Raw genomic sequence first — 140322 nt, forward strand, 5'->3', positions numbered from 1 at the left:
CATCAACCCCCCCCCCATCAAACCCCACCCCATCAACCCCCCCCCATCAACCCCTACCCCATCAACCCCCCACCCATCAAACCCCACCCCATCAACCCCTACCCCATCAACCCCCACCCCATCAACCCCTACCCCGTCAACCCCCCCCCGTCAACCGCCACCCCATCAACCCCCACCCCATCAACCCCTACCCCATCAACCCCTACCCCATCAACCCCTACCCCATCAACCCCTACCCCATCAACCCCTACCCCGTCAACCCCCACCCCGTCAACCCCCACCCCGTCAACCCCTACCCCATCAACCCCTACCCCATCAACCCCTACCCCATCAACCCCTACCCCGTCAACCCCTACCCCGTCAACCCCCACCCCGTCAACCCCCACCCCGTCAACCCCCACCCCGTCAACCCCTACCCCATCAACCCCTACCCCATCAACCCCTACCCCATCAACCCCTACCCCATCAACCCCCACCCCATCAACCCTTACCCCGTCAACCCCCACCCCGTCAACCCCTACCCCATCAACCCCTACCCCATCAACCCCCACCCCATCAACCCCCACCCCATCAACCCCTACCCCATCAACCCCTACCCCATCAACCCCTACCCCATCAACCCCTACCCCATCAACCCCCACCCCATCAACCCCACCCCATCAACCCCTACCCCATCAACCCCTCCCCCATCAAACCCCACCCCATCAACCCCTACCCCATCAACCCCTACCCCATCAACCCCTACCCCATCAACCCCTACCCCATCAACCCCTACCCCATCAACCCCCACCCCATCAACCCCCCCCCCATCAAACCCCACCCCATCAACCCCTACCCCATCAACCCCTACCCCATCAACCCCTCCCCCATCAACCCCTATCCCATCAACCCCCACCCCATCAACCCCCACCCCATCAACCCCTACCCCATCAACCCCACCCCATCAAGCCCTACCCCATCAACCCCCACCCCATCAACCCCTACCCCATCAACCCCTCCCCCATCAAACCCCACCCCATCAACCCCTACCCCATCAACCCCTCCCCCATCAACCCCTACCCCATCAACCCCCACCCCATCAACCCCTACCCCATCAACCCCCACCCCATCAACCCCTCCCCCATCAAACCCCACCCCATCAACCCCTCCCCCATCAACCCCTACCCCATCAACCCCTCCCCCATCAAACCCCACCCCATCAACCCCTACCCCATCAACCCCTACCCCATCAACCCCTACCCCATCAACCCCCACCCCATCAACCCCTCCCCTATCAACCCCTACCCCATCAAACCCTACCCCATCAACCCCTACCCCATCAACCCCTACCCCATCAACCCCTACCCCATCAACCCCTCCCCTATCAACCCCTCCCCTATCAACCCCTACCCCATCAACCCCTCCCCTATCAACCCCTACCCCATCAACCCCTACCCCATCAACCCCCACCCCATCAACCCCTCCCCCATCAAACCCCACCCCATCAACCCCTCCCCCATCAACCCCTACCCCATCAACCCCTCCCCTATCAACCCCTCCCCCATCAAACCCTACCCCATCAACCCCTACCCCATCAACCCCTACCCCATCAACCCCTACCCCATCAACCCCTCCCCTATCAACCCCTCCCCTATCAACCCCTACCCCATCAACCCCTCCCCTATCAACCCCTACCCCATCAACCCCTACCCCATCAACCCCTCCCCTATCAACCCCTACCCCATCAACCCCTCCCCTATCAACCCCTCCCCTATCAACCCCTACCCCATCAACCCCTCTCCTATCAACCCCTACCCCATCAACCCCTCCCCCATCAACCCCTACCCCATCAACCCCCACCCCATCAACCCCTCCCCTATCAACCCCTACCCCATCAACCCCTCCCCTATCAACCCCTCCCCCATCAAACCCCACCCCATCAACCCCTCCCCCATCAACCCCTACCCCATCAACCCCTCCCCTATCAACCCCTACCCCATCAACCCCTACCCCATCAACCCCCACCCCATCAACCCCCACCCCATCAACCCCCACCCCATCAACCCCCACCCCATCAACCCCAACCCCATCAACCCCTACCCCATCAACCCCCACCCCATCAACCCCACCCCATCAACCCCCACCCCATCAACCCCTACCCCATCAACCCCCACCCCATCAACCCCACCCCATCAACCCCCACCCCATCAACCCCTACCCCATCAACCCCCACCCCATCAACCCCCACCCCATCAACCCCAACCCCATCAACCCCTACACCATCAACCCCCATCAACCAATACCCCCACCACCACCCTCCCAAGGGTGTACCACATGCACCATCTGCCGCCTCTGCAGCTGAGTGGAGTGCTGGCGCTGGTGGTGGTGGGGGGGTAGGGGTCACGTGTTAACACCCCTAAACAATACCGATGAACCGGTAACCGTTACGGGCATGCCCTGAACAAGGCCCATCGCTCGGAACGTCACCCATTATGCAGAGGCCCCAACTCACTTCAACCCCCCCCCCCCCCGAGGGGAGGGAGCTGTTGTGTTGACGAGGGGAGGGAGCTGTTGTGTTGATGAGGGAGCTGTAGTGTTGATGAGGGGAGGGAGCTGTTGTGTTGACGAGGGGAGGGAGCTGTTGTGTTGACGAGGGGAGGGAGCTGTTGTGTTGATGAGGGAGCTGTTGTGTTGACGAGGGGAGGGAGCTGTTGTGTTGACGAGGGGAGGGAGCTGTTGTGTTGACGGGGGGAGGGAGCTGTTGTGTTGACGAGGGGAGGGAGCTGTTGTGTTGACGAGGGGAGGGAGCTGTTGTGTTGACGGGGGGAGGGAGCTGTTGTGTTGACGGGGGGAGGGAGCTGTTGTGTTGACGGGGGGAGGGAGCTGTTGTGTTGACGAGGGGAGGGAGCTGTTGTGTTGACGAAGGGAGGAAGCTGTTGTGTTGACGGGGGGAGGGAGCTGTTGTGTTGATGAGGGAGCTGTTGTGTTGACGGGGGGAGGGAGCTGTTGTGTTGACGGGGGGAGGGAGCTGTTGTGTTGACGAGGGGAGGGAGCTGTTGTGTTGACGGGGGGAAGGAGCTGTTGTGTTGACGAGGGGAGGGAGCTGTTGTGTTGACGAGGGGAGGGAGCTGTTGTGTTTACGAGGGGAGGGAGCTGTTGTGTTGACGAGGGGAGGGAGCTGTTGTGTTGACGAGGGGAGGGAGCTGTTGTGTTGACGAGGGGAGGGAGCTGTTGTGTTGATGAGGGGAGGGAGCTGTTGTGTTGACGAGGGGAGGGAGCTGTTGTGTTGACGAGGGGAGGGAGCTGTTGTGTTGACGAGGGGAGGGAGCTGTTGTGTTGACGAGGGGAGGGAGCTGTTGTGTTGACGAGGGGAGGGAGCTGTTGTGTTGACGAGGGGAGGGAGCTGTTGTGTTGACGAGGGGAGGGAGCTGTTGTGTTGACGAGGGGAGGGAGCTGTTGTGTTGACGAGGGGAGGGAGCTGTTGTGTTGACGAGGGGAGGGAGCTGTTGTGTTGACGGGGGGAGGGAGCTGTTGTGTTGACGAGGGGAGGGAGCTGTTGTGTTGACGAGGGGAGGGAGCTGTTGTGTTGATGAGGGGAGGGAGCTGTTGTGTTGACGAGGGGAGGGAGCTGTTGTGTTGACGGGGGGAGGGAGCTGTTGTGTTGACGGGGGGAGGGAGCTGTTGTGTTGACGAGGGGAGGGAGCTGTTGTGTTGATGAGGGGAGGGAGCTGTTGTGTTGATGAGGGGAGGGAGCTGTTGTGTTGACGAGGGGAGGGAGCTGTTGTGTTGACGAGGGGAGGGAGCTGTTGTGTTGATGAGGGGAGGGAGCTGTTGTGTTGATGAGGGGAGGGAGCTGTTGTGTTGATGAGGGGAGGGAGCTGTTGTGTTGACGAGGGGAGGGAGCTGTTGTGTTGACGAGGGGAGGGAGCTGTTGTGTTGATGAGGGGAGGGAGCTGTTGTGTTGATGAGGGGAGGGAGCTGTTGTGTTGACGAGGGGAGGGAGCTGTTGTGTTGATGAGGGGAGGGAGCTGTTGTGTTGATGAGGGGAGGGAGCTGTTGTGTTGACGAGGGGAGGGAGCTGTTGTGTTGACGAGGGGAGGGAGCTGTTGTGTTGACGAGGGGAGGGAGCTGTTGTGTTGATGAGGGAGCTGTTGTGTTGATGAGGGGAGGGAGCTGTTGTGTTGACGAGGGGAGGGAGCTGTTGTGTTGACGAGGGGAGGGAGCTGTTGTGTTGACGAGGGGAGGGAGCTGTTGTGTTGACGAGGGGAGGGAGCTGTTGTGTTGATGAGGGAGCTGTTGTGTTGATGAGGGGAGAAAGCTGTTGTGTTGACGAGGGGAGGGAGCTGTTGTGTTCACGGGGGGAGGGAGCTGTTGTGTTGACGAGGGGAGGGAGCTGTTGTGTTCACGGGGGGAGGGAGCTGTTGTGTTGACGAGGGGAGGGAGCTGTTGTGTTGACGGGGGGAGGGAGCTGTTGTGTTGACGAGGGGAGGGAGCTGTTGTGTTGACGAGGGGAGGGAGCTGTTGTGTTCACGGGGGGAGAAAGCTGTTGTGTTGATGAGGGGAGGGAGCTGTTGTGTTCACGGGGGGAGGGAGCTGTTGTGTTGACGAGGGGAGGGAGCTGTTGTGTTCACGGGGGGAGAAAGCTGTTGTGTTGATGAGGGGAGGGAGCTGTTGTGTTCACGGGGGGAGGGAGCTGTTGTGTTGACGAGGGGAGGGAGCTGTTGTGTTGACGGGGGGAGGGAGCTGTTGTGTTGACGAGGGGAGGGAGCTGTTGTGTTGATGAGGGAGCTGTTGTGTTGACGAGGGGAGGGAGCTGTTGTGTTGACGAGGGGAGGGAGCTGTTGTGTTGACGAAGGGAGGAAGCTGTTGTGTTGACGGGGGGAGGGAGCTGTTGTGTTGACGAGGGGAGGGAGCTGTTGTGTTGACGGGGGGAGGGAGCTGTTGTGTTGATGAGGGGAGGGAGCTGTTGTGTTGACGAGGGGAGGGAGCTGTTGTGTTGACGGGGGGAGGGAGCTGTTGTGTTGACGAGGGGAGGGAGCTGTTGTGTTGACGAGGGGAGGGAGCTGTTGTGTTGACGAGGGGAGGGAGCTGTTGTGTTGACGAAGGGAGGAAGCTGTTGTGTTGACGAGGGGAGGGAGCTGTTGTGTTGACGAAGGGAGGAAGCTGTTGTGTTGACGAGGGGAGGGAGCTGTTGTGTTGACGAAGGGAGGAAGCTGTTGTGTTGACGAGGGGAGGGAGCTGTTGTGTTGACGAGGGGAGGGAGCTGTTGTGTTGACGAGGGGAGGGAGCTGTTGTGTTGACGAAGGGAGGAAGCTGTTGTGTTGACGAGGGGAGGGAGCTGTTGTGTTGATGAGGGGAGGGAGCTGTTGTGTTGACGAGGGGAGGGAGCTGTTGTGTTGATGAGGGGAGGGAGCTGTTGTGTTGACGAGGGGAGGGAGCTGTAGTGTTGATGAGGGGAGGGAGCTGTTGTGTTGACGAGGGGAGGGAGCTGTTGTGTTGACGAAGGGAGGAAGCTGTTGTGTTGACGAGGGGAGGGAGCTGTTGTGTTGACGGGGGGAGGGAGCTGTTGTGTTGACGGGGGGAGGGAGCTGTTGTGTTGACGAGGGGAGGGAGCTGTTGTGTTGACGAAGGGAGGGAGCTGTTGTGTTGACGGGGGGAGGGAACTGTTGTGTTGACGGGGGGAGGGAGCTGTTGTGTTGACGGGGGGAGGGAGCTGTTGTGTTGACGAAGGGAGGAAGCTGTTGTGTTGACGAGGGGAGGGAGCTGTTGTGTTGACGAGGGGAGGGAGCTGTTGTGTTGACGAGGGGAGGAAGCTGTTGTGTTGACGAGGGGAGGAAGCTGTTGTGTTGACGAGGGGAGGGAGCTGTTGTGTTGACGAGGGGAGGGAGCTGTTGTGTTGACGAGGGGAGGAAGCTGTTGTGTTGACGAGGGGAGGGAGCTGTTGTGTTGACGAGGGGGAACTGTTGTGTTGACGGGGGGAGGGAGCTGTTGTGTTGACGGGGGGAGGGAGCTGTTGTGTTGACGAGGGGAGGGAGCTGTTGTGTTGACGAAGGGAGGAAGCTGTTGTGTTGACGAGGGGAGGGAGCTGTTGTGTTGACGAGGGGAGGGAGCTGTTGTGTTGACGGGGGGAGGGAGCTGTTGTGTTGACGGGGGGAGGGAGCTGTTGTGTTGACGAGGGGAGGGAGCTGTTGTGTTGACGAAGGGAGGAAGCTGTTGTGTTGACGAGGGGAGGGAGCTGTTGTGTTGATGAGGGAGCTGTTGTGTTGACGAGGGGAGGGAGCTGTAGTGTTGATGAGGGGAGGGAGCTGTTGTGTTGACGAGGGGAGGGAGCTGTTGTGTTGATGAGGGAGCTGTAGTGTTGATGAGGGGAGGGAGCTGTTGTGTTGATGAGGGGAGGGAGCTGTTGTGTTGACGAGGGGAGGGAGCTGTTGTGTTGACGAGGGGAGGGAGCTGTTGTGTTGACGAGGGGAGGGAGCTGTTGTGTTGATGAGGGGAGGGAGCTGTTGTGTTGATGAGGGGAGGGAGCTGTTGTGTTGACGAGGGGAGGGAGCTGTTGTGTTGATGAGGGGAGTGAGCTGTTGTGTTGACGAGGGGAGGGAGCTGTTGTGTTGACGAGGGGAGGGAGCTGTTGTGTTGACGAGGGGAGGGAGCTGTTGTGTTGACGAGGGGAGGGAGCTGTTGTGTTGACGAGGGGAGGGAGCTGTTGTGTTGATGAGGGGAGGGAGCTGTTGTGTTGACGAGGGGAGGGAGCTGTTGTGTTGACGAGGGGAGGGAGCTGTTGTGTTGACGAGGGGAGGGAGCTGTTGTGTTGACAAGGGGAGGGAGCTGTTGTGTTGATGAGGGAGCTGTTGTGTTGACGAGGGGAGGGAGCTGTTGTGTTGACGAGGGGAGGGAGCTGTTGTGTTGACAAGGGGAGGGAGCTGTTGTGTTGATGAGGGAGCTGTTGTGTTGATGAGGGGAGGGAGCTGTTGTGTTGATGAGGGAGCTGTTGTGTTGATGAGGGAGCTGTTGTGTTGATGAGGGGAGGGAGCTGTAGTGTTGATGAGGGAGCTGTAGTGTTGATGAGGGGAGGGAGCTGTTGTGTTGATGAGGGGAGGGAGCTGTTGCGTTGACGAGGGGAGGGAGCTGTTGTGTTGACGAGGGGAGGGAGCTGTTGTGTTGATGAGGGAGCTGTAGTGTTGATGAGGGGAGGGAGCTGTTGTGTTGATGAGGGGAGGGAGCTGTTGCGTTGACGAGGGGAGGGAGCTGTTGTGTTGACGAGGGGAGGGAGCTGTTGTGTTGACGAGGGGAGGGAGCTGTTGTGTTGACGAGGGGAGGGAGCTGTTGTGTTGACGAGGGGAGGGAGCTGTTGTGTTGACGAGGGGAGGGAGCTGTTGTGTTGACGAGGGGAGGGAGCTGTTGTGTTGACGAGGGGAGGGAGCTGTTGTGTTGACGGGGGGAGGGAGCTGTTGTGTTGACGAGGGGAGGGAGCTGTTGTGTTGACGAGGGGAGGGAGCTGTTGTGTTGATGAGGGGAGGGAGCTGTTGTGTTGACGGGGGGAGGGAGCTGTTGTGTTGATGAGGGAGCTGTTGTGTTGATGAGGGGAGAAAGCTGTTGTGTTGACGAGGGGAGGGAGCTGTTGTGTTGATGAGGGGAGGGAGCTGTTGTGTTGACGGGGGGAGGGAGCTGTTGTGTTCACGGGGGGAGGGAGCTGTTGTGTTGACGAGGGGAGGGAGCTGTTGTGTTGACGGGGGGAGGGAGCTGTTGTGTTGACGAGGGGAGGGAGCTGTTGTGTTGATGAGGGAGCTGTTGTGTTGACGAGGGGAGGGAGCTGTTGTGTTGACGAAGGGAGGAAGCTGTTGTGTTGACGGGGGGAGGGAGCTGTTGTGTTGACGAGGGGAGGGAGCTGTTGTGTTGACGGGGGGAGGGAGCTGTTGTGTTGATGAGGGGAGGGAGCTGTTGTGTTGACGAGGGGAGGGAGCTGTTGTGTTGACGGGGGGAGGGAGCTGTTGTGTTGACGAGGGGAGGGAGCTGTTGTGTTGACGAAGGGAGGAAGCTGTTGTGTTGACGAGGGGAGGGAGCTGTTGTGTTGACGAGGGGAGGGAGCTGTAGTGTTGATGAGGGGAGGGAGCTGTTGTGTTGACGGGGGGAGGGAGCTGTTGTGTTGACGAAGGGAGGAAGCTGTTGTGTTGACGAGGGGAGGGAGCTGTTGTGTTGACGAGTGGAGGGAGCTGTTGTGTTGACGAGTGGAGGGAGCTGTTGTGTTGACGAGGGGAGGGAGCTGTTGTGTTGACGAGGGGAGGGAGCTGTTGTGTTGACGAAGGGAGGAAGCTGTTGTGTTGACGAGGGGAGGGAGCTGTTGTGTTGATGAGGGAGCTGTTGTGTTGACGAGGGGAGGGAGCTGTAGTGTTGATGAGGGGAGGGAGCTGTTGTGTTGACGAGGGGAGGGAGCTGTTGTGTTGACGAAGGGAGGAAGCTGTTGTGTTGACGAGGGGAGGGAGCTGTTGTGTTGACGGGGGGAGGGAGCTGTTGTGTTGACGGGGGGAGGGAGCTGTTGTGTTGACGAGGAGAGGGAGCTGTTGTGTTGACGAGGGGAGGGAGCTGTTGTGTTGACGAGGGGAGGGAGCTGTTGTGTTGACGAGGGGAGGGAGCTGTTGTGTTGACGAGGGGAGGGAGCTGTTGTGTTGACAAGGGGAGGGAGCTGTTGTGTTGACAAGGGGAGGGAGCTGTTGTGTTGATGAGGGAGCTGTTGTGTTGACGAGGGGAGGGAGCTGTTGTGTTGACGAGGGGAGGGAGCTGTTGTGTTGATGAGGGGAGGGAGCTGTTGTGTTGATGAGGGAGCTGTTGTGTTGATGAGGGGAGGGAGCTGTTGTGTTGACGGGGGGAGGGAGCTGTTGTGTTGACGAGGGGAGGGAGCTGTTGTGTTGATGAGGGGAGGGAGCTGTTGTGTTGATGAGGGGAGGGAGCTGTTGTGTTGATGAGGGAGCTGTAGTGTTGATGAGGGGAGGGAGCTGTTGTGTTGATGAGGGGAGGGAGCTGTTGCGTTGACGAGGGGAGGGAGCTGTTGTGTGGCCGGGGGGAGGGAGCTGTTGTGTTGACGAGGGGAGGGAGCTGTTGTGTTGACGAGGGGAGGGAGCTGTTGTGTTGACGAGGGGAGGGAGCTGTTGTGTTGACGAGGGGAGGGAGCTGTTGTGTTGACGAGGGGAGGGAGCTGTTGTGTTGACGAGGGGAGGGAGCTGTTGTGTTGACGGGGGGAGGGAGCTGTTGTGTTGACGAGGGGAGGGAGCTGTTGTGTTGACGAGGGGAGGGAGCTGTTGTGTTGATGAGGGGAGGGAGCTGTTGTGTTGACGGGGGGAGGGAGCTGTTGTGTTGATGAGGGAGCTGTTGTGTTGATGAGGGGAGAAAGCTGTTGTGTTGACGAGGGGAGGGAGCTGTTGTGTTGATGAGGGGAGGGAGCTGTTGTGTTGACGGGGGGAGGGAGCTGTTGTGTTGACGAGGGGAGGGAGCTGTTGTGTTGACGGGGGGAGGGAGCTGTTGTGTTGATGAGGGGAGGGAGCTGTTGTGTTGACGAGGGGAGGGAGCTGTTGTGTTGACGGGGGGAGGGAGCTGTTGTGTTGACGAGGGGAGGGAGCTGTTGTGTTGACGGGGGGAGGGAGCTGTTGTGTTGACGAGGGGAGGGAGCTGTTGTGTTGACGGGGGGAGGGAGCTGTTGTGTTGATGAGGGGAGGGAGCTGTTGTGTTGACGAGGGGAGGGAGCTGTTGTGTTGACGGGGGGAGGGAGCTGTTGTGTTGACGAGGGGAGGGAGCTGTTGTGTTGATGAGGGGAGGGAGCTGTTGTGTTGACGGGGGGAGGGAGCTGTTGTGTTGACGAGGGGAGGGAGCTGTTGTGTTGACGGGGGGAGGGAGCTGTTGTGTTGATGAGGGGAGGGAGCTGTTGTGTTGACGAGGGGAGGGAGCTGTTGTGTTCACGGGGGGAGGGAGCTGTTGTGTTGACGAGGGGAGGGAGCTGTTGTGTTGACGGGGGGAGGGAGCTGTTGTGTTGACGAGGGGAGGGAGCTGTTGTGTTGATGAGGGAGCTGTTGTGTTGACGAGGGGAGGGAGCTGTTGTGTTGACGAAGGGAGGAAGCTGTTGTGTTGACGGGGGGAGGGAGCTGTTGTGTTGACGAGGGGAGGGAGCTGTTGTGTTGACGGGGGGAGGGAGCTGTTGTGTTGATGAGGGGAGGGAGCTGTTGTGTTGACGAGGGGAGGGAGCTGTTGTGTTGACGGGGGGAGGGAGCTGTTGTGTTGACGAGGGGAGGGAGCTGTTGTGTTGACGAAGGGAGGAAGCTGTTGTGTTGACGAGGGGAGGGAGCTGTTGTGTTGATGAGGGAGCTGTTGTGTTGACGAGGGGAGGGAGCTGTTGTGTTGACGAGGGGAGGGAGCTGTTGTGTTGATGAGGGAGCTGTTGTGTTGACGAGGGGAGGGAGCTGTAGTGTTGATGAGGGGAGGAAGCTGTTGTGTTGACGAGGGGAGGGAGCTGTTGTGTTGACGGGGGGAGGGAGCTGTTGTGTTGACGAAGGGAGGAAGCTGTTGTGTTGACGAGGGGAGGGAGCTGTTGTGTTGACGAGTGGAGGGAGCTGTTGTGTTGACGAGGGGAGGGAGCTGTTGTGTTGACGAGGGGAGGGAGCTGTTGTGTTGACGGGGGGAGGGAGCTGTTGTGTTGACGAGGGGAGGGAGCTGTTGTGTTGACGAGGGGAGGGAGCTGTTGTGTTGATGAGGGAGCTGTTGTGTTGACGAGGGGAGGGAGCTGTTGTGTTGACGAGGGGAGGGAGCTGTTGTGTTGACGAGGGGAGGGAGCTGTTGTGTTGATGAGGGAGCTGTTGTGTTGACGAGGGGAGGGAGCTGTTGTGTTGACGAGGGGAGGGAGCTGTTGTGTTGATGAGGGGAGGGAGCTGTTGTGTTGACGAGGGGAGGGAGCTGTTGTGTTGACGAGGGGAGGGAGCTGTTGTGTTGACGGGGGGAGGGAGCTGTTGTGTTGACGAGGGGAGGGAGCTGTTGTGTTGACGAGGGGAGGGAGCTGTTGTGTTGACGAGGGGAGGGAGCTGTTGTGTTGACGAGGGGAGGGAGCTGTTGTGTTGACGAGGGGAGGGAGCTGTTGTGTTGACGTGGGGAGGGAGCTGTTGTGTTGACGAGGGGAGGGAGCTGTTGTGTTGACGAGGGGAGGGAGCTGTTGTGTTGATGAGGGGAGGGAGCTGTTGTGTTGACGAGGGGAGGGAGCTGTTGTGTTGACGAGAGGAGGGAGCTGTTGTGTTGACGAGAGGAGGGAGCTGTTGTGTTGATGAGGGGAGGGAGCTGTTGTGTTGACGGGGGGAGGGAGCTGTTGTGTTGACGAGGGGAGGGAGCTGTTGTGTTGACGAGGGGAGGGAGCTGTTGTGTTGACGAGGGGAGAGAGCTGTTGTGTTGACGAGGGGAGGGAGCTGTTGTGTTGACGAAGGGAGGAAGCTGTTGTGTTGACGAGGGGAGGGAGCTGTTGTGTTGATGAGGGAGCTGTTGTGTTGACGAGGGGAGGAAGCTGTTGTGTTGACGAGGGGAGGGAGCTGTTGTGTTGACGGGGGGAGGGAGCTGTTGTGTTGACGAGGGGAGGGAGCTGTTGTGTTGACGGGGGGAGGGAGCTGTTGTGTTGACGAGGGGAGGGAGCTGTTGTGTTGACGGGGGGAGGGAGCTGTTGTGTTGACGAGGGGAGGGAGCTGTTGTGTTGACGAGGGGAGGGAGCTGTTGTGTTGACGGGGGGAGGGAGCTGTTGTGTTGACGAGGGGAGGGAGCTGTTGTGTTGACGAGGGGAGGGAGCTGTTGTGTTGATGAGGGGAGGGAGCTGTAGTGTTGACGAGGGGAGGGAGCTGTTGTGTTGACGAGGGGAGGGAGCTGTTGTGTTGACGAAGGGAGGAAGCTGTTGTGTTGACGAGGGGAGGGAGCTGTTGTGTTGACGAGGGGATGGAGCTGTTGTGTTGACGAGGGGAGGGAGCTGTTGTGTTGACGGGGGAGCTGTTGTGTTGACGAGGGGAAGGAGCTGTTGTGTTGACGGGGGAGCTGTTGTGTTGACGAGGGGAAGGAGCTGTTGTGTTGACGGGGGGAGGGAGCTGTTGTGTTGACGAGGGGATGGAGCTGTTGTGTTGACGGGGGGAGGGAGCTGTTGTGTTGACGGGGGGAGGGAGCTGTTGTGTTGAGTCTCCCTCGAATCCTTGGTGCCAGGGACCCCCCCCCCCACACACACAGTGACACACAGTGACACACACACACAGTGACACACACACACAGTGACACACACACACACACAGTGACACACACAGTGACACACAATGACACACACACAGTGACACACACAGTGACACACACACAGTGACACACACACAGTGACACACACACACAGTGACACACACACACAGTGACACACACATAGTGACACACACACACAGTGACACACACACAGTGACACACACACACACATAGTGACACACACACACAGTGACACACACACACACAGTGACACACACACACAGTGACACACACAGTGACACACACACAGTGACACACACACACACACACATAGTGACACACATACACACAGTGACACACACACAGTGACACACACACACACACACAGTGACACACACACACACACACACACAGTGACACACACACACACAGTGACACACGCACAGTGACACACACACAGTGACACACACACAGTGACACACACACACAGTGACACACACATAGTGACACACACACACACAGTGACACACACACAGTGACACACACACACAGTGACACACACACACACAGTGACACACACATAGTGACACACACACACACAGTGACACACACACAGTGACACACACATAGTGAAGCACACAATGACACACACACAGACACACACACACACACAGACACACACACAGACACACACATACAGAGACACACACAGACACACAGACACACACACACACAGACGCACACAGACACACACACACAGACACAGAGACACACACAGTGACACACACACAGTGACACACACAATGACACACACAGTGACACACACAGTGACACACACAATGACACACACAGTGACACACACACAGTGAAGCACACAATGACACACACACACAGTGACACACACAATGACACACACACAGTGACACACACACACAGTGATACACATAGTGACACACACAATGACACACACACACAGTGACACACACACAATGACACACACACACAGTGACACACACATAGTGACACACACACACACAGTGACACACACACAGTGACACACACATAGTGAAGCACACAATGACACACACACAGACAGACACACACACACACACAGACACACACACAGACACACACATACAGAGACACACACAGACACACAGACACACACAGACGCACACAGACACACACACACACAGACACACAGAGACACACACAGTGACACACACACAGTGACACACACAATGACACACACAGTGACACACACAGTGACACACACACAGTGAAGCACACAATGACACACACACAGTGACACACACACACAGTGATACACACAGTGACACACACAATGACACACACACACAGTGATACACACAGTGACACACACAATGACACACACACAGTGACACACACACACAGTGACACACACAGTGACACACAATGACAACAACCGCCATTCGCCACTAAGTGGCGGTGACGTCACCACGACGCTTGTGCCAGGCCATGTGCACCTTGAGGCCACGTGAAGTGTCGAACGCCCGCTGGCAGGAGGTCACGGGGCAGACCCAGCAGGTGCCACGGGTCGACTGACCGAGATGACCGAGATGACTGGCTGATGCACCACCTGTGCCTCCTACTGTACCAACTTGCTGTGCTTTAGCCACCCGGCGCTCCGCTCGTTGTTGTGAGCGTCGCTCCTCCGCCCTCCGTTGTTGTTGGAGGGCGACTGCCTCCAACTGCCCAGTAGCGTCCTTCACGAGCCTCCACAGAGGCCGATCTTGACACCGCTGGTACCAGTCATCGGCAAGTCCACTCAGCTCCACGTCCTCCTGTACCACATCACTCCATCTCTTATCTAGCCCGTGCCGCGCCCGTTTAGCCCCCTCGATCCGGCCGAACAAAAGCTGTTTAGGCATGCGGTGGCTGGGCATGCGGGCTACATGACCCAGCCAACACAGCCTTGCCTGCCGGAGGAGCTCACCGATGGGACTTTGCCCAGATCTTTCAAGGATTTGTGAGCTCCTCACACAATCCAGCCTGGTTACACCCAGGATGGATCGTAGGCAGGCCAGCCTAAATGTTTCCAACTGGCGAAGATTCTCCATTAGGGAGGTCCACGTTTTGCAAGCGTAGAGAAGGGAGGGAATGACTGTGGCCGAGAAGACCTGAAGCTTCGTGTGGAGCGACAGACCAGGTAGCTTCCACACAGCGTTACGCAACCGATGAAAAGATATTGCCGCTCGACTGATTCGGAGACCTCTGCTGTTAAACTGGAGCCGGTCATAAGCACACTGCCCAGGTATGGGAAACTCTCCACTCTCTCCACTACTGCCCCATCACCGATTGGGAGTTGTGGGGGTGGAGTGTCCGATTGTACAAAATACCCAGGCAGGTGCTTAGTTTTGGTGGGGCTGATGGTAAGGCCCCACCTCTTAGTGGCACGCTCCAGGTTCAGCAGCAGCGCCTCCAACTCCTCTTCTGAGTGAGCAGCAATTACCAGATCATCGGCATACATAACATGGTTGACCAATAGGGAGCCATCCCTTGACTGCACCCAGCCATCGATCAGCCTCCCATTGTATCTGTACCAAATGGAAATTCCCCCGGTACAGCTATTGAAGGCTTCACGAACTACGCGGTCAAAATAGATGTTAAATAATGTGGGAGCCAGAGGACATCCCTGTCGCACCCCAAGGTGTACAGGGAATGGCTCCGACTCCCGGCCACGTAGTTTTACCCGGGCCCGCTCACCATCATGAAGGTCCTTAATGATCGTGAGCAGAGGGTCAGGGACTCCGAAAGCACGAAGAACCCAGAGCCCAGTCCTACTGATGGTATCATAGGTCTTGACCAGGTCAATAAAGCAGAGATGTAGTTCTTGTTGGAATTCCCTACACCTCTGTTGAAGCAGACGGACAAAAAATATGGCATCTGTGCAGGACCGCCCTTTCCTGAAACCGCATTGGGGCTCACTCGCTCGCACGCTCACCCACTCACTCACCCACTCACTCACTCACCCACTCACTCGCTCAGTCACTCGCTCACTCACCCACCTACTCACTCACACGCTAACTCACCTACTCACTCACTCGCACACTCAGTCACTCGCTCACTCACTCACTCGCTCGCTCACTCGCCTGCTCACTCACTCACTAACTCGATCACCCACTCACTCACTCGCCCGCTCGCTCGCCCGCTCGCCGGTTCACTCTCTCGCACGCTCAGTCACTCGCTCACTCACTCTCTCGCACGCTCACTCACCTACTCACTCACTCGCATGCTGTCACTCGCTCACTCACTCACTCACTCTCTCGCACGCTCACTCACTCGCACACTCACTCACACGCTCACTCACTCGCACGCTCACTCGCTCACTCACTCGCTCACTCACTCGCTCACTCACTCACTCACTCACTCACACGCTCACTCATTCGCACGCTCACTCACTAGCACGCTCAGTCACTCGCTCACTCACTCGCTCACTCACTCACTCACACGCTCACTCACTCACCCACTCACCCACATGCTCACTCACTCGCACGCTCACTCACTCGCACGCTCACTCACTCGCACGCTCACTCACTCGCACACTCAGTCACTCGCTCACTCACTCACTCTCTCGCACGCTCACTCACTCACTCACTCGCTCGCTCAGTTACTCACTCGCACGCTCACTCACTCACTCACCTGCACACTCACTCACTCACTCGCAGGGCTCCGGAGAAACTCCGCCTCTCCCACGCACGTCTCACCAACACGCGTCTCACGTAAGCAAGCGTGCTCCTGCTGCTGCTGCTGTTGTTGTTGTTGTTGATGTTTTTATTAAAGGAAAAAATCTGGACAGACGCGACATTCCGCCACCCTTACGATCGATCGGTCACGGAGACACGCAGAGACACACACACACATAGACACAGACAGACACACACAGAGACACACACAGAGACACACACAAACACAGACACAAACAAACAGAGTCTCCCCCAAGCGGCGCTATCACCACTACGTGCCCCCCCCCCCCCGTTACCCCCCTTAACCCCCTGGCCCCCACCCCTCCCCCCCAGCCCCCCCCCCCCGCCCCCCCCCCCCCGCTCAGTCTGCGTGTGTTGGAGCGAGCGCCCTGGCGACCTGGGCCAGGCCACAGAAGGCCCAGCGCTTCTCCACGACGGCGTCGCCCGCCACCCACTCGTGGTGGAACAGGCGCGGCACCGACGACAGCAGCGCATCCAGCTCGCCCGGGGACATCTGGCGCACACACGCACACACACACGCACACACACGCACACACACACGCACACACACACGCACGCACACACGCACGCACACACGCACGCACACACACACGCGCGCACACACGCACACACACACGCACGCACGCACACGCACGCACGCACACGCACGCACGCACGCACACGCACGCGCACACGCACGCGCACACGCACGCACGCACACACGCACGCACGCACACACGCACGCACGCACACACGCACGCACGCACACACGTACACACACGCACGCACACACACGCCGACACACACGCACGCGCACACACGCACGCACACACACGCACACACACACGCACGCGCACACACGCACGCGCGCGCACGCATGCACGCACGCACACACACGCACACACACACGCACGCACGCACAAAGATCCCCCGTATAGCCATAACAGACTGTAAGGGGCAAGTGCTGTTAGCTGGCCGTGTGTCTCCACGTGTCTCCGCGTGTCTCTGTGTGTCTCTGTGTGTCTCTGTGTGTCTCTGTGTGTCTCTGTGTGTCTCCACGTGTCTCCACGTGTCTCTGTGTGTCTGTGTAACTCCACGTGTCTCTGTGTGTCTCTGTGTGTCTCCACGTGTCTCTGTGTGTCTCCGTGTGTCTCCGTGTGTCTCCACGTGTCTCCACGTGTCTCTGTGTGTCTCTGTGTGTCTCTGTGTGTCTCCACGTGTCTCCACGTGTCTCCGTGTGTCTCCACGTGTCTCTGTGTGTCTCTGTGTGTCTCTGTGTGTCTCCACGTGTCTCCGTGTGTCTCCACGTGTCTCTGTGTGTCTCTGTGTGTCTCTGTGTGTCTCTGTGTGTCTCCGTGTGTCTCCACGTGTCTCTGTGTGTCTCTGTGTGTCTCCACGTGTCTCCACGTGTCTCTGTGTGTCTCCGTGTGTCTCCGTGTGTCTCCACGTGTCTCTGTGTGTCTCTGTGTGTCTCTGTGTGTCTCCACGTGTCTCTGTGTGTCTGTGTAACTCCACGTGTCTCCACGTGTCTCCACGTGTCTCCGCGTGTCTCCACGTGTCTCCACGTGTCTCCGCGTGTCTCCGCGTGTCTCCGCGTGTCTCCGTGTGTCTCCGCGTGTCTCCGTGTGTCTCGCGCACCTTGATGTCGAGTGCGCGCAGGTAGAGCCGCACGCCCTCCACGCTCACCCCGCACGGATGGATCTGGAGGAACGTCATCAGCAGCCCTTGGGGAGTAGAGAGTGTGGGGAGCGGTGGTGCAGCGGTTAGCGCCACGCTGCGCTACGAACCCGGCGACCCGGGTTCGATTCCCGCTCACGGCCGACACCGCCAGCGACGATAATCTGAACCGGTCCTGGGCATCCCCTAGGTCGACTCAGCCTGAAATGAGTAGCTGGCGCGGTGTGTAGTAAACATCGCCACTGGGGAGACAAAGGCGGCCGGGCGTGGTGCTGGCCACCCACCCCCTCGTGTGCCACAGTGCCGGCCTTCAGAGGTGCTCGCTAACAGCACTTGCCCCTACAGTCTGTTAAGGCTACACGGGGCATCTTTGTCTTTGTTGTGTGTACGTTGCGTGTGACGTGGCGTGTCACGTGGCGTGTCACGTGGTGTGTCGTCACGTGGCGTGTCACGTGGTGTGTCACGTGGTGTGTGTCACGTGGTGTGTCGTCACGTGGTGTGTCACGTGGTGTGTCACGTGGTGTGTGTCACGTGGTGTGTCACGTGGCGTGTCACGTGGCGTGTCACGTGGCGTGTCACGTGGCACGTTGTATGTTACGTTGTAAAAGCACCATTGTCATCGTCGTCATCATCGTTATGAACGTCACCATCATCGTCACCATCATCGTCACCATCATCGTCACCATCATCGTCACCATCATCGTCACCATCATTGTCACCATCACATCGTCACCATCATCGTCACCATCATCGTCACCATCATCGTCACCATCATCGTCACCATCATTGTCACCATCACATCGTCATCATCATCGTCACCATCATCGTCACCATCATCGTCACCATCATCATCATTCGTCACCATCATCGTCACCATCATCGTCACCATCATCGTCACCATCATCATCATTCGTCACCATCATCGTCGTCACCATCATCACCAACATCATCATCATCACCATCACCATCATCATCATCACCATCACCATCATCATCACCATCGTCACCATCGTCACCATCCGTACCGATCAGCAGCGCCTCCCTCTCCGTGCGCACACCATCGGCGGTGGCCGTGGCCGTGCCGCTGGTGGCCTTGGTCGTGCCGGCAGTGGCCGTGGTTATCCTGGCGGTGGTCGTGGTCGTGCCGCTGGTGGTGGTCGTGCCGCTGGTGACTGCGGCGGTTGTCTGCGCCTCCGCGCTCTCCACACCGACCACCGCCACCGCCTCGTCCTGCGTCTGTGCGACGCGCGCACCACGCACACCACGCACACCACGCACACCACGCACACCACGCACAGCACGCCCACCACGCACACCACGCACACCACGCACAGCACGCACACCACGCACACCACGCACACCACGCACACCACGCACACCACGCACAGCACGCACACCACGCACACCACGCACACCACGCACACCACGCCCACCACGCACACCACGCACACCACTCACAGCACGCACACCACGCCCACCACGCACACCACGCACACCACGCACACCACGCACACCACGCCCACCACGCACACCACGCCCACCACGCACACCACGCACACCACGCACACCACGCCCACCACGCCCACCACGCACACCACGCACACCACGCCCACCACGCACACCACGCACACCACTCACAGCACGCACACCACGCACACCACGCACACCACGCACACCACGCCCACCACGCACAGCACGCACACCACGCACACCACGCACACCACGCACACCACGCACACCACTCACAGCACGCACACCACGCCCACCACGCACACCACGCACACCACGCACACCACGCCCACCACGCACACCACACACACCACGCCTCAGCTGCTTCAACGCTGACATCAGCACGTGAGAAGGCCGGCCCTGTGGCACACGACAGGGGCGGTGGTGGTGTGGTGGTGTGGTGGTGTTGGTGTGGTGGTGGCGGTGTGGTGGTGGCGGTGTGGTGGTGGCGGTGTGGTGGCGGTGGTGTGGTGGTGGTGGCGGTGTGGTGGTGGTGGTGGTGGTGTGGCCGGCACACACCGCGCCAGGCGCCGGGACCGGTTCAGCCAATCGTCAGCGGCGGTTTTGCCGAGAGCGGGGGAATCGAACTCGGGTCGCCGGGTTTGCTAGCGCAGCGCCCACCGCTACGTTGCCACCGCTCACCACACACTCACACGTACACACACTCACACGTACACACGTACACACTCACACGTACACACACACGTACACACGTACACACACTCACACGTACACACGTACACACTCACACGTACACACACACGTACACACGTACACACACTCACACGTACACACTCACACGTACACACACTCACACACGTACACACTCACACGTACACACGTACACACTCACACGTACACACACTCACACGTACACACGTACACACTCACACGTACACACACTCACACGTACACACGTACACACTCACACGTACACACACTCACACGTACACACGTACACACTCACACGTACACACACTCACACACTCACACGTACACACACTCACACGTACACACGTACACACTCACACGTACACACACTCACACGTACACACGTACACACTCACACGTACACACACTCACACGTACACACACTCACACGTACACACACTCACACGTACACACGTACACACTCACACACACTCACACGTACACACGTACACACTCACACGTACACACACTCACACGTACACACACACGTACACAGACACACACTAACACACACTCACATTCACATGTACACACACTCACACGTACACACATTCACACACACTCACACGTACACACAATCACACTGACATGTACACTCACACGTACACACACACACACACTTACACGCATAAACACGCACACGTGTGTCTGTGGGTCTCTGTGAGTCTGTATGGGTCTCTGTGTGTCACTGTGTGTCTCTGTGGGTCTCTGTGGGTCTCTGTGGGTCTCTGTGGGTCTCTGTGGGTCTCTGTGGGTCTCTGTGGGTCTCTGTGTGTCACTGTGGGTCTCTGTGGGTCTCTGTGGGTCTCTGTGGGTCTCTGTGTGTCTCTGTGGGTCTCTGTGGGTCTCTGTGGGTCTCTGTGGGTCTCTGTGGGTCTCTGTGAGTCTCTGTGGGTCTCTGTGAGTCTCTGTGAGTCTGTATGGGTCTCTGTATGGGTCTCTGTGGGTCTCTGTGGGTCTCCGTGGGTCTCCGTGGGTCTCTGTGGGTCTCTGTGGGTCTCTGTGGGTCTCTGTGTGTCTCTGTGAGTCTCTGTGGGTCTCCGTGTGTCTCTGTGTGTCTCTGTGGGTCTCTGTGGGTCTCTGTGTGTCTCTGTGGGTCTCCGTGGCTCTCCGTGGGTCTCCGTGGGTCTCCGTGTGTCTCTGTGTGTCTCTGTGGGTCTCTGTGAGTCTCTGTGGGTCTCTGTGGGTCTCTGTGAGTCTCTGTGGGTCTCTGTGAGTCTCTGTGAGTCTGTATGGGTCTCTGTATGGGTCTCTGTGGGTCTCTGTGGGTCTCTGTGGGTCTCTGTGGGTCTCTGTGGGTCTCTGTGAGTCTCTGTGGGTCTCCGTGTCTCCGTGAGTCTCTGTGGGTCTCTGTGTGTCTCTGTGGGTCTCCGTGGGTCTCCGTGGGTCTCCGTGGGTCTCTGTGGGTCTCTGTGTGTCTCTGTGGGTCTCTGTGGGTCTCTGTGGGTCTCCGTGGGTCTCTGTGTGTCTCTGTGTGTCTGTGAGTCTCTGTGTGTTTCCGTGGGTCTCCGTGGGTCTCCGTGGGTCTCTGTGTGTCTCTGTGGGTCTCTGTGGGTCTCTGTGTGTCTCTGTGTGTCTCTGTGGGTCTCTGTGGGTCTCTGTGAGTCTCTGTGAGTCTCTGTGGGTCTCTGTGGGTCTCTGTGGGTCTCCGTGGCTCTCCGTGGGTCTCCGTGGGTCTCTGTGGGTCTCCGTGGCTCTCCGTGGGTCTCTGTGGGTCTCTGTGGGTCTCTGTGTGTCTCTGTGGGTCTCTGTGGGTCTCCGTGGGTCTCTGTGGGTCTCTGTGTGTCTCTGTGAGTCTCTGTGGGTCTCCGTGTCTCCGTGAGTCTCTGTGGGTCTCTGTGTGTCTCTGTGGGTCTCTGTGGGTCTCCGTGGGTCTCCGTGTGTCTCTGTGGGTCTCTGTGGGTCTCTGTGGGTCTCTGTGAGTCTCTGTGGGTCTCTGTGGGTCTCTGTGGGTCTCTGTGGGTCTCTGTGTGTCTCTGTGGGTCTCTGTGGGTCTCCGTGGGTCTCTGTGGGTCTCTGTGTGTCTCTGTGTGTCTCTGTGGGTCTCTGTGGGTCTCTGTGGCACTCCGTGGGTCTCTGTGTGTCTCTGTGGGTCTCTGCGGGTCTCTGTGTGTCTCTGTGGGTCTCCGTGGCTCTCCGTGGGTCTCTGTGGGTCTCTGTGGGTCTCTGTGGGTCTCTGTGTGTCTCTGTGGGTCTCTGTGGCTCTCTGTGGGTCTCTGTGGCTCTCTGTGTGTCTGTGTGTCTCTGTGTGTCTCTGTGGGTCTCTGTGGATCTCTGTGTGTCTGTGTGTCTCTGTGGGTCTCTATGGGTCTCTATGGGTCTCCGTGGGTCTCTGTGGGTCTCTGTGTCTCTGTGTGTCTCTGTGTGTCTGTGTATCTCTGTGTGTCTCTGTGGGTCTCTATGGGTCTCTGTGGATCTCTGTGTGTCTCTGTGGGTCTCTGTGGGTCTCTGTGTGTCTCTGTGGGTCTCTGTGTGTCTCTGTGTGTCTATGTGTGTCTCTGTGTGTCTCTGTGGGTCTCTGTGTGTCTCTGTGGGTCTCTGTGGCTCTCTGTGTGTCTGTGTATCTCTGTGTGTCTCTGTGGGTCTCTGTGGGTCTCTGTGTGTCTCTGTGGGTCTGTGTATCTCTGTGTGTCTCTGTGGGTCTCTGTGGGTCTCTGTGGATCTCTGTGTGTCTGTGTGTCTCTGTGTGTCTCTGTGGGTCTCTATGGGTCTCCGTGGGTCTCTGTGGGTCTCTGTGGGTCTGTGTGTCTCTGTGTGTCTCTGTGTGTCTGTGTATCTCTGTGTGTCTCTGTGGGTCTCTATGGGTCTCTGTGGATCTCTGTGTGTCTCTGTGGGTCTCTGTGGGTCTCTGTGGGTCTCTGTGTGTCTCTGTGGGTCTCTGTGTGTCTCTGTGTGTCTATGTGTGTCTCTGTGTGTCTCTGTGGGTCTCTGTGTGTCTCTGTGGGTCTCTGTGGCTCTCTGTGTGTCTGTGTATCTCTGTGTGTCTCTGTGGGTCTCTGTGGGTCTCTGTGTGTCTCTGTGGGTCTCTGTGAGTCTCTGTGTATCTCTGTGTGTCTCTGTGGGTCTCTGTGGGTCTCTGTGTGTCTCTATGGGTCTCTGTGGATCTCTGTGTGTCTCTGTGGGTCTCTGTGGGTCTCTGTGAGTCTCTGTGGGTCTCTGTGGATCTGTGTGTCTGTGTGTCTCTGTGTGTCTCTGTGGGTCTCTATGGGTCTCCGTGGGTCTTTGTGGGTCTCTGTGGGTCTGTGTGTCTCTGTGTGTCTCTGTGTGTCTGTGTATCTCTGTGTGTCTCTGTGGGTCTCTGTGGGTCTCTGTGTGTCTCTATGGGTCTCTGTGGATCTCTGTGTGTCTCTGTGGGTCTCTGTGGGTCTCTGTGAGTCTCTGTGGGTCTCTGTGGATCTGTGTGTCTGTGTGTCTCTGTGTGTCTCTGTGGGTCTCTATGGGTCTCTATGGGTCTCCGTGGGTCTCTGTGGGTCTCTGTGGGTCTGTGTGTCTCTGTGTGTCTCTGTGTGTCTGTGTATCTCTGTGTGTCTCTGTGGGTCTCTGTGGGTCTCTGTGAGTCTCTGTGGGTCTGGCTCACCGCGTCAGCACGCTCTGCCTGAGCCGCTGGTGGCGACTGCGGCGGCTGCTGTCCCTGCTGCTGCTGCTGCTCTTGAAGCTGCTGCTGCTGCTGCTGCTCTTGAAGCTGCTGCTGCTGCTGCTGCTGATGCTGCTGCTGCTGCTGCTGCAGCTGCTGCTGCAGCTGCTGCTGCTGCAGGCTGCGGTGCTGCTCCTGCAGGCTGTGCAGGGCGCTCTCGGCGCTGCGCTTCTCCTCGTGCAGGCGCTCCGCCTCCTGCTCACGACCCCTCGACTCCTCCTTGACCCGCAGCAGTTGCTGCGGGGAGCGCGGGGCGGGGAGCGTTGTGTGAGTGTGTGTGTGAGAGTGTGGTGTGTGTGTGAGTGTGTGTGTGAGCGTTGTGTGAGTGTGTGTGTGTGAGCGTTGTGTGTGTGAGAGTGTGTGTGAGCGAGTGTGTTGTGGTGTGGGTGTGTGAGTGTGAGTGAGCGAGTGTGTGAGCGAGTGAGTGTGTGTGAGTGTGTGAGAGTGTGGTGTGTGTGTGAGAGTGTGGTGTGTGTGTGAGCGTTGTGTGAGTGTGTGTGAGTGTGTGTGAGTGTGTGTGAGTGAGCGAGTGTGGTGTTTGTGTGTGTGTGTGTGTGTGAGAGTGTGTGTGAGCGAGTGTGTTGTGGTGTGGGTGTGTGAGTGTGAGTGAGCGAGTGTGTGAGCGAGTGAGTGTGTGTGAGTGTGTGAGAGTGTGGTGTGTGTGTGAGAGTGTGGTGTGTGTGTGAGCGTTGTGTGAGTGTGTGTGAGTGTGTGTGAGTGTGTGTGAGTGAGCGAGTGTGGTGTTGTGTGTGTGTGTGTGTGTGTGTGTGAGAGTGTGTGTGAGTGAGTGTGTGTGGTGTGGGTGTGTGTGTGTGTGAGCGAGAGCGAGTGAGTGTGTGTGAGTGTGTGAGAGTGTGGTGTGTGTGTGAGCGTTGTGTGAGTGTGTGTGTGTGAGAGTGTGGTGTGTGTGTGAGCGTTGTGTGAGTGTGGTGTGGGTGAGCGAGTGCGTTGTGGTGTGGGTGTGTGAGTGTGAGTGAGCGAGTGTGGTGTGGTGTGTGTGTGAGTGAGCGAGTGTGTGAGCGAGAGCGAATGAGTGTGTGTGAGTGTGTGTGAGTGTGTGTGAGTGAGCGAGTGTGGTGTGGTGTGTGTGTGTGTGAGAGTGTGTGTGAGTGAGTGTGTGTGTGAGAGTGTGGTGTGTGTGTGAGCGTTGTGTGTGTGAGAGTGTGTGTGAGTGAGTGTGTGTGGTGTGGGTGTGTGAGTGTGAGTGAGCGAGTGTGTGAGCGAGAGCGAGTGAGTGTGTGTGAGTGTGTGTGTGAGAGTGTGGTGTGTGTGTGAGCGTTGTGTGAGTGTGTGTGAGTGAGTGTGTGTGAGTGTGTGTGAGTGAGCGAGTGTGGTGTGGTGTGTGTGTGTGTGAGAGTGTGTGTGAGCGAGTGTGTGTGGTGTGGGTGTGTGTGTGAGTGAGCGAGTGTGTGAGCGAGAGCGAATGAGTGTGTGTGAGTGTGTGTGTGTGAGAGTGTGGTGTGTGTGTGAGCGTTGTGTGAGTGTGGTGTGGGTGAGCGAGTGTGTTGTGGTGTGGGTGTGTGAGTGAGCGAGTGTGTGAGCGAGTGTGGTGTGGTGTGGGTGTGTGAGTGAGCGAGTGTGTGAGCGGGAGCGAGTGAGTGTGTGTGAGTGTGTGTGAGTGTGTGTGAGTGAGTGTGTGTGGTGTGTGTGTGAGTGTGGTGTGGTGTGTGTGTGTGTGAGAGTGTGTGTGAGTGAGTGTGTGTGGTGTGGGTGTGTGTGTGAGTGAGCGAGTGTGTGAGCGAGAGCGAGTGAGTGTGTGTGAGTGTGTGTGAGTGAGCGAGTGTGGTGTTTGTGTGTGTGTGTGTGTGTGTGTGAGAGTGTGTGTGAGTGAGTGTGTGTGGTGTGGGTGTGTGAGTGTGAGTGAGCGAGTGTGTGAGCGAGAGCGAGTGAGTGTGTGTGAGTGTGTGTGAGTGAGCGAGTGTGGTGTGGTGTGTGTGTGTGTGTGTGAGAGTGTGTGTGAGTGAGTGTGTGTGGTGTGGGTGTGTGAGTGTGAGTGAGCGAGTGTGTGAGCGAGAGCGAGTGAGTGTGTGTGAGTGTGTGTGAGTGAGCGAGTGTGGTGTGGTGTGTGTGTGTGTGAGAGTGTGTGTGAGTGAGTGTGTGTGAGCGAGTGTGGTGTGTGTGTGTGTGAGAGTGTGTGTGAGTGAGTGTGTGTGGTGTGGGTGTGTGTGTGTGTGAGCGAGTGTGGTGTGGTGTGTGTGTGTGTGAGTGTGGTGTGGTGTGTGTGTGTGTGTGTGAGAGTGTGTGTGAGTGAGTGTGTGTGGTGTGGGTGTGTGTGTGTGTGTGAGCGAGTGTGGTGTGGTGTGTGTGTGAGAGTGTGTGTGAGTGAGGTGTGTGTGTGGTGTGGTGTGTGTGTGTGAATGAGCGAGCGTGGTGTGGTGTGTGTGTGTGTGAGAGTGTGTGTGAGTGAGTGTGTGTGGTGTGGTGTGTGTGTGTGAATGAGCGTGTGAGTGACACCGCACGCACACCGCACGGACTGCGCTTGGCGGTGCCTGCCGCCTGACAACTCAGCCCCCCACCTGCTGCATCCACTGCAGCGCCTGCTGCAGCAGCTGCACCTGCTGCGGGCTCCTGCCACCCGCCTCTCCGGCGGAACCAGCGGCACCACCGGCGCCGTCGGTCGCCGGGAGCGACGGTGGCGGCGGTGGCGGCGGTGGCACCAGCAGGCCCAGCCGGTGCTCCTGCCGCAGCAGCTCCAGCTCGTTGCGGTAGGCGTCGAGCTGGCAGCGCAGGCTGTCGTTCTCCTCCTTGAGGGCGGCCGCCTGCGACGCTAGCGCTGCGTGGCGCACGCACGCGCGCACGCGCACATGCATGCATAAACATACACGCATACACACGCGCACGCACGCACACATGCACGCACACGCACGCACACGCGCACGCACGCACACATGCATGCATAAACACACACGCACGCACGCACGCGCGCACACACACGCATACACGCACGCATACACGCACGCATAAACACACACGCACACACACACACACATAAACACACACGCACACACACACACGCATAAACACACACGCATAAACACACACGCATACACGCACACACACACGCATAAACATACACGCATACACGCACACACACGCACGCACACGCATAAACACACACGCATAAACACACACACAGAAACACACACGCACACACACACGCACACACACACGCGCACACACACGCGCACACACACACACACACATGTGCACAAACACACACACGCACGCACGCACGCACACACACGCACGCACACACACGTGCACACACACACACACGCACACACACGCACACACACCTCCGGCGTCGTCGCCATCAGGCGCCATCGCGACCTCCGTGTCCTCCTCCTCGTCCGACATGTCCATGTTCTCCTCGACGCGCGTGCCCATCAGCTCCTCGCTGTGAGCGCTGTGGATCTCCTGCGGGGTCACGGCACAGCCAGCGTCACAACCAGGGGGGTCACGGCACAGCCAGCGTCACAACCAGGGGGGGTCACGGCACAGCCAGCGTCACAACCAGGGGGGTCACGGCACAGCCAGCGTCACAACCAGGGGGGTCACGGCACAGCCAGCGTCACAACCAGGAGGGTCACGGCACAGCCAGCGTCACAACCAGGGGGGTCACGGCACAGCCAGCGTCACAACCAGGGGGGTCACGGCACAGCCAGCGTCACAACCAGGGGGGTCACGGCACAGCCAGCGTCACAACCAGGGGGGTCACGGCACAGCCAGCGTCACAACCAGGGGGGTCACGGCACAGCCAGCGTCACAACCAGGGGGGTCACGGCACAGCCAGCGTCACAACCAGGGGGGTCACGGCACAGCCAGCGTCACAACCAGGGGGGTCACGGCACAGCCAGCGTCACAACCAGGGGGGTCACGGCACAGCCAGCGTCACAACCAGGGGGGGTCACGGCACAGCCAGCGTCACAACCAGGGGGGTCACGGCACAGCCAGCGTCACAACCAGGGGGGGTCACGGCACAGCCAGCGTGACAACCAGGGGGGGTCACGGCACAGCCAGCGTCACAACCAGGGGGGGTCACGGCACAGCCAGCGTCACAACCAGGGGGGTCACGGCACAGCCAGCGTCACAACCAGGGGGGTCACGGCACAGCCAGCGTCACAACCAGGGGGGGTCACGGCACAGCCAGCGTCACAACCAGGGGGGGTCACGGCACAGCCAGCGTCACAACCAGGGGGGGTCACGGCACAGCCAGCGTCACAACCAGGGGGGTCACGGCACAGCCAGCGTCACAACCAGGGGGGTCACGGCACAGCCAGCGTCACAACCAGGGGGGGTCACGGCACAGCCAGCGTCACAACCAGGGGGGTCACGGCACAACCAGCGTCACAACCAGGGGGGGTCACGGCACAGCCAGCGTCACAACCAGGGGGGTCACGGCACAGCCAGCGTCACAACCAGGGGGGGTCACGGCACAGCCAGCGTCACAACCAGGGGGGGTCACGGCACAGCCAGCGTCACAACCAGGGGGGTCACGGCACAGCCAGCGTCACAACCAGGGGGGGTCACGGCACAGCCAGCGTCACAACCAGGGGGGTCACGGCACAGCCAGCGTCACAACCAGGGGGGTCACGGCACAGCCAGCGTCACAACCAGGGGGGGTCACGGCACAGCCAGCGTCACAACCAGGGGGGGTCACGGCACAGCCAGCGTCACAACCAGGGGGGTCACGGCACAGCCAGCGTCACAACCAGGGGGGTCACGGCACAACCAGCGTCACAACCAGGGGGGGTCACGGCACAGCCAGCGTCACAACCAGGGGGGGTCACGGCACAGCCAGCGTCACAACCAGGGGGGGTCACGGCACAGCCAGCGTCACAACCAGGGGGGGTCACGGCACAGCCAGCGTCACAACCAGGGGGGTCACGGCACAGCCAGCGTCACAACCAGGGGGGTCACGGCACAGCCAGCGTCACAACCAGGGAGGTCACGGCACAGCCAGCGTCACAACCAGGAGGGTCACGGCACAGCCAGCGTCACAACCAGGGGGGTCACGGCACAGCCAGCGTCACAACCAGGGGGGTCACGGCACAGCCAGCGTCACAACCAGGGGGGTCACGGCACAGCCAGCGTCACAACCAGGGGGGGTCACGGCACAGCCAGCGTCACAACCAGGGGGGTCACGGCACAGCCAGCGTCACAACCAGGGGGGGCACGGCACAGCCAGCGTCACAACCAGGGGGGTCACGGCACAGCCAGCGTCACAACCAGGGGGGGTCACGGCACAGCCAGCGTCACAACCAGGGGGGGTCACGGCACAGCCAGCGTCACAACCAGGGGGGGTCACGGCACAGCCAGCGTCACAACCAGGGGGGTCACGGCACAGCCAGCGTCACAACCAGGGGGGTCACGGCACAGCCAGCGTCACAACCAGGGGGGGTCACGGCACAGCCAGCGTCACAACCAGGGGGGTCACGGCACAGCCAGCGTCACAACCAGGGGGGGTCACGCACAGCCAGCGTCACAACCAGGAGGGGTCACGGCACAGCCAGCGTCACAACCAGGGGGGGTCACGGCACAGCCAGCGTCACAACCAGGGGGGGTCACGGCACAGCCAGCGTCACAACCAGGGGGGTCACGGCACAGCCAGTGTCACAACCAGGGGGGGTCACGGCACAGCCAGCGTCACAACCAGGGGGGGTCACGGCACAGCCAGCGTCACAACCAGGGGGGTCACGGCACAGCCAGCGTCACAACCAGGGGGGGCACGGCACAGCCAGCGTCACAACCAGGGGGGGTCACGGCACAGCCAGCGTCACAACCAGGGGGGGTCACGGCACAGCCAGCGTCACAACCAGAGGGGGTCACGGCACAGCCAGCGTCACAAACAGAGGGGGTCACGGCACAGCCAGCGTCACAACCAGGGGGGGTCACGGCACAGCCAGCGTCACAACCAGGGGGGGTCACGGCACAGCCAGCGTCACAACCAGGGGGGTCACGGCACAGCCAGTGTCACAACCAGGGGGGGTCACGGCACAGCCAGCGTCACAACCAGGGGGGGTCACGGCACAGCCAGCGTCACAACCAGGGGGGTCACGGCACAGCCAGCGTCACAACCAGGGGGGGCACGGCACAGCCAGCGTCACAACCAGGGGGGGTCACGGCACAGCCAGCGTCACAACCAGGGGGGTCACGGCACAGCCAGCGTCACAACCAGGGGCGGTCACGGCACAGCCAGCGTCACAACCAGAGGGGGTCACGGCACAGCCAGCGTCACAACCAGGGGGGTCACGGCACAGCCAGCATCACAACCAGGGGGGGTCAGGGCACAGCCAGCGTCACAACCAGGGCGGTCACGGCACAGCCAGCGTCACAACCAGGGGGGTCACGGCACAGCCAGCGTCACAACCAGGGGGGTCACGGCACAGCCAGCGTCACAACCAGGGGGGGTCACGGCACAGCCAGCGTCACAACCAGGAGGGATCACGGCACAGCCAGCGTCACAACCAGGGGGGGTCACGGCACAGCCAGCGTCACAACCAGGGGGGTCACGGCACAGCCAGCGTCACAACCAGGGGGGGTCACGGCACAGCCAGCGTCACAACCAGGGGGGTCACAGCACAGCCAGCGTCACAACCAGGGGGGGTCACGGCACAGCCAGCGTCACAACCAGGGGGGTCACGGCACAGCCAGCGTCACAACCAGGGGGGGTCACGGCACAGCCAGCGTCACAACCAGGGGGGTCACGGCACAGCCAGCGTCACAACCAGGGGGGTCACGGCACAGCCAGCGTCACAACCAGGGGGGGTCACGGCACAGCCAGCGTCACAACCAGGGGGGGTCACGGCACAGCCAGCGTCACAACCAGGGGGGGTCACGGCACAGCCAGCGTCACAACCAGCGGGGTCACGGCACAGCCAGCGTCACAACCAGGGGGGGTCACGGCACAGCCAGCGTCACAACCAGGGGGGTCACGGCACAGCCAGCGTCACAACCAGGGGGGTCACGGCACAGCCAGCGTCACAACCAGGGGGGGTCACGGCACAGCCAGCGTCACAACCAGGGGGGTCACGGCACAGCCAGCGTCACAACCAGGGGGGTCACGGCACAGCCAGCATCACAACCAGGGGGGGTCACGGCACAGCCAGCGTCACAACCAGGGGGGGTCACGGCACAGCCAGCGTCACAACCAGGGGGGTCACGGCACAGCCAGCGTCACAACCAGGGGGGTCACGGCACAGCCAGCGTCACAACCAGGGGGGGTCACGGCACAGCCAGCGTCACAACCAGGGGGGTCACGGCACAGCCAGCGTCACAACCAGGGGGGGTCACGGCACAGCCAGCGTCACAACCAGGGGGGTCACGGCACAGCCAGCGTCACAACCAGGGGGGGTCACGGCACAGCCAGCGTCACAACCAGGGGGGTCACGGCACAGCCAGCGTCACAACCAGGGGGGTCACGGCACAGCCAGCGTCACAACCATGCATGCGTCACGGCACAGCCAGCGTCACAACCAGGGGGGGTCACGGCACAGCCAGCGTCACAACCAGGGGGGTCACGGCACAGCCAGCGTCACAACCAGGAGGGGTCACGGCACAGCCAGCGTCAAAACCAGGGGGGTCATGGCACAGCCAGCGTCACAACCAGGGGGGTCACGGCACAGCCAGCGTCACAACCAGGAGGGGTCACGGCACAGCCAGCGTCACAACCAGGGTGGGGGGGTCACGGCATGTGTGCGTGTGCGTGCGTGTTTATGCGTGCGTGTGTGTGCGTGTGTGCGTGTTCATGCATGTGTGTTTATGCGTGTGTGTGCGTCTGCATGCGTGTGTGTTTATGCGTGTGTGTGCGTGTGTGTGCGCATGTGTTTATGCATGCGTGTGTTTATGCGTGCGTGCGTGTGCATGCGTGTGTTTTTATGCGTGTGTGCGTGTGCATGCGTGTGTGTTTATGCATGCGTGCGTGTGCATGCGTGTGTGTTTATGCGTGTGTGCGTGTGCATGCGTGTGTGTTTATGCGTGCGTGCGTGTGCATGCGTGTGTGTTTATGCGTGCGTGTGCATGCGTGTGTGTTTATGCGTGTGTGCGTGTGCATGCGTGTGTGGTTATGCGTGTGTGCGTGTGCATGCGTGTGTTTATGCGTGCGTGCGTGTGCATGCGTGTGTGTTTATGCGTGTGTGCGTGTGCATGCGTATGTGTTTATGCGTGTGTGCGTGTGCATGCGTGTGTGTTTATGCGTGTGTGCGTGTGCATGCGTGTGTGTTTATGCGTGCGTGCGCATGCGTGTGTGTTTATGCGTGTGTGCGTGTGCATGCGTGTGTGTTTATGCGTGCGTGTGCATGCGTGTGTGTTTATGCGTGTGTGCGTGTGCATGCGTGTGTGTTTATGCGTGTGTGCGTGTGCATGCGTGTGTGTTTATGCGTGCGTGCGTGTGCATGCGTGTGTGTTTATGCGTGTGTGCGTGTGCGTGTGTTTATGCGTGCGTGCGTGTGCATGCGTGTGTGTTTATGCGTGTGTGCGTGTGCATGCGTGTGTGTTTATGCGTGCGTGCGTGTGCATGCGTGTGTGTTTATGCGTGTGGGTTTATGCGTGTGTGCGTGTGCGTGTGTGTGCGTGCGTCTGTGTGTGCGTGCGTGTGTGTGTGTGTGCGTGGGGTCACGGCGTCAAAGTCTCCGACCTCTGCGCCACCCGGCTGCAACAACAACAACAACCACAACAACAACCACGACGACAACCACCACAACACACGCACTCACCTGCGCGTCGGGAGGGGTGAGGTGGCGAGTGGTGAGCGGCCGACACTCACCTTAACCGTGGCGCACTCACACGCTGGCTCACTGGGTCGGGGTGGAGGGGGGCTGTGGTGGGGGGGGGGGGCCTGGTGGGGGGGCCTGGGGGGGGAGCGCTATTGGCCGACGGGAGCCACAGGGGAACGGTGACCTCTGACCTTTGCTAAATGACTAACCTCAGCGTTGAGCTACAACTATTGTGAGTCTGTGTGATGAGTCTGTGGGTCTCTGTGTGATGAGTCTGTGGGTCTCTGTGTGATGAGTCTGTGGGTCTCTGTGTGATGAGTCTGTGGGTCTCTGTGTGATGAGTCTGTGGGTCTCTGTGTGATGAGTCTGTGGGTCTCTGTGTGATGAGTCTGTGGGTCTCTGTGTGGTGAGTCTGTGGGTCTCTGTGTGATGAGTCTGTGGGTCTCTGTGTGATGAGTCTGTAGGTCTCTGTGTGATGAGTCTGTGGGTCTCTGTGTGGTGAGTCTGTGGGTCTCTGTGTGATGAGTCTGTGGGTCTCTGTGTGATGAGTCTGTGGGTCTCTGTGTGATGAGTCTGTGGGTCTCTGTGTGGTGAGTCTGTGGGTCTGTGTGATGAGTCTGTGGGTCTCTGTGTGATGAGTCTGTGGGTCTCTGTGTGGTGAGTCTGTGGGTCTCTGTGTGATGAGTCTGTGGGTCTCTGTGTGGTGAGTCTATGGGTCTCTGTGTGATGAGTCTGTGGGTCTCTGTGTGATGAGTCTGTGGGTCTCTGTGTGATGAGTCTGTGGGTCTCTGTGTGATGAGTCTGTGGGTCTCTGTGTGACGAGTCTGTGGGTCTCTGTGTGATGAGTCTGTGGGTCTCTGTGTGATGAGTCTGTGGGTCTCTGTGTGATGAGTCTGTTGGTCTCTGTGTGATGAGTCTGTGGGTCTCTGTGTGATGAGTCTGTGGGTCTCTGTGTAATGAGTCTGTGGGTCTCTGTGTGATGAGTCTGTAGGTCTCTGTGTGATGAGTCTGTGGGTCTCTGTGTGGTGAGTCTGTGGGTCTCTGTGTGATGAGTCTGTAGGTCTCTGTGTGATGAGTCTGTGGGTCTCTGTGTGGTGAGTCTGTGGGTCTCTGTGTGATGAGTCTGTGGGTCTCTGTGTGATGAGTCTGTGGGTCTCTGTGTGATGAGTCTGTGGGTCTCTGTGTGGTGAGTCTGTGGGTCTGTGTGATGAGTCTGTGGGTCTCTGTGTGATGAGTCTGTGGGTCTCTGTGTGGTGAGTCTGTGGGTCTCTGTGTGATGAGTCTGTGGGTCTCTGTGTGGTGAGTCTATGGGTCTCTGTGTGATGAGTCTGTGGGTCTCTGTGTGATGAGTCTGTGGGTCTCTGTGTGATGAGTCTGTGGGTCTCTGTGTGATGAGTCTGTGGGTCTCTGTGTGATGAGTCTGTGGGTCTCTGTGTGACGAGTCTGTGGGTCTCTGTGTGACGAGTCTGTGGGTCTCTGTGTGATGAGTCTGTGGGTCTCTGTGTGATGAGTCTGTTGGTCTCTGTGTGATGAGTCTGTGGGTCTCTGTGTGATGAGTCTGTGGGTCTCTGTGTGATGAGTCTGTGGGTCTCTGTGTGATGAGTCTGTAGGTCTCTGTGTGATGAGTCTGTGGGTCTCTGTGTGATGAGTCTGTGGGTCTCTGTGTGATGAGTCTGTGGGTCTCTGTGTGATGAGTCTGTGGGTCTCTGTGTGATGAGTCTGTGGGTCTCTGTGTGATGAGTCTGTGGGTCTCTGTGTGATGAGTCTGTGGGTCTCTGTGTGATGAGTCTGTGGGTCTCTGTGTGATGAGTCTGTGGGTCTCTGTGTGATGAGTCTGTGGGTCTCTGTGTGGTGAGTCTGTGGGTCTCTGTGTGGTGAGTCTGTGGGTCTCTGTGTGGTGAGTCTGTGGGTCTCTGTGTGATGAGTCTGTGGGTCTCTGTGTGGTGAGTCTGTGGGTCTCTGTGTGATGAGTCTGTGGGTCTCTGTGTGATGAGTCTGTGGGTCTCTGTGTGATGAGTCTGTGGGTCTCTGTGTGGTGAGTCTGTGGGTCTCTGTGTGATGAGTCTGTGGGTCTCTGTGTGATGAGTCTGTGGGTCTCTGTGTAATGAGTCTGTGGGTCTCTGTGTGATGAGTCTGTAGGTCTCTGTGTGATGAGTCTGTGGGTCGCTGTGTGGTGAGTCTGTGGGTCTCTGTGTGATGAGTCTGTGGGTCTCTGTGTGATGAGTCTGTAGGTCTCTGTGTGATGAGTCTGTGGGTCTCTGTGTGGTGAGTCTGTGGGTCTCTGTGTGATGAGTCTGTGGGTCTCTGTGTGATGAGTCTGTGGGTCTCTGTGTGATGAGTCTGTGGGTCTCTGTGTGGTGAGTCTGTGGGTCTGTGTGATGAGTCTGTGGGTCTCTGTGTGATGAGTCTGTGGGTCTCTGTGTGGTGAGTCTGTGGGTCTCTGTGTGATGAGTCTGTGGGTCTCTGTGTGGTGAGTCTATGGGTCTCTGTGTGATGAGTCTGTGGGTCTCTGTGTGATGAGTCTGTGGGTCTCTGTGTGATGAGTCTGTGGGTCTCTGTGTGATGAGTCTGTGGGTCTCTGTGTGACGAGTCTGTGGGTCTCTGTGTGATGAGTCTGTGGGTCTCTGTGTGATGAGTCTGTGGGTCTCTGTGTGATGAGTCTGTTGGTCTCTGTGTGATGAGTCTGTGGGTCTCTGTGTGATGAGTCTGTGGGTCTCTGTGTGATGAGTCTGTGGGTCTCTGTGTGATGAGTCTGTAGGTCTCTGTGTGATGAGTCTGTGGGTCTCTTGTGTGGTGAGTCTGTGGGTCTCTGTGTGATGAGTCTGTAGGTCTCTGTGTGATGAGTCTGTGGGTCTCTGTGTGGTGAGTCTGTGGGTCTCTGTGTGATGAGTCTGTGGGTCTCTGTGTGATGAGTCTGTGGGTCTCTGTGTGATGAGTCTGTGGTCTCTGTGTGTGAGTCTGTGGGTCTGTGTGATGAGTCTGTGGGTCTCTGTGTGATGAGTCTGTGGGTCTCTGTGTGGTGAGTCTGTGGGTCTCTGTGTGATGAGTCTGTGGGTCTCTGTGTGATGAGTCTATGGGTCTCTGTGTGATGAGTCTGTGGGTCTCTGTGTGATGAGTCTGTGGGTCTCTGTGTGATGAGTCTGTGGGTCTCTGTGTGATGAGTCTGTGGGTCTCTGTGTGATGAGTCTGTGGGTCTCTGTGTGACGAGTCTGTGGGTCTCTGTGTGACGAGTCTGTGGGTCTCTGTGTGATGAGTCTGTGGGTCTCTGTGTGATGAGTCTGTGGGTCTCTGTGTGATGAGTCTGTGGGTCTCTGTGTGATGAGTCTGTGGGTCTCTGTGTGATGAGTCTGTGGGTCTCTGTGTGATGAGTCTGTAGGTCTCTGTGTGATGAGTCTGTGGGTCTCTGTGTGATGAGTCTGTGGGTCTCTGTGTGATGAGTCTGTGGGTCTCTGTGTGATGAGTCTGTGGGTCTCTGTGTGATGAGTCTGTGGGTCTCTGTGTGATGAGTCTGTGGGTCTCTGTGTGGTGAGTCTGTGGGTCTCTGTGTGATGAGTCTGTGGGTCTCTGTGTGATGAGTCTGTAGGTCTCTGTGTGATGAGTCTGTGGGTCTCTGTGTGGTGAGTCTGTGGGTCTCTGTGTGATGAGTCTGTGGGTCTCTGTGTGATGAGTCTGTGGGTCTCTGTGTGATGAGTCTGTGGGTCTCTGTGTGGTGAGTCTGTGGGTCTGTGTGATGAGTCTGTGGGTCTCTGTGTGATGAGTCTGTGGGTCTCTGTGTGGTGAGTCTGTGGGTCTCTGTGTGATGAGTCTGTGGGTCTCTGTGTGGTGAGTCTATGGGTCTCTGTGTGATGAGTCTGTGGGTCTCTGTGTGATGAGTCTGTGGGTCTCTGTGTGATGAGTCTGTGGGTCTCTGTGTGATGAGTCTGTGGGTCTCTGTGTGACGAGTCTGTGGGTCTCTGTGTGATGAGTCTGTGGGTCTCTGTGTGATGAGTCTGTGGGTCTCTGTGTGATGAGTCTGTTGGTCTCTGTGTGATGAGTCTGTGGGTCTCTGTGTGATGAGTCTGTGGGTCTCTGTGTAATGAGTCTGTGGGTCTCTGTGTGATGAGTCTGTAGGTCTCTGTGTGATGAGTCTGTGGGTCTCTGTGTGGTGAGTCTGTGGGTCTCTGTGTGATGAGTCTGTAGGTCTCTGTGTGATGAGTCTGTGGGTCTCTGTGTGGTGAGTCTGTGGGTCTCTGTGTGATGAGTCTGTGGGTCTCTGTGTGATGAGTCTGTGGGTCTCTGTGTGATGAGTCTGTGGGTCTCTGTGTGGTGAGTCTGTGGGTCTGTGTGATGAGTCTGTGGGTCTCTGTGTGATGAGTCTGTGGGTCTCTGTGTGGTGAGTCTGTGGGTCTCTGTGTGATGAGTCTGTGGGTCTCTGTGTGGTGAGTCTATGGGTCTCTGTGTGATGAGTCTGTGGGTCTCTGTGTGATGAGTCTGTGGGTCTCTGTGTGATGAGTCTGTGGGTCTCTGTGTGATGAGTCTGTGGGTCTCTGTGTGATGAGTCTGTGGGTCTCTGTGTGACGAGTCTGTGGGTCTCTGTGTGACGAGTCTGTGGGTCTCTGTGTGATGAGTCTGTGGGTCTCTGTGTGATGAGTCTGTTGGTCTCTGTGTGATGAGTCTGTGGGTCTCTGTGTGATGAGTCTGTGGGTCTCTGTGTGATGAGTCTGTGGGTCTCTGTGTGATGAGTCTGTAGGTCTCTGTGTGATGAGTCTGTGGGTCTCTGTGTGATGAGTCTGTGGGTCTCTGTGTGATGAGTCTGTGGGTCTCTGTGTGATGAGTCTGTGGGTCTCTGTGTGATGAGTCTGTGGGTCTCTGTGTGATGAGTCTGTGGGTCTCTGTGTGATGAGTCTGTGGGTCTCTGTGTGATGAGTCTGTGGGTCTCTGTGTGATGAGTCTGTGGGTCTCTGTGTGATGAGTCTGTGGGTCTCTGTGTGGTGAGTCTGTGGGTCTCTGTGTGGTGAGTCTGTGGGTCTCTGTGTGGTGAGTCTGTGGGTCTCTGTGTGATGAGTCTGTGGGTCTCTGTGTGGTGAGTCTGTGGGTCTCTGTGTGATGAGTCTGTGGGTCTCTGTGTGATGAGTCTGTGGGTCTCTGTGTGATGAGTCTGTGGGTCTCTGTGTGGTGAGTCTGTGGGTCTCTGTGTGATGAGTCTGTGGGTCTCTGTGTGATGAGTCTGTGGGTCTCTGTGTAATGAGTCTGTGGGTCTCTGTGTGATGAGTCTGTAGGTCTCTGTGTGATGAGTCTGTGGGTCGCTGTGTGGTGAGTCTGTGGGTCTCTGTGTGATGAGTCTGTGGGTCTCTGTGTGATGAGTCTGTAGGTCTCTGTGTGATGAGTCTGTGGGTCTCTGTGTGGTGAGTCTGTGGGTCTCTGTGTGATGAGTCTGTGGGTCTCTGTGTGATGAGTCTGTGGGTCTCTGTGTGATGAGTCTGTGGGTCTCTGTGTGGTGAGTCTGTGGGTCTGTGTGATGAGTCTGTGGGTCTCTGTGTGATGAGTCTGTGGGTCTCTGTGTGGTGAGTCTGTGGGTCTCTGTGTGATGAGTCTGTGGGTCTCTGTGTGGTGAGTCTATGGGTCTCTGTGTGATGAGTCTGTGGGTCTCTGTGTGATGAGTCTGTGGGTCTCTGTGTGATGAGTCTGTGGGTCTCTGTGTGATGAGTCTGTGGGTCTCTGTGTGACGAGTCTGTGGGTCTCTGTGTGATGAGTCTGTGGGTCTCTGTGTGATGAGTCTGTGGGTCTCTGTGTGATGAGTCTGTTGGTCTCTGTGTGATGAGTCTGTGGGTCTCTGTGTGATGAGTCTGTGGGTCTCTGTGTGATGAGTCTGTGGGTCTCTGTGTGATGAGTCTGTAGGTCTCTGTGTGATGAGTCTGTGGGTCTCTGTGTGGTGAGTCTGTGGGTCTCTGTGTGATGAGTCTGTAGGTCTCTGTGTGATGAGTCTGTGGGTCTCTGTGTGGTGAGTCTGTGGGTCTCTGTGTGATGAGTCTGTGGGTCTCTGTGTGATGAGTCTGTGGGTCTCTGTGTGATGAGTCTGTGGGTCTCTGTGTGGTGAGTCTGTGGGTCTGTGTGATGAGTCTGTGGGTCTCTGTGTGATGAGTCTGTGGGTCTCTGTGTGGTGAGTCTGTGGGTCTCTGTGTGATGAGTCTGTGGGTCTCTGTGTGATGAGTCTATGGGTCTCTGTGTGATGAGTCTGTGGGTCTCTGTGTGATGAGTCTGTGGGTCTCTGTGTGATGAGTCTGTGGGTCTCTGTGTGATGAGTCTGTGGGTCTCTGTGTGATGAGTCTGTGGGTCTCTGTGTGACGAGTCTGTGGGTCTCTGTGTGACGAGTCTGTGGGTCTCTGTGTGATGAGTCTGTGGGTCTCTGTGTGATGAGTCTGTTGGTCTCTGTGTGATGAGTCTGTGGGTCTCTGTGTGATGAGTCTGTGGGTCTCTGTGTGATGAGTCTGTGGGTCTCTGTGTGATGAGTCTGTAGGTCTCTGTGTGATGAGTCTGTGGGTCTCTGTGTGATGAGTCTGTGGGTCTCTGTGTGATGAGTCTGTGGGTCTCTGTGTGATGAGTCTGTGGGTCTCTGTGTGATGAGTCTGTGGGTCTCTGTGTGATGAGTCTGTGGGTCTCTGTGTGATGAGTCTGTGGGTCTCTGTGTGATGAGTCTGTGGGTCTCTGTGTGATGAGTCTGTGGGTCTCTGTGTGATGAGTCTGTGGGTCTCTGTGTGGTGAGTCTGTGGGTCTCTGTGTGGTGAGTCTGTGGGTCTCTGTGTGGTGAGTCTGTGGGTCTCTGTGTGATGAGTCTGTGGGTCTCTGTGTGGTGAGTCTGTGGGTCTCTGTGTGATGAGTCTGTGGGTCTCTGTGTGATGAGTCTGTGGGTCTCTGTGTGATGAGTCTGTGGGTCTCTGTGTGGTGAGTCTGTGGGTCTCTGTGTGATGAGTCTGTGGGTCTCTGTGTGATGAGTCTGTGGGTCTCTGTGTAATGAGTCTGTGGGTCTCTGTGTGATGAGTCTGTAGGTCTCTGTGTGATGAGTCTGTGGGTCGCTGTGTGGTGAGTCTGTGGGTCTCTGTGTGATGAGTCTGTGGGTCTCTGTGTGGTGAGTCTGTGGGTCTCTGTGTGGTGAGTCTGTGGGTCTCTGTGTGATGAGTCTGTGGGTCTCTGTGTGATGAGTCTGTGGGTCTCTGTGTGATGAGTCTGTGGGTCTCTGTGTGATGAGTCTCTGGGTCTCTGTGTGGTGAGTCTGTGGGTCTCTGTGTGATGAGTCTGTGGGTCTCTGTGTGATGAGTCTGTGGGTCTCTGTGTGATGAGTCTGTGGGTCTCTGTGTGATGAGTCTGTGGGTCTCTGTGTGATGAGTCTGTGGGTCTCTGTGTGGTGAGTCTGTGGGTCTCTGTGTGATGAGTCTGTGGGTCTCTGTGTGATGAGTCTGTGGGTCTCTGTGTGGTGAGTCTGTGGGTCTCTGTGTGATGAGTCTGTGGGTCTCTGTGTGATGAGTCTGTGGGTCTCTGTGTGGTGAGTCTGTGGGTCTCTGTGTGATGAGTCTGTGAGTCTCTGTTTGGTGAGTCTGTGGGTCTCTGTGTGGTGAGTCTGTGGGTCTCTGTGTGGTGAGTCTGTGGGTCTCTGTGTGGTGAGTCTGTGGGTCTCTGTGTGGTGAGTCTGTGGGTCTCTGTGTGGTGAGTCTGTGGGTCTCTGTGTGGTGAGTCTGTGGGTCTCTGTGTGGTGAGTCTGTGGGTCTCTATGTGGTGAGTCTGTGGGTCTCTGTGTGGTGAGTCTGTGGGTCTCTGTGTGGTGAGTCTGTGGGTCTCTGTGTGGTGAGTCTGTGGGTCTCTGTGTGGTGAGTCTGTGGGTCTCTGTGTGGTGAGTCTGTGGGTCTCTGCGTGATGAGTCTGTGGGTATCTGTGTGAGTGAGTCTGTGGGTCTCTGTGTGGTGAGTCTGTGGGTCTCTGTGTGGTGAGTCAGTGGGTCTCTGTGTGGTGAGTCTGTGGGTCTCTGTGTGGTGAGTCTGTGGGTCTCTGTGTGGTGAGTCTGTGGGTCTTTGTGTGATGAGTCTGTGGGTCTCTGTGTGATGAGTCTGTGGGTCTCTGTGTGATGAGTCTGTGGGTCTCTGTGTGAGTGAGTCTGTGGGTCTCTGTGTGGTGAGTCTGTGGGTCTCTGTGTGATGAGTCTGTGGGTCTCTGTGTCATGAGTCTGTGGGTCTCTTTGTGAGTGAGTCTGTGGGTCTCTGTGTGGTGAGTCTGTGGGTCTCTGTGTGATGAGTCTGTGGGTCTCTGTGTGATGAGTCTGTGGGTCTCTGTGTGGTGAGTCTGTGGGTCTCTGTGTGGTGAGTCTGTGGGTCTCTGTGTGGTGAGTCTGTGGGTCTCTGTGTGATGAGTCTCTGGGTCTCTGTGTGGTGAGTCTGTGGGTCTCTGTGTGATGAGTCTGTGGGTCTCTGTGTGATGAGTCTGTGGGTCTCTGTGTGGTGAGTCTGTGGGTCTCTGTGTGATGAGTCTGTGGGTCTCTGTGTGATGAGTCTGTGGGTCTCTGTGTGGTGAGTCTGTGGGTCTCTGTGTGATGAGTCTGTGGGTCCCTGTGTGATGAGTCTGTGGGTCTCTGTGTGGTGAGTCTGTGGGTCTCTGTGTGATGAGTCTGTGAGTCTCTGTTTGGTGAGTCTGTGGGTCTCTGTGTGGTGAGTCTGTGGGTCTCTGTGTGGTGAGTCTGTGGGTCTCTGTGTGGTGAGTCTGTGGGTCTCTGTGTGGTGAGTCTGTGGGTCTCTGTGTGGTGAGTCTGTGGGTCTCTGTGTGGTGAGTCTGTGGGTCTCTGTGTGGTGAGTCTGTGGGTCTCTGCGTGATGAGTCTGTGGGTCTCTGTGTGATGAGTCTGTGGGTCTCTGTGTGATGAGTCTGTGGGTATCTGTGTGAGTGAGTCTGTGGGTCTCTGTGTGGTGAGTCTGTGGGTCTCTGTGTGGTGAGTCTGTGGGTCTCTGTGTGGTGAGTCTGTGGGTCTCTGTGTGGTGAGTCTGTGGGTCTCTGTGTGGTGAGTCTGTGGGTCTTTGTGTGATGAGTCTGTGGGTCTCTGTGTGATGAGTCTGTGGGTCTCTGTGTGGTGAGTCTGTGGGTCTCTGTGTGGTGAGTCTGTGGGTCTCTGTGTGATGAGTCTGTGGGTCTCTGTGTGATGAGTCTGTGGGTCTCTGTGTGAGTGAGTCTGTGGGTCTCTGTGTGGTGAGTCTGTGGGTCTCAGTGTGATGAGTCTGTGGGTCTCTGTGTGATGAGTCTGTGGGTCTCTTTGTGAGTGAGTCTGTGGGTCTCTGTGTGGTGAGTCTGTGGGTCTCTGTGTGATGAGTCTGTGGGTCTCTGTGTGATGAGTCTGTGGGTCTCTGTGTGAGTGAGTCTGTGGGTCTCTGTGTGGTGAGTCTGTGGGTCTCTGTGTGGTGAGTCTGTGGGTCTCTGTGTGGTGAGTCTGTGGGTCTCTTTGTGAGTGAGTCTGTGGGTCTCTGTGTGGTGAGTCTGTGGGTCTCTGTGTGGTGAGTCTGTGGGTCTCTGTGTGGTGAGTCTGTGGGTCTCTGTGTGATGAGTCTGTGGGTCTCTGTGTGATGAGTCTGTGGGTCTCTGTGTGATGAGTTTGTGGGTCTCTGTGTGGTGAGTCTGTGGGTCTCTGTGTGGTGAGTCTGTGGGTCTCTGTGTGGTGAGTCTGTGGGTCTCTGTGTGGTGAGTCTGTGGGTCTCTGTGTGGTGAGTCTGTGGGTCTCTGTGTGATGAGTCTGTGGGTCTCTGTATGATGAGTCTGTGGGTCTCTGTGTGATGAGTCTGTGGGTCTCTGTGTGATGAATTTGTGGGTCTCTGTGTGGTGAGTCTGTGGGTCTCTGTGTGGTGAGTCTGTGGGTCTCTGTGTGGTGAGTCTGTGGGTCTCTGTGTGATGAGTCTGTGGGTCTCTGTGTGATGAGTTTGTGGGTCTCTGTGTGGTGAGTCTGTGGGTCTCTGTGTGGTGAGTCTGTGGGTCTCTGTGTGGTGAGTCTGTGGGTCTCTGTGTGGTGAGTATGTGGGTCTCTTTGTGATGAGTTTGTGGGTCTCTGTGTGGCGAGTATGTGGGTCTCTGTGTGGTGAGTCTGTGGGTCTCTGTGTGATGAGTCTGTGGGTCTCTGTGTGGTGAGTCTGTGGGTCTCTGTGTGATGAGTCTGTGGGTCTCTGTGTGATGAGTCTGTGGGTCTCTGTGTGATGAGTTTGTGGGTCTCTGTGTGGTGAGTCTGTGGGTCTCTGTGTGGTGAGTCTGTGGGTCTCTGTGTGGTGAGTCTGTGGGTCTCTGTGTGGTGAGTCTGTGGGTCTCTGTGTGGTGAGTCTGTGGGTCTCTGTGTGATGAGTCTGTGGGTCTCTGTGTGATGAGTCTGTGGGTCTCTGTGTGATGAGTCTGTGGGTCTCTGTGTGGTGAGTCTGTGGGTCTCTGTGTGGTGAGTCTGTGGGTCTCTGTGTGATGAGTCTGTGGGTCTCTGTGTGATGAGTCTGTGGGTCTCTGTGTGATGAGTCTGTGGGTCTCTGTGTGATGAATTTGTGGGTCTCTGTGTGGTGAGTCTGTGGGTCTCTGTGTGGTGAGTCTGTGGGTCTCTGTGTGATGAGTCTGTGGGTCTCTGTGTGATGAGTTTGTGGGTCTCTGTGTGGTGAGTCTGTGGGTCTCTGTGTGGTGAGTCTGTGGGTCTCTGTGTGGTGAGTCTGTGGGTCTCTGTGTGGTGAGTCTGTGGGTCTCTTTGTGATGAGTTTGTGGGTCTCTGTGTGGCGAGTATGTGGGTCTCTGTGTGGTGAGTCTGTGGGTCTCTGTGTGATGAGTCTGTGGGTCTCTGTGTGATGAGTCTGTGGGTCTCTGTGTGATGAGTCTGTGGGTCTCTGTGTGATGAGTCTGTGGGTCTCTGTGTGATGAGTCTGTGGGTCTCTGTGTGGTGAGTCTGTGGGTCTCTGTGTGGTGAGTCTGTGGGTCTCTGTGTGGTGAGTATGTGGGTCTCTGTGTGGCGAGTCTGTGGGTCTCTGTGTGGTGAGTCTGTGGGTCTCTATGTGGTGAGTCTGTGGGTCTCTGTGTGGTGAGTCTGTGGGTCTCTGTGTGGTGAGTCTGTGGGTCTCTGTGTGATGAGTCTGTGGGTCTCTGTGTGATGAGTCTGTGGGTCTCTGTGTGATGAGTCTGTGGGTCTCTGTGTGGTGAGTCTGTGGGTCTCTGTGTGGTGAGTCTGTGGGTCTCTGTGTGATGAGTCTGTGGGTCTCTGTGTGATGTGTCTGTGGGTCTCTGTGTGATGAGTCTGTGGGTCTCTGTGTGGTGAGTCTGTGGGTCTCTGTGTGGTGAGTCTGTGGGTCTCTGTGTGGTGAGTCTGTGGGTCTCTGTGTGGTGAGTCTGTGGGTCTCTGTGTGATGAGTCTGTGGGTCTCTGTGTGGTGAGTCTGTGGGCCTCTGTGTGATGAGTCTGTGGCTCTCTGCGTGATGAGTCTGTGGCTCTCTGCGTGATGAGTCTGTGGCTCTCTGCGTGATGAGTCTGTGGCTCTCTGCGTGATGAGTCTGTGGCTATCTGCGTGATGAGTCTGTGGCTCTCTGCGTGATGAGTCTGTGGGTCTCTGCGTGATGAGTCTGTGGCTCTCTGCGTGATGAGTCTGTGGCTCTCTGCGTGATGAGTCTGTGGCTCTCTGCGTGATGAGTCTGTGGGTCTCTGCGTGATGAGTCTGTGGCTCTCTGCGTGATGAGTCTGTGGCTCTCTGCGTGATGAGTCTGTGGGTCTCTGCGTGATGAGTCTGTGGCTCTCTGCGTGATGAGTCTGTGGCTCTCTGCGTGATGAGTCTGTGGGTCTCTGTGTGATGAGTCTGTGGCTCTCTGCGTGATGAGTCTGTGGGTCTCTGCGTGATGAGTCTGTGGGTCTCTGTGTGATGAGTCTGTGGCTCTCTGCGTGATGAGTCTGTGGGTCTCTGTGTGATGAGTCTGTGGCTCTCTGCGTGATGAGTCTGTGGGTCTCTGCGTGATGAGTCTGTGGGTCTCTGTGTGATGAGTCTGTGGCTCTCTGCGTGATGAGTCTGTGGGTCTCTGTGTGATGAGTCTGTGGCTCTCTGCGTGATGAGTATGTGGGTCTCTGTGTGATGAGTCTGTGGGTCTCTGCGTGATGAGTCTGTAGGTCTCTGTGTGATGAGTCTGTGGCTCTCTGCGTGATGAGTCTGTGGCTCTCTGCGTGATGAGTCTGTGGGTCTCTGCGTGATGAGTCTGTGGCTCTCTGCGTGATGAGTCTGTGGGTCTCTGCGTGATGAGTCTGTGGCTCTCTGCGTGATGAGTATGTGGGTCTCTGTGTGATGAGTCTGTGGGTCTCTGCGTGATGAGTCTGTGGCTCTCTGTGTGATGAGCCTGTGGGTCTCTGCGTGATGAGTCTGTGGGTCTCTGCGTGATGAGTCTATGGGTCTCTGCGTGATGAGTCTGTGGCTCTCTGCGTGATGAGTATGTGGGTCTCTGTGTGATGAGTCTGTGGGTCTCTGCGTGATGAGTCTGTAGGTCTCTGTGTGATGAGTCTGTGGCTCTCTGCGTGATGAGTCTGTGGGTCTCTGCGTGATGAGTCTGTGGCTCTCTGCGTGATGAGTCTGTGGCTCTCTGCGTGATGAATCTGTGGGTCTCTGTGTGATGAGTCTGTGGGTCTCTGCGTGATGAGTCTGTGGGTCTCTGCGTGATGAGTCTGTGGCTCTCTGCGTGATGAGTCTGTGGCTCTCTGCGTGATGAATCTGTGGATCTCTGTGTGATGAGTCTGTGGGTCTCTGCGTGATGAGTCTGTGGGTCTCTGCGTGATGAGTCTGTGGGTCTCTGCGTGATGAGTCTGTGGCTCTCTGCGTGATGAGTCTGTAGGTCTCTGCGTGATGAGTCTGTGGCTCTCTCTCCAACAACGAGATGGTCTCTAGCGCTAGCTGCCCTGAAACCCTTGGTCCAAGTCGGGGTGGTCATGGGTGGCTGGGCGCTGCTCACCTCGGCGTGCTTGCTCCACATCTCAATGTTCTTTCGTTGCGCTTTCGTAAAGTGGTCCCAGGTCCTCTGCTTCTTGGCGGTGGTGAAAACCGCCATGATCTGTTCGACTTTGGGGCAGGCGGGGCGGGGGGGGGGGGGGCGGGGCGGGGCGGGGGGGGAGCAGGGAGGGTTATCGGTGGGGGGGAGGAGAGCGCAGGGTGGGGGGTGGGGGGTGGGGGGGGGGGTAGGGGGGGTACACCCCACCCACACACCAGCCCGGTCCGTACCGCGACGATGCCAAAACTTACGACGGGGCTGTGGAGTCGCTTCCTGCAGTGCGGCGTTCACGGCAGATGTCGCAAACGGGTTTCGATTCCTTACCCCCCGTACCCGTACCCGGCCGCACCAGGGTCGCAACCGGGTACCCGTACCCCGTACCCTACCCGATACCCGGCTACCCGTACCCGGCCGGGTATCGGGTAGGGTACGGGTATCGTGTACCCGATTGCGACCTCTGGGATGAAGCCACGTTGCAGGCGCGGGTGGGTTGATTCTAGGCACTTGAATCGTGAGAAGAGACAAGACGTTGGGAAATGAGTGACAAACGGTGACTCACCAGTGACTCACGGCCTACCCGTACCCGGACCCGGCCGCACCAGGGTCGCAAACGGGTACCCGTACCCGGCCGGGTACGGGTAGCCGGGTACGGGTAGCCGGGTATCGGGTAGGGTACGGGTATCGGGTACCCGTTTGCGACCTCTGGTTCACGGCTCTGCGGCTGCCTTGTCCCGCGTCTCAGTAGGGAGTGACGTGGTGGTGGGGTGGGGCAAGGGGGGGGGGGGTCAATGTGTATGGCCACGCCCCTAAACAGCAGAGTCCCCGCCCTTTGTCTGGTTGGTTCCATCCCTCGCCCAGTCGCACACTCATCCACCCACCCACACACTCACCCACCCAGTCACTCACCCACCCACTCACTCACTCACCCACCTACTCACCCACCTATTCAAGCACCCACCCACCCGCTCACTCACCCACCCACTCACCCACTCACTCACCCACCCACCCACTCACCCACCCACCTACTCACCCACCGACTCACCCACCTATTCAAGCACCCACCCACCCACACACCCACTCACTCACCCACCCACCCACCCACTCACCCACTCACCCACCCACCCACCCACTCACTCACCCACCCACTCACTCACTCACTCACCCACCCACCCACTCACTCACCCACTCACTCACTCACTCACTCACTCACCCACCCACCCACTCACCCACCCACCTACTCAACCACCGACTCACCCACCTATTCAAGCACCCACCCACCCACACACCCACTCACTCACTCACTCACCCACCCACCCACCCACTCACTCACCCACTCACTTACTCACCCACCCACTCACCCACTCACTCACCCACCCACCCACTCACCCACCCACCCACCCACTCACCCACCCACTCACTCACTCACCCACCCACTCACCCACCCACCCACCCACTCACTCACTCACTCACCCACCCACTCACCCAGGCACCCACCCGCCCGCCGACCCGTCCACAAGCCCACTCACCCGCCCACCCCACCAACCCAGACATTCACTCACCTCACTCACCCAACTCACCCACCCCACCTACTCACATATTCACTCACCCACCTTTCTCACCAACCACCCACCCATCCATTCGCCCCCACCCCACCACCCACCCCACCCCACCCCCACCCCACCCCCACCCCATCCCCAACCTCACCACCCATCCACCTACCCACACCCCACTCCACCACCCACTCCACCCCACCCCACCACCCATCCACCCACTCAGCCCCCCCACACCCACCCACTCCACAGACCCACCCACCCACCCAACCCACGACCACCCACACACAAACACTGCACTACCAACCACACACACACACACACCCACAACCATCCTCACACAAAACCACCCACACACACACACCCACCCACCCCAGACCACCCACACCCGCACACAATCACACACACACACACACAACCGCCCACACACACACAGACAATCACCCACACACACACAACCACCCACACACACACACACAATCACCCACACACACCCACACACACACCCACCCACACACCCACCCACACACCCACCCACACACACACCCACCCACCCACACACACACACACAACCACCCACACACACACACAATCACCCACACACACCCACACACACCCACACACACACCCACCCACACACACACCCACACACACACACCCACCCACACACCCATGCCTTACCTCTCCACCCCGACCCCCTAACAGCGGGGAGAGGGAGAGACGGCGGCTCCCTCGGACGACACGGCGATGAGGTGCGGGACTAGCGATGAGTTACAGGGCGCGGGCGATGAGGTGCGTACGTACGCACGTAGTGTGCGTGGCGTCTGTGCGTCTGTGCGTCTGTGCGTGGGTCCGGCGGTGCAGCGGTTAGCCACGAACTCGGCGGCCCGAGTTCGATTCCCGCTCACGGCCAACACCACCGATGACGATTATCCAAACCGGTCCCGGGCCCTCCTACCCTAGGTCGACTCAGCCTCCAATGAGTACCTGGTGCGGTGTGTAGTAGTAGCGGCGGCGGTGGTGGTGGTGGTAGTAAAACATTCGCCAACCGGGAGAGACAAAGGCGGGCCGGGGCGTGGTGGCACCGGCATCACCACCCACCAACACGGCCATCGCGAACCCATCCCACACCACCCCACCCCACCCACACCCACCCACACGGCCATCGCGAACCCACCCACACCACCCCACCCCACCCACACCACCCCACCCACACCACCCACACCACCCACACCACACCACCCCAACCTACCCACACCACCCCACCCACCCCACCCACACCACCCTACCCACACCACCCCACACCACCCCACCCCACCCACACCACCCACACCACCCTACCCACACCACCCACACCACCCCACCCTACCCACACCACCCCACCCACACCACCCACACCACACCACCCCACCCTACCCACACCACCCCACCCACCCTACCCACACCACCCACACTACCCCACCCACACCACCCACACCACACCACCCAACCCTACCCACCCACACCACCCCACCCTACCCACCCACACCACCCCACCCTACCCACACCACCCCACCCACAATCACCCCACCCTACCCACACTACCCCACCCACCCCACCCACACCACCCAACCCTACCCACCCACACCACCCCACCCTACCCACCCACACCACCCCACCCTACCCACACCACCCCACCCTACCCACACCACCCCACCCACAACCACCCCACCCTACCCACACTACCCCACCCACACCACCCACACCACACCACCCAACCCTACCCACCCACACCACCCCACCCTACCCACCCACACCACCCACAACCACCCCACCCTACCCACACTACCCCACCCACACCACCCACACCACACCACCCAACCCTACCCACCCACACCACCCCACCCTACCCACCCACACCACCCCACCCTACCCACACCACCCCACCCACAACCACCCCACCCTACCCACACTACCCCACCCACACCACCCACACCACACCACCCAACCCTACCCACCCACACCACCCCACCCTACCCACCCACACCACCCCACCCAACACACACCACCCCACCCTACCCACACCACCCCACCCACAACCACCCCACCCTACCCACACCACCCACCCCACCCACACCACCCACCCCACCCAACCCACACCACACCACCCACCCACCCACACCACCCCACCCACCCACCCACACCCCACCCACCCCACCCACCCCACCCCACCCACCTCGTGCAGCCGCAAGTGCCGGTAGCCTCCACAGGCGCCGACTCCGCGAGCCGCTCTCTAACGGCACTTGCCCCTCACCGGCTACACGGCGGGGGGACCTTTGCCTTTGCTTGCGCGCGCGCGTGCGTGCACGGGCAAAGGGGGATCGGCGGGCCAGCCACACTCACACTGACGCAGGATGGTGGCGAGCGAGCACTTGAAGCGCTCCCGGGCCTGCTCCAGCTCCGCCTCCTGGCCCGCCTTCTCGTTGGTGAGCCTCCTGACGTGGCTGTTGGAGGACTGCACCATGGCGTAGAAGGCGTTGGAGGTGCGGCGGTTCACCTCGCCGCGCTCCATCCACGTGAGCAGCACGCTGATGGCGCTCGGGAACTTGCCGTCGTCTGCGGAGGGCGGGGGACGGTGACGACGGCGATGACGGCGATGTCAACGACGATGACGACAACGGCGACGATAATGATGTCAACGACGATGACGACGACAATGACGTCAACGACGACAATGACGTTAACGACGATGACAATAATGACGTCAACGACGATGACGTCAACGACGATGACGACGACAATGATGATGTCAAGGACGATGACGATGATGATGTCAAGGACGACAATGACGACGACAATGACGACGACAATGACGACGACGACGTCAACGAACGTCAGCAGCAGCAGCAGCAGCAGCAGCAGGAGCCCCACCCTTGAGCTTCTCGACGAGCTGCGACGCCTCGTGCTCCGTGTAGTGGAAGATGGGCGGCGGCGACGGCGAGCGCCTCCGCTCCGCGTCGCCACGGCGACGGTGGCGCTCCTCGCGAGCCAGCGCCCGCTGGCGGCACTCCCACTCGTACTGGTCGTCGCGAGCGCTCGCAAAGTCCACGTGCAGGCGGCCCAGGTCCTGCTTGTCCGTGCTGGAGCCGATGCGCATGCGGTAGCCTGCGGGGCGCGCGGTGGTGGTGGTGGTGGGGTGGTGGTGGTGGTGGGGTGGTGGGTGTGGTGGTGGTGGTGGGGAGGTGGTGGTGGTGGTGGTGGGGTGGTGGGTGTGGTGGTGGTGGTGGGGAGGTGGTGGTGGTGGTGGGGTGGGTTGGTGGGTGTGGTGGTGGTGGGTGTGGGGTGGTGGGGTGGTGGTGGTGGGGAGGTGGTGGGGTGGTGGGGAGGGTTGGTGGGAGGGTGGGTGAGAGGGAGGGTGGGTGGGAGGGTGGGTGGGAGGATGGGTGGGAAGGTGGGAGGGTGGGTGGGAGGGTGGGAAGGTGGGAGGGTGGGTGGGAGGGTGGGAGGGTGGGTGGGAAGGTGGGAGGGTGGGTGGGAGGGTGGGAGGGTTGGTGGGAGGGTTGGTGGGTGGGTGGGAGGGTAGGTTACAGGGAGGGTGGGTGGGAGGGAGGGTGAGGGGGTGGGAGGGTGAGTGGATGGGAGGGTGGGTGGGAGGGTGAGTGGATGGGAGGGTGAATGGGAGGGTGAGTGGATGGGAGGGTGGGTGGGAGGGTGAGGGGGTGGGAGGGTGAATGGGAGAGTGAGTGGATGGGAGGGTGGGTGGGAGGGTGGGTTACAGGGAGGGTGGGTGGGAGAGTGAGTGGATGGGAGGGTGGGTGGGAGGGTGAGTGGATGGGAGGGTGAATGGGAGAGTGAGTGGATGGGAGGGTGAATGGGAGGGTGGGTGGGAGGGTGAGTGGATGGGAGGGTGAATGGGAGAGTGAGTGGATGGGAGGGTGAATGGGAGGGTGGGTGGGAGGGTGGGTTACAGGGAGGGTGGGGAGCGGTAGTGTAGCGGGTAGCGCTACGCTGCGCTACGAACCTGGCGACCCGGGTTCGATTCCCGCTCACGGCCAACACCAGTGACGATTATCTGAACTGGTCCTGGGCCTCCCCTAGGTCGACTCAGCCTGAAATGAGTACCTGGTGCGGTGTGTAAACATCGCCACTGGGGAGACAAAGGCGGTCGGGCGTGGTGCTGGCCACCCACCCCCTCGTGTGCCGTTCCGGCCTTCATAGGTGCTCGCTAACAGCACTTGCCCCTACAGTCTGTTAAGGCTACACGGGGGATCTTTGTTTGGATCTTTGTGGATGTGTGTGAGAGTGAGCACCCCTACAGTCTGTTAAGGCTATACGGGGATCTTTGTGTGGATGTGTGTGAGAGTGAGTGGACCCCCCTAATGGAGCATCTTCGCCGGTTAGAAACATTTAGGCTGGCCTGCCTACAATCCATCCTGGGTTTAACCAGGCTCGATTGTGTGAGGAGCTCACAAATCCTTGAGAGATCTGGCAAAGTCCCATCGGTGAGCTCCTCCGGCAGGCAAGGCTGCGTTGGCTGGGTCGTGTAGCCCGCATGCCCAGCCACCGCATGCCTAAACAGCTTTTGTTCGGCCGGATCGAGGGGGCTAAACGGGCGCGGCACGGGCTAGAGAAGAGATGGAGTGATGTGGTACAGGAGGACGTGGAGCTGAGTGGACTTGCCGATGACTGGTACCAGCGGTGTCAAGATCGGCCTCAGTGGAGGAGGCTCGTGAAGGACGCTACTGGGCAGTTGGAGGCAGTCGCCCTCCAACAACAACGGAGGGCGGAGGAGCGACGCTCACAACAACGAGCGGAGCGCCGGGTGGCTGAAGCACAGCGAGTTGGTACAGTAGGGGGGCACAGGTGGTGCATCAGACAGTCATCTCGGTCATCTCGGTCAGTCGACCCGTGGCACCTGCTGGGTCTGCCCCGTGACCTCCTGCCAGCGGGCGTTCGACACTTCACGTGGCCTCAAGGTGCACTTGGCCTGGCACAAGCGTCGTGGTGACGTCACCGCCACTTAGTGGCGAATGGCGGTTGTTGTTGTTGTGTGTGTGTGCCCGTGTGTGAGAGTGTGTGTGTGACAGTGTATGAGAGTGTGTGGGTGTGAGTGTGTGAGTGTGTGTGAGTGTGCGTGAGTGTGTGACAGTGTGTGACAGTGTGTGTGACAGTGTATGAGTGTGTGTGTGTGAGAGTGTGAGTGACAGTGTGTGTGAGTGACAGTGTGTGTGTGTGACAGTGTGTGTGTGTGCCTGTGTGTGTCAGTCGACCCGTGGCACCTGCTGGGTCTGCCCCGTGACCTCCTGCCAGCGGGCGTTCGACACTTCACGTGGCCTCAAGGTGCACTTGGCCTGGCACAAGCGTCGTGGTGACGTCACCGCCACTTAGTGGCGAATGGCGGTTGTTGTTGTTGTGTGAGAGTGAGTGTATGAGAGTGTGTGTGACAGTGTGTGAGTGTGTGAGTGTGTGTGTGACAGAGTGTGTGTGCCCGTGTGTGTGTGAGTGAGTGTGTGTGTGTGTGACAGTGTGTGTGTGTGTGTGCCCGTGAGAGTGAGTGTATGAGAGTGTGAATGAGTGTGTGTGTGACAGTGAGTGTGTGTGACAATGAGTGTGTGTGCCCGTGTGTGTGTGTGACAGTGAGTGTGTGTGACAATGAGTGTGTGTGCCCGTGTGTGTGTGTGTGACAATGAGTGTGTGTGCCCGTGTGTGTGTGTGTGACAGTGAGTGTGTGTGACAATGAGTGTGTGTGCCCGTGTGTGTGTGTGACAGTGAGTGTGTGTGACAATGAGTGTGTGTGCCCGTGTGTGTGTGTGACAGTGAGTGTGCGTGACAATGAGTGTGTGTGCCCGTGTGTGTGTGTGTGACAGTGAGTGTGTGTGCCCGTGTGTGTGTGTGTGTGACAGTGAGTGTGTGTGACAATGAGTGTGTGTGCCCGTGTGTGTGTGACAGTGAGTGTGTGTGACAATGAGTGTGTGTGCCCGTGTGTGTGTGTGTGACAGTGAGTGTGTGTGACAATGAGTGTGTGTGCCCGTGTGTGTGTGTGTGACAATGAGTGTGTGTGCCCGTGTGTGTGTGTGTGACAGTGAGTGTGTGTGACAATGAGAGTGTGTGCCCGTGTGTGTGTGTGTGTGTGACAGTGAGTGTGTGTGACAATGAGTGTGTGTGCCCGTGTGTGTGTGTGTGACAGTGAGTGTGTGTGACAATGAGAGTGTGTGCCCGTGTGTGTGTGTGACAGTGAGTGTGCGTGACAATGAGAGTGTGTGCCCGTGTGTGTGTGTGTGTGACAGTGAGTGTGTGTGACAATGAGTGTGTGTGCCCGTGTGTGTGTGACAGTGAGTGTGTGTGACAATGAGTGTGTGTGACAGTGAGTGTGTGTGACAATGAGTGTGTGTGCCCGTGTGTGTGACAGTGAGTGTGTGTGACAATGAGTGTGTGTGCCCGTGTGTGTGTGTGTGTGTGACAGTGAGTGTGCGTGACAATGAGTGTGTGTGCCCGTGTGTGTGTGTGACAGTGAGTGTGTGTGACAATGAGTGTGTGTGCCCGTGTGTGTGTGTGACAATGAGTGTGTGTGACAGTGAGTGTGTGTGACAATGAGTGTGTGTGCCCGTGTGTGTGTGTGTGACAGTGAGTGTGTGTGCCCGTGTGTGTGTGTGTGTGACAGTGAGTGTGTGTGACAATGAGTGTGTGTGCCCGTGTGTGTGTGACAGTGAGTGTGTGTGACAATGAGTGTGTGTGCCCGTGTGTGTGTGTGTGACAGTGAGTGTGTGTGACAATGAGTGTGTGTGCCCGTGTGTGTGTGTGTGACAATGAGTGTGTGTGCCCGTGTGTGTGTGTGTGACAATGAGTGTGTGTGCCCGTGTGTGTGTGTGTGACAGTGAGTGTGTGTGACAATGAGAGTGTGTGCCCGTGTGTGTGTGACAGTGAGTGTGTGTGACAATGAGTGTGTGTGCCCGTGTGTGTGTGTGTGACAGTGAGTGTGTGTGACAATGAGAGTGTGTGCCCGTGTGTGTGTGTGTGTGACAGTGAGTGTGCGTGACAATGAGAGTGTGTGCCCGTGTGTGTGTGTGTGACAGTGAGTGTGTGTGACAATGAGTGTGTGTGACAGTGAGTGTGTGTGACAATGAGTGTGTGTGCCCGTGTGTGTGTGTGACAGTGAGTGTGTGTGACAGTGAGTGTGTGTGACAATGAGTGTGTGTGACAGTGAGTGTGTGTGACAATGAGAGTGTGTGCCCGTGTGTGTGTGTGTGTGACAGTGAGTGTGTGTGACAATGAGAGTGTGTGCCCGTGTGTGTGTGTGTGTGACAGTGAGTGTGTGTGACAATGAGAGTGTGTGCCCGTGTGTGTGTGTGTGTGCCCGTGTGTGTGTGTGTGTGTGTGACAGTGAGTGTGTGTGACAATGAGTGTGTGTGCCCGTGTGTGTGTGTGTGACAGTGAGAGTGTGCGCCCGTGTGTGTGTGTGTGTGACAGTGAGTGTGTGTGCCCGTGTGTGTGTGTGTGACAATGAGTGTGTGTGCCCGTGTGTGTGTGTGTGTGACAGTGAGTGTGTGTGACAATGAGTGTGTGTGCCCGTGTGTGTGTGTGTGACAGTGAGAGTGTGTGCCCGTGTGTGTGTGTGTGTGACAGTGAGTGTGTGTGACAATGAGTGTGTGTGCCCGTGTGTGTGTGTGTGACAGTGAGTGTGTGTGACAATGAGTGTGTGTGACAATGAGTGTGTGTGCCCGTGTGTGTGTGTGTGTGACAGTGAGTGTGTGTGACAATGAGTGTGTGTGCCCGTGTGTGTGTGTGTGTGACAATGAGTGTGTGTGACAATGAGTGTGTGTGACAATGAGTGTGTGTGCCCGTGTGTGTGTGTGTGTGACAATGAGTGTGTGTGCCCGTGTGTGTGTGTGTGACAATGAGTGTGTGCCCGTGTGTGTGTGTGTGACAGTGAGTGTGTGTGCGTGACAATGAGTGTGTGTGCCCGTGTGTGTGACAATGAGTGTGTGTGCCCGTGTGTGTGTGTGACAATGAGTGTGTGCGTGTGACAATGTGTGTGCCCGTGTGTGTGTGTGTGACAATGAGTGTGTGTGCCAGCCCTCACCCGACAGGTAGATGGCCATCTCCACGGCGTGCGGCTGAGCGAAGCGCACGTGGGCAAAGTTTTTCTTGCCCTTGCGCAGCGCCGTGAGCTCCCCGCACTTCTCAAACACCTCGCGGATCGTCTCCTCGCTCGCAGCCTCCGGCAGGCCCCCCACAAACACCGTCTTGCAGCCGGGGGGGCGCTCACGCAGAGACGGGGGGGGCAGGTCTGGGGGGCGGGGGGGAGCGGGGCGGGGGGGGGGGGCGGTGGTGGTGGGGAGGAGGCGTCGTGACATCATGGTGGTGTGGTGGTGGTGGTGACATGGTGGTGGTGGTGACGGTGGTGGTGACGTGGTGGTGGTGGTGACGTGGTGGTGGTGGTGACATCATGGTGGTAGATGGGACAGTGGTGGTGGTGACATCGTGGTGGTAGATGGGACGGTGGTGGTGGTGGTGGTGACATCATGGTGGTAGATGGGACGGTGGTGGTGGTGGTGGTGGTGGTGACATCGTGGTGGTAGATGGGACGGTGGTGGTGGTGGTGACATCGTGGTGGTAGATGGGACGGTGGTGGTGGTGGTGGTGGTGACATCATGGTGGTAGATGGGACAGTGGTGGTGGTGACATCATGGTGGTAGATGGGACGGTGGTGGTGGTGGTGACATCGTGGTGGTAGATGGGACGGTGGTGGTGGTGGTGGTGGTGACATCGTGGTGGTAGATGGGACGGTGGTGGTGGTGGTGGTGGTGACATCATGGTGGTATATGGGACGGTGGTGGTGGTGGCAGTGACGGTGGTGGTGGTGACATCATGGTGGCGGTAATTGTGGTGGTGGCGGTGGTGATTGTGGTGGCGATGGCGGTGGCGGTGGAGGCGATGACGTTACGTCGCTGGTGCAGGTGACGGTGGTGGTGACGGTGCTGGCGATGGTGGTGATTGTGGTGGCGATGGTGGTGGCGATGATGTTACGGTGCAGGTGACGGTGATGGTGGTGGCGGCGGTGGTGGCGGTGATGGTGGTGACGGTGGTGGCGATGGCGGTGCAGGTGACGGTGATGGTGGTGGCGGCGGTGGTGGCGGTGATGGTGGTGACGGTGATGGTGGTGACGGTGGTGGCGATGGCGGTGCAGGTGACGGTGATGGTGGTGGCGGCGGTGGTGGCGGTGATGGTGGTGACGGTGATGGTGGTGACGGTGGTGGCGATGGCGGTGCAGGTGACGGTGGTGGTGACGCTTGCGGTGGCGGTGGTGGCGATGGCAGTGGTGGCGGTGATGGCGGCGATAGCGGTGACGGTGGTGGCGATGACGTTACGGTGCTAGTGCAGGTGACAGTGGCGGTAGTGGCGGTGGTGACGGCGGTGGTGACGGTGGTGGCGATGGTGGCGATGGCGGTGACGATGGTGGCGGTGGTGGTGGTGGCGGTGGTGGCGAGTTCCCTCACTGGGGTTGGGTGGGAAGAGCGTGCAGTTCGTGCAGTGGATGATCTCCTTGGGCTGCTGCTGCTGCTGCTGCTGCTGCAGCGCGGGAGGCATCAGCTGCTGCTGGCAGAAGCTCTGGAAGACGTTCATGCCGGCGGTGAACGCCATGGGGTCGAAGCCGGAGTCCATGCCCGGCGGTGCCGACCCCAGCAAGCCGATCCTGGGCTCGAACCCGGACCCCGCACCACCGCCACCACCACCGCCACCACCACCGTCCATGCCTGTGGAGTTTTCACAATCCGGCTACCACCACCAGCGCCACCACCACTACGACAACCACCACAACAACTCCGACCAACATCACCACCAACGTCACCACCACCACCACCAATGTCACCACGACCACTACGACAACTACAACAACAACTACGACCACCACCACCATCACCGTCACCACTACCACCACCATCACAACCACCACTACGACAACCACCACAACAACTACGACCACCACCATCACCACCACCACCACAGTCACCACCACCACTACGACAACCACCACCACAACTACGACGACCACCACCACGACCACCACCGTCACCACCGTCACCACCACAACAACAATCACCACAACGACCACATGCAGCACCACATCCACATCCTTCACCACATCCACAACCATCGCCGCAAACACATTCACAATCTCCACCACATTCACAACCACATCCACCACCACCACCACACTCACCAACGTGATGGATATGATGGATGTGGTGGTGGTGAGTGTGGTGGTGAGTGTGGTGGTGAGTGTGGTGGTGAGTTTGGTGGTGGTGGTGATGATGGTGGGCGTGGTGGTGAGTGTGGATGTGGTGGAGGTGGTGAGTGTGGTGGTGAGTGTGGTGGTGAGTTTGGTGGTGGTGGTGGTGATGATGGTGGGCGTGGTGGTGAGTGTGGATGTGGTGGAGGTGGTGAGTGTGGTGGTGAGTGTGGTGGTGATGATGGTGGGCGTGGTGGTGAGTGTGGATGTGGTGGAGGTGGTGAGTGTGGTGGTGAGTGTGGTGGTGATGATGGTGGGCGTAGTGGTGAGTGTGGATGTGGTGGAGGTGGTGAGTGTGGTGGTGAGTGTGGTGGTGGTGAGTATGGTTGTGGTGGTGGTGAGTGTGGTGGTGGTGAGTGTGGTGGTGGTGGTGAGTATGGTTGTGGTGGTGGTGAGTGTGGTGGTGGTGAGTGTGGTGGTGGTGGTGAGTGTGGTGGTGGTGAGTGTGGTTGTTGTGGTGGTTGTGGACATGGTGGTGGTGAGTGTGGTGGTGGTGAGTGTGGTGATTGTGGTGATTGTGGTGGTGGTAAGTGTGGTGGTGATAAGTGCGGTGGTGGTGAGTGTGGTGGAGGTGAGTGTGGACATGGTGGTGGTGAGTGTGGTGGTGGTGAGTGTGATTGTTGTGGTGGTGGTGGTTGTGGACATGGTGGTGGTGAGTGTGGTGGAGGTGAGTGTGGACATGGTGGTGGTGAGTGTGGTGGTGGTAATTGTGGTGGTGGTGATTGTGGTGGTTGTGTTGGTGCTTGTGGTGGTGGTAAGTGTGGTGGTGCTGGTGATTGTGGTGGTTGTGGTGGTGAGTGTGGACGTGGTGGTGGTGGTGGTGAGTGTGGTGGTGGTGAGTGTGGACATGGTGGTGGTGGTGAGTGTGGTGGTGGTGATTGTGGTGGTGGTGATTGTGGTGTTGGTGAGTGTGGTGGTGGTGATTGTGGTGGTTGTGTTGGTGCTTGTGGTGGTGGTGATTGTGACACCCACCGCCCATACCCATCATGCTGGCCATGTTGGCCATCTGCATGGCGTCCGCCCAGCCGCCCAGTGACCCCACGCCCTCCATGTCCATCTTGAGGGCCGGCTCACGGCCCACTGCTCACACACGCACAAAGACAAAGGTCCCCCGTGTAGCCTTCACGCACCGCCGGGGGCAAGTGCTGCTTGTGGCGAGTGTGGCAGCAGCACTTACATACATACACACACACACACGCGCACTCACATACATACACACACACACGCGCACTCACATACATACACACACACACGCGCACTCACATACATACACACACACACACGCGCACTCACATACATACACACACACTCGCGCACTCACATACATACACACACACACACGCGCACTCACATACATACACACACACACACGCGCACTCACATACATACACACACACACACGCGCACTCACATACATACACACACACACGCGCACTCACATACATACACACACACACGCGCACTCACATACATACACACACACACACGCGCACTCACATACATACACACACACACACGCGCACTCACATACATACACACACACTCGCACACTCACATACATACACACACACACACGCGCACTCACATACATACACACACACACACGCGCACTCACATACATACACACACACACACGCGCACTCACATACATACACACACACACACGCGCACTCACATACATACAGACACACACACGCGCACTCACATACATACACACACACACACGCGCACTCACATACATACACACACTCGCACACTCACATACATACACACACACACACGCGCACTCACATACATACACACACACTCACACACACTCGCATACATACACACACACACACGCGCACTCACATACATACACACACTCACACGCGCACTCACATACATACACACACACACACGCGCACTCACATACATACACACACACACGCGCACTCACATACATACACACACACACACGCGCACTCACATACATACACACACACACACGCGCACTCACATACATACACACACACACACGCGCACTCACATACATACACACACACGCGCACTCACATACATACACACACACACACGCGCACTCACATACATACACACACACTCGCACACTCACATACATACACACACACACACGCGCACTCACATACATACACACACACACACGCGCACTCACATACATACACACACACACACGCGCACTCACATACATACACACACACACACGCGCACTCACATACATACACACACACACACGCGCACTCACATACATACACACACACTCGCACACACGCGCACACTCACATACATACACACACACTCGCACACACGCGCGCACTCACATACATACACACACACTCACACACACGCGCACTCACATACATACACACACACTCGCACACTCACATACATACACACACACTCGCACACACTCGCACACTCACATACATACACACACACTCACACACACGCGCGCACTCACATACATACACACACACTCGCACACACGCGCGCACTCACATACATACACACACACTCGCACACACGCGCGCACTCACATACATACACACACACTCGCACACACGCGCGCACTCACATACATACACACACACTCACACACACGCGCGCACTCACATACATACACACACACTCACACACACGCGCACACTCACATACATACACACACACTCGCACACACTCGCACACTCACATACACACACACACACTCGCACACACTCGCACACTCACATACATACACACACAACAACAACCGCCATTCGCCACTAAATGGCGGTGACGTTACCACGACGCTTGTGCCAGGCCGTGTGCACCCTGAGGCCACGTGAAGTTTCGAACGCCCGCTGGCAGGAGGTCACGGGGCAGACCCAGGTGCCACGGGTCTACTGACTGAGACGACTGGCTGATGCACCATCTGTGCCCCCTACTGTGCCAACTTGCTGTGCTTTAGCCACCCGGCGCTCCGCTCGTTGTTGTGAGCGTCGCTCCTCCGCCCTCCGTTGTTGTTGGAGGGCGACTGCCTCCAACTGCCCAGTAGCGTCCTTCACGAGCCTCCTCCACTGAGGCCGATCTTGACACCGCTGGTACCAGTCATCGGCAAGTCCACTCAGCTCCACGTCATCCTGTACCACATCACTCCATCTCTTATCTAGCCCGTGCCGCGTCTCTTTAGCCCCCTCGATCCGGCCGAACAAAAGCTGTTTGGGCATGTTACTACATTTACAATTCGTTACTAGGACAGCACTAACCGGTTGCTGTGTGTTGGAGAGTTAAACCCACTACTACATTCACAATTCGTTACTAGTACAGCACTAACCGGTTGCCGTGTGTTGGAGAGTGAAACCCACTACGACATTCACAATTCGAGTGCCGTGACGTTTCGCCAGTAATTACAACCAGCATCATCAGGCGACAGCCACAGTTGCGGATGAATGCTGCTCCCAATTCGTTCTTAAATAACACCTTTCGTCTCACATTCACATAGCGCCGAATATCCGAGGCGCTCTGCCCAGTTTACGAACGGCACAATCAGGCTGGCGAAAGGGGAGATGGTGGCACGCGAGAGGAGGAGGGGATGGAGGGGGATGGAGGGGGATGAGGACCGCGTTACGGGGAGGGAGGTTTGGTGGGAGCGGCAATTGGGGTGTGTGCCCAGCGAGGATGGGGCCAGCGCAAGCTGGACGTGACGTGGCGATGGTGCTTCTCGCTTCGATCGTGCGGGGTGCGGAGTTTGTTCGAGTGCAAGGGGGGCGGAGCTTGTTTGAGAGCAAGGGGGGCGGAGTTTGTTTGAGAGCAAGGGGGGCGGAGTTTGTTTGAGAGCAAGGGGGGCGGAGTTTGTTCGAGAGCAAGGGGGGCGGAGCTTGTTCGAGAGCAAGGGGGGCGGAGTTTGTTCAAGAGCAAGGGGGGCAAAGTTTGTTCGAGAGCAAGGGGGGCGGAGTTTGTTTGAGAGCAAGGGGGGCGGAGTTTGTTCAAGAGCAAGGGGGGCAAAGTTTGTTCGAGAGCAAGGGGGGCGGAGTTTGTTTGAGAGCAAGGGGGGCGGAGTTTGTTCGAGAGCAAGGGGGGCGGAGTTTGTTTGAGAGCAAGGGGGGCGGAGTTTGTTTGAGAGCAAGGGGGGCGGAGTTTGTTTGAGTGCAAGGGGGGCGTGGCAGGGAGGAGGGCGAGTTGGAGGGGGGGGGGAGTTGGAGGGGAGGGGCGGAGTTGGAGGGGGGGGCAGAGTTGGAGGGGGGGGGGGAGTTGGAGGGGAGGGGCAGAGTTGGAGGGGGGGGGGGAGTTGGAGGGGAGGGGCAGAGTTGGAGGGGGGGAGTTGGAGGGGGGGAGTCGGAGGGGGGGTGGAGTTGGAGGGGGAGTTGGAGGGGAGGGGCAGAGTTGGAGGGGGGGAGTTGGAGGGGGGGAGTCAGAGGGGGGGCGGAGTTGGAGGGGAGGGGAGTTGGAGGGGAGGGGCAGAGGGACGGGAGAAGCCGAGGTTCGGTGGGGCGACTTGTGACAGACCGCCGCCGCCGCCACGAAGAGTGAACGTTCCCCACTCCCCGCCGGACGTACTGTGGTGACCAGCGTAGGCGTGGCTGGGTCCCAGCAAGGCCTGCTTGGACCACACGCCACCACCGCCACCACCGCCACCACCACCACCACCACCGCCACCGCCACCCACGGCCATTTTCCCTGCCGCTCCACCACCACCACCGCCACCACCGCCACCCACGGCCATTTTCCCTGCCGCGCCTCCACCACCGCTGCCCCCCGTTGGGGGGCTGCCGCGCTTGGCCGCTGGCGGCGGCGGCGCCAGCAGCGCCTTGGCGGGCGACATCCTCCGCTTGCGGGAGCGGTCGGGGGCCGGATCGGGGGGCCCGTGGGAGAGGAGGGGCCCCTCGATCGCCACGGGCCCCTTGGCCTGGTGGTTGAACTGCAGCGGCTCGTTGTTACGGGCCGGGTCCATGGGGCCTGCGGGGTGGGGGGTGGGTTGGTGGGGGAGCAGTGGGAGGGGAGGGGGAAGCAACGATGGTGACATCGATGACGATGACGACAGTGACGACGAAGATGATGACAATGATGACGATGATGACAATGACGACGATGATGACAATGATGACAATGATGACGATGATGACGATGATGACGACGACAATGACAACGACAATGAAAACGACGACGATGACGACGATGACGACGATGACAAAGATGACGACGATGACAAAGATGACGACGATGACGACGTGACGTACGTGGATGCCGCTGACGACGACAATGACGACGACAAGGATGATGACGACGACGACGAGAAAAGGCCAAAGGTCGTAGTTTTAAACGTGACACAATCATTTGCCAAAGTCCCCTGGATCCGCCTCCCTGCGAGCACACGCACGGCCCCCCTGGTGGCCCAAGACACGTGGGCAGAGGTCGCAACCGGGTACCCGATACCCGTACCCTACCCGATACCCGGCTAGCCGTACCCAGCCGGGTACGGCTAGCCGTTTGCGACCCTGGTGCGGCCGGGTACGGGTAGGCCGTGAGTCACTGGTGAGTCACCGTTTGTCACTCATTTCCCAACGTCTTGTCTCTTCTCACAATTCAAGTTCCTAGAATCAACCCACCCGCGCCTGCAACATGGCTTCATCCCAGAGGTCGCAATCGGGTAACCGATACCCGTACCCTACCCGTACCCGGCAGGGTACGGGTACGGCCGGGTACGGGTACCCGTTTGCGACCCTGGTGCGGCCGGGTACGGGTAAGGAATCAAAACCTATCCTTAGGTTTTTTCGGTAAAGTCACGTAGGTAAAAACATTAAAAATTAAAATAAAATAAAAATCACGACGTTTCGGAGGCAACACAAGCTTCCGTCTTCAGGTGGTACCGTCACAACCACAACAGCTGTATCAAGTAAATGAGAGATTTCAGGAGTTACCACTCCGTTTATATAATGGTTGGAGGTGGTGGTGGGGCATGGGCCGCATCTTTATTATTAATATGGTAAGGTGAGGCTTGAGACTAAGAATAGACTGCATAACAAAGGCTGAGCCTTATGGAGAGGTGCGGTTTGTGACTCAACCTGTAACAGGAATACCACCACTAAACATGGTAAAACAGTAATGGTTGTCTGTCAAATAAGATTGGCAAATAAGTGTAGTTAAATCTTTGTTGCATGGTTAATCACATCTTTCCAATGATTACTCATTTGTAACCGTCATCACGGTTGAAATTATGTCTGTGTTTGTATATATGTGTAATAACAGCTATAGTGGGTTCACGTGGGGGATTGGCTTGCCGGTCCTGCTTGTAGCCAATAAGGGTCGAGATAGGGAGCGTGGGGCCGGCGTGATCACGGCATGTCATCAGGGGTGATTGGCCCAGCCATTGGGGCCCCAGCTAATGGGGATCCGGATAAGAGGCGTGGTCCCGGGAGTGACAGGGAACCATCGAGAACGGTCGAGATGGCCCATGGAGGATTGGCTGGGGGGACCACGTGACGAAGGGATTAAGAGGGAGGAGAGGGATGATCGAGGGAGAGACGGGGAACTGAACGGGGTGAGAGCCACGCGCGAACGGGGCTCCGGGTGCCACGTGCGCGGTGGGAGTTGTGGGAGTCTGCCGCTCTCCGTTGTCTGCCAGCAACGGAGCGTGTGGGAACAAGTGTACCGTGAAGTGGAAATAAAGAAGACCGATTCCGAATCCGTCTCCGGAGAATTATTACATATGTATGGCTTCGTGTACAAACCTTTGATGGTAGCCAGGAGGTTTGCAGAGAACCTTGGTCTCGGAAAATACAATTTCATGAGAGCCCACCGAGTTATATATAAACGCAGTGGTAACTCCTGCAATCTCTCATTTACTTGATACAGCTGTCGTGGCTGTGACGGTACCACCTGAAGACGGAAGCTTGTGTTGCCTCCGAAACGTCGTGATTTTTATTTTATTTTAATTTTTCATGTTTTTACCTACGTGAATTTACCGAAAAAACCTAAGGATATGAATCATTGCAGTCACGAAAGCTTCAAATCTAGAATCAAAACCTGATTGCGACCTCTGCCATCAACCGAGTGGCGGCTTTATCGTTGACATTGTCATCGTCGTGTGGAAAAGTTCAGCAGCAGCAGCCAAATATTCTGAACGCCGTGGTGACATCGATTCTAAATGTGTAGAGAAAACTCGGGAGCACCCGGAGACAAATCCACGCGACCACGGGGAGAGAGAGAGAGAGACACGCAAACTCCAAATATACAGCAGCAGCAGCAGGCGTCGTAAGGGTCTGGATCAAACTCACTGACCTCCAGCATACCAGGCGAGGTAGTCAACATCTCCTAGCCACCGTGATAACGATGAGAGAGAGAGAGACACGCAAACTCCGAATATACAGCAGCAGCAGGCGTCGTAAGGGTCTGGATCAAACTCACTGACTTGCTGCATACCAGGCGAGGTAGTCAACATCTCCTAGGCCACCGTGATAACGATGAGAGAGACACGCAAACTCTAAATATACAGCAGCAGCAGGCATCGTCAGGGTCTAGATCAAACTCACTGACTTGCTGCATACCAGGCGAGGTAGTCAACATCTCCTAGCCACCGTGATAACGATGAGAGAGAGAGAGACACGCAAACTCCGAATATACAGCAGCAGCAGGCGTCGTAAGGGTCTGGATCAAACTCACTGACTTGCTGCATACCAGGCGAGGTAGTCAACATCTCCTGTGGGTCTCTGTGTGGTGAGTCTGTGGGTCTCTGTGTGGTGAGTCTATGGGTCTCTGTGTGGTGAGTCTGTGGGTCTCTGTGTGATGAGTCTATGGGTTTCTATATGATGAGTCTGTGGTACCCTGTGTGATGAGTCTGTGGGTCTCGGCGTGATGAGTCTGTGGGTCTCTGCGTGATGAGTCTATGGGTCTCTGTGTGATGAGTCTGTGGGTATCTGCGTGATGAGTCTATGGGTCTCTGCGTGATGAGTCTGTGGGTCTCTGCGTGATGAGTCTATGGGTCTCTGTGTGATGAGTCTGTGGGTCTCTGCGTGATGAGTCTATGGGTCTCTGTGTGATGAGTCTGTGGGTCTCTGCGTGATGAGTCTGTGGGTCTCTGCGTGATGAGTCTGTGGGTCTCTGCGTGATGAGTCTGTGGGTCTCTGCGTGATGAGTCTGTGGGTCTCTGCGTGATGAGTCTGTGGGTCTCTGTGTGATGAGTCTATGGGTCTCTGTGTGGTGAGTCTGTGGGTCTCTGTGTGATGAGTCTATGGGTCTCTGTGTGATGAGTCTGTGGGTCTCTGTGTGATGAGTCTATGGGTCTCTGCGTGATGAGTCTGTGGGTCTCTGCGTGATGAGTCTGTGGGTCTCTGCGTGATGAGTCTGTGGGTCTCTGCGTGATGAGTCTGTGGGTCTCTGTGTGATGAGTCTATGGGTCTCTGTGTGGTGATTCTGTGGGTCTCTGTGTGATGAGTCTATGGGTTTCTGCGTGATGAGTCTGTGGGTCTCTGCGTGATGAGTCTGTGGGTCTCTGCGTGATGAGTCTGTGGGTCTCTGCGTGATGAGTCTGTGGGTCTCTGTGTGATGAGTCTATGGGTCTCTGTGTGGTGAGTCTGTGGGTCTCTGTGTGATGAGTCTGTGGGCCTCTGCGTGATGAGTCTGTGGGTCTCTGCGTGATGAGTCTGTGGGTCTCTGTGTGATGAGTCTGTGGGTCTCTGCGTGATGAGTCTGTGGGTCTCTGCGTGATGAGTCTGTGGGTCTCTGCGTGATGAGTCTGTGGGTCTCTGCGTGATGAGTCTGTGGGTCTCTGTGTGATGAGTCTATGGGTCTCTGTGTGGTGAGTCTGTGGGTCTCTGTGTGATGAGTCTATGGGTCTCTGTGTGATGAGTCTGTGGGTCTCTGTGTGATGAGTCTATGGGTCTCTGCGTGATGAGTCTGTGGGTCTCTGCGTGATGAGTCTGTGGGTCTCTGCGTGATGAGTCTGTGGGTCTCTGCGTGATGAGTCTGTGGGTCTCTGTGTGATGAGTCTATGGGTCTCTGTGTGGTGATTCTGTGGGTCTCTGTATGATGAGTCTATGGGTTTCTGCGTGATGAGTCTGTGGGTCTCTGCGTGATGAGTCTGTGGGTCTCTGTGTGGTGATTCTGTGGGTCTCTGTGTGATGAGTCTGTGGGTCACTGTGTGATGAGTCTGTGGGTCTCTGCGTGATGAGTCTGTGGGTCTCTGTGTGATGAGTCTGTGGGTCTCTGTGTGATGAGTCTGTGGGTCTCTGTGTGATGAGTCTGTGGGTCTCTGTGTGATGAGTCTGTGGGTCTCTGTGTGATGAGTCTGTGGGTCTCTGTGTGATGAGTCTGTGGGTCTCTGTGTGGTGAGTCTATGGGTCTCTGTGTGGTGAGTCTGTGGGTATCTGTGTGATGAGTCTGTGGGTCTCTGCGTGATGAGTCTGTGGGTCTCTGCGTGATGAGTCTGTGGGTCTCTGCGTGATGAGTCTGTGGGTCTCTGTGTGATGAGTCTGTGGGTCTCTGCGTGATGAGTCTGTGGGTCTCTGCGTGATGAGTCTATGGGTTTCTGCGTGATGAGTCTGTGGGTCTCTGCGTGATGAGTCTGTGGGTCTCTGCGTGATGAGTCTGTGGGTCTCTGCGTGATGAGTCTGTGGGTCTCTGTGTGATGAGTCTATGGGTCTCTGTGTGGTGAGTCTGTGGGTCTCTGTGTGATGAGTCTGTGGGTCTCTGCGTGATGAGTCTGTGGGTCTCTGCGTGATGAGTCTGTGGGTCTCTGTGTGATGAGTCTGTGGGTCTCTGCGTGATGAGTCTGTGGGTCTCTGCGTGATGAGTCTGTGGGTCTCTGTGTGATGAGTCTGTGGGTCTCTGTGTGATGAGTCTGTGGGTCTCTGCGTGATGAGTCTGTGGGTCTCTGCGTGATGAGTCTGTGGGTCTCTGTGTGATGAGTCTGTGGGTCTCTGTGTGGTGAGTCTATGGGTCTCTGCGTGATGAGTCTGTGGGTCTAGGTGTGGTGAGTCTATGGGTCTCTGCGTGATGAGTCTGTGGGTCTCTGCGTGATGAGTCTGTGGGTCTCTGCGTGATGAGTCTGTGGGTCTCTGCGTGATGAGTCTGTGGGTCTCTGTGTGATGAGTCTATGGGTCTCTGTGTGGTGATTCTGTGGGTCTCTGTGTGATGAGTCTATGGGTTTCTGCGTGATGAGTATGTGGGTCTCTGCGTGATGAGTCTGTGGGTCTCTGCGTGATGAGTCTGTGGGTCTCTGTGTGATGAGTCTATGGGTCTCTGTGTGGTGAGTCTGTGGGTCTCTGTGTGATGAGTCTATGGGTCTCTGTGTGATGAGTCTGTGGGTCTCTGTGTGATGAGTCTATGGGTCTCTGCGTGATGAGTCTGTGGGTCTCTGCGTGATGAGTCTGTGGGTCTCTGCGTGATGAGTCTGTGGGTCTCTGCGTGATGAGTCTGTGGGTCTCTGTGTGGTGAGTCTGTGGGTCTCTGTGTGATGAGTCTATGGGTCTCTGTGTAATGAGTCTGTGGGTCTCTGTGTGATGAGTCTATGGGTCTCTGTGTAATGAGTCTATGGGTCTCTGTGTGATGAGTCTGTGGGTCTCTGCGTGATGAGTCTGTGGGTCTCTGTGTGGTGAGTCTGTGGGTCTCTGTGTGATGAGTCTATGGGTCTCTGTGTGGTGATTCTGTGGGTCTCTGCGTGATGAGTATGTGGGTCTCTGCGTGATGAGTCTATGGGTCTCTGTGTGGTGATTCTGTGGGTATCTGTGTGATGAGTCTGTGGGTCTCTGCGTGATGAGTCTGTGGGTCTCTGCGTGATGAGTCTGTGGGTCTCTGCGTGATGAGTCTGTGGGTTTCTATATGATGAGTCTGTGGTACCCTGTGTGATGAGTCTATGGGTCTCTGCGTGATGAGTCTGTGGGTCTCTGTGTGATGAGTCTGTGGGTCTCTGTGTGATGAGTCTGTGGGTCTCTGTGTGATGAGTCTGTGGGTCTCTGCGTGATGAGTCTGTGGGTCTCTGTGTGATGAGTCTGTGGGTCTCTGTGTGATGAGTCTGTGGGTCTCTGTGTGATGAGTCTATGGGTCACTGTGTGATGAGTCTGTGGGTCTCTGCGTGATGAGTCTGTGGGTCTCTGTGTGGTGATTCTGTGGGTCTCTGTGTGATGAGTCTGTGGGTCACTGTGTGATGAGTCTGTGGGTCTCTGCGTGATGAGTCTGTGGGTCTCTGTGTGATGAGTCTGTGGGTCTCTGTGTGATGAGTCTGTGGGTCTCTGTGTGATGAGTCTGTGGGTCTCTGTGTGATGAGTCTGTGGGTCTCTGTGTGATGAGTCTGTGGGTCTCTGTGTGATGAGTCTGTGGGTCTCTGTGTGGTGAGTCTATGGGTCTCTGTGTGGTGAGTCTGTGGGTATCTGTGTGATGAGTCTGTGGGTCTCTGCGTGATGAGTCTGTGGGTCTCTGCGTGATGAGTCTGTGGGTCTCTGCGTGATGAGTCTGTGGGTCTCTGTGTGATGAGTCTGTGGGTCTCTGCGTGATGAGTCTGTGGGTCTCTGCGTGATGAGTCTATGGGTTTCTGCGTGATGAGTCTGTGGGTCTCTGCGTGATGAGTCTGTGGGTCTCTGCGTGATGAGTCTGTGGGTCTCTGCGTGATGAGTCTGTGGGTCTCTGTGTGATGAGTATATGGGTCTCTGTGTGGTGAGTCTGTGGGTCTCTGTGTGATGAGTCTGTGGGTCTCTGCGTGATGAGTCTGTGGGTCTCTGCGTGATGAGTCTGTGGGTCTCTGTGTGATGAGTCTGTGGGTCTCTGCGTGATGAGTCTGTGGGTCTCTGCGTGATGAGTCTGTGGGTCTCTGTGTGATGAGTCTGTGGGTCTCTGTGTGATGAGTCTGTGGGTCTCTGCGTGATGAGTCTGTGGGTCTCTGCGTGATGAGTCTGTGGGTCTCTGTGTGATGAGTCTGTGGGTCTCTGTGTGATGAGTCTGTGGGTCTCTGCGTGATGAGTCTGTGGGTCTTTGTGTGATGAGTCTGTGGGTCTCTGCGTGATGAGTCTGTGGGTCTCTGCGTGATGAGTCTGTGGGTCTCTGTGTGATGAGTCTGTGGGTCTCTGTGTGATGAGTCTGTGGGTCTCTGTGTGATGAGTCTATGGGTCACTGTGTGATGAGTCTGTGGGTCTCTGCGTGATGAGTCTGTGGGTCTCTGTGTGGTGATTCTGTGGGTCTCTGTGTGATGAGTCTGTGGGTCTCTGCGTGATGAGTCTGTGGGTCTCTGTGTGATGAGTCTGTGGGTCTCTGCGTGATGAGTCTGTGGGTCTCTGTGTGATGAGTCTGTGGGTCTCTGTGTGATGAGTCTGTGGGTCTCTGTGTGATGAGTCTATGGGTCACTGTGTGATGAGTCTGTGGGTCTCTGCGTGATGAGTCTGTGGGTCTCTGTGTGGTGATTCTGTGGGTCTCTGTGTGATGAGTCTGTGGGTCACTGTGTGATGAGTCTGTGGGTCTCTGCGTGATGAGTCTGTGGGTCTCTGTGTGATGAGTCTGTGGGTCTCTGTGTGATGAGTCTGTGGGTCTCTGTGTGATGAGTCTGTGGGTCTCTGTGTGATGAGTCTGTGGGTCTCTGTGTGATGAGTCTGTGGGTCTCTGTGTGATGAGTCTGTGGGTCTCTGTGTGGTGAGTCTATGGGTCTCTGTGTGGTGAGTCTGTGGGTATCTGTGTGATGAGTCTGTGGGTCTCTGCGTGATGAGTCTGTGGGTCTCTGCGTGATGAGTCTGTGGGTCTCTGCGTGATGAGTCTGTGGGTCTCTGTGTGATGAGTCTGTGGGTCTCTGCGTGATGAGTCTGTGGGTCTCTGCGTGATGAGTCTATGGGTTTCTGCGTGATGAGTCTGTGGGTCTCTGCGTGATGAGTCTGTGGGTCTCTGCGTGATGAGTCTGTGGGTCTCTGCGTGATGAGTCTGTGGGTCTCTGTGTGATGAGTCTATGGGTCTCTGTGTGGTGAGTCTGTGGGTCTCTGTGTGATGAGTCTGTGGGTCTCTGCGTGATGAGTCTGTGGGTCTCTGCGTGATGAGTCTGTGGGTCTCTGCGTGATGAGTCTGTGGGTCTCTGTGTGATGAGTCTGTGGATCTCTGCGTGATGAGTCTGTGGGTCTCTGCGTGATGAGTCTATGGGTCTCTGCGTGATGAGTCTGTGGGTCTCTGTGTGATGAGTCTATGGGTCTCTGCGTGATGAGTCTGTGGGTCTCTGTGTGATGAGTCTGTGGGTCTCTGTGTGATGAGTCTATGGGTCTCTGTGTGATGAGTCTGTGGGTCTCTGCGTGATGAGTCTGTGGGTCTCTGTGTGATGAGTCTATGGGTCTCTGCGTGATGAGTCTGTGGGTCTCTGTGTGATGAGTCTGTGGGTCTCTGCGTGATGAGTCTGTGGGTCTCTGTGTGATGAGTCTATGGGTCTCTGCGTGATGAGTCTGTGGGTCTCTGTGTGGTGAGTCTATGGGTCTCTGCGTGATGAGTCTGTGGGTCTCTGCGTGATGAGTCTGTGGGTCTCTGCGTGATGAGTCTGTGGGTCTCTGTGTGATGAGTCTGTGGGTCTCTGTGTGATGAGTCTGTGGGTCTCTGTGTGATGAGTCTGTGGGTCTCTGTGTGATGAGTCTGTGGGTCTCTGCGTGATGAGTCTGTGGGTCTCTGTGTGGTGAGTCTGTGGGTCTCTGTGTGATGAGTCTATGGGTCTCTGTGTGGTGATTCTGTGGGTCTCTGCGTGATGAGTCTGTGGGTCTCTGCGTGATGAGTCTGTGGGTCTCTGCGTGATGAGTCTGTGGGTCTCTGCGTGATGAGTCTGTGGGTTTCTATATGATGAGTCTGTGGTACCCTGTGTGATGAGTCTATGGGTCTCTGCGTGATGAGTCTGTGGGTCTCTGTGTGATGAGTCTGTGGGTCTCTGTGTGATGAGTCTGTGGGTCTCTGTGTGATGAGTCTATGGGTCTCTGTGTGATGAGTCTGTGGGTCTCTGTGTGATGAGTCTATGGGTCTCTGTGTGGTGATTCTGTGGGTATCTGTGTGATGAGTCTGTGGGTCTCTGTGTGATGATTCTGTGGGTCTCTGCATGATGAGTCTGTGGGTCTCTGCGTGATGAGTCTATGGGTCTCTGTTTGATGAGTCTGTGGGTCTCTGTGTGATGAGTCTATGGGTCTCTGTGTGGTGATTCTGTGGGTCTCTGTGTGATGAGTCTATGGGTCTCTGCGTGATGAGTCTGTGGGTCTCTGCGTGATGAGTCTGTGGGTCTCTGTGTGATGAGTCTGTGGGTCTCTGTGTGATGAGTCTGTGGGTCTCTGTGTGATGAGTCTATGGGTCACTGTGTGATGAGTCTGTGGGTCTCTGCGTGATGAGTCTGTGGGTCTCTGTGTGGTGATTCTGTGGGTCTCTGTGTGATGAGTCTGTGGGTCACTGTGTGATGAGTCTGTGGGTCTCTGCGTGATGAGTCTGTGGGTCTCTGTGTGATGAGTCTGTGGGTCTCTGTGTGATGAGTCTGTGGGTCTCTGTGTGATGAGTCTGTGGGTCTCTGTGTGATGAGTCTGTGGGTATCTGTGTGATGAGTCTGTGGGTCTCTGTGTGATGAGTCTGTGGGTCTCTGTGTGATGAGTCTGTGGGTCTCTGTGTGATGAGTCTGTGGGTCTCTGTGTGATGAGTCTGTGGGTCTCTGTGTGGTGAGTCTATGGGTCTCTGTGTGGTGAGTCTGTGGGTATCTGTGTGATGAGTCTGTGGGTCTCTGCGTGATGAGTCTGTGGGTCTCTGCGTGATGAGTCTGTGGGTCTCTGCGTGATGAGTCTGTGGGTCTCTGTGTGATGAGTCTGTGGGTCTCTGCGTGATGAGTCTGTGGGTCTCTGCGTGATGAGTCTATGGGTTTCTGCGTGATGAGTCTGTGGGTCTCTGCGTGATGAGTCTGTGGGTCTCTGCGTGATGAGTCTGTGGGTCTCTGCGTGATGAGTCTGTGGGTCTCTGTGTGATGAGTCTATGGGTCTCTGTGTGGTGAGTCTGTGGGTCTCTGTGTGATGAGTCTGTGGGTCTCTGCGTGATGAGTCTGTGGGTCTCTGTGTGATGAGTCTGTGGGTCTCTGCGTGATGAGTCTGTGGGTCTCTGTGTGGTGAGTCTGTGGGTCTCTGTGTGATGAGTCTATGGGTCTCTGTGTGGTGATTCTGTGGGTCTCTGCGTGATGAGTCTGTGGGTCTCTGCGTGATGAGTCTGTGGGTCTCTGCGTGATGAGTCTGTGGGTCTCTGCGTGATGAGTCTGTGGGTTTCTATATGATGAGTCTGTGGTACCCTGTGTGATGAGTCTATGGGTCTCTGCGTGATGAGTCTGTGGGTCTCTGTGTGATGAGTCTGTGGGTCTCTGTGTGATGAGTCTGTGGGTCTCTGTGTGATGAGTCTATGGGTCTCTGTGTGATGAGTCTGTGGGTCTCTGTGTGATGAGTCTATGGGTCTCTGTGTGGTGATTCTGTGGGTATCTGTGTGATGAGTCTGTGGGTCTCTGTGTGATGATTCTGTGGGTCTCTGCATGATGAGTCTGTGGGTCTCTGCGTGATGAGTCTATGGGTCTCTGTTTGATGAGTCTGTGGGTCTCTGTGTGATGAGTCTATGGGTCTCTGTGTGGTGATTCTGTGGGTCTCTGTGTGATGAGTCTATGGGTCTCTGCGTGATGAGTCTGTGGGTCTCTGCGTGATGAGTCTGTGGGTCTCTGTGTGATGAGTCTGTGGGTCTCTGTGTGATGAGTCTGTGGGTCTCTGTGTGATGAGTCTATGGGTCACTGTGTGATGAGTCTGTGGGTCTCTGCGTGATGAGTCTGTGGGTCTCTGTGTGGTGATTCTGTGGGTCTCTGTGTGATGAGTCTGTGGGTCACTGTGTGATGAGTCTGTGGGTCTCTGCGTGATGAGTCTGTGGGTCTCTGTGTGATGAGTCTGTGGGTCTCTGTGTGATGAGTCTGTGGGTCTCTGTGTGATGAGTCTGTGGGTCTCTGTGTGATGAGTCTGTGGGTATCTGTGTGATGAGTCTGTGGGTCTCTGTGTGATGAGTCTGTGGGTCTCTGTGTGATGAGTCTGTGGGTCTCTGTGTGATGAGTCTGTGGGTCTCTGTGTGATGAGTCTGTGGGTCTCTGTGTGGTGAGTCTATGGGTCTCTGTGTGGTGAGTCTGTGGGTATCTGTGTGATGAGTCTGTGGGTCTCTGCGTGATGAGTCTGTGGGTCTCTGCGTGATGAGTCTGTGGGTCTCTGCGTGATGAGTCTGTGGGTCTCTGTGTGATGAGTCTGTGGGTCTCTGCGTGATGAGTCTGTGGGTCTCTGCGTGATGAGTCTATGGGTTTCTGCGTGATGAGTCTGTGGGTCTCTGCGTGATGAGTCTGTGGGTCTCTGCGTGATGAGTCTGTGGGTCTCTGCGTGATGAGTCTGTGGGTCTCTGTGTGATGAGTCTATGGGTCTCTGTGTGGTGAGTCTGTGGGTCTCTGTGTGATGAGTCTGTGGGTCTCTGCGTGATGAGTCTGTGGGTCTCTGCGTGATGAGTCTGTGGGTCTCTGTGTGATGAGTCTGTGGGTCTCTGCGTGATGAGTCTGTGGGTCTCTGCGTGATGAGTCTGTGGGTCTCTGTGTGATGAGTCTGTGGGTCTCTGTGTGATGAGTCTGTGGGTCTCTGCGTGATGAGTCTGTGGGTCTCTGCGTGATGAGTCTGTGGGTCTCTGTGTGATGAGTCTGTGGGTCTCTGTGTGATGAGTCTGTGGGTCTCTGCGTGATGAGTCTGTGGGTCTCTGTGTGATGAGTCTGTGGGTCTCTGTGTGATGAGTCTATGGGTCTCTGCGTGATGAGTCTGTGGGTCTCTGCGTGATGAGTCTGTGGGTCTATGCGTGATGAGTCTGTGGGTCTCTGCGTGATGAGTCTGTGGGTCTCTGTGTGATGAGTCTATGGGTTTCTGCGTGATGAGTATGTGGGTCTCTGCGTGATGAGTCTGTGGGTCTCTGCGTGATGAGTCTGTGGGTCTCTGTGTGATGAGTCTGTGGGTCTCTGTGTGATGAGTCTGTGGGTCTCTGTGTGATGAGTCTGTGGGTCTCTGTGTGATGAGTCTGTGGGTCTCTGTGTGATGAGTCTGTGGGTCTCTGCGTGATGAGTCTGTGGGTCTCTGTGTGGTGAGTCTGTGGGTCTCTGTGTGATGAGTCTATGGGTCTCTGTGTGATGAGTCTGTGGGTCTCTGTGTGATGAGTCTATGGGTCTCTGCGTGATGAGTCTGTGGGTCTCTGCGTGATGAGTCTGTGGGTCTCTGCGTGATGAGTCTGTGGGTCTCTGCGTGATGAGTCTGTGGGTCTCTGTGTGGTGAGTCTGTGGGTCTCTGTGTGATGAGTCTATGGGTCTCTGTGTGGTGATTCTGTGGGTCTCTGCGTGATGAGTATGTGGGTCTCTGCGTGATGAGTCTATGGGTCTCTGTGTGGTGATTCTGTGGGTATCTGTGTGATGAGTCTGTGGGTCTCTGCGTGATGAGTCTGTGGGTCTCTGCGTGATGAGTCTGTGGGTCTCTGCGTGATGAGTCTGTGGGTTTCTATATGATGAGTCTGTGGTACCCTGTGTGATGAGTCTATGGGTCTCTGCGTGATGAGTCTGTGGGTCTCTGTGTGATGAGTCTGTGGGTCTCTGTGTGATGAGTCTGTGGGTCTCTGTGTGATGAGTCTATGGGTCTCTGTGTGATGAGTCTGTGGGTCTCTGTGTGATGAGTCTATGGGTCTCTGTGTGGTGATTCTGTGGGTATCTGTGTGATGAGTCTGTGGGTCTCTGTGTGATGATTCTGTGGGTCTCTGCATGATGAGTCTGTGGGTCTCTGCGTGATGAGTCTATGGGTCTCTGTTTGATGAGTCTGTGGGTCTCTGTGTGATGAGTCTATGGGTCTCTGTGTGGTGATTCTGTGGGTCTCTGTGTGATGAGTCTATGGGTCTCTGCGTGATGAGTCTGTGGGTCTCTGCGTGATGAGTCTGTGGGTCTCTGTGTGATGAGTCTATGGGTCACTGTGTGATGAGTCTGTGGGTCTCTGCGTGATGAGTCTGTGGGTCTCTGCGTGATGAGTCTGTGGGTCTCTGTGTGATGAGTCTATGGGTCTCTGTGTGGTGAGTCTGTGGGTCTCTGTGTGATGAGTCTGTGGGTCTCTGCGTGATGAGTCTGTGGGTCTCTGCGTGATGAGTCTGTGGGTCTCTGTGTGATGAGTCTGTGGGTCTCTGCGTGATGAGTCTGTGGGTCTCTGCGTGATGAGTCTGTGGGTCTCTGTGTGATGAGTCTGTGGGTCTCTGTGTGATGAGTCTGTGGGTCTCTGCGTGATGAGTCTGTGGGTCTCTGCGTGATGAGTCTGTGGGTCTCTGTGTGATGAGTCTGTGGGTCTCTGTGTGATGAGTCTGTGGGTCTCTGCGTGATGAGTCTGTGGGTCTCTGTGTGATGAGTCTGTGGGTCTCTGTGTGATGAGTCTATGGGTCTCTGCGTGATGAGTCTGTGGGTCTCTGCGTGATGAGTCTGTGGGTCTATGCGTGATGAGTCTGTGGGTCTCTGCGTGATGAGTCTGTGGGTCTCTGTGTGATGAGTCTATGGGTTTCTGCGTGATGAGTATGTGGGTCTCTGCGTGATGAGTCTGTGGGTCTCTGCGTGATGAGTCTGTGGGTCTCTGTGTGATGAGTCTGTGGGTCTCTGTGTGATGAGTCTGTGGGTCTCTGTGTGATGAGTCTGTGGGTCTCTGTGTGATGAGTCTGTGGGTCTCTGTGTGATGAGTCTGTGGGTCTCTGCGTGATGAGTCTGTGGGTCTCTGTGTGGTGAGTCTGTGGGTCTCTGTGTGATGAGTCTATGGGTCTCTGTGTGATGAGTCTGTGGGTCTCTGTGTGATGAGTCTATGGGTCTCTGCGTGATGAGTCTGTGGGTCTCTGCGTGATGAGTCTGTGGGTCTCTGCGTGATGAGTCTGTGGGTCTCTGCGTGATGAGTCTGTGGGTCTCTGTGTGGTGAGTCTGTGGGTCTCTGTGTGATGAGTCTATGGGTCTCTGTGTGGTGATTCTGTGGGTCTCTGCGTGATGAGTATGTGGGTCTCTGCGTGATGAGTCTATGGGTCTCTGTGTGGTGATTCTGTGGGTATCTGTGTGATGAGTCTGTGGGTCTCTGCGTGATGAGTCTGTGGGTCTCTGCGTGATGAGTCTGTGGGTCTCTGCGTGATGAGTCTGTGGGTTTCTATATGATGAGTCTGTGGTACCCTGTGTGATGAGTCTATGGGTCTCTGCGTGATGAGTCTGTGGGTCTCTGTGTGATGAGTCTGTGGGTCTCTGTGTGATGAGTCTGTGGGTCTCTGTGTGATGAGTCTATGGGTCTCTGTGTGATGAGTCTGTGGGTCTCTGTGTGATGAGTCTATGGGTCTCTGTGTGGTGATTCTGTGGGTATCTGTGTGATGAGTCTGTGGGTCTCTGTGTGATGATTCTGTGGGTCTCTGCATGATGAGTCTGTGGGTCTCTGCGTGATGAGTCTATGGGTCTCTGTTTGATGAGTCTGTGGGTCTCTGTGTGATGAGTCTATGGGTCTCTGTGTGGTGATTCTGTGGGTCTCTGTGTGATGAGTCTATGGGTCTCTGCGTGATGAGTCTGTGGGTCTCTGCGTGATGAGTCTGTGGGTCTCTGTGTGATGAGTCTATGGGTCACTGTGTGATGAGTCTGTGGGTCTCTGCGTGATGAGTCTGTGGGTCTCTGTGTGGTGATTCTGTGGGTCTCTGTGTGATGAGTCTGTGGGTCACTGTGTGATGAGTCTGTGGGTCTCTGCGTGATGAGTCTGTGGGTCTCTGTGTGATGAGTCTGTGGGTCTCTGTGTGATGAGTCTGTGGGTCTCTGTGTGATGAGTCTGTGGGTCTCTGTGTGATGAGTCTGTGGGTCTCTGTGTGATGAGTCTGTGGGTCTCTGTGTGATGAGTCTGTGGGTCTCTGTGTGATGAGTCTGTGGGTCTCTGTGTGGTGAGTCTATGGGTCTCTGTGTGGTGAGTCTGTGGGTATCTGTGTGATGAGTCTGTGGGTCTCTGTGTGGTGAGTCTATGGGTCTCTGTGTGGTGAGTCTGTGGGTATCTGTGTGATGAGTCTGTGGGTCTCTGCGTGATGAGTCTGTGGGTCTCTGTGTGATGAGTCTGTGGGTATCTGTGTGATGAGTCTGTGGGTCTCTGTGTGATGAGTCTGTGGGTCTCTGTGTGATGAGTCTGTGGGTCTCTGTGTGATGAGTCTGTGGGTCTCTGTGTGGTGAGTCTATGGGTCTCTGTGTGGTGAGTCTGTGGGTCTCTGTGTGATGGGTCTATGGGTCTCTGTGTGATGAGTCTGTGGGTCTCTGCGTGATGAGTCTATGGGTCTCTGTGTGATGAGTCTGTGGGTCTCTGTGTGGTGAGTCTATGGGTCTCTGTGTGGTGAGTCTGTGGGTCTCTGTGTGATGAGTCTATGGGTCTCTGCGTGATGAGTCTGTGGGTATCTGCGTGATGAGTCTATGGGTCTCTGTGTGGTGAGTCTGTGGGTCTCTGTGTGATGAGTCTATGGGTCTCTGTGTGATGAGTCTGTGGGTCTCTGTGTGATGAGTATATGGGTCTCTGTGTGGTGAGTCTGTGGGTCTCTGCGTGATGAGTCTATGGGTCTCTGTGTGATGAGTCTGTGGGTCTCTGTGTGATGAGTCTGTGGGTCTCTGTGTGATGAGTCTGTGGGTCTCTGTGTGGTGAGTCTATGGGTCTCTGTGTGGTGAGTCCGTGGGTCTCTGTGTGATGAGTCTATGGGTCTTTGCGTGATGAGTCTGTGGGTCTCTGCGTGATGAGTCTATGGGTCTCTGTGTGGTGAGTCTGTGGGTCTCTGTGTGGTGATTCTGTGGGTCTCTGTGTGATGAGTCTATGGGTCTCTGCGTGATGAGTCTGTGGGTCTCTGTGTGGTGAGTCTGTGGGTCTCTGTGTGGAGAGTCTGTGGGTCTCTGTGTGGTGATTCTGTGGGTCTCTGTGTGATGAGTCTGTGGGTCTCTGTGTGGTGAGTCTATGGGTCTCTGTGTGGTGAGTCTGTGGGTCTCTGTGTGATGAGTCTATGGGTCTCTGTGTGATGAGTCTGTGGGTCTCTGCGTGATGAGTCTATGGGTCTCTGTGTGATGAGTCTGTGGGTCTCTGTGTGGTGAGTCTATGGGTCTCTGTGTGGTGAGTCTGTGGGTCTCTGTGTGATGAGTCTATGGGTCTCTGCGTGATGAGTCTGTGGGTCTCTGCGTGATGAGTCTATGGGTCTCTGTGTGGTGAGTCTGTGGGTCTCTGTGTGATGAGTCTATGGGTCTCTGTGTGATGAGTCTGTGGGTCTCTGTGTGATGAGTATATGGGTCTCTGTGTGGTGAGTCTGTGGGTCTCTGCGTGATGAGTCTATGGGTCTCTGTGTGATGAGTCTGTGGGTCTCTGTGTGATGAGTCTGTGGGTCTCTGTGTGATCAGTCTGTGGGTATCTGTGTGGTGAGTCTATGGGTCTCTGTGTGGTGAGTCCGTGGGTCTCTGTGTGATGAGTCTATGGGTCTCTGCGTGATGAGTCTGTGGGTCTCTGCGTGATGAGTCTATGGGTCTCTGTGTGGTGAGTCTGTGGGTCTCTGTGTGGTGATTCTGTGGGTCTCTGTGTGATGAGTCTATGGGTCTCTGCGTGATGAGTCTGTGGGTCTCTGTGTGGTGAGTCTGTGGGTCTCTGTGTGGAGAGTCTGTGGGTCTCTGTGTGGTGATTCTGTGGGTCTCTGTGTGATGAGTCTATGGGTCTCTGTGTGATGAGTCTGTGGGTCTCTGTGTGGAGAGTCTGTGGGTCTCTGTGTGGTGATTCTGTGGGTCTCTGTGTGATGAGTCTGTGGGTCTCTGTGTGATGAGTCTGTGGGTCTCTGTGTGGTGATTCTGTGGGTCTCTGTGTGATGAGTCTGTGGGTCTCTGCGTGGTGAGTCTGTGGGTCTCTGTGTGGTGAGTCTGTGGGTCTCTGTGTGGTGAGTCTGTGGGTCTCTGCGTGATGAGTCTGTGGGTCTCTGTGTGATGAGTCTATGGGTCTCTGTGTGGTGAGTCTGTGGGTCTCTGTGTGATGAGTCTGTGGGTCTCTGCGTGATGAGTCTGTGGGTCTCTGTGTGGAGAGTCTGTGGGTCTCTGTGTGGAGAGTCTGTGGGTCTCTGTGTGGAGAGTCTGTGGGTCTCTGTGCGAGTCACTCGCGACAGGTCCGAAGAGCCACCACCACCTTGCAACGCTCAAGAGAACTCTGTCCACTCGCGTCTGGCTCAAGACAGATTCAAACCCAGGCTCTCAAACACGGTGCCGGCTCACGCCTTTCATGACTAAACCCTCTCTCCCTGCTCCCTCTCGCATGTGAATCGCTTAAAAACTTGCTTGTTCCAACCCCCACGACAATTACGTTTGAATTTCCCCCGTCGGTGTGGAGTTGCCAAGAGGTGACGACATTTCCACCGAGAGCAAATAGCAGCACCGCTCTGGACAAGAGAAGGGGGGGCGGGAGGGGGCTGTGTAAGTTGACATCATGGAAACACTTTTGAGGTGTCCTCAATTGCCCCGGTTATACGGGGCCGCACACGGTGGCTATGGGGACGTTGACTAACTCGCCTGAGTCTGTGGGTCTCTCTGTGTGGTGAGTCTGTGGGTCTCTCTGTGTGATGAGTCTGTGAGTCTCTCTGTGTGGTGAATCTGTGAGTCTCTGTGTGGTGAATCAGTGGGTCTCATAGACTCAACGCTGCCCATAGACTCAACACTGCCCACAAACTCAACACTGCTCACAAACTCAACACTGCCCACAGACTCAACAATGCACCAGACTCAACACTGCACATAGACTCAACACTGCACCATAGACTCAACACTGCACCATAGACTCAACACTGCCCACAGACTCAACACTGCCCATAGACTCAACACTGCCCATAGACTCAACACTGCCCACACTCAACACTGCCCATAGACTCAATACTGCACCATAGACTCAACACTGCCCACAAACTCAACACTGCACCATAGACTCAACACTGCCCACATACTCAACACTGCCCATAGACTCAACACTTCCCACATACTCAACACTGCCCATAGACTCAACACTGCACCATAGACTCAACACTGCACCATAGACTAAACACTGCACCATAGACTCAACACTGCCCACAAACTCAACACTGCCCACAGACTCAACACTGCCCACAGACTCAACACCGCCCACAGACTCAACACTGCCCATAGACTCAACACTGTTCATAGACTTAACACTGCCCACAGACTCAACACTGCCCATAGACTCAACACTGCCGACAGACTCAACACTGCCCACACTCAACACTGCCCATAGACTCAATACTGCACCATAGACTCAACACTGCCAACAAACTCAACACTGCACCATAGACTCAACACTGCCCACATACTCAACACTGCCCATAGACTCAACACTTCCCACATACTCAACACTGCCCATAGACTCAACACTGCACCATAGACTCAACACTGCACCATAGACTAAACACTGCACCATAGACTCAACACTGCCCACAAACTCAACACCGCCCACAGACTCAACACTGCCCATAGACTCAACACTGTTCATAGACTTAACACTGCCCACAGACTCAACACTGCACCATAGACTCAACACTGCCAATAGACTCAACACTGCCCACAACTCAACACTGCACCATAGACTCAACACTGCCCACAGACTCAACACCGCCCACAGACTCAACACTGCCCATAGACTCAACACTGTTCATAGACTTAACACCGCCCACAGACTCAACACTGCACCATAGACTCAACACTGCACCATAGACTCAACACTGCCCATAGACTCAACACTGCACCATAGACTCAACACTGCACCACAGACTCAACACTGCCCATAGACTCAACACTGCACACAGACTCAACACTGCCCACAAACTCAACACTGCCCACAGACTCAACACTGCCCACATACTCAACACTGCACCACAGATTCAACACTGCACCACAGACTCACCACTGCCCATAGACTGAACACTGCACCATAGACTCACCACTGCCCATAGACTGAACACTGCACCACAGACTCAACACTGCACCACAGACTCAACAATGTGTAGTGAGTCCAAATGAGTCGTAGACGTTATCTTGGGAGCAACACTATATATTCACACAACGGTACGTAACATAACAACAACCTACGCTCGGGTCTCCAACGCCCACCTAACCAGGCTACGGCAGAACCAGACACGGTTCGCTATCCCGCTCCGGACCACGAGCCGGGTCCCAGTACCGCGTGGCTAGAGGCTTCTTCTCCCCGACGTGGATCTTCAAACACCAACACTTGAAGAAGAACCCCCAGCTCCTCATCTGCTCCCGGGGTGGGGCTGGCTCCACCCCCAGCCCGGCCCACCTTCCCAGCTCCTCCAGCCCCTTCTCGAATGTTCCCGAGAGCCCCTTGCAAACCACGTGACCGTCTCTCGGCCCCGCCCACCTTCCCGGCTCCTCCAGCCCCTTCTAGAATGTTCCAGAGAGCCCTTCAGAACCACGTGACCGACCCTGAGCCTCACCCACCTTCCCGGCTCCTCCAGCACCTTCTAGAATGTTCCCGAGAGCCCCCTCAGAACCACGTGACCGACCCTGAGCCTCACCCACCTTCCCAGCTCCTCCAGCCCCTTCTCGAATGTTCCTGAGAGCCCCTTTGCAAACCACGTGACCGTCCCTCGGCCCCGCCCACTGGTGCCCCCCCCTCCAGTATCGTTCGGTCACGTGACAACAGGTCAGCTAGAGTGTCGTGCCCCAGGGTAACTCTGGCTGGCTGATACGTTCCCTCACCGGGAGCCGGCACCGCACGCTGCTCGCGATGCCTCAGCGCTAACCAGAGGTCGCAACCGGGTACTCGATACCCGTACCCTACCCGATGCCCGACTACCCGTAGCCGGTCGGGTACGGGTAGCCGCTTGCGACCCTGGTGCGGCCGGGTACGGGTACGGGGTAGGCCGTGAGTCACTGATGAGTCACCGTTTGTCACTTTTTTCCCAACGTCTTGTCTCTTCTCACAATTCAAGTTCCTAGAATCAACCCACCCGCGCCTGCAACATGGCTTCATCCCAAAGGTCGCAATCGGGTACCTGTACCCTACCCGATACCCGGCCGGGTACGGGTAGCCGGGTATCGGGTAGGGTACGGGTACCCGTTTGCGACCCTGGTGCGGCCGGGTACGGGTACGGGTAAGCCGTGAGTCACTGGTGAGTCACCGTTTGTTACTCATTTCGGGTAGGGAACGGGTACCCGCAACCCGGCCGGGTATGGATACGGGTACCCATTTGCGACCCTGGTGCGGCCGGGTACGGGTAAGGAATCAAAACCCGTTCGCGACCTCTGCCCAGGAGTCTTAAAGAATGGTGATAATTTAGCAAAGCAGAGCAATTCACAGTACCGTACTGTATAAACTATATACTGCATATATTTATAGATTACAATACTGCATTACACGGTAAAATTTGAAGTGAACAAAGCAAGGTAAATTCTTAGCCTACCTATGTAGGCTAAGAGTAGCTCAGTGGGCGTTAGTCGCCAGAGTAGCTAAGTGGGTGTTGGTCACCCGAGTAGCTCAGTGGGTGTTTGTCACCCGAGTAGCTCAGTGGGCGTTAGTCGCCAGAGTAGCTCAGTGGGCGTTAGTCGCCAGAGTAGCTCAGTGGGTGTTTGTCACCCGAGTAGCTCAGTGGGCGTTAGTCGCCAGAGTAGCTCAGTGGGCGTTAGTCGCCAGAGTAGCTCAGTGGGCATTAGTCGCCAGAGTAGCTAAGTGGGTGTTAGTCACCCGAGTAACTCAGTGGGTGTTAGTCACCCGAGTAGCTAAGTGGGTGTTAGTCACCCGGGTAACCAAGTGGGTGTTAGTCACCCGAGTAACCAAGTGGGTGTTAGCCGCCTGTGAACCGAAGTTGGTGAAATAAAGAGTGTGCTACCCGTGAAGTCGTCTCCCGCCGAGTTACTACATTACACCTATATGAACTGCGGTTTAATAGAAAGTTTTTTCAGGAAACAATCATATCTGCTTTAAAACAAACTTTTAACGTGCATTGAACGTATCGTATCGTGGTAACCCTCAAATGAAATCGCTAAAGCTACATATCATAGTGTAGTGTGTAGTGTATAGTGTAGTGTGTAGTGTATAGTGTAGTGTATAGTGTAGTGTATAGTGTAGTGTATAGTGTAGTGTATAGTGTAGTGTGGTGTATAGTGTAGTGTGTCGTGTAGTGTATAGTGTAGTGTATAGTGTAGTGTATAGTGTAGTGTATAGTGTAGTGTAGTGTGGTGTATAGTGTAGTGTATAGTGTAGTGTATAGTGTAGTGTATAGTGTATAGTGTAGTGTATAGTGTAGTGTATAGTGTAGTGTATAGTGTAGTGTATAGTGTATAGTGTAGTGTATAGTGTAGTGTATAGTGTAGTGTATAGTGTAGTGTATAGTGTAGTGTATAGTGTATAGTGTAGTGTATAGTGTAGTGTATAGTGTAGTGTATAGTGTAGTGTATAGTGTAGTGTATAGTGTAGTGTATAGTGTAGTGTATAGTGTAGTGTATAGTGTATAGTGTAGTGTATAGTGTAGTGTATAGTGTAGTGTATAGTGTAGTGTATAACGTATCGTATGGTGCTGTACTCATCAAGATTCGTACGCTGCTGCGTTTGCCTGCCGCGCGAAATTTAAGATATTTTACAATTTTGTCGTATTGCCATCGTAAGATCGAAATATCGTAACTATCTGTGTATATATATGTGTTTAATTAACACGTGTGAGGCTTTCGCGACCAATATTATTCATAATCAACGTTTTTGGGTTCAGATCGCGTTACTTATAAATGTGTCGTAACCCTCCACCACCCGACACGGCCAATCAGTAAAAACAAAAGTGTCACGTTGACAAAATAGTTCACTGCTTCAGCCCACCGGTGTGTACAATTTTTTTTGAGTTGTACGACGTTTCGCTGGTAATTGCATCCAGCATCATCGGGCAATTCGCCAAAAAAAAATTAGTAAATGTTGTGGTTTCACGCTTCAACACACCGGTGGGCTAAAGCAGTGAACTATTTTTGTCTTTTGTCAACGTGACACTTTTGTTTTACTGATTGGCCGTGTCGGGTGGTGGAGGGTTATACGACACATTTATAAATAACGCGATCTAAACCCAAAAACGTTCATTATATATATTTTTAAATATATTTAAAAAAAACGTACCTATTTCTCTCATTCCCAGGCTCTGGCCGGTGGCAAGCGGGCATAAGAAGCCGCACCGACGACTTCTAGACATCAAAATGCCTCGAAACCGACACGCAAAACCCAGACCCCCACCCACCCTCCCTCCCCACTCTCCCCGACTCCCTCGCGGCGTACCCGGGCAGAGCTGCTCAGGCGAGGTCGAGGCTCCAGGCGAAGACCGACTTTTCTCGGCTAGGCCTCAAAAATTATTTGCAATCAGCGGAGAAGGGAAAAAGCGAACCACCCTGCCGCGTGCCAACAAGCGATCGCGAGCTGCAGCGGGGGTGGTGGGGGGGGGGTGCGATAATTTGTAATTAGCGACACCGATTGGGGGGCTCGCAAAGTTGACGTCGTTCAAAAGTGACGGAGCGCTCAAGTTGCGCCTCTGGGTTCCAGAACACGCGGGAGAAATGGGGTCGTAATCGGCGGCGTAGCGACTAGAAATCTAGCAGCGCTCGCCTCTGTCAGTAATCGGAGGTGTAGGGACTAGAAATCTAGCAGCGCTCGTCACTGTCTGTAATCGGAGGTGTAGAGACTAGAAATGTAGCAGCGCTCGCCACTGTCAGTAATCGGAGGTGTAGGGACTAGAAATCTAGCAGCGCTCGCCACTGTCAGTAATCGGAGGTGTAGAGACTAGAAATCTAGCAGCGCTCGCCACTGTCAGTAATCGGAGGTGTAGGGACTAGAAATCTAGCAGCGCTCGTCACTGTCAGTAGTCGGAGGTGTAGAGACTAGAAATCTAGCAGCGCTCGTCACTGTCAGTAGTCGGAGGTGTAGAGACTAGAAATCTAGCAGCGCTCGTCACTGTCAGTAGTCGGAGGTGTAGGGACTAGAAATCTAGCAGCGCTCGCCACTGTCTGTAATCGGAGGTGTAGAGACTAGAAATGTAGCAGCGCTCGTCGCTGTCAGTAATCGGAGGTGTAGAGACTAGAAATCTAGCAGCGCTCGCCACTGTCTGTAATCGGAGGTGTAGAGACTAGAAATCTAGCAGCGCTCGTCACTGTCTGTAATCGGAGGTGTAGAGACTAGAAATCTAGCAGCGCTCGTCACTGTCAGTAATCGGAGGTGTAGAGACTAGAAATCTAGCAGCGCTCGTCACTGTCAGTAATCGGAGGTGTAGAGACTAGAAATCTAGCAGCGCTCGTCACTGTCAGTAATCGGAGGTGTAGAGACTAGAAATCTAGCAGCGCTCGTCACTGTCTGTAATCGGAGGTGTAGAGACTAGAAATCTAGCAGCGCTCGTCACTGTCAGTAATCGGAGGTGTAGAGACTAGAAATCTAGCAGCGCTCGTCACTGTCTGTAATCGGAGGTGTAGGGACTAGAAATGTAGCAGCGCTCGTCACTGTCAGTAATCGGAGGTGTAGAGACTAGAAATCTAGCAGCGCTCGTCACTGTCAGTAATCGGAGGTGTAGAGACTAGAAATCTAGCAGCGCTCGTCACTGTCAGTAATCGGAGGTGTAGAGACTAGAAATCTAGCAGCGCTCGTCACTGTCAGTAATCGGAGGTGTAGAGACTAGAAATCTAGCAGCGCTCGTCACTGTCAGTAATCGGAGGTGTAGAGACTAGAAATCTAGCAGCGCTCGTCACTGTCAGTAATCGGAGGTGTAGAGACTAGAAATCTAGCAGCGCTCGTCACTGTCAGTAATCGGAGGTGTAGAGACTAGAAATCTAGCAGCGCTCGTCACTGTCAGTAATCGGAGGTGTAGCGACTAGAAATCTAGCAGCGCTCGTCACTGTCAGTAATCGGAGGTGTAGCGACTAGAAATCTAGCAGCGCTCGTCACTGTCAGTAATCGGAGGTGTAGAGACTAGAAATCTAGCAGCGCTCGTCACTGTCAGTAATCGGAGGTGTAGAGACTAGAAATCTAGCAGCGCTCGCCACTGTCAGTAATCGGCGGTGTAGAGACTAGAAATCTAGCAGCGCTCGTCACTGTCTGTAATCGGAGGTGTAGAGACTAGAAATCTAGCAGCGCTCGTCACTGTCTGTAATCGGAGGTGTAGAGACTAGAAATCTAGCAGCGCTCGTCACTGTCAGTAATCGGAGGTGTAGAGACTAGAAATCTAGCAGCGCTCGTCACTGTCAGTAATCGGAGGTGTAGAGACTAGAAATCTAGCAGCGCTCGTCACTGTCAGTAATCGGAGGTGTAGAGACTAGAAATCTAGCAGCGCTCGTCACTGTCAGTAATCGGAGGTGTAGAGACTAGAAATCTAGCAGCGCTCGTCACTGTCAGTAATCGGAGGTGTAGAGACTAGAAATCTAGCAGCGCTCGTCACTGTCAGTAATCGGAGGTGTAGAGACTAGAAATCTAGCAGCGCTCGTCACTGTCAGTAATCGGAGGTGTAGAGACTAGAAATCTAGCAGCGCTCGTCACTGTCAGTAATCGGAGGTGTAGAGACTAGAAATCTAGCAGCGCTCGTCACTGTCAGTAATCGGAGGTGTAGGGACTAGAAATCTAGCAGCGCTCGTCACTGTCAGTAATCGGAGGTGTAGCGACTAGAAATCTAGCAGCGCTCGTCACTGTCAGTAATCGGAGGTGTAGCGACTAGAAATCTAGCAGCGCTCGTCACTGTCAGTAATCGGAGGTGTAGAGACTAGAAATCTAGCAGCGCTCGTCACTGTCAGTAATCGGAGGTGTAGAGACTAGAAATCTAGCAGCGCTCGCCACTGTCAGTAATCGGAGGTGTAGAGACTAGAAATCTAGCAGCGCTCGTCACTGTCTGTAATCGGAGGTGTAGAGACTAGAAATCTAGCAGCGCTCGTCACTGTCAGTAATCGGAGGTGTAGGGACTAGAAATCTAGCAGCGCTCGTCACTGTCAGTAATCGGAGGTGTAGCGACTAGAAATCTAGCAGCGCTCGTCACTGTCAGTAATCGGAGGTGTAGAGACTAGAAATCTAGCAGCGCTCGTCACTGTCAGTAATCGGAGGTGTAGAGACTAGAAATCTAGCAGCGCTCGTCACTGTCAGTAATCGGAGGTGTAGAGACTAGAAATCTAGCAGCGCTCGTCACTGTCAGTAATCGGAGGTGTAGAGACTAGAAATCTAGCAGCGCTCGTCACTGTCTGTAATCGGAGGTGTAGAGACTAGAAATCTAGCAGCGCTCGTCACTGTCAGTAATCGGAGGTGTAGAGACTAGAAATCTAGCAGCGCTCGTCACTGTCTGTAATCGGAGGTGTAGAGACTAGAAATCTAGCAGCGCTCGTCACTGTCTGTAATCGGAGGTGTAGAGACTAGAAATCTAGCAGCGCTCGTTCAGCCCCGCCGTCACGTGACCGCTTTGCGAATCCCCGGATAACCCCGGTAGCTCCCCACCCTCCGTCGCGACTTTCATCGTCACGTGACCCCTTTTTAAATACCCCCCCCCTCCTCTCCCGCCCCCCTGGACCCCTTTACCCCTCCCCCCCCCCTATTCGCCCCGATCCCCCCTCCCTTAATTGTCCCCTCGCCCCCTGGTTCCCATTAAACCCCCTACCCCCTTCACTCCACATTTACCGCGCTCCTCACTCCCTGCCCCCTGCCCTCTATTCTTAGGTTTTTTCGGTAAAGTCACGTAGGTACATTTTTATTTTATTTTACTTTTATTAATTTGGATTTATTTTTTACCTACGTGACTTTACCGAAAAAAAACTAAGAATATGAATTCTTGCAGTCACGAAAGCTTCACATCGAAAATTAATGCCCTCCCCTCTACCCCACCCCCTCTCCTCACACTAGCCCCGCCTACTTCCCCTCTAGCTCCGCCCCCTCTCCTCACACTAGCCCCGCCTACTTCCCCTCTAGCTCCGCCCCCTCTCCTCACACTAGCCCCGCCTACTTCCCCTCTAGCTCCGCCCCCTCTCCCCACACTAGCCCCGCCTACTTTCCTTCTAGCTCCGCCCCCTCTCCTCACACTAGCCCCGCCTACTTCCCCTCTAGCTCCGCCCCCTCTCCCCACACTAGCCCCGCCTACTTTCCTTCTAGCTCCGCCCCCTCTCCTCACACTAGCCCCGCCTACTTCCCCTCTACCCCACCCCCCTCTCCCCACTAGCCCCGCCTCCCCTCTAGCCCCGCCTCCTTCTCCCAACCAACGGACCAATCAGCCTTCCGCCATTTCCCCTCACGCCCCCCTTTCTAGACCCGCCCCCTTCTCCCAACCAACGGACCAATCAGCCTTCCGCAATTTCCCCTCACGCCCCCCCCTCTAGCCCCGCCCCCTTCTCCCAACCAACGGACCAATCAGCCTTCCGCAATTTCCCCTCACGCCCCCCCCTCTAGCCCCGCCCCCTTCTCCCAACCAACGGACCAATCAGCCTTCCGCAATTTCCCCTCACGCCCCCCCCTCTAGCCCCGCCCCCTTCTCCCAACCAACGGACCAATCAGCCTTCCGCAATTTCCCCTCACGCCCCCCTCCCTCTAGCCCCGCCCCCTTCTCCCAACCAACGGACCAATCAGCCTTCCGCAATTTCCCCTCACGCCCCCCCCCCCTCTAGCCCCGCCCCCTTCCCCCAACCAACGGACCAATCAGCCTTCCGCAATGTCCCCTCACGCCCTCCCCCCCCCCCCTTTGCCACGCCCCCAACCGCCAGCCCCGCCTCCCCTCTAGCCCCACCCCCTTCTCCCAACCAACGGACCAATCAGCCTTCCGCAATTTCCCCTCACACCCCCCTCCCCCTCTAGCCCCGCCCCCTTCTCCCAACCAACGGACCAATCAGCCTTCCGCAATTTCCCCTCACTACCGCCCCCCCCCCCTTTGCCCCACCCCCAACCGCCAACCCCCCGCCCCCCTCTAGCCCCGCCTCCAACCGCCGTTCACTTCAGCCCGACATGGCGGCTGGCTGCTGCGGCGTCAAGAAGCAGAAGCTTTCGTCGTCTTCGTCTTCTTCGTCGGCTTCGTGCGCCGGAGCTTCGGCGGCGCCCGCGGCGGCCGCGTCGGCGGTGCCCTACGGCTCCGTGGGGTCGGCGGCCGCGGGAATCGCCATCGCAGCGGCAGCAGCGGCAGCGGCAGCTGCGGCCTCAATCGCCTCAGCCGGGCCTGACACCTCATCGGCTCCGGCGTCTGGCGGGAACGGCAACAGCAGCAGCAGCAGGGAGATGATCATCGCCGCCTCACGTCACAATCACAACAACCACCACCAGCAGTCGCAACAGCAACAACAGCCGCCGCAGCCACAACAACAACAGCCGCAGCAGCAACAACAACAACAGCAGCAGATGCAGCAGCAGCAGCAGAGTAACGGAGTGTCAAGACGCATCAGCAGCAGCAGCAGTAACAGTAACATGGTGGCGTCTGCCGAGATGTGTTTCTACTGCTTCGACGTGCTGTACTGCCAGATGCATGGCTACCAGGCGCCACGAAGCCCTCGCTTCACCAACGACGCATAGTGAGTGTGCACGGGGGGGGGGGGGTGGTGGTGTGGTGGTGGTTGTTGTGGTGGTGATGTGGGGAGAGTTGTGGTGAGTTGTATTGTGGTGGTGAGTTGTGGTGTAGTGGTGGTGGTGAGTTTTGTGGTGGTGTAGTGGTGGTGGTGAGTTGTGTGGTGGTGGTTGTTGTGGTGGTGGTGGTGATGTGGGGAGAGTTGTGGTGAGGTGTAGTGGTGAGTTGTATTGTGGTGGTGAGTTGTGGTGTAGTGGTGGTGGTGAGTTTTGTGGTGGTGTAGTGGTGGTGGTGAGTTTTGTGGTGGTGTAGTGGTGGTGGTGAGTTTTGTGGTGGTGTAGTGGTGGTGGTGAGTTGTGTGGTGGTGGTTGTTGTGGTGGTGGTGGTGATGTGGGGAGAGTTGTGGTGAGGTGTAGTGGTGAGGTGTAGTGGTGAGTTGTATTGTGGTGGTGAGTTGTGGTGTAGTGGTGGTGAGTTTTGTGGTGGTGTAGTGGTGGTGGTGAGTTTTGTGGTGGTGTAGTGGTGGTGGTGAGTTGTGTGGTGGTGTGTTGTGGTGGTGGTGATGTGGGGAGAGTTGTGGTGAGGTGTAGTGGTGAGTTGTATTGTGGTGGTGAGTTGTGGTGTAGTGGTGGTGGTGGTGAGTTTTGTGGTGGTGTAGTGGTGGTGGTGAGTTGTGTGGTGGTGGTGTGTTGTGGTGGTGGTGATGTGGGGAGAGTTGTGGTGAGGTGTAGTGGTGAGTTGTGGTGGTGGTGAGTTGTGGTGGTGGTGAGTTTTGTGGTGGTGGTGAGTTTGGTGGTGGTGGTGAGTTTTGTGGTGGTGGTGAGTTGTGTGGTGGTGGTGAGTTGTGTGGTGGTGGTGAGTAGTGGTGGTGGTGAGTTGTGTGGTGGTGGTGGTGGTGAGTAGTGGTGGTGGTGGTGAGTTGTTGTGTTGTGGTGGTGGTGAGCTGTTGTGTTGTGGTGGTGGTGAGTTGTTGTGTTGTAGTGGTGGTGGTGGTATGGTGGTGTGTTGTGGTGGTGAGTTGTGGTGTGTTGTGGTGGTGAGTTGTTGTGGTGGTGGTGAGTTGTGGTGGTGGTGAGTTGTGGTGGTGGTGAGTTGTTGTGGTGGTGGTGAGTTGTTGTGTTGTGTTGTGGTGGTGAGTTGTTGTGTTGTATTGTGGTGGTGAGTTGTTGTGTTGTTTTGTGGTGGTGGTGAGTTGTTGTGTTGTCTTGTGGTGGTGGTGAGTTGTTGTGTTGTCTTGTGGTGGTGGTGAGTTGTTGTGTTGTGGTGGTGGTGAGTTGTTGTGTTGTGGTGGTGGTGAGTTGTTGTGTTGTGGTGGTGGTGAGTTGTTGTGTTGTGGTGGTGGTGAGTTGTGTTGAGGTGTAGTGGTGGTGAGGTGTGGGGAGAGTGGTGATTGTTGAGGTGTGGTGGTGAGTAGTGGTCAGGAGGTTGTGGGTGGAGTGGGGATTATTGTGGGAGTTGTGGTGGTGGTGGCGAGTGTGTTGTGGTGGTGGTGGTGAGTGTGTTGTTGTGGTGGTGGTTATTAGTGTGCTGTGGTGGTGGTGATTAGTGTGTTGTGGTGGTGGTGATTAGTGTGTTGTGGTGGTGGTGGTGAGTGTGTTGTGGTGGTGAGTGTGTGGTGGTGGTGGTGAGTGTGTGGTGGTGGTGAGTGTGTGGTGGTGGTGAGTGTGTGGTGGTGGTGAGTGAGTGTGTGGTGGTGGTGAGTGTGTGGTGGTGAGTGTGTGGTGGTGAGTGTGTTGTGGTGGTGGTGATGAGTGTGTTGTGGTGGTGGTGAGTGTGTTGTGGTGGTGGTGGTGATGAGTGTGTTGTGGTGGTGGTGGTGGTGATGAGTGTGTTGTGGTGGTGGTGATGAGTGTGTTGTGGTGGTGGTCGTGGTGGTGATGAGTGTGTTGTGGTGGTGGTCGTGGTGGTGATGAGTGTGTTGTGGTGGTGGTGGTGGTGGTGATGAGTGTGTTGTGGTGGTGGTGGTGGTGGTGATGAGTGTGTTGTGGTGGTGGTGGTGGTGGTGATGAGTGTGTTGTGGTGGTGGTGGTGATGAGTGTGTTGTGGTGGTGGTGGTGATGAGTGTGTTGTGGTGGTGGTGGTGATGAGTGTTGTGGTGGTGGTGGTGATGAGTGTTGTGGTGGTGGTGGTGGTGATGAGTGTTGTGGTGGTGGTGGTGATGAGTGTGTTGTGGTGGTGGTGGTGGTGATGAGTGTGTGGTGGTGGTGGTGATGAGTGTGTGGTGGTGGTGATGAGTGTGGTGTGGTGGTGGTGGTGTGGTGATGAGTGTTGTGGTGGTGGTGGTGATGAGTGTGTGTGGTGGTGGTGGTGATGAGTGTGTGGTGGTGGTGGTGATGAGTGTGTGGTGGTGGTGGTGGTGGTGGTGATGAGTGTGTTGTGGTGGTGGTGGTGATGAGTGTGTTGTGGTGGTGGTGGTGATGAGTGTGTTGTTGTGGTGGTGGTGGTGGTGGTGGTGATGAGTGTGTTGTGGTGGTGGTGATGAGTGTGTTGTGGTGGTGGTGATGAGTGTGTGGTGGTGGTGGTGGTGGTGATGAGTGTGTTGTGGTGGTGGTGGTGGTGGTGATGAGTGTGTTGTGGTGGTGGTGGTGGTGATGAGTGTGTTGTGGTGGTGGTGGTGGTGATGAGTGTGTTGTGGTGGTGGTGGTGGTGATGAGTGTGTTGTGGTGGTGGTGGTGGTGATGAGTGTGTTGTGGTGGTGGTGGTGGTGATGAGTGTGTTGTGGTGGTGGTGGTGGTGATGAGTGTGTGGTGGTGGTGGTGGTGATGAGTGTGTGGTGGTGGTGGTGGTGATGAGTGTGTTGTGGTGGTGGTGGTGGTGATGAGTGTGTTGTGGTGGTGGTGGTGGTGATGAGTGTGTTGTGGTGGTGGTGGTGGTGATGAGTGTGTTGTGGTGGTGGTGGTGGTGATGAGTGTGTTGTGGTGGTGGTGGTGGTGATGAGTGTGTTGTGGTGGTGGTGGTGGTGGTGATGAGTGTGTTGTGGTGGTGGTGGTGGTGGTGATGAGTGTGTTGTGGTGGTGGTGGTGGTGATGAGTGTGTTGTGGTGGTGGTGATGAGTGTGTTGTGGTGGTGGTGGTGGTGATGAGTGTGCTGTGGTGGTGTGGTGGTGATGAGTGTGCTGTGGTGGTGGTGGTGATGAGTGTGTGGTGGTGGTGGTGGTGATGAGTGTGTGGTGGTGGTGGTGGTGATGAGTGTGTTGTGGTGGTGGTGGTGGTGGTGATGAGTGTGTGGTGGTGGTGATGAGTGTGTGGTGGTGGTGATGAGTGTGTTGTGGTGGTGATGAGTGTGTTGTGGTGGGTGGTTGTGGTGAGTGTGTTGTGGTGGTGGTGAGTGTGGGGAAAGTTTGGAGCGGCGGTGTTGTTGGTGAGGTGGGGTGCAGTGGTGAGTGATGTTGACGACGAACTGCTACTACCACCACTTTCACTATCACTACTACTGCTGCTACTGCTGCTACTGCTGTCACTGGCTCGCTTCGCTGGCCTCGTCCACAGCTGTCGCTGCTGCTAAACCCTCGCTTTGCCGTCACCTCGCGGGCCAACACAGACAGTGGCTGAGCCGTTATTAATCCACGGGCGGGTGAGCGAGAGGGAGGGTGAGCGAGAGGGAGGGTGAGCGAGAGGGAGGGTGAGCGGGAGGGTGAGTGAGCGGGAGGGAGGGTGAGAGGGTGATAGGGAGGGTGAGCGGGTGAGGGAGAGGGAGGGAGGGTGAGAGGGAGGGTGAGCGGGAGGGTGAGCGGGAGGGTGAGCGGGAGGGTGAGAGGGAGGGTGAGAGGGAGGGTGAGAGGGAGGGTGAGAGGAGGGTGAGGCGGGGGGAGGGGTGAGCGGGTGGGTGAGCGGGAGGGTGAGCGGGCGGGTGAGCGGGAGGGTGAGCGGGCGGGTGAGAGGGAGGGTGAGCGGGCGGGTGAGAGGGAGGGTGAGCGAGCGGGTGAGAGGGAGGGTGAGCGAGCGGGGTGAGAGGGGAGGGTGAGCGAGCGGGTGAGAGGGAGGGTGACGACGTGAGCGAGCGGGTGAGAGGGAGGGTGAGCGAGCGGGTGAGAGGGAGGGTGAGCGAGCGGGTGAGAGGGAGGGTGAGCGAGCGGGTGAGAGGGAGGGTGAGCGAGCGTGTGAGAGGGAGGGTGAGAGGCGAGAGGGTGAGCGAGCGGGTGAGAGGGAGAGTGAGCGGGTGAGCGGGCGGGGAGTGAGCGGGTGAGCGGGAGGGAGGGAGGGTGAGCAGGCGGGTGAGTGAGCAGGTGAGAGGGAGGGGTGAGCAAGGCGGGAGGGTGAGGGGGTGAATGAATTGGTCAATGAGTTGGTGAATTAGAAGGCGAGAGGATGAATGAGTTGGTCAACGAGTTGGTGAATGAGTTGGTGAGAGCGAGCGAGTGGGCGAGTGGGATAAAGGGCGAGTGAGTGAGCCGATAGATGTTGGTAGCCTTTGCGTAACGTTGACACAAGCCGCCGTGAGGAGAGAGCGAGAGAGACACCGAGAGAGGGTGAGAGAGAGAGAGGGTGAGTTTTGTGAGAGCAGCACTTGTAGTATTTTTTTTATTACATAGAAAACGGGGAAGGAGAGCAGAGCGTGAAATCTTTCATTTAAAAAAAGGGGGGGGGGGTCACATAAGGCGAAGCATTGAGAAAAAAACAATAAAAACTAAATGATGAACGAAGCAAAGTGCCGACTACACCAAGCATCTTCTTGTTTCCTCTGATCGTAAAAAAAAAGAAAGCGGGGGTGAGTGAGAAGGTGAGTGAGACAGAGGGTGAGTGAGCGGGTGAGTGAGTGGGTGAGTGAGACAGAGGGTGAGTGAGACAGAGAGTGAGTGAGCGGGTGAGTGAGAAGGTGAGTGAGACAGAGGGTGAGTGAGCGGGGTGAGTGAGTGGGTGAGTGAGACAGAGGGTGAGTGAGACAGAGAGTGAGTGAGTGGGTGAGTGAGACAGAGGGTGAGTGAGACAGAGGGTGAGTGAGACAGAGGGTGAGTGAGACAGAGGGTGAGTGAGACAGAGAGTGAGTGAGCGGGTGAGTGAGCGGGTGAGTGAGTGGGTGAGCGGGTGAATGAGAGACATACAGTGAGAGGGTGAGTGAGACAGAGGGTGAGTGAGACAGAGGGTGAGTGAGACAGAGAGTGAGTGAGCGGGTGAGTGAGTGGGTGAGCGGGTGAATGAGAGACATACAGTGAGAGGGTGAGTGAGACAGAGGGTGAGTGAGACAGAGGGTGAGTGAGACAGAGGGTGAGTGAGACAGAGGGTGAGTGAGACAGAGGGTGAGTGAGACAGAGGGTGAGTGAGACAGAGAGTGAGTGAGCGGGTGAGTGAGTGGGTGAGCGGGTGAATGAGAGACATACAGTGAGAGGGTGAGTGAGACAGAGGGTGAGTGAGACAGAGGGTGAGTGAGACAGAGGGTGAGTGAGACAGAGGGTGAGTGAGACAGAGGGTGAGTGAGACAGAGGGTGAGTGAGACAGAGGGTGAGTGAGACAGAGGGTGAGTGAGACAGAGGGTGAGTGAGACAGAGGGTGAGTGAGACAGAGGGTGAGTGAGACAGAGGGTGAGTGAGACAGAGGGTGAGTGAGACAGAGGGTGAGTGAGACAGAGGGTGAGAGACAGAGTGAGAGGGTGAGTGAGAGAGAGACAGACAGAGGCGGGGGGTGCACGGATCGCTGTGACCCAGTGGCACTCTGCCCTGGTGGGACCGGGACTCCATGTCCTCGCTATTTTCCACTGACTGGAGTGGGGGGGGCGAGTGAGGGGGGGGGGCGAGTGAGGGGGGGGCGAGTGAGGGGGGTGAGGGGAGGGGAGGGGGTCACGTGATGACTGGGATCAGCTGCGGACACAGCCAGAAGTGCTACACTGGACGTGCACAGAGACCCACAGACTCATCACACAGAGACCCACAGACTCATCACACAGAGACCCACAGACTCATCACACAGAGACCCACAGACTCATCACACAGAGACCCACAGACTCGCCACACAGAGACCCACAGACTCATCACATAGAGACCCACAGACTCACCACACAGAGACACATAGACTCACCACACAGAGACACATAGACTCACCACACAGAGACCCACAGACTCACCACACAGAGACCCACAGACCCATCAAACAGAGACCCATAGACTCACCACACAGAGACCCACCACACAGACCCACTGACTCATCACACAGAGACCCACAGACTCACCACACAGAGACCCACAGACCCATCAAACAGAGACCCATAGACTCACCACACAGAGACCCACCACACAGACCCACTGACTCATCACACAGATACCTACAGACTCATCACACAGAGACCCACAGACCCATCAAACAGAGACCCATAGACTCACCACACAGAGACCCACCACACAGACCCACTGACTCATCACACAGAGACCCACAGACTCACCACACAGAGACCCACAGACCCATCAAACAGAGACCCATAGACTCACCACACAGAGACCCACCACACAGACCCACTGACTCATCACACAGATACCTACAGACTCATCACACAGAGACCCACAGACCCATCAAACAGAGACCCATAGACTCACCACACAGAGACCCACCACACAGAGACCCATAGACTCATCACACAGAGACTCACAGACTGTATGTGTGCACGTGTCTGTTTGTGTGTCTGTGTCGACTCAACCTCAAATGAGCACCTGGTGTGGTGTGTCGTGAACATTGTAAACACTGGGGGAGACAAAGGCGGCCGGGCGTGGTGCTGGCCACCCACCCCCTCATGTGCCACAGCGCCGGTAGCCTTCATAGGTGCTGCTAACGGCACTTGTCCCAACAGTCTGTTAAGGCTACACGGGGGATCTTTGTTTATGTCTGTGTGTGTGTGTCTGCGTGTGTATCTGCGTTTGTGTGTGTGTGTGTCTGTGTGTGTGTGTGTGTCTGTGTGCTGTGTGTCTGTGTCTCTGTGTGTGTGTGTCTGCGTGTGTATCTGCGTTTGTGTGTGTCTGTCTGTGTGTGTCTGTGTGCTGTGTGTCTATGTGTGTGTGTCTGTGTCTCTGTGTGTGTGTGGCTGTGTGTGTCTCTCTGTGTGTGTCTGTGTGTGTCTGTGTGTGTCTGTGTGTGTGTCACGGCAGTCCGCTGTTTGTCACGTGGAAGATCGGCAGGGACAAACGATTGCGAGGTTGCATCGGCACCTTCTCGGCGATGAACCTGCACTCAGGACTCAGGGAATACACCCTCACCAGGTGAGCCCTCGCCCTCACCAGGTGAGCCCTCGCCCTCACCAGGTGAGCCCTCGCCCTCACCAGGTGAGCCCTCACCCTCACCAGGTGAGCCCTCACCAGGTGAGCCTTTGCCCTCGCCCTCACCAGGTGAGCCCTCGCCCTCACCAGGTGAGCCTTTGCCCTCGCCCTCACCAGGTGAGCCCTCACCAGGTGACATCTGTGAAAAAGAGCTTCTTAGCTCATCGGATTGCCCCCCTCCTCCAGTCTAAATAAATATTGTAATGAGTCTGTGTCTGTCTGTGTGTGTGCGCGTGTGTGTCTGTGTGTGCGTGCGTGTGTGTGTGTCTGTGTGTGTGTGTGTGCATGTCTGTGTGCATGTCTGTGTGCGTGTCTGTGTGCGTGTCTGTGTGCGTGCGTGTCTGTGTGCGTGCGTGTGTGTGCGTGCGTGTCTGTGTGTGTGCGTGTGTGTGTGTGCGTGTCTGTGTGTGCGTGTGTGTGTGTGCGTGCGTGTCTGTGTGCGTGTGTGCGTGTGTGTGTGTGTGCGTGTCTGTGTGCGTGTGTGCGTGTCTGTGTGCGTGTGTCTGTGTGTGTGCGTGTCTGTCTGTGTGTCTGCGTGTCTGTGTGTGTGCGTGTCTGTGTGCGTGTCTGTCTCGTGTCTGTCTGTGCGTGTGTGTGATGAGCAGTGCCCTTAAGGACAGCCGCTTCCCGCCCGTGACGCGGGAGGAGCTGCCGCGCCTCTTCTGCTCCGTGTCGCTGCTCACCAACTTCGAGGACGCCAACGACTTCCTGGACTGGGAGGTACTTCCAGCGCCAGCCGCACCAACACAAGCTCCGCCCCCAGTGCCTCTGGCTCCGCCCCCAGTGCCTCTGGCTCCGCCCCCAGTGCCTCTGGCTCCGCCCCCAGTGCCTCTGGCTCCGCCCCCAGTGCCTCTGGCTCCACCCCCAGTGTCTCTGGCTCCGCCCCCAGTGCCTCTGGCTCCGCCCCCAGTGCCTCTGGCTCCGCCCCCAGTGCCTCTGGCTCCTCCCCCAGTGTCTCTGGCTCCTCCCCCAGTGCCTCTGGCTCCTCCCCCAGTGTCTCTGGCTCCGCCCCGAGTGCCTCTGGCTCCTCCCCCAGTGCCTCTGGCTCCTCCCCCAGTGCCTCTGGCTCCTCCCCCAGTGCCTCTGGCTCCTCCCCCAGTGCCTCTGGCTCCTCCCCCAGTGCCTCTGGCTCCTCCCCCAGTGCCTCTGGCTCCTCCCCCAGTGCCTCTGGCTCCGCCCCCATTGCCTCCGGCTCCTCCCCCAGTGCCTCCGGCTCCTCCCCCAGTACCTCCGGCTCCTCCCCCAGTGCCTCTGGCTCCTCCCCCAGTGCCTCCGGCTCCTCCCCCAGTGCCTCCGGCTCCTCCCGCAGTGCCTCCGGCTCCTCCCCCATTGCCTCCGGCTCCTCCCCCAGTGCCTCCGGCTCCTCCCCCGGTGCCTCCGGCTCCTCCCCCGGTGCCTCTGGCTCCGCCCCCATTGCCTGTGGCTCCTCCTCCAGTGCCTCTGGCTCCGCCCCCAGTGCCTCTGGCTCCGCCCCCATTGCCTCCGGCTCCTCCCCCAGTGCCTCCGGCTCCTCCCCCAGTGCCTCTGGCTCCACCCCCATTGCCTCCGGCTCCTCCCCCAGTGCCTCCGGCTCCTCCCCCAGTGCCTCTGGCTCCGCCCCCAGTGCCTCCGGCTCCTCCCCCAGTGCCTCTGGCTCCGCCCCCATTGCCTCCGGCTCCGCCCCCATTGCCTCTGGCTCCGCCCCCAGTGCCTCTGGCTCCGCCCCCATTGCCTCCGGCTCCTCCCCCAGTGCCTCCGGCTCCTCCCCCAGTACCTCCGGCTCCTCCCCCAGTGCCTCTGGCTCCTCCCCCAGTGCCTCTGGCTCCTCCCCCAGTGCCTCCGGCTCCTCCCCCAGTGCCTCCGGCTCCTCCCCCAGTGCCTCCGGCTCCTCCCCCATTGCCTCCGGCTCCTCCCCCAGTGCCTCCGGCTCCTCCCCCAGTGCCTCCGGCTCCTCCCCCAGTGCCTCTGGCTCCGCCCCCAGTACCTCTGGCTCCTCTCCCAGTACCTCTGGCTCCGCCCCCAGTGCCTCTGGCTCCTCCCCCAGTGCCTCTGGCTCCGCCTCCAGTGTCTCTGGCTCCGCCCCCAGTGTCTCTGGCTCTGCCCCCAGTGTCTCTGGCTCCTCCCCCAGTACCTCTGGCTCCTCCCCCAGTGCCTCTGGCTCCTCCCCCAGTGTCTCTGGCTCCACCCCCAGTACCACTGGCTCCTCCCCCAGTACCTCTGGCTCCTCCCCCAGTGCCTCTGGCTCCTCCCCCAGTGCCTCCAGCTCTGGAGCCGGAGACCCACAGACTCACCACACAGAGACCCACAGACTCACCACACAGACCCACAGACTCACCACACAGAGACCCACAGACTCACCACACAGAGACCCACAGACTCACCACACAGAGACCCACAGACTCACCACACAGAGACCCACAGACTCATCACACAGAGACCCACAGACTCACCACACAGAGACCCACAGACTCATCACACAGAGACCCACAGACTCACCACACAGAGACCCACAGACTAACCACACAGAGACCCACAGACTCACCACACAGAGACCCACGGACTAACCACACAGAGACCCACAGACTCACCACACAGAGACCCACGGACTCACCACACAGAGACCCACGGACTCACCACACAGAGACCCACAGACTCACCACACAGAGACCCACAGACTCACCACACAGAGACCCACAGACTCACCACACAGAGACCCACAGACTCACCACACAGAGACCCACAGACTCACCACACAGAGACCCATAGACTCACCACACAGAGACCCACAGACTCACCACACAGAGACCCACAGACTCACCACACAGAGACCCACAGACTCACCACACAGAGACCCACAGACTCATCACACAGAGACCCACAGACTCACCACACAGAGACCCACAGACTCACCACACAGAGACCCACAGACTCATCACACAGAGACCCACGGACTCGCCACACAGACCCACAGACTCACCACACAGAGACCCACAGACTCATCACACAGAGACCCACAGACTCACCACACAGAGACCCACAGACTCACCACACAGAGACCCATAGACTCGCCACGCAGAGACCCACAGACTCACCACACAGAGACTCACCACACAGAGACCCACAGACTCACCACACAGAGACCCACAGACTCATCACACAGAGACCCATGGACTCACCACACAGAGACCCACAGACTCACCACACAGAGACCCACAGACTCGCCACACAGAGACCCACAGACTCACCACACAGAGACCCACAGACTCACCACACAGAGACCCACAGACTCACCACAGAGAGACCCACAGACTCATCACACAGAGACCCTTAGACTCATCACACAGAGACCCACAGACTCACCACACAAACCCGTAGACTCACCACACAGAGACCCACAGACTCACCACACAGAGACCCACAGACTCACCACACAGAGACCCACAGACTCACCACACAGAGACCCACAGACTCACCACACAGAGACTGACAGACTCACCACACAGAGACCCACAGACTCACCACACAGAGACCCACAGACTCTCCACACAGAGACCCACAGACTCACCACACAGAGACCCACAGACTCACCACACAGAGACCCACAGACTCACCACACAGAGACCCACAGACTCACCACACAGAGACCCACAGACTCACCACACAAACCCGTAGACTCACCACACAGAGACTCACAGACTCATCACACAGAGACCCACAGACTCACCACACAGAGACCCTTAGACTCATCACACAGAGACCCACAGACTCACCACACAAACCCGTAGACTCACCACACAGAGACCCACAGACTCACCACACAGAGACCCACAGACTCACCACACAGAGACCCACAGACTCACCACACAGAGACCCACAGACTCACCACACAGAGACCCACAGACTCACCACACAGAGACCCACAGACTCACCACACAGAGACCCACAGACTCACCACACAGAGACCCACAGACTCACCACACAGAGACCCACAGACTCACCACACAGAGACCCACAGACTCACCACACAGAGACCCACAGACTCATCACACAGAGACCCACGGACTCACCACACAGAGACCCATAGACTCACCACACAGAGACCCAGAGACTCATCACACAGAGACCCAGAGACTCATCACACAGAGACCCACAGACTCATCACACAGAGACCCACAGACTCACCACACAGAGACCCACGGACTCACCACACAGAGACCCACAGACTCATCACACAGAGACCCATAGACTCACCACACAGAGACCCACGGACTCACCACACAGAGACCCACAGACTCACCACACAGAGACCCACAGACTCACCACACAGAGACCCACGGACTCACCACACAGAGACCCACAGACTCACCACACAGAGACCCACAGACTCATCACACAGAGACCCACAGACTCATCACAGAGACCCACGGACTCGCGCACAATGCTTTCGCGCAGCGCTTGCCGTGTCTCTTGTGCGCGCGTACCTTTAGCGGACGCGCCACCCCTCATCATGCGGTCTCTGCTCCTCCCCCCACCCCACCCCAGGTGGGAGTGCACGGCATCCGAATAGAGTTTGTGAATGAGAAGGGCTCTAAGCGCACCGCCACGTATCTGCCGGAGGTGGCGGAGGAGCAAGGTTTGACACGGCAACTCCACCACCGCCAACACCACCACCGCTGCCGCCACCACCGCCGCCACCACCACCACCACCACCGCTCCCTCGCCCCCCCGGCTCATGCCTCTCCTGCGCTGTCTCGCAGCACTCCACAAGTGTGTTGTTGCCGCTGTTGTTGCAACAGCAGATGCTGTTGCCGCTGCTGTTGCCGACGATGCTGTTGCCGGGGTTGGCGCTCATTCATCGGTGCCATTGTTGAGGCAGCTGTATCTCGATGGGTCTCTGTGTATCTCTGAGTTTCTGTGAATCTCTGAGTATCTCTATGGGGCAGTGTTGGGTTTATGGGTACAGTGTTGAGTTTATGGGCAGTGTTGAGTCTATGGTGCAGTGTTGAGTCTGTGGTGCAGTGTTGAGTCTGTGGGCAGTGTTGAGTCTGTGGGCAGTGTTGAGTCTATGGGCAGTGTTGAGTCTATGGGCAGTGTTGAGTCCGTGGGCAGTGAGTCTATGGGCAGTGTTGAGTCTATGGGCAGTGTTGAGTCTATGGGGCAGTGTTGAGTCTATGGTGCAGTGTTGAGTATGGGCAGTGTTGAGTCTGTGGGCAGTGTTGAGTCTATGGTGCAGTGTTGAGTCTGTGGGCAGTGTTGAGTCTGTGGGCAGTGTTGAGTCTATGGGCAGTGTTGAGTCTATGGGCAGTGTTGAGTCTATGGTGCAGTGTTGAGTCTATGGTGCAGTGTTGAGTCTGTGGTGCAGTGTTGAGTCTGTGGGCAGTGTTGAGTCTATGGGCAGTGTTGAGTCTATGGGCAGTGTTGAGTCCGTGGGCAGTGAGTCTATGGGCAGTGTTGAGTCTATGGGCAGTGTTGAGTCTATGGGGCAGTGTTGAGTCTATGGTGCAGTGTTGAGTATGGGCAGTGTTGAGTCTGTGGGCAGTGTTGAGTCTATGGTGCAGTGTTGAGTCTGTGGGCAGTGTTGAGTCTGTGGGCAGTGTTGAGTCTATGGGCAGTGTTGAGTCTATGGGCAGTGTTGAGTCTGTGGGCAGTGTTGAGTCTGTGGGCAGTGTTGAGTCTATGGGCAGTGTTGAGTCTATGGGCAGTGTTGAGTCTGTGGGCAGTGTTGAGTCTATGGGGCAGTGTTGAGTCTGTGGGCAGTGTTGGGTCTCTGGTGCAGTGTTGAGTCTGTGGTGCAGTGTTGAGTCTATGGGCAGTGTTGAGTCTGTGGGCAGTGTTGAGTCTGTGGGCAGTGTTGAGTCTATGGTACAGTGTTGAGTCTATGGTGCAATGTTGAGTCTGTGGGCAGTGTTGAGTCTGTGGGCAGTGTTGAGTCTGTGGTGCAGTGTTGGGTCTGGGCAGTGTTGGGTCTGGGCAGTGTTGAGTCTATGGGCAGTGTTGAGTCTATGGGCAGTGTTGAGTCTATGGTGCAGTGTTGAGTCTATGGTGCAGTGTTGAGTCTATGGTGCAGTGTTGAGTCTATGGTGCAGTGTTGAGTCTATGGTGCAGTGTTGAGTCTATGGTGCAGTGTTGAGTCTATGGTGCAGTGTTGAGTCTATGGGCAGTGTTGAGTCTATGGACAGTGTTGAGTCTATGGTGCAGTGTTGAGTCTATGGTGCAGTGTTGAGTCTATGGGCAGTGTTGAGTCTATGGTGCAGTGTTGAGTCTATGGGCAGTGTAGAGTCTATGGTACAGTGTTGAGTCTATGGTGCAGTGTTGAGTCTATGGTGCAGTGTTGAGTCTATGGTGCAGTGTTGAGTGAGTGTGTTATGATGCCTTGAGCGGTTAAGTAGGGAGCGGTGGGTGTAGCGGTTAGCGCTACGCTACGCTACGAACCCGGCGACCCGGGTTCGAATCCCGCTCACGGCCAACACCGGTGACAATCATCTGAACCGTTCCTGGGCCTCCCCGAGGTCGACTCGGCCTCAAATGAGGGCCTGGAGCGGTGCGTAGTAAACATCGCCACCGGGGAGACAAAGGCGGCCGGGCGTGGTGCTGGCCACCCACCCCCTCATGTGCCGTTCCGGCCTTCATAGGTGCTGCTCGCTAACAGCACTTGCCCCTACAGTCTGTGAAGGCTACACGGGGGATCTTTGTGTGTGCGGCGGTGCAGGCTGGGACCAGATACAGACGGTCGACTCGCTGCTGAGGAAGGGGGGCTACAAAGCCTCCATATCCAACGACTTCCGCAAGTCGATCAAGCTCACCAGGTGAGGGAGAGGGGGGCAGACTCGCTCGTTTGCTCGCAAAACTCCACTCGCACACTCGGTCGCGCACTCGGTCGCGCACTCAGTCACGCACTCGGTCACACACTCGCTCGCACACTCGGTCACACACTCGGTCACACACTCAGTCACTCACACACTCAGCCACTCACGCATTCACACACTACACTCACCCACCCACACACTCACCCACTCGCACACACACTCGTACACTCACTCGCACACTCACACACTCGCTCACGCACTCAGTCACTCGCACACTCAGCCACTCACGCATTCACACACTACACTCACCCACCCACTCGCACTCACCCACTCGCACACACACTCGTACACTCACACACTCGCTCACACACTCGGTCACGCACTCGGTCACGCACTCAGTCACTCGCACACTCAGCCACTCACGCATTCACACACTACACTCACCCACCCACTCACACACTCACCCACTCGCACACACACTCGTACACTCACTCGCACACTCAGTCACACACTCAGTCACTCGCTCACTCAGCCACTCACGCATTCACACACTAAACTCATACCCACCCACTCACACACGCACACACACTCGTACACTCACTCGCACACTCACTCGCACACTCACACACTCGCTCACACAGTCACTCGCTCACTCAGCCACTCACGCATTCACACACTACACTCACCCACTCGCACACTCACTCGCACACTCACACACTCGTACACTCACTCGCACACTCACTCGCACACTCACTCGCACACTCACACCCTCACTCACACACTCAGTCACTTACACACTTAACCACTCACGCACTCACACACTCACCCAGCCACTCACACACACTCACACCCTCGCACACACACTCACCTACCCACTCACACACACTCACACTCTCGTACACTCACACACTCACTCACAGACTCACACACACACACTCAATCACTCACACACTCAATCACTCACACACACACTCTCTCAAGCACTTATACACACACACACTCAGTCACACTCGCACGCTCACATACACAGCCACACACACACTCGGTCACACACTCATTCAGTCACACTCACTCACATACTCACTAACACTCAATCACTCGCATTCACACACTCAGCAACAACCGCCATTCGCCACTACGTGACATCACCACCGCCATTGTGCCAGGCTAAGTGCACTTTGAGGTCAAATGAAGTGTCGAACGCCCGCTGGCAGGAGGTCACGAGGCAGACCCAGGTGCCATGGGTTGACTGACTGAGATGACCGAGATGACTGGCCGATGCACCACCTGTGCCCCCTACTGTGCCAACTTGCTGTGTTTTAGCCACCCGGCGCTCCGCTCGTTGTTGTGAGCGTCGCTCCTCTGCCCTCCGTTGTTGCTGGAGGGCGACTGCCTTCAACTGCCCAGTAGCAGCGTCCTTCACGAGCCTCCTCCATAGAGACTGATCTTGACACCGCTGGTACCAGCCATTGGCAAGTCCACTCAGCTCCACATCCTCTTACGTGTGCTGTATCTGTGTGTGTTGTGTGTGTGCGTGTGTGTTGTGTGTCTGTGTGTGTGTGTGTCTGTGTGCGTGTCTGTGTGTGTTGTGTGTCGTTGTGTGTGTGTCTGTGTGCGTGTGGTCTGTGTGCTTGTGTGTGTGTGTGTGTTTGTCCGGCAAAAACAACCCCCTACCTCCTCGTGGTGCCGGACGGCAACGCTGTGATGGGAAGTGCCGTGAGGGGAGGGCCAATTTAAATTGGCTTTTCTCTTCATGGCGTTTCTAACCACCACAGCGGCCAAGTGGGGGCTCTGGACGGGTGCGAGGGGCTGGTAACCCCATCACCTTCAATTAACTACCACCAAACTACGAGGGAAAACATTTATTAAGCTTGTGCCGGAGGCCCTGGGGGCACAGGCGTCTATGACGTCTCCTGGCCCGACCCCATTTGGCGGAGCCAGGAGACTGAATCTTCACCCTCGGGGCTCCAGAAATAACAAAAAGCCGCTTCGGATGGCCACGTGGAATGTTCGAACGCTCACTGCGGAGGAGAGGCTGCCACTCCTCTGTCGGGAGCTGGACCGGTAGCACCTGGATCTCTGCGGTATTCAGGAGGCCCGGTGGACCGGCTCTGGCTCCTGCCACGATGAGGGGTGGACAGTCCTCTACTCGGGGCAGGAGACTGCCAAACAACAGGGAGTCGCTCTGCTTCTGAACAAAAGAATTAAGGGGGCGTGGGAGTGAGGTGTGGGAAGCTGTAAGCCCCAGGCTACTTTGGGCTCGTCTTCCCATTAACCAGAGGCGAGGAGTGGTGGTCGTGGTTACTTATGCCCCCACCGAAGACGAACATCCGTGGAGGGATGTAAGTAAGGCCAATGAGTCAGATGCCTTCCATGACCTCCTGTCACAGGTGCTGGCTAAAGTGGCCCCTCGGGATAGAGTCCTCTTGTTGGGTGACTTCAATGCCCGAGTTGGTCATGATGTTAGCACCTGGTCTGGAGTGATTGGAAGGCATGGGCCAGATCAGCTCAATAACAATGGTAGGAGGCTGCTAGATTTCTGTGCAGCCCATGGGCTTGTAATTACCAACACGCTGTTCCTGCATCGGCGCATCCACACAACATCATGGATGCATGCCGGGTCCAAGCAGGGACATGGAATACATAGTGACGGAACAGCGGATGCGGGCCCATGTCCTTCACACCAGGACCTACTGTGGAGCTGATCTGCCCACTGACCATCGACTTGACATCTGTAAGATGCGTCTGCCATTCTTCCACTCCGGTAGTGGGTGTACACCCAGGACCCCATTCAAACCTATAGTGGCCTGGTCTCAGCTAGCTGATGAAAGTTCCAAGCGAGAATTTCGTCATCGCTTGCAGCTTGGGTTGGCATCGTCCCTCACTCCTCCTGATGTCGAGGGTAAATGGGCGAGGTTTAGGACTGTGGCTCATGCAGCTGCAATGGCTGCTTTGGGTACACGGTCCAGACCTCCCCAGAAACCCTGGCTGACAGAGGAGGTGTTCAAGCTGGCTGAGACAAGGCAACAGGCCCACTCTCATCGTCTACAGCATCCCATGTCAGAGAATGAGGAGGCTTACCTCAGCCTACGCTCAGAGGTTCGGAGAGCCATGAGGCGCTTCAAGGATGGTTGGTGGTCATGGGTTGCTGAGGAGATGGAGTCTGCCTCAATAGCCCTCGATCACAAATCACTCTCTAATTCCATAAAAAGTAACCTGCAGCGCCACACCTATTACTATCATTAGGGGAAAAAACGGTGATCCAATCTCTGATCCCCAGGAACAGGTTTGCAGATTTACTGAGCATTTCTGTGAGGTCCTGGGGGAAGGGAAATCTCTCGACATGGAAAACATTGTGCGACAAAGTGGGGATGACCCTGTTGAGGCTGCGGTGCCTCAAATATTGGAAGAAGTGGTCACCCCCTGTGAGTGGCTGGATGAGGTGCCATCTGTTGAGGAAGTACTGAAGGCGATCTGGAGCCTGAGACCAGGAAAGGCACCGGGCAGAGATTATCTCCCAAGCGAAATACTGAGGGAGGGTGGCGTTTATGCACAGACTGCCCTACATGACATCATAACAACAGTCTGGACCACTGGACGGGTTCCGCAGGATTGGAAGGATGCCCTGGTGGTCCCCCTCTTTAAGAAGGGGAACCGCACAGACTGTAACAACTACAGGGGCATCTCACTCAGTGTGCCGGGAAAGGTCCTGGCAAGAATTATTCAACATCGCCTTGCTAGGCACGCTGAGGAGAGGCTTGCGGAGCCCCAATGTGGTTTCAGGAAAGGGCGGTCTTGCACAGATGCCATATTTTGTAGGGAATTCCAACAAGACCTACATCTTTGCTTTATTGACCTGGTCATGGCCTATGATACCATCAGTAGGCCTGGGCTCTGGGTTGTTCTTCGTGCTTTCAGAGTCCCTGACCCGCTGCTCACAATGATTAAGGACCTTCATGATGGTGAGCGGGCCCGGGTAAAACTACGTGGCCAGGAGTCGGAGCAATTCCCTGTTCACTTTGGGGTGCGACAGGGATGTCCTCTGGCTCCAACATTTCTGAACATTTTTTTCAACCACGTAGTTCGTGAAGCCTTCAATAGATGTACCGGAGGAATTTCTATTTGGTACAGATACAATGGGAGGCTGATCGATGCCCGGGTGTGGTCAAGGGATGGCTCCCTAATGGTCAACCACGTTATGTACGCCGATGATTTGGTAATTGCTGCTCACTCAGAGCAGGAGTTGGAGATGTGTGTGTGCTGTGTGCTGGTTGTGCTCTGTGTGTGCTGTGTAGGTGTGTGCTGTGTAGGTCTGGGTGTGTGCTGTGTAGGTCTGTGTGTGTGCTGTGTGTCTGTGTGTGTGCTGTGTGTGTGTCTGTGTGTGTGTGTGCTGTGTGTGTGCTGTGTGCGTGCGCTGTGTGTGTGCGCTGTGTGTGTGCGTGTTGGTCTGTGTGTGTGCTGGTCTGTGTGTGTGTGTGGGGCTGTGTGTGTGTGGGGCTGTGTGTGTGCTGTGTCTGTGTGCGTGCTGTGTGTGTGCGTGCTGTCTATGTGTGTGTGTCTGTGTGTGCGTGCTGAGTTTGTGTGTGCATGCTGTGTGTGTGTGCAGTGTGTGTGCTGTGTCTGTGTGCTGTGTGTGCTGTGTGTGTGTCAGTGTGTGTGTGTGTGTCAGTGTGTGTGTGTCTGCGTGTTTGTCTGTGTGTGTGTGTCTGTGATTGTGTCTGTGTGTGTGTTTGGTATGTGTTTGTCTGTGTGTGTCTGCGTGTGCTGTGTGTGTGCTGTGTGTGTCTCTGTGTGCTGTCTGTGTGCTGTGTGTGTGCTGTGTGTGCGTGTGTGTCTGTGTGTGTCTATGTGTGTCTGTGTGTGTGCTGTGGCTGTGCGTGCTGTGTAGGTCTGTGTGTGTGTGTGGTGTGTGTGTCTGTGATTGTGTGTGTGGTGTGTGTGTGTGTCTGTGTGTCTGTGCGTGTGCTGTGCGTGCTGTGTGTGTGGCCTGTGTGCTGTGTGTGTGTCCGTGTGTGTGTCTGTGTGTGTGCGTGCTGTGTGTGTGCATGCTGTCTATGTGTGTGTGTCTGTGTGTGCGTGCTGTGTGTGCGTGCTGTGTCTGTGTGTGCGTGCTGTGTGTGTGCAGTGTGTGTGTGTGTGTCTATGTCTGTGTGTGGTGTGTGTGTCTGTGATTGTGTGTGTGTGGCTGTGTGTGTCTGTGTGTCTGCGTGTGCTGTGCGTGCTGTGTGTGTGTGTGGTCTGTGTGCTGTGTGTCTGTGTGTGTGTCCGTGTGTGTGTCTGTATGTGTGTGCGTGTGTCTGTGTGCATGCTGTGTGTGTGTGTGTGTCCGTGTGTGTGTGTCTGTGTGTGTGTCTGTGTGTGCGTGCTGTGTGTGTGTCTGTGTGTCTGTGTGTATGTGTCTGTGTGTGTGCGTGCTGTGTGTGTCTGGGGAGTGGTGGAGCAGCGGTCAGCGCTACGCTGCGCTACGAACCCGGCAGAGACTCGAGTTCGATTCCCGCTCACGGCCACCACCAACACCCAGTGACGATTATCTGAACCGGTCCTGGGCCTCCCCTAGGTCGACTCGGCCTCAAATGAGTAGCTGGTGCGGTGTGTGGTAGTGAACGTCGCCACTGGGGAGACAAAGGCGGCCGGGCGTGGTGCTGGCCACCCACCCCCTCGTTGTACCACAGCGCCGGTAACCTTCATAGGTGCTGCAGCTCGCAAACAGCACTTGCCCCGACAGTCTGCTAAAGGCTACACGGGGGGTCTTTGTGTGTGTGCGTGTGTGTGGGGAGCGGTGGCGCAGCGGTTAGCGCGCTGCGCTACGAAACCCCAGGAGACGCCCCCCTTCCCGAGTTCGATTCCCGCTCACCGCCAACGCCACCACCACCAACGCCACCACCGCAACCACCACCACCGCAACCACCACCGCCACCACCGCAACCACCACCAACGCCACCGCCACCACCGCAACCACCACCACCACCATCGCCAACACCACCGCCAACGCCACCACCGCCACCACCGCCAACGCCACCGCCGCCACCACCGCCAACGCCACCACCGCCACCACCGCCAACGCCACCACCGCCACCACCACCACCGCCACCACCGCGGCCACCACCACCGCCATTTTTTTTTCACGAACATTAATTGTCACGCACAACGAGTCTGTGTGCAAAATGTCAGCTCGATTGGATCACGGGAAGTGGGTTAAAAAGCGACCGAAATATTTGCACGGTCCTAAGCAAGCAAGCAAGCGAGTGAACTCAATATAAAGGATTTAAAAAGCAATCCACGTGACCACCACGGGGAGAGAGAGAGAGAGAGACGCAAACTCCAAATACGCAGCAGCAGCTGCAGGCGTCGTCAGGGGTCCGGGATGGAACCCACGACCTCCTGCGTACCAGGCGAGGGAGTCAACATCTCCCACCTGGGTTGGTCTGTGTTAGGCTGCTACGTGAGCAGGGGGGGGGGGGCCCTTCGTCTGTGTGTGTGTGTGTGTGCGTCTGCGTGTGTCTGTGTGTGTCTGTCTGTCTGTGTGTGCGTGTGGGGAGCGGTAGTGTAGCGGTTAGCGCGCTATGCTATGAACCTGGCGACCCGGGTTCGATTCCCGCTCACGGCTAACACCAGTGACGATTATCTGAACCAGTCCTGGGCCTCCCCTAGGTCGGCTCAGCCTCAAATGAGTACCCGGTGCGGTGTGTAGTAAACATCGCTACTAGGGAGACAAAGGCGGCAGGGCGTGGTGATGGCCACCCACCCCCTCCGTGTGCCGTGCCGGCCTTCGTAGATGCTGCTACTCGCCAAAAGCACTTGCCCCTACAGTCTGTTAATGCTACATGGGGGATCTTTGTGTGTGTCTCTGTGGCGTGTGTGTCTGTGTGTGTTTGTGTGTGTGTGTCTGTCAGCGTGTGTGTCTGCGTGTGTCTGTGTGTGTCTGCGGCGTGTGTCTGTGTGTGTGTCTGTGTGTGTGTGTGTGTCTGCGGCGTGTGTCTGTGTGTGTATCTGCGGCATGCGTCTGTGTGCGAGTCTGCGTGCGTGTCTGCGTGCGTGTCTGTGTGCGTGTCTGTGTGTGTGTCTGCGGCGTGCGTCTGTGTGTGTGTCTGTGTGCGTGTGTCTGTGTGCGTGCGTCTGTGTCTGTGCGAGTCTGCGTGCGTGTCTGCGTGCGTGTCTGTGTGCGTGTCTGTGTGTGTGTCTGCGGCGTGCGTCTGTGTGCGTGCGTCTGTGTCTGTGTGCGTGTCTGTGTGCATGTCTGTGCGCGTGTCTGCGGCGTGCGTCTGTGTGCGTGTGTCTGCGGCGTGCGTCTGTGTGCGTGTGTCTGCGGCGTGCGTCTGTGTGCGTGTCTGTGTGCGTGTCTGTGTGCGTGTCTGTGTGCGTGTGTCTGTGTGCGTGTCTGTGTGCGTGTCTGTGTGCGTGTGTCTGTGTGCGTGTCTGTGTGCGTGTGTCTGTGTGCGTGTGTCTGTGTGCGTGTCTGTGCGTGTCTGTGTGTGTCTGTGTGTGTCTGCGGCGTGCGTCTGCGTGCGCGTCTGCGTCCCCCACCCACCCACAGGTACCGCAGTGAGAAGGTCACCCTGAGCTACAATGACTACATGTCTGTGCGCCAGCAGCAGTGGTACCAGAACGGTTCCGCCTTCCCGCCTCCGCACTACACGCACTACTCCTGACACGGAGCCGCGTGACCCGCCACACAGGCCCAGCGTGGAGCTCCGCTGTGGGGACATTGCCTCCTCCCCGTGGACCAGTTACCTGTACTACTGCACCATCCTGTAGAGAGGGAGAGAGATGGGGGGAGAGAGAGATGGGGAGAGAGATGGGGGGAGAGAGATGTAGGGGGAGGGAGATGGGGGGAGGGAGATGGGGGAGGGAGATGGGGGAGGGAGATGGGGGGAGAGAGATGGGGGAAGAGAGATGGGGGGAGAGAGATGGGGGAGGGAGATGGAGGGAGAGAGATGGGGGAGGGAGATGGGGGGAGAGAGATGGGGGAGAGAGATGGGGGAAGAGAGATGGGGGGAGAGAGATGGGGGAGGGAGATGGGGGGAGAGATGGGGGGAGAGAGATGGGGGGAGAGAGATGTGGGGAGAGAGATGGGGGAGAGAGATGGGGGGAGAGAGATGGGGGGAGAGAGATGGGGGGAGAGAGATGGGGGGAGAGATATGGGGGGAGAGAGATGGGGGGAGAGAGATGGGGGGAGAGAGATGGGGGGAGAGAGATGGGGGGAGAGAGATGGGGGGAGAGAGATGGGGGGAGAGAGATGGGGGGAGAGAGATGGGGGGAGAGAGATGGGGGGAGAGAGATGGGGGAGGGAGATGCGGAGGGAGAGAGAGATGGGGAGGGAGATGGGGGGGGGGAGAGATTGGGGGAGAGAGATTGGGGGGGAGAGATGGGGAGGGAGAGAGATTGGGGGGAGAGAGATGGGGAGGGAGATGGGGGGGGGGGGGAGATGGGGGGGGGAGAGATGGGGGGAGAGATATGGGGAGGGAGAGATGGTGGGAGAGAGATGGGGGGGGAGAGATGGGGAGGGAGATGGGGGGGGAGAGATGGGGGGGGAGAGATGGGGGGAGAGATATGGGGAGGGAGAGATGGTGGGAGAGAGATGGGGGGGGAGAGATGGGGGAGAGAGATGGGGAGGGAGATGGGGGGGGGGAGAGATGGGGGGGAGAGATGGGGGGAGAGATATGGGGAGGGAGAGATGGGGGGGGGAGAGATGGGGGAGGGAGATGGGGGGGGGAGAGATGGGGGGGGAGATGGGGGGGGGAGAGAGATGGGGGGAGAGAGATGGGGGGGGAGAGATGGGGGAGAGAGATGGGGGAGAGAGATGGGGGAGAGAGATGGGGGAGAGAGATGGGGGAGAGAGATGGGGGAGAGAGATGGGGGAGAGAGATGGGGGAGAGAGATGGGGGAGAGAGATGGGGGAGAGAGATGGGGGAGAGAGATGGGGGAGAGAGATGGGGGAGAGAGATGGGGGAGAGAGATGGGGGAGAGAGATGGGGGAGAGAGATGGGGGAGAGAGATGGGGGAGAGAGATGGGGGAGAGAGATGGGGGAGAGAGATGGGGGAGAGAGATGGGGGAGAGAGATGGGGGAGAGAGATGGGGGAGAGAGATGGGGGAGAGAGATGGGGGAGAGAGATGGGGGAGAGAGATGGGGGAGAGAGATGGGGGAGAGAGATGGGGGAGAGAGATGGGGGAGAGAGATGGGGGAGAGAGATGGGGGAGAGAGATGGGGGAGAGAGATGGGGGAGAGAGATGGGGGAGAGAGATGGGGGAGAGAGATGGGGGAGAGAGATGGGGGAGAGAGATGGGGGAGAGAGATGGGGGAGAGAGATGGGGGAGAGAGATGGGGGAGAGAGATGGGGGAGAGAGATGGGGGAGAGAGATGGGGGAGAGAGATGGGGGAGAGAGATGGGGGAGAGAGATGGGGGAGAGAGATGGGGGAGAGAGATGGGGGAGAGAGATGGGGGAGAGAGATGGGGGAGAGAGATGGGGGAGAGAGATGGGGGAGAGAGATGGGGGAGAGAGATGGGGGAGAGAGATGGGGGAGAGAGATGGGGGAGAGAGATGGGGGAGAGAGATGGGGGAGAGAGATGGGGGAGAGAGATGGGGGAGAGAGATGGGGGAGAGAGATGGGGGAGAGAGATGGGGGAGAGAGATGGGGGAGAGAGATGGGGGAGAGAGATGGGGGAGAGAGATGGGGGAGAGAGATGGGGGAGAGAGATGGGGGAGAGAGATGGGGGAGAGAGATGGGGGAGGGAGATGGGGGAGGGAGAGAGATGGGGGGGGAGAGATGGGGGAGAGAGATGGGGAGGGAGATGGGGGGGGGGGAGAGATGGGGAGGGAGATGGGGGGGGGAGAGAGATATGGGGGGAGAGAGATATGGGGGGAGAGAGATGGGGGGGAGAGATGGGGGAGAGAGATGGGGAGGGAGAGAGATGGGGGGGGAGAGATGGGGGGGGAGAGATGGGGGAGAGAGATGGGGAGGGAGAGATGGGGGAGAGAGATGGGGAGGGAGATGGGGGGGGGGAGAGAGATGGGGGGGGAGAGATGGGGAGGGAGATGGGGGGGGGAGAGAGATATGGGGGGAGAGAGATATGGGGGGAGAGAGATGGGGGGGGAGAGATGGGGAGGGAGATGGGGGAGGGAGAGAGATGGGGGGGGAGAGATGGGGGGAGAGAGATGGGGAGGGAGATGGGGGGGGGGGAGAGAGATGGGGGGGGAGAGATGGGGAGGGAGATGGGGGGGGGAGAGAGATATGGGGGGAGAGAGATATGGGGGGGGAGAGATGGGGGAGAGAGATGGGGAGGGAGATGGGGGAGGGAGAGAGATGGGGGGGGAGAGATGGGGGGGGAGAGATGGGGGAGAGAGATGGGGAGGGAGATGGGGGGGGGGAGAGAGATGGGGAGGGAGAGATGGGGGGAGAGAGATGGGGGGGGAGAGATGGGGGAGAGAGATGGGGAGGGAGATGGGGGGGGGGGAGAGAGATGGGGGGAGAGAGATGGGGAGAGAGATGGGGGGGGAGAGATGGGGAGGGAGAGAGATGGGGAGGGAGAGAGATGGGGAGAGTGATATTAGATAGATGTAGAGAGAGATATCGATGCAATGCGAGTGGTGAGTGCTGCATCGGCACGATGGTGACGAGGAGGAGACGGTGGTGACGAGGAGGAGGAGATGGTGGTGAGGAGAAGGAGAAGATGGTGGTGGTGGTGGTGAGGAGGTGGTGGTGACGAGGAGGAGAAGATAGTGGTGACGAGGAAGAGGAGACGGTGCTATGACTGGAGCTCCCAGCTTTGCCTGCGTGGTTGGCCATGCTTGACCCAGGCCTCTTTAAAAACAAAAACAATCTACAAATACACTCAATATGCAGTCGCGATGTGGTGGGGTGGGTGGGTGACTCTGTGGGTGGGTGACTCCGTGGGTGGGTGACTCCGTGGGTGGGTGACTCCCACGTCAAGTTGTCAAGACGACGATGCGAGAGAGGGCGGCGATCACGACGCTGCTGGCTGTCACGATGATTATGATGATTATGATGATCGCTATCACGACGACGTTCATGATCATCGCGACGATGGTGATCGTGACGACGGCGACGACGATCACACCAATGATGATGATCAAGGCGTTGATGATGGCGATCGTGACGACGTTGATGAAGATCATGGTAGTCATGACAAGGATCACGACGATGTCGCTGTCGTCAAAGAAGAAGAAGATGATTATTGTAAAAAAAGAAAAATGTTTTTACAAGTGTGTACAAAAAGAAATCAACGCGCGACTTTAAATACTATTACGGCAAAAACGTTCAACGTTGAAGAAAAAAAAAGATGTGCGATAGTAATCACGGCGATGTGCGTGCGCGCGCGTGTATCTCTCGCACTCAATCGGTGACGGTTTCGGTAAGCAGCGGCGGTGATCCGGACCGTCGCGCCTCGGTGGAGGCGGCGATGGTGGCGGTGGTGGCGGTGGTGGCGGTGGTGGTGGTGGTGGCGGCGGTGTGCCCACACCACGACGTGCCGCGGGCAAAGAAACTTTTGCCGTAAATTTTTGGGTTATTAAAAAAAAAACATTTTTTTTTTATTTCTTTTCTCTTCAAATTTTTATATATTTTTATTTTCATGGGAAGCTGGCGACTCCGGGTCCGGGCGGTCGGTTGCCGCTCCCCATTCGATGATCTCCCCACTCCTGGCGTGGCAATTGAGAAACTTAACAGGACGTCTGTTTGTGTGTGTCTGTCTGTGTGGCGGAGCCAGGATACTGAATCCTTACCCTCGGGGCTCCTCCAGAAACAACAAAAAACTACTACGGGTGGCCACGTGGAATGTTCGAAAGCTCACTGCAGAGGAGAGGCTGCCACTCCTCTGTCGGGAGCTGGACCGGTACCGCCTGGATCTCTGTGGCATTCAGGAGGTCTGGTGGACCGGCTCTAGCTCCTGCCACCATGAAGGGTGGACAGTCCTCTACTCGGGGCAGGAGACTGCCAAACAACAGGGTGTGACTCTTCTTCTGAACAAAAGAATGAAGGGGGCGTGGGAGCATGGCGGTGAGGTGTGGGAAGCTGTAAGCCCCAGGCTACTCTGGGCTCGCCTTACCATCAACCAGAAGCGAGGAGTGGTGATCGTGGTTACTTATGCCCCCACTGAAGACGAACATCCGTGGAGGGATGCAGGCAAGGCTGATGAGTCGGATGCCTTCTATGACCTCCTGTCACAGGTGCTGGCTAAAGTGGTCCCTCGGGATAGAGTCATCTTGTTGGGTGACTTCAATGCTTGAGTTGGTCATGATGCTGGCACCTGGTCTGGAGTGATTGGAAATATGGGCCAGATCAACTCAATAACAATGGTAGGAGGCTGCTAGATTTCTGTGCAGCCCATGGGCTTGTAATTACCAACACGCTGTTCCGGCATCGGCGCATCCACACATCATGGATGCATGCCGGGTCCAAGCAAGAACATCTGCTGGACTACATAGTGACGGACCAGTGGATGCGGGCCCATGTCCTTGACACCAGGACCTACCTTGGAGCTGATCTGCCCACTGACCATCGACTTGTCATCTGTAAGATGCGTTTGCCATTCTTCCACTCCGGTGGTGGGTGCACACCCAGGACCCCATTCCAACCTAAGGTGGCCTGGTCTCAGCTGATGAAAGTTGCAAGCGAGAATTTCATCATCGCTTGCGGCTGGCATCGTCCCCCACTCCTCCCGATGTCGAGGGTAAATGGGCGAGGTTTAGCACTGTGACTCATGCAGCTGCAATGGCTGCTTTGGGTACGCGGTCCAGACCTCCCCAGAGACCCTGGCTGACAGAGGAGGTGTTCAGGATAGTTGAGAAAAAGCGACAGGCCCACTCTCATCGTCTACAGCATCCCACATCAGAGAATGAGGAGGCTTACCGCAGCCTTCGCTTGGAGGTTCGGAGAGCCGTGAGGTGCTGCAAGGATGGGTGGTGGTCGCGGGTTGCTGAGGAGATGGAGTCTGCCTCAGTGGCCCGCGATCACAAATCCCTATTTAACTCCATCAAAAAAGTAACCTGCAGCGCCACACCTATTACCATCATTAGGGAAAAAATGGTGATCCAATTTCCGACCCCCAGGAACAGGTTTGCAGATTTGCTGAGCATTTCTGTGAGGTCCTGGGGGAGGGGAAATCCCTTGGCCAGGAAAACATCATGGCACAAAGTGGGGATGACCCTGCTGAGGCTGCATTGCCTCAAATATTGGAAGAAGTAGTCACCCCCTGTGAGTGGCTGGATGAGGTGCCATCTGTTGAGGAAGTACTGAAGGCGATCCGGAGCCTGAGACCAGGAAAGGCACCGGGCAGAGAAGATTTCCCAAGCGAAATTCTGAGGGACGGTGGCGTTTATGCACAGACTGCCTTACATGACATCATGACAACAGTCTGGACCACTGGATGGGTTCCGCAGGACTGGAAGGATGCCCTGGTGGTCCCCCTTTTTAAGAAGGGGGACCGCACAGACTGAACAACTACAGGGGCATCTCATTTCTCAGTGTGCTGGGAAAGGTCCTGGTAAGGATTAGTCAACATCGCCTTGCAAGGCACGTTGAGGAGAGGCTTGCGGAGCCCCAATGCGGTTTTAGGAAAGGGCAGTCCTGTACAGATGCTATATTTTCTGTTCGTCTGCTACAGCAGAGGTATAGGGAATTCCAACAAGACCTACATCTCTGCTTTATTAACCTGGTCAAGGCCTATGATACCATCAGTAGGCCTGGGCTCTGGGTTGTTCTCCGTGCTCTCGGAGTCCCTGACCCTCTGCTCACGATCATTAAGGACCTTCATGATGGTGAGCGGGCCCGGGTAAAACTACGTGGCCGGGAGTCCGAGCCATTCCCTGTACACCTAGGGGTGCGACAGGGATGTCCTCTGGCTCCCACATTATTTAACATCTATTTTGACCACGTAGTTCGTGAAGCCTTCAATAGCTGTACCGGGGGAATTTCCATTTGGTACAGATACAATGGGAGGCTGATCGATGCCTGGGTGCGGTCAAGGGATGGCTCCCCATTGCGCCGGTTAGAAACATTTCGGCTGGCCTGCCTACGATCCATCCTGGGTTTAACCAGGCTGGATTGTGTGAGGAGCTCATAAATCCTTGAAAGATCTGGGCAAAGTCCCATTGGTGAGCTCCGGCAGGCAAGGCTACGTTGGCTGAGTCATGTAGCCCGCATGCCCAGCCACCGCATGCCTAAACAGCTTTTATTCGGACGGATAGAGGGGGCTAAACGGGCACGGCACGGGCTAGACAAGAGATGGAGTGATGTGGTACAGGAGGATGTGGAGCTGAGTGGACTTGCTGATGACTGGTACCAGTGATCTCAAGATCGGCCTCTGTGGAGGAGGCTCGTGAAGGACGCTACTGGGCAGTTGGAGGCAGTCGCCCTCCAACAACAACGGAGGGCGGAGGAGCGATGCTCACAACATCGAGCGGAGCGTCGGGTGGCTAAAGCACAGCAAGTTGGTACAGTAGGGGGCACAAGTGGTGCATCAGCCAGTCATCTCGGTCATCTCAGTCAGTCGACCTGTGGCACCTGCTGGGTCTGCCCCATGACCTCCTGCCAGCGGGCGTTCGACACTTCACGTGGCCTCAAGGTGCACATGGCCTGGCACAAGCGTCGTGGTGACGTCACTGCCACTTAGTGGCGAATGGCGGTTGTTGTTGTTGTGTGTCTGTGTGTATGTGTCTGTCTGTGTGTGGGGAGCGATAGTGTAGCGGTTAGCGCGCTGCGCTACGAACCCGGCGACACGGGTTCGATTCCCGCGCACTGCCAACATCGGTGACAATTATCTGAACCGGTCCCGGGCCTCCCCTAGGTCGACTCAGCCTCAAATGAGTACCTGGTGCGGTGTGTAAACATCGCCACTAGGGAGACAAAGGCGGTCGGGCGTGGTGCTGGCCACCCACCCCCTCGTGTACCGTTCCGGCCTTCATAGGTGCTCGCTAACAGCATTTGCCCCTACAGCCTGTTAAGGCTACACGGGGGATCTTTGTCTTTGTGTCTCTGTCCCTCTCGAGCTCGCCGCTTTCTGACGGAGCCCACGGCCACACGGAGGCAGGTCGCCGCGTGGTGCCGCCGCTCGACGGCGATTTTTACTCAAATTATTATTTTTGTAAATTTTTTCTAAGAAATTTTACTACGAGGAAAACAACAACAACAACAAAGACTCGAGCCAGGAGAGAGGAGGGAAGGGGGAGGGCCTCCTACTCCTCTGTGTTTTTCTGTCCCCCATTCTTCTTCCACCTCCCTTTTGGAGTTTGCATCTCTCTCATCATCATCACGGTGGCTATGAGATGTTGACTACCTCGCCTGGTACGCAGGAGGTCGTGGGTTCGATCCCGACCCTGACGACGCCTGCTGCTGTATATTCGGAGTTTGCATCTCTTCCCATCATCACGGTGGCTATGAGATGTTGACTACCTCGCCTGGTGTACAGGAGGTCGTGGGTTCGATCCCGACCCTGACGACGCCTGCTGCTGTATATTCGGAGTTTGCATCTCTTCCCATCATCACAGTGGCTAGGAGATGTTGACTACCTTGCCCGGTGTACAGGAGGGCGTGTTGGAGTTTGCGTGTCTCTCTCATCATCATCACGGTGGCTATGAGATGTTGACTACCTCGCCCGGTATACAGGAGGTCGTGGGTTCGATCCCGACCCTGACGACGCCTGCTGCTGGACATTTGGAGTTTGCGTCTCTCTCCCCGTGGTGGTCGCGTGGATTTTTCTCCCTGGGTCCTCCGGTTTCCCCTCCCCCCTCTACATTGAGAATCAACGCCACGGCGTTGTTAAGAACATTTGGCCGCCGCTATAAACTTCCACACGACGACACCGACGACGATAAAGCCGCCGCTCGGTTGAGCAGCGGTCGCTTGCGATGGCCAGGTGGTCGCTTCTGAATAAATAAAACTGAGCTACAAAGCAGCTCGGTGGGGCCTTACACCTGCTAGACGAAAACTCTGTTGAGTTTTCGTTACAATTTTAGCGACGAGAAACAATCCAGCAGCATCCCAGTGCCTCGTGCGATGACGACAACGACGCTGACGACGATGATGACGACGACGATGATGACGACAACGATGATGACGACGACGACGCTGACGACGATGATGATGACGACGACGACGATGATGACGACAATGATGACGACAACGATGATGACGACGACGACGCTGACGACGATGATGATGACGATGACGACGATGATGACGACGACGACGATGATGACGACGATGATGACGACGATGATGACGACGCTGACGACGACGACAATGATGACGACGATGACGACGATGATGACGTGAAGCAAAGGCAGCCGTGACGACCGCCGCTTATCCCAACTCGCGCTGCGACGCAGCCGTTACGTTCGCCTCGATCGCCTCGATCTCGTCGTCTGTCCGGGCCGGACAAAGAGCGAGGGTGCACATGGGTGGGGTGGCATCGACTCGAAGCAATCCAGCAGCATCCCAATGCCTCGGACGGTGACGACGATGATGACGACGACGATGATGACGACGACGACGATGCAGCTTGAGGCAGCCAGCCGCTTTGTTCTGAGCGACGCGCTGCGACGCAGCCGTTCCGTTCTCCGCGTTGTATCCGATGCGTTCGTGACGCGTTCTATATGTATACACACACACACAAGGCGTTATATATAGAACGCGTTCTATATATATGTGGCTCTGGACGAAGAGGAAAGACCCCAGCTGGGCCCCGAAGTGAGAGGGCCAGGAGGTATGCGGTCAACAATGCTTGACTCAGGGAGGAGGACGCCCCTGACATGCATAGTCCCATGGGATGTTGGCTATCAACAACAAGGCAACTCCTTTTAAAGCTTTCGTGACTGCAGGGATTCATCTTCTTGGTTCTTTAGGTAAAGTCACGTAGAAGGGAAGTAATAAAGTAATAAAATATAATAATTCTCACGACGTTTCGGCCACAACGCAAGCAGCCGTCTTCAGGTGGAGAACAGGTCTGTCGAGAAGGCAGAGTCTGAATGGCAAGCCCCAGGCTTGGAGCGACTATTTAAGCTGGGATGGAGGGGCGAAGAGCGCCTTGACAAAATAATTTGCATATCAAGAGGAATTTAGCATATTTATGGGAAATGCAGATATGCGATTAGTACTACTTGTGAAATGCGTAGGAGGTTTGGCGAGGGTTTTAAAGTCATTATGCCCGTGCATTATGCAGGATTAGCAGCATCAAAGGGAAGACGGCTGCTTGCGTTGTGGCCGAAACGTCGTGAGAATTATTTTGTTATGTTTTATTTTTATTACTTTATTACTTCCCTTCTACGTGACTTTACCGAAAGAACCAACAACAAGGCAACTCCTACGACTAATTGGGAATGGGACGCAAGCGTAGGATTGATCACCCTGTCGCTGGCCGCCTTTGGGGAGGGTGTATCGTGTGAAAGGCCGAAACACCCTAGGAACCAAAGGTTCACTACTGACGATGCGCTCCCCAAATGTCACCAGCCTCACTGTTCATGAACTCTTGGAAGTGCTTGCACAAAGGATGGTAACATCTCACCCTGTGTTCTTGGAATCGTAAACAATGGCGTTGTAGGAGAACGGACTGTGCCCCCCTCCCTCCCTTCCCTCCCTCCCTCCCTCCTTCACGGTCCGGTTGTTGTTATAAATTTCTTTTTAAATAAACAAAACCTTCTCGGTCGTCTTCTACAGCAGCTCCTGCTTGGCGAAGGGAACGCGGTAGCCATGTTCGTTTCCCAGCGTGTGTCGTGACGTCACGTGTGTCGTGACGTCACGTATGACGTCACGTGTGTCGCGTGACGCGTCGCGTGTGTCGCGTGACACGTCGCGTGTGTCGCGTGACACGTCGCGTGACACGTCGCGTGTGTCGCGTGACGTCACGTGTGTCGCGTGACGTCACGTGTGTCGTGTCTCGTCACGCGTCATCGTCGGCTCCGAACGCCGCTCGCCACCAAGTGGCGGTGACGTCACCGCGGCGCTTGTGCCAGGCTAGGTGCAGGAGGAGGTCACGGGACAGACCCTGCAGGTGCCGTGGGTTGACTGCTGTGCCAGGCTAGGTGCAGGAGGAGGTCACGGGACAGACCCTGCAGGTGCCATGGGTTGACTGCTGTGCCAGGCTAGGTGCAGGAGGAGGTCACGGGACAGACCCAGCAGGTGCCGTGGGTTGACTGCTGTGCCAGGCTAGGTGCAGGAGGAGGTCACGGGACAGACCCTGCAGGTGCCATGGGTTGACTGCTGTGCCAGGCTAGGTGCAGGAGGAGGTCACGGGACAGACCCTGCAGGTGCCATGGGTTGACTGCTGTGCCAGGCTAGGTGCAGGAGGAGGTCACGGGGCAGACCCTGCAGGTGCCATGGGTTGACTGCTGTGCCAGGCTAGGTGCAGGAGGAGGTCACGGGACAGACCCTGCAGGTGTCGTGGGTTGACTGCTGTGCCAGGCTAGGTGCAGGAGGAGGTAACGGGACAGACCCTGCAGGTGCCATGGGTTGACTGCTGTGCCAGGCTAGGTGCAGGAGGAGGTCACGGGACAGACCCAGCAGGTGCCAGGCTAGGTGCAGGAGGAGGTCACGGGGCAGACCCAGCAGGTGCCATGGGTTGACTGCTGTGCCAGGCTAGGTGCAGGAGGAGGTCACGGGGCAGACCCAGCAGGTGCCGTGGGTTGACTGCTGTGCCAGGCTAGGTGCAGGAGGAGGTCACGGGACAGACCCAGCAGGTGCCAGGCTAGGTGCAGGAGGAGGTCACGGGGCAGACCCAGCAGGTGCCGTGGGTTGACTGCTGTGCCAGGCTAGGTGCAGGAGGAGGTCACGGGACAGACCCTGCAGGTGCCATGGTTTGACTGCTGTGCCAGGCTAGGTGCAGGAGGTCACGGGACAGACCCAGCAGGTGCCGTGGGTTGACTGCTGTGCCAGGCTAGGTGCAGGAGGAGGTCACGGGACAGACCCTGCAGGTGCCATGGGTTGACTGCTGTGCCAGGCTAGGTGCAGGAGGTCACGGGACAGGCCCAGGTGCTATGGGTTGACTGCTGTGCCAGGCTAGGTGCAGGAGGTCACGGGACAAACCCAGCAGGTGCTATGGGTTGACTGCTGTGCCAGGCTAGGTGCAGGAGGAGGTCACGGGACAGACCCTGCAGTTGCCATGGGTTGACTGCTGTGCCAGGCTAGGTGCAGGAGGAGGTCACGGGACAGACCCTGCAGTTGCCATGGGTTGACTGCTGTGCCAGGCTCGCATTGTCTCAAATTGCGAATTCGATTTGAAATCGATTAATCGTTCAGACCCAGGCCTGCCACGTGACCCAGCCAACGCAGCTTCGCTGGCCCGACACAGGAGCTCACCTACGGGACCTGTGCCCAGATCTTTGCGCGTCCCATGTGTGTGTGCTTGTGTGTGCATGTGTTTGTGTGTCCCATGTGTGTGTGTTTGTGTGTGCATGTGTTTGTGTCCCATGTGTTTGTGTGTGCATGTGTGTGTGTGTCCCATGTGTGTGTTTGTGTGTGCATGTGTTTGTGTGTCCCATGTGTGTGTGTTTGTGTGTGCATGTGTGTGTGTGTCCCATGTGTGTGTGTTTGTGTGTGCATGTGTTTGTGTGTCCCATGTGTGTGTGTTTGTGTGTGCATGTGTGTGTTTGTGTGTGCATGTGTGTGTGTTTGTGTGTGCATGTGTGTGTGTGTGTCCCGTGTGTGTGTGTTTGTGTGTGCATGTGTGTGTGTGTCCCGCGTGTGTGTGTGTGCATGTGTGTGTGTGTCCCATGTGTGTGTTTGTGTGTGCATGTGTTTGTGTGTCCCATGTGTGTGTGTTTGTGTGTGCATGTGTGTGTGTGTCCCATGTGTGTGTGTTTGTGTGTGCATGTGTTTGTGTGTCCCATGTGTGTGTGTTTGTGTGTGCATGTGTGTGTGTGTCCCATGTGTGTGTTTGTGTGTGCATGTGTTTGTGTGTCCCATGTGTGTGTGTTTGTGTGTGCATGTGTGTGTGTGTCCCATGTGTGTGTGTTTGTGTGTGCATGTGTTTGTGTGTCCCATGTGTGTGTGTTTGTGTGTGCATGTGTGTGTGTGTCCCATGTGTGTGTGTTTGTGTGTGCATGTGTGTGTTTGTGTGTGCATGTGTGTGTGTGTCCCATGTGTGTGTGTTTGTGTGTGCATGTGTGTGTGTGTCCCATGTGTGTTTGTGTGTGCATGTGTGTGTGTGTCCCATGTGTGTGTGTTTGTGTGTGCATGTGTGTGTGTGTCCCATGTGTGTGTGTTTGTGTGTGCATGTGTGTGTGTGTCCCATGTGTGTGTGTTTGTGTGTGCATGTGTGTGTGTCCCATGTGTGTGTGTTTGTGTGTGCATGTGTGTGTGTGTCCCATGTGTGTGTGTTTGTGTGTGCATGTGTGTGTGTGTGTCCCGTGTGTGTGTTTGTGTGTGCATGTGTGTGTGTGTCCCGTGTGTGTGTGTGTGCATGTGTGTGTGTGTCCCATGTGTGTGTGTTTGTGTGTGCATGTGTGTGTGTGTCCCATGTGTGTGTGCTTGTGTGTGCATGTGTGTGTGTGTCCCATGTGTGTGTGTTTGTGTGTGCATGTGTGTGTGTGTCCCATGTGTGTGTGCTTGTGTGTGCATGTGTGTGTGTGTCCCATGTGTGTGTGTTTGTGTGTGCATGTGTGTGTGTGTCCCATGTGTGTGTGTTTGTGTGTGCATGTGTGTGTGTGTCCCATGTGTGTGTGTTTGTGTGTGCATGTGTGTGTGTGTCCCATGTGTCCGTGCTTGTGTGTCCCATGTGTGCGTGTGTCCCATGCGTGTGTGTGTGTGCTTGTGTGTGTGCGTGTCCATGTGTGCATGTGCATGTGTCCCATGTGTGTCCGTGCTTGTGTGTGTGCATGTGTGTGTGTGTGCATGTGTGTGTGTGCATGTGTGTGGTGCATGTGTGTCCCATGCGTGTGTGTGTGTGCTTGTGTGTGTGCGTGTCCGTGTGTGTGTGTCCGTGTGTGTGTGTCCCATGTGTTTGTGTGTGTGTGTGTGCATGTGTGTGCGTGTCCCATGTGTGCCCGTGCTTGTGTGTGTGCATGTGTGTGTGTGCATGTGTGTGGTGCGTGTGTGTGTCCCATGTGTGTGTGTGTGCTTGTGTGTGTGTGTCCCATGCGTGTGTTTGTGTGTGCATGTGTGTGGTGCGTGTGTGTGTCCCATGTGTGTGTGTGTGTGTCCGTGTGTGTCACATGTGTTTGTGTGTGTCCGTGTGTGTGTGTGTGTCCCGTGTGTGTCCCATGCGTGTGTGTTTGTGTGTGCATGTGTGTCCCATGTGTGTCCGTGCTTGTGTGTGTGCATGTGTGTGTGTGCATGTGTGTGGTGCGTGTGTGTGTGTCCGTGTGTGTGTGTGTCCCATGTGTGTGTGTGTGCTTGTGTGTGTGCGTGTCCATGTGTGTGTGTGTGTGTCAATGCGTGTGTGTGTCCATGCGTGTGTGTCTCCGTGTGTGTGTGTGTCAATGCGTGTGCGTGTCAATGCGTGTGTGTGTCCATGTGTGTGTGTCTCTATGTGTGTGTGTCCATATGCATGCGTGTCCGTGTGCGTGTGTGTCCATGTGCGTGTGTCCATGTGTGTGTGCGTGTGCGTCCATGTGTGTGTCCATGCGTGTGTCTCCATGTGTGTGTGTCAATGCGTGTGTGTGTGTGTCCGTGTCCATGCGTGTGTGTGTGCATGTGTGTCCCATGTGTGTGTGTTCATGTGCATGCGTGTCCATGTGCGTGTGTGTCCATGTGTGTGTCCGTGTGCGTGTGTCCATGTGTGTGTCCGTGTGCGTGTGCGTCCATGTGTGTGTCCATGCGTGTGTGTCTCCATGTGTGTGTGTCAATGCGTGTCCGTGTCCATGCGTGTGTGTGTGCATGTGTGTGTGTCTCTATGTGTGTGTGTCCATGTGCATGCGTGTCCGTGTGCGTGTGTGTCCGTGTGCGTGTGTCCATGTGTGTGTCCGTGCGCGTGTGCGTCCATGTGTGTGTCCGTACGTGTGTGTGTCCATGTGTATGCGTGTGTGTGTCCATGTGCATGCGTGTCCGTGTGTGTGTGTGTCCGTGTGTGTGTGTGTCCGTGTGTGTGCGTGTGTGTCCGTGTGTCTGTGTGTGTCCATGTGTGTGTCCGTGTGTGTGCGTGTCCGTGCGCGTGCGAGGACCGCGCGCGTAAACATTCGTCGCAGGGACAGGTGCCGTCACGCGCACGCATTTTTATTTTATTTGTACAAAAAAAGTTAAGAAAACAGGTAAACAATAGTGCAACAACAACAATAACCACCACAACCACCACAACCACCACAACCACCACAACCACCCGGTTAACGAACCGAAAAAAAATGAGAAAAAATAAACTGAACCCATCGCGAGCTGACTTGAGCCCCCATCATCCCTTCCCGGGGTTGAGGGGGGGATAAAATAGGCACCGCTTTGTGGAGGGTTGGTGGGGGTGGTGTAAGGTGTACGAGTGAGTGAGTGTGTGGTGAGGGAGTGTGGTGAGTGTGTGTGGTGAGGGAGTGTGGTGAGGGAGTGAGTGTGAGTGAGTGTGGTGAGGGAGTGAGTGTGTGTGGTGAGTGTGGTGAGTGAGTGTGGTGAGGGAGTGTGGTGAGTGTGTGAGTGTGGTGAGGGAGTGAGTGTGGTGAGGGAGTGAGTGTGGTGAGGGAGTGTGGTGAGGGAGTGAGTGTGGTGAGGGATGAGTGTGGTGAGAGAGTGTGGTGAGTGTGTGAGTGAGTGTGGTGAGTGAGTGAGTGTGGTGAGGGAGTGAGTGTGGTGAGGGAGTGTGGTGAGTGAGTGAGTGTGGTGATGGAGTGAGTGAGTGTGTGTGGTGAGAGAGTGAGTGTGGTGAGAGAGTGTGGTGAGGGAGTGAGTGTGGTGAGTGAGTGTGGTGAGTGTGGTGTGGGAGTGGTGAGTGTGTGGTGAGAGAGTGTGGTGAGTGAGTGTGGTGAGGGAGTGGTGAGTGTGGTGAGGGACTGTGTGGTGAGGGAGTGTGGTGAGTGAGTGTGGTGAGTGAGTGTGGTGAGTGAGTGAGTGTGGTGAGTGTGGTGAGGGAGTGAGTGTGTGTGGTGAGTGTGGTGAGTGAGTGTGGTGAGGGAGTGTGGTGAGTGTGTGTGGTGAGTGTGTGAGTGAGTGTGGTGAGGGAGTGAGTGTGGTGAGGGAGTGTGGTGAGTGTGTGAGTGAGTGTGGTGAGGGAGTGAGTGTGGTGAGGGAGTGTGGTGAGTGAGTGAGTGTGGTGATGGAGTGAGTGTGGTGAGGGAGTGTGGTGAGTGAGTGTGGTGATGGAGTGAGTGAGTGTGTGTGGTGAGAGAGTGTGGTGAGGGAGTGAGTGTGGTGAGTGAGTGTGGTGAGTGTGGTGTGGGAGTGGTGAGTGTGTGGTGAGAGAGTGTGGTCAGTGAGTGTGGTGAGGGAGTGGTGAGTGTGGTGAGGGACTGTGGGGTGAGGGAGTGTGGTGAGTGAGTGTGGTGAGTGAGTGTGGTGAGTGAGTGAGTGTGGTGAGTGAGTGAGTGTGGTGAGTGAGTGTGGTGAGTGAGTGAGTGTTGTGAGGGAGTGAGTGTGGTAAGTGAGTGAGTGTGGTGAATGAGTGTGGTGAGTGAGTGAGTGTGGTGAGGGAGTGGTGTCTGAGTGTGGTGAGTGTGTGTGGTGAGTGAGTGGTGAGTGAGTGGTGAGGGAGTGTGGTGAGTGTGGTGAGATGAGTGTGTGTGGTGAGTGAGTGGTGAGTGAGTGTGGTGAGTGAGTGGTGAGTGAGTGGTGAGGGAGTGTGGTGAGTGTGGTGAGATGAGTGTGTGTGGTGAGTGAGTGGTGAGTGAGTGTGGTGAGTGAGTGGTGAGTGAGTGTGGTGAGGGAGTGGTGAGTGTGGTGAGTGTGTGTGGTGAGTGAGTGGTGAGTGAGTGTGGTGAGTGAGTGGTGAGTGTGTGTGGTGAGTGAGTGGTGAGTGTGTGTGGTGAGTGAGTGGTGAGTGAGTGTGGTGAGTGTGGTGAGTGAGTGTGGTGAGTGAGTGGTGAGTGAGTGTGGTGAGTGAGTGGTGAGTGTGTGTGGTGAGGTGAGTGTGAGCAGCAGTGGTTCGTGCGCTGCGCTACAAACCCGCCAACACTCGAGTTCAATTCCCCGCTCAACTGGGTCCTGGGCCTCCCCTAGGTCGACTCAGCCTCAAACGTGTACCATGCGGCCTCGGTACGGCCCCCCCCCCTCCCCACGTGTTGGCACGGCACGGCACGGGTGGATATTTTTTTCCACTGCCGTTTTAACTGAGCCGTGCTTCGTTGGCCTCACTTGAGAAACCGTGAGAATATTTTAATTTCATTTTAATCAGGTGTAAAAGGGGGGGGGGAGCGGAGTGGCTTATCGAGTGGGAAATGTATAACAGCACGGAAAATGCGCACATCGATTCTAAACGTGGAGAAAAAAAAAAACGGAGATACAAAAAAATCCACGTGACCCACGGGGAGAGAGACACACGCAAAATTCAAATATACGGCAGGCGTCATCAGGGTCGCGATCGAACCCACGATCTCCCGCGTACCGGGCGAGGTAGTTAACATCTCGCCAAATCACAGGCATTGCCAGGGTCGCGATCGAACCCACGATCTCCCGCGTACCGGGCGAGGTAGTTAACATCTCGCCAAATCACAGGCATTGCCAGGGTCGCGATCGAACCCACGACCTCCCGCGTACCGGGCGAGGTAGTTAACATCTCGCCAAATCACAGGCATTGCCAGGGTCGCGATCGAACCCACGACCTCCCGCGTACCGGGCGAGGTAGTTAACATCTCGCCAAATCACAGGCATTGCCAGGGTCGCGATCGAACCCACGACCTCCCGCGTACCGGGCGAGGTAGTTAACATCTCCTTGCCACAAGCGGCACCCCTTGACAGCAGATATATCTTGCCTTTTTCCACTGGCACATCTGGACACGTGCCAGCAAAGGAGGCCAGCACGGCACGGGTGAGTTTTCAATATGGATTGAGCCGTGCTAAGCTGGCCTGCATGTATGTATGTTGAACTTCTTTCGCACTGTACATGACCGATCGTGCTGATGTGTCGTGGGGAGGACAACACACTATGGGTCTCTGTGTGGTGAGTCTGTGGGTCTCTGTGTGGTGAGTCTGTGGGTCTCTGTGTGGTGAGTCTGTGGGTCTCTGTGTGGTGAGTCTGTGGGTCTCTGTGTGGTGAGTCTGTGGGTCTCTGTGTGGTGAGTCTGTGGGTCTCTGTGTGGTGAGTCTGTGGGTCTCTGTGTGGTGAGTCTGTGGGTCTCTGTGTGGTGAGTCTGTGGGTCTCTGTGTGGTGAGTCTGTGGGTCTCTGTGTGGTGAGTCTGTGGGTCTCTGTGTGGTGAGTCTGTGGGTCTCTGTGTGGTGAGTCTGTGGGTCTCTGTGTGGTGAGTCTGTGGGTCTCTGTGTGGTGAGTCTGTGGGTCTCTGTGTGGTGAGTCTGTGGGTCTCTGTGTGGTGAGTCTGTGGGTCTCTGTGTGGTGAGTCTGTGGGTCTCTGTGTGGTGAGTCTGTGGGTCTCTGTGTAGTGAGTCTGTGGGTCTCTGTGTGGTGAGTCTGTGGGTCTCTGTGTGATGAGTCTGTGGGTCTCTGTGTGGTGAGTCTGTGGGTCTCTGTGTGGTGAGTCTGTGGGTCTCTGTGTGGTGAGTCTGTGGGTCTCTGTGTGGTGAGTCTGTGGGTCTCTGTGTGGTGAGTCTGTGGGTCTCTGTGTGATGAGTCTGTGGGTCTCTGTGTGGTGAGTCTGTGGGTCTCTGTGTGGTGAGTCTGTGGGTCTCTGTGTGATGAGTCTGTGGGTCTGTGTGGTGAGTCTGTGGGTCTCTGTGTGGTGAGTCTGTGGGTCTCTGTGTGGTGAGTCTGTGGGTCTCTGTGTGGTGAGTCTGTGGGTCTCTGTGTGGTGAGTCTGTGGGTCTCTGTGTGGTGAGTCTGTGGGTCTCTGTGTGGTGAGTCTGTGGGTCTCTGTGTGGTGAGTCTGTGAGTCTCTGTGTGGTGAGTCTGTGGGTCTCTGTGTGATGAGTCTGTGGGTCTCTGTGTGGTGAGTCTGTGAGTCTCTGTGTGGTGAGTCTGTGGGTCTCTGTGTGGTGAGTCTGTGGGTCTCTGTGTGATGAGTCTGTGGGTCTCTGTGTGATGAGTCTGTGGGTCTCTGTGTGGTGAGTCTGTGGGTCTCTGTGTGGTGAGTCTGTGGGTCTCTGTGTGGTGAGTCTGTGGGTCTCTGTGTGGTGAGTCTGTGGGTCTCTGTGTGGTGAGTCTGTGGGTCTCTGTGTGGTGAGTCTGTGGGTCTCTGTGTGGTGAGTCTGTGGGTCTCTGTGTGGTGAGTCTGTGGGTCTCTGTGTGGTGAGTCTGTGGGTCTCTGTGTGGTGAGTCTGTGGGTCTCTGTGTGGTGAGTCTGTGGGTCTCTGTGTGGTGAGTCTGTGGGTCTCTGTGTGATGAGTCCGTTCATACGGTGCTAAAGAAGGTCAAGGTACATACACTGCACTACTATACACTACAATACACACGGCAATACGCACTACGCTACACGCAACTACACTCTACGATACACCACACTCTGATACTAAATTGCAAACTAATTTCTCTAGAACCGCTTCTTGCTGCTGTTGTGTTTAGTTTGTTGTCCCTGGCCCCCCCCCCCGCACCTCCGATTAGCGCAGTCGGCTACGCACGGTGCAAAGTTCAACACACACACAACGTACACACACAACTACACACAATGTACACACACACCGTACACACACAGCGTACACACACCGTACACACAGCGTACACACAACGTACACACACACACATACACACACACCGTACACACACAACGTACACACCGTGCACACAACGCACACACAACGTACACACACCATACACACCGTACACACACAACGTACACACACATACACACACATACACATACACACACCGTACACATACACACACATACACAACGTACACACACAACTACACACAACTACACACACACAACGTACACAGACAACGTACACACAACGTACACACAACGTACACACACAACGCACACACACCGTACACACACACATACACACAACGTACACACACATACACACACAACATACACACACACACCGTACACACACACACACCGTACACACACACACCGTACACACACCGAACACACACACCGTACACACACAACGTACACACACACCGTACACACACAACGTACACACACAACGTACACACACAACGTACACAGACAACGTACACAGACAACGTACACACACATACACACACAACGTACACACACCGTACACACACAACGTACACACACAACGTACACACAACGTACACACACAACGTACACAGACAACGTACACACACATACACACACAACGTACACACACCGTACACAGACAACGTACACACACAACGTACACACACACAACGTACACACACACCGTACACACACCGAACACACACAACGTACACACACAACGTACACACAACTACACACACAACGTACACACACAACTACACACAACCTACACACACCGTACACACACCATACACACACCATACACACAACGTACACACAACATACACACACAACGTACACACAACATACACACACACACCGTACACACACACAACGTACACACACCGTACACACACACCGCACACACACCGTACACACACATACACACACAACGTACACACACACAACGTACACACACCGCACACACAACGTACACACCGTACACACCGTACACACGACGTACACACACAACGTACACACACACATACAGACAACGTACACACAACATACACACAACGTACACACACACCGTGCACACAACGTACACACACACACCGCACACACACACACACAGCGTACACACAAAGATAACCCGTGGCCGTGCGGAGTCAGCTGCATGTGCCGGTGGAGGAAGCGGTTACGAGCTGATGATGATGATGGCGGCGGGGGGGGGGTATCGTCGATGGTAAAAGTAAAAAAAATAAGTTCAGAAAAAGTAAAAAAAAACCATGATCAACGATTACCGCGCTACCAAAAACGACCACGGGGTAAAGTAAAAAAAAACAATTACCACGGCAACGAAGCAAATGATTCAAACTACCGAACCGTACGGCTAAAAGGTAAACCAAACGCGAGTGTGTACCCAGGTGGGCTGGGCTCCAACCAATACTTAAAGTGGCGGTGACGTCACCACGACGCCCTGCGCCGGTGCCAGGCTAGGTGCATGAGGTCACGGGACAGACCCAGCAGGTGCCAGGCGCCTGGCCAACTGAGATGACCGGCAGATGCACCAGCTGTGCCAGGCTAGGTGCAGGAGACCGTCACGGGACAGACCCAGCAGGTGCCGTGAGCTTTGCCGACTGAGATGACCGGTAGATGCACCACCACCTGTGCCAGGCTAGGTGCATGAGGTCACGGGACAGACCCAGCAGGTGCCTTGGGTTGACTGCTGTGCCAGGCTAGGTGCAGCAGGTCACGGGACAGACCCAGCAGGTGCCTTGGGTTGACTGCTGTGCCAGGCTAGGTGCAGGAGACCGTCACGGGACAGACCCAGCAGGTGCCTTGGGTTGACTGCTGTGCCAGGCTAGGTGCAGCAGGTCACGGGACAGACCCAGCAGGTGCCTTGGGTTGACTGCTGTGCCAGGCTAGGTGCAGCAGGTCACGAGACAGACCCAGCAGGTGCCTTGGGTTGACTGCTGTGCCAGGCTAGGTGCAGCAGGTCACGAGACAGACCCAGCAGGTGCCTTGGGTTGACTGCTGTGGCAGGCTTTGACGACTGAGATGACCGGTAGATGCACCACCTGTGCAACCCCCTCTACTGAGCTCCTGCCGCACCACCCACCACCACCACCACCCACCCAGTGGTCACCACCCTCCACCGCCCCCCCCCCACTACACCGACACACGCCACCCCCCCCCCCCCCCCCCCAAACGCTCCACCGTCATCTTCACTCGTCGTCGTCGTCGTCGTCGCCGCCACCGCCGCCCGTCCTCGTGCGTTGGAAAGCGAACGCTGGGAGGACAGAGAAGGATCAAGATGATTGAAAAGAAAACAATGGAAGCAGCACAGGGCAACGGATTTCGAACGGCCGGCGAATTCACCGTGCAGCGGGCCGGAGCGTCGGGTATCGCCGCACGAAGCGAGGAGAGCAAAGAGTCGTCTCTGAGGCCGCGGTGGCTGGGAGATGTTGACTACCTCGCCTGGTACGCAGGAGGTCGTGGGTTTGATCCCGACCCTGACGATTCCTGCTGTATTTGGTGAGATGTTGACTACCTCGCCTGGTGTGCGGGAGGTCGTGGGTTCGTTCCCGACCCTGACGATGCCTGCTGCTGTTGGAGTTTGCGTGTCTCTCTCTCTCTCTCATCATAATCATCATCACGGTGGCTGGGAGATGTTGACTACCTTGCCTCGTGTGCGGGAGGTCGTGGGTTCGATCCCGACCCTGACGATGCCTGTATTTGGTGAGATGTTAACTACCTCGCCTGGTACACGTGGGGGGGCGTGGGTTCGATCCAAGCCCTGACGATGCCTGTATTTGGTGAGATGTTAACTACCTCGCCAGGTGTGCGGGAGGTCGTGGGTTACATCCCGACCCTGACGCCTGCTGCTGCTGCTGTATATTTGAAGTTTGCGTGTCTCTCTCTCATCATCATCATCACGGTGGCTAGGAGATGTTGACTACCTCCCCTGGTGTACGACATGTACACACCCACATACACACGCGCATGCACTCCCATGTTAACACACACACGCACACACAGACAAAGACACACACAAGTACACACACACGTACACACACACAAGTACACACACACAACACATACATACGTACACACACGCACACGGTCGCGTTAACACAGACATGTATACACACGCACACACACACACAAAGACACACAAACGTACACACATGCACAAACATGTACACACGCACATGTACACATGCACGCGTACACACACATGCGCACACAGACAAAGACACGTACACACACGTACACACACACACGTACACACACAGACAAAGACACATACACACAAAGATAAAGATCCCCTGTATAGCCTTAACAGACTGTAGGGGCAAGTGCTGCTAGCAAGCACCTATGAAGGCCGGAACGGCACACGAGGGGGTGGGTGGCCAGCACCACGCCCGACCGCCTTTGTCTCCCCAGTGGCGATGTTTACACAGCGCCCCAAGGTACTCATTTAAGGCTGAGTCGACCTAGGGGAGGCCCAGGACCGGTTCAGATAATCGTCACTGGTGTTAGCCGTGAGCGGGAATCGAACCCGGGTCGCCAGGTTCGTAGCGCAGCGCGCTAACCGCTACACCACCGCTCCCCACACACATACACACACACGTACACACGTACACACACACACACACACGTACACACACACGTACACATACGCACACACACGTACACACACACGTACACACACACGTACACACACGCACGCACACACATACACACGTACACACACAGACAAAGACACATACACACACGTACACGTACACACACACACACGTACACACACACGTACACACACAGACAAAGACACGCACACACACATGTACATACGTACGTACACACGTACGTATACACACACGCACACACACGCACACACACACATACACACGTACACACATGTACACACACACGTACACACACACGTACACACACACACACACACACATACACACATACACACGTACACACGCACACGTACACACACACACGTACACACATGTACACACACACGTACACACACACGTACACACACACACACGTACACACCACGTGTGCGTGCGCGTGCGAGAGAGTTTACCGAGCTCGGAGACTTTGCGGTGGATGATGGAGCGGCTCCTCCCGTTGGTGGCGAGGGAGTCGCGGGCGCCGTTGAGCGGTTTGCTGTCGGGGGGGGTAGGGGGGGGGGGTAGGGGGGGGGGGGTAGGGGGGGGGGGTAGGGGGGGGGGGTAGGGGGGGGGGGTAGGGGGGGGGTAGGGGGGGGGTTAGGGGGGGCAGCAAAAGATAAAACCACCACACGCTGGTGGCGATCGCTACGCACAAACGCACCGACGCTCACCGTGCCGACAATCGCCGCGCCGCAGCAACCACACGGCCGCTACGTTGTGAATGAGGAGTGTGTAGATGAGTGTCGGTCAGAGGTCGCAACCGGGTACCCGATACCCGTACCCTACCCGATACCCGGCTACCCGTACCCCCAGCCGGGTACGGGTACCCGTTTGCGACCCTGGTGCGGCCGGGTACAGGTAAGGAATCATAACCCGTTTGCCACCTCTGGTGTCGGTGTGTGTGTCTGAAACATTTAGGCTGGCCTGCCTACGATCCATCCTGGGTTTAACCTGCAGGCTGGATTGTGTGAGGAGCTCACAAATCCTTGAAAGATCTGGGCAAAGTCCCATCGGTGAGCTCCTCCGGCAGGCAAAGCTTCAAATCTAGAATTAGGCAAGGCTGTGTTGGCTGGGTCATGTAGCCCGCATGCCCAGCCACCGCATGCCCAAACAGCTTTTGTTCGGCCGGATCGAGGGGGCTAAATGGGCGCGGCACGGGCTAGAGAAGAGATGGAGTGATGTGGTACAGGAGGACGTGGAGCTGAGTGGACTTGCCGATGACTGGTACCAGCGATGTCAAGATCGGCCTCAGTGGAGGAGGCTCGTGAAGGACGCTACTGGGCAGTTGGAGGCAGTCGCCCTCCAACAACAACGGAGGGCGGAGGAGCGACGCTCACAACAACGAGCGGAGCGCCGGGTGGCTAAAGCACAGCAAGTTGGCACAGTAGGGGGCACAGATGGTGCATCAGCCAGTCATCTCGGTCATCTCAGTCAGTAGACCCGTGGCACCTGCTGGGTCTGCCCCGTGACCTCCTGCCAGCGGGCGTTCGACACTTCACGTGGCCTCAAGGTGCACATGGCCTGGCACAAGCGTCGTGGTGACGTCACCGCCACTTAGTGGCGAATGGCGGTTGTTGTTGTTGTGTGTGAGTGCGTGAGTGTTGTGTGAGTGTGCGTGTGCGTGCGTGCGTGCGTGTGAGAGTGTGTGCGTGTGCGCGTGAGTGTTGTGTGAGAGTGTGTGAGTGTGTAAGTGAGTGTGTGAGTGTGTGTGAGGGCGTGTGTGTGTGAGAGTGTTGTGTGAGTGTGTGTGAGTGCGCGTGAGTGAGTGTTGTGTGAGTGCGTGTGTGTGCGTGAGTGTGTGAACGAGTAAGTGTGTGCGTGTGTGAATGTGAGTGCGTGTGAGTGTGCGTGTGTGTGCGTGCGTGCGAGTGAGTGAGTGTGTGTGTGCGTGTGTGTGCGTGTGTGCGTGAGTGCGTGTGAACGAGTGAGTGTGTGCGAGTGTGTGAGTGTGCGTGCGCGTGTGAGCGTGCGTGTGTGCGTGCGCACGTGCGTGTGTGCGTGCATGAGTGTGCGTGCGTGAGTGTGTGCGTGTACGTGTGTGTGCGTGTGTGTGTGCGTGTGTACGTGCGTACGTGAGTGTGTGTGTGCGTGTGTGTATGTGTGTGAGTGCGTGAACGAGTGAGTGTTGCGTGTGTGTGAGTGAGTGTTGCGTGTGTGTGCGTGTGTGTGTACGTGTGTGTGTGTGTGCGCGTGTGTGTGTGTGCGTGTGTGTGTGTACGTGTGTGTACGTGCGTGTACGTGTGTGCGTGTGTGCGTGTGTGTACGTGTGTGTGTGTACGTGTGCGTGTGTACGTGTGTGTGCGTGCGTGTGTGTACGTGTGTGTGTGCGTGTGTGTGTGTGTGTGTGTGCGTGTGTGTACGTATGTGTACGTGCGTGTACGTGCGTGCGTGTGTGTACGTGTGTGCGCGTGTGTGTACGTGTGCGTGTGTACGTGTGTGTGCGTGCGTGTGTGTGCGAGCGTGCGTGAGTGTGTGTGTGCGTGTACGTGTGTATGCGTGTATGCGCGTGTGTACGAGTGTACGTGTACGAGTGTACGTGTACGTGTGTACGTGTGTGTACGTGTGCGTGTACGTGTGTGCGTGTGTACGTGTGCGTGTACGTGTGTGTGTGTGTACGTGTGTGTGCGTGTGTGTGCGTGTGTGTGCGTGTGTGCGTGTGTGCGTGCGAGGAGGCCCACGACTCACGCGCCGTCCGTCTCGTCCGCGCCGGCCTCGCCGCAGTCGAAGAGCAGCCGCTTGGACTGCGGCCTCGCGACCCCCCCCGCGACCCCCGGGGCCCCCCTCCTCCGCCCCCCCCCTCCTCCACCAGGCGCCGCTTGGCCCCCCTCCCGCGGTCGCTGGCGCCGATCACCGCGTTGATCCTCTGGAACTGCGGAGACTGGGCGGGCAGGCGGGCAAGCAGGGTGACTTACAGCCAGAGGTCGCAACCGGGTACCCGATACCCGTACCCTACCCAATACCCGGCTACCCGTACCCGGGTACCCGTTTGCGACCCTGGTGCGGCCGGGTACGGGTACGGGTAAGGAATCAAAACCCGTTTGCGACCTCTGGTTGGTGGGTGAGTAAGTGGGTGCGTGGGTGAGTGGGTGAGTGCGTGGGTGGGTGAGTGAGTGAGTTCGTGGGTGGGTGAGTGCGTGGGTGGGTGAGTGGGTGAGTGCGTGGGTGGGTGGGTGAGTGGGTGAGTGCGTGGGTGGGTGCGTGGGTGAGTGCGTGGGTGGGTGAGTGAGTGAGTGAGTGGGTGAGTGGGTGAGTAGCTGAATTAGTGGGTGGGTGAGTGAGTGAGTGGGAGAGTTTGTGACCCTGGTGCGGCCGGGTACGGGTAGGCCGTGAGTCACTGGCGAGTCACCGTTTGTCACTCATTTCCCAACGTCTTGTCTCTTCTCACAATTCAAGTTCCTAGAATCAACCCACCCGCGCCTGCAACATGGCTTCATCCCAGAGGTCGCAATCAGGTACCCGATACCCGTACCCTACCCGTACCCGGCCCGTACCCGGCCGTACCCGTACCCTACCCGTACCCGGCCGGGTACAGGTAGGGTACGGGTACGGCCGGGTACGGGTAGCCGTTTGCGACCCTGGTGCGGCCAGGTACGGGTAAGGAATCAAAACCCGTTTGCGACATCTGCTTACAGCGCAGTGGGTGATCCTTTGGGTGGACTGCGAGGGGTAACCCACAGTGTGTGTGTGAGTGTGTGTGTGAGTGTGTGTGAGTGTGTGTGTGTGTGCGAGTGTGTGAGTGTGTGTGTGAGTGAGTGTGTGTGTGTGACAGTGTGTGTGAGTGTGTGTGTGAGTGAGTGTGTGTGTGACAGTGTGTGTGTGTGAGTGAGTGAGTGTGTGAGTGAGTGTGTGTGTGACAGTGTGTGTGAGTGTGTGTGTGAGTGTGTGAGTGTGTGAGTGTGTGTGTGTGTGTGAGAGTGAGTGAGTGTGTGAGTGTGTGTGTGAGTGAGTGTGTGTGTGACAGTGTGTGTGAGTGAGTGAGTGTGTGAGTGTGTGTGTGAGTGAGTGTGTGTGAGTGTGTGTGAGTGTGTGTGAGTGAGTGTGTGAGTGTGTGTGAATGTGTGTGAGTGTGTGTGTGTGTGCACGTAGCCTGGCACAAGCGCAGTGGTGACGTCGCCGCCACTTGGTGGCGAATGGCGGTTGTTGTTGTGTGTGTGTGAGAGTGTGACAGTGAGTGTGTGAGTGTGAGTGAGTGTGTGTGTGTGAGTGTGTGTGAGTGTGACAGTGAGTGAGTGTGTGTGAGTGAGTGTGTGAGAGTGTGTGAGTGTGTGTGAGTGTGTGTGAGTGTGTGAGTATGTGAGTGAGTGTGAGTGAGTGTGTGAGTGAGTGTCTGTGTGAGAGTGTGTGTGTGAGTGTCTGTGTGACAGTGTGTGTGTGAGTGTGTGAGTGTCTGTGTGTGAGTGAGTGTGTGAGTGTGTGTGTGAGTGTCTGTGTGAGAGTGTGTGTGAGAGTGTGTGTGTGAGTGTGTGTGTGAGTGTGTGTGTGTGTGTCGCTACGGAGGACAATCAGTGGCGCTGCGTGTGTCGCTAGGGTGGACAATCAGTGGCACACTGTGTGTGTGTGAGTGAGTGTGTGTTTGTGTGAGTGAGTGTGTGTGACAGTGTGTGTGAGTGTGTCGCTAGGGTGGACAATCTGTGGCACACCGTGTGTGTGTGTGTGAGTGTGTCGCTAGGGTGGACAATCTGTGGCACACCGTGTGTGTGTGTAGTAGCGCTCACCCCGATGGTTTCGCCAATGCAGACGAGAAGCCTGGAACGAAACAGAAGCGGCGTCTTTATTGAGGCTGCAGACAGACGAATCTGATGAGCTATGAAGCTCTTTGTCAGGCGGTGCCGTACGCACACTGCACACCGTGCAACGCGCACACAACAACAACAACAATCCACACGACAACAACAACAATCCACACGACAACAACAACAACAATCCACACGAAAACAACAACAATCCACACGACAACAACAACAATCCAGGAGGAGGAGGTCACGGGACAGACCCAGCAGGTGCCATGGGTTGACTGCTGTGCCAGGCTAGGTGCAGGAGGAGGTCACGGGACAGACCCGGCAGGTACCACGGGTTGACTGCTGTGCCAGGCTAGGTGCAGGAGGTCAGGAGGCAAACCCACCAGGTGACTTGGGTTGACTGCTGTGCCAGGCTAGGTGCAGGAGGAGGTCACGGGGCAGACCCTGCAGGTGCCATGGGTTGACTGATGTGCCAGGCTAGGTGCAGGAGGAGGTCACGGGGCAGACCCTGCAGGTGCCATGGGTTGACTGATGTGCCAGGCTAGGTGCAGGAGGAGGTCACGGGACAGGCCCTGCAGGTGCCATGGGTTGACTGCTGTGCCAGGCTAGGTGCATGAGGAGGTCACGGGACAGACCCAGCAGGTGCCATGGGTTGACTGCTGCTGCCGTGCCAGGCTAGGTGCAGGAGGAGGTCACGGGGCAGACTCGGCAGGTGCCATGAGTTGACTGCTGTGCCAGGCTAGGTGCAGGAGGTCACGGGGCAGACCCTGCAGGTGCCATGGGTTGACTGCTGTGCCAGGCTAAGTGCAGGAGGAGGTCACGGGACAGACCCAGCAGGTGCCATGGGTTGACTGCTGTGCCAGGCTAGGTGCAGGAGGAGGTCACGGGACAGACCCAGCAGGTGCCTTGGGTTGACTGCTGTGCCAGGCTAGGTGCAGGAGGAGGTCACGGGGCAGACCCAGCAGGTGCCTTGGGTTGACTGCTGTGCCAGGCTAGGTGCATGAGGTCACGGGACAGACCCAGCAAGTGCCATGGGTTGACTGCTGTGCCAGGCTAGGTGCAGGAGGAGGTCACGGGGCAGACCCAGCAGGTGCCTTGGGTTGACTGCTGTGCCAGGCTAGGTGCATGACGTCACGGGACAGACCCAGCAGGTGCCATGGGTTGACTGCTGTGCCAGGCTAGGTGCAGGAGGAGGTCACGGGACGGACCCAGCAGGTGCCATGGGTTGACTGCTGTGCCAGGCTAGGTGCAGGAGGAGGTCACGGGACGGACCCAGCAGGTGTCGTGGGTTGACTGCTGTGCCAGGCTAGGTGCAGGAGGAGGTCAGGGGGCAGACCCAGCAGGTGCCTTGGGTTGACCGAGATGACTGGCCGATGCACCACCTGTGCCCCCTACTGTGCCAACTCGCTATGTTTTATCCGCCCGGCGCTCCGCTCGTTGTTGTGAGCGTCGCTCCTCCGCCCTCCGTTGTTGTTGGAGGGCGACTGCCTCCAACTGCCCAGTAGCGTCCTTCACGAGCCTCCTCCACTGAGGCCGATCTTGACATCGCTGGTACCAGTCATCGGCAAGTCCACTCAGCTCCACGTCCTCCTGTACCACATCACTCCATCTCTTCTCTAGCCCGTGCCGCGCCCGTTCAGCCCCTTCCGCTAGTTCTAGATTTGAAGCTTTCGGGACTGCAAGTAAAATAAAAATAGAATA

At 56.7% G+C, this 140322-nt stretch overlaps 4 protein-coding genes and 1 long non-coding RNA gene across 7 annotated transcripts in view; 1 reads left to right on the top strand and 4 right to left on the bottom strand.

The window, feature by feature from the left end:
* Positions 1 to 16299: 16299 nt before the first annotated feature.
* Positions 16300 to 61637, bottom strand: LOC144952128 (uncharacterized). Its single transcript, XM_078882531.1, has 13 exons — positions 61540 to 61637; positions 57958 to 58065; positions 56192 to 56449; positions 54775 to 54981; positions 49626 to 49859; positions 49098 to 49310; positions 45130 to 45236; positions 26766 to 26886; positions 25986 to 26242; positions 23413 to 23706; positions 18641 to 18851; positions 17577 to 17662; positions 16300 to 16452 (listed from the first exon to the last, which is right to left on the bottom strand). Coding segments are annotated over exons 1-13 (2250 nt in total). The 5' UTR covers positions 61541 to 61637.
* On the bottom strand, positions 60607 to 84580 carry LOC144952173 (uncharacterized). The gene is made up of 3 exons (XM_078882574.1): positions 84303 to 84580; positions 61540 to 61938; positions 60607 to 60755 (listed from the first exon to the last, which is right to left on the bottom strand). The coding sequence occupies exons 2-3, from the start codon at positions 61931 to 61933 to the stop codon at positions 60607 to 60609; spliced, it is 543 nt and encodes a 180-aa protein (XP_078738700.1). The 5' UTR covers positions 61934 to 61938; positions 84303 to 84580.
* Positions 84581 to 88965: 4385 nt separating this feature from the next.
* Positions 88966 to 111337, top strand: LOC144952227 (AMMECR1-like protein). Of its 3 annotated transcripts, none has more exons than XM_078882644.1 (6): positions 88966 to 89527; positions 96590 to 96700; positions 97363 to 97477; positions 101279 to 101369; positions 103446 to 103542; positions 111077 to 111337. In XM_078882644.1, exons 1-6 carry the CDS (start codon positions 88971 to 88973, stop codon positions 111189 to 111191), a joined length of 1086 nt encoding a protein of 361 aa, XP_078738770.1. In that variant the 5' UTR covers positions 88966 to 88970; the 3' UTR covers positions 111192 to 111337. The 3 variants fall into 3 exon arrangements, with proteins under 3 accessions (XP_078738770.1, XP_078738773.1, XP_078738771.1); XM_078882647.1 differs by lacking the exon at positions 111077 to 111337 and adding an exon at positions 105255 to 109502; XM_078882645.1 differs by lacking the exon at positions 111077 to 111337 and adding an exon at positions 104866 to 105041.
* A 21067-nt stretch (positions 111338 to 132404) lies between these two features.
* Positions 132405 to 136657, bottom strand: LOC144952215 (uncharacterized). The gene is made up of 3 exons (XR_013640598.1): positions 136568 to 136657; positions 134296 to 134378; positions 132405 to 132483 (listed from the first exon to the last, which is right to left on the bottom strand). It is a non-coding gene; the product is annotated as an uncharacterized LOC144952215 (long non-coding RNA).
* A 1936-nt stretch (positions 136658 to 138593) lies between these two features.
* Positions 138594 to 140322, bottom strand: part of LOC144952144 (retinoblastoma-associated protein-like) — a 194877-nt gene continuing 193148 nt past the window's right edge. Inside the window, exon 21 of the mRNA XM_078882548.1 lies at positions 138594 to 138628. Within this exon, the coding sequence (XP_078738674.1) occupies positions 138594 to 138628 (35 nt within the window). The remainder of the gene's footprint in view (positions 138629 to 140322) is intronic.

Source organism: Lampetra fluviatilis, chromosome 66 (genome assembly GCF_964198595.1).
Source record: "Lampetra fluviatilis chromosome 66, kcLamFluv1.1, whole genome shotgun sequence".
Classification (NCBI taxonomy): Eukaryota; Metazoa; Chordata; class Hyperoartia; order Petromyzontiformes; family Petromyzontidae; genus Lampetra; species Lampetra fluviatilis.

Coding starts and splice junctions, on each gene's coding strand:
- LOC144952227 (XM_078882644.1), top strand. CDS start 88,971: ATGGCGGCTGGCTGCTGCGGCGTCAAGAAGCAGAAGCTTTCGTCGTCT. Junction 96,701..97,362: donor AGGGAATACACCCTCACCAG/GTGAGCCCTCGC, acceptor TGTGATGAGCAG/TGCCCTTAAGGACAGCCGCT. Junction 97,478..101,278: donor ACGACTTCCTGGACTGGGAG/GTACTTCCAGCG, acceptor ACCCCACCCCAG/GTGGGAGTGCACGGCATCCG.
- LOC144952173 (XM_078882574.1), bottom strand. CDS start 61,933: ATGGACCCGGCCCGTAACAACGAGCCGCTGCAGTTCAACCACCAGGCC. Junction 60,756..61,539: donor CGCCTACGCTGGTCACCACA/GTACGTCCGGCG, acceptor CTCTCAAACAAG/CTCCGCCCCCCTTGCACTCG.
- LOC144952128 (XM_078882531.1), bottom strand. Junction 56,450..57,957: donor CAGCATGATGGGTATGGGCG/GTGGGTGTCACA, acceptor AAAACTCCACAG/GCATGGACGGTGGTGGTGGC. Junction 54,982..56,191: donor GCTCTTCCCACCCAACCCCA/GTGAGGGAACTC, acceptor CCCGCCCCCCAG/ACCTGCCCCCCCCGTCTCTG.